General features: G+C 40.8%; 1 protein-coding gene across 9 annotated transcripts; it reads left to right on the forward strand.

The window, feature by feature from the left end:
- The first annotated feature begins 11,362 nt into the window (after positions 1-11,362).
- On the forward strand, positions 11,363-102,677 carry SLC22A15 (solute carrier family 22 member 15). Of its 9 annotated transcripts, XR_013520361.1 has the most exons (14): positions 11,363-11,531; positions 27,883-28,095; positions 55,480-55,612; positions 56,265-56,429; positions 62,590-62,719; positions 67,356-67,571; positions 71,161-71,301; positions 77,544-77,629; positions 95,308-95,428; positions 97,277-97,349; positions 98,237-98,313; positions 99,389-99,577; positions 99,889-100,034; positions 100,482-100,878. XR_013520361.1 is itself a non-coding variant. In XM_035252565.3 (12 exons), exons 1-12 carry the CDS (start codon positions 11,445-11,447, stop codon positions 99,976-99,978), a joined length of 1,644 nt encoding a protein of 547 aa, XP_035108456.1. In that variant the 5' UTR covers positions 11,363-11,444; the 3' UTR covers positions 99,979-102,677. The 9 variants fall into 9 exon arrangements, 3 of the variants coding, with proteins under 3 accessions (XP_035108456.1, XP_035108457.1, XP_035108458.1); XR_013520360.1 differs by having other exon boundaries at positions 99,889-102,677; XR_004727279.3 differs by lacking the exon at positions 98,237-98,313 and having other exon boundaries at positions 100,482-102,545.
- The last annotated feature ends 27,046 nt before the right edge of the window (positions 102,678-129,723 follow it).

Below are 129,723 nucleotides of genomic sequence, written 5' to 3' on the forward strand. Positions count from 1 at the left end.
CTCAAGATGGATTAAGGCTGTAAATCTAATACCTGAAACCATAAAAATTTTAGGAAGACATTGGAAAAACCCTTCTAGACATTGGCTTAGGCAAGGATTTCATGACTAAGAATCCAAAAGTAAATGCAATAAATAAAGATAAATAGTTGGGACTTAATTAAACTAAAGAGCTTTTGCATGGGGAAAGGAGCAGTCAGCAGAGTAAAAAGACAACCCACAGAATGGGAGAAGATCTTCACAATGTAAACATCTGACAAAGGACTAATATCCAGAATCTTCAATGAACTCAAACAAATCAGTAAGAAAAAACAAACAATCCCATCAAAAAGTGGGCTAAGGACATGAATCGACAATTCTCAAAAGAAGACACACAAATGGACAAAAAACATATGAAAAAATGCTCGACATCACTAACGATCAAGGAAATGCAAATCAAAACCACAATGTGATGACCCCTTACTCCTGCAAGAACGGCCATTACAAAAAAAATTGAAACAGGAGATGTTGGCATGGATGCAGTGATCGGGGAACACTTCTACACTGCTGGTGGGAGCGTAAACTAGTATAGTTTATGGAAAACCGTGTGAAGATTCCTGAAAGAACTAAAAGTAGAGCTACCATTTGATCCAGCAATCCTACTGGGCATCTGCCCAGTGAAAAAGAAGTCATACAAAAAAATACTTGCACATGCAGGTTTATAGCAGCACAACTGAACTGCAAAATCGTGGAACCAATCCAATGCGCATCAACCAGTGAGTAGAGGAAGAAACTGCGGTGTATACATATGATGGAATACTACTCAGTCATAAAAAGGAATGAATTAAGGGCATTTGAAGCAACCTGGATGAGATTGAAGACTATTATTCTAAGTGAAGTAACTCAGGAATGGAAAACCAAACATTGTATGTTCTGATTAATATGCGGGAGCTAAGCTATGAGGACGAAAAGGCATAAGAATGACACAGTGGACTTTGGGGACTTGGAGAGAGAGTGGGAGGGGGACAGGGATAGAAGACTACAAATAGGGTGCAGTGTATACTGTTTGGGTGATGGGTGCCCCAGAATCTCACATATCACCACCAAAGAACTTACTCATGTAACCAAACACCACCTGTATACCAGTAATTATGGAAAAATAAAAATAAAAATGGAAAAAAAGTAAAAGTAAAATGTAAATTGCTGGTTTTAATTTAGAAAGCCCGGTTGGCATTGAGACTTTTGATACAGGTCATTGTCATCCTTGTGCAATACTCAACCAACAGAAGTGCTTCTGGAAGTTCCAATAAGCATCCATATTTTAATCCTGGGAAACTGAGGCATTTGTGCCTGCATAGGCCAAGTTTTTCCTCCATTCTACTGAATCACTCTACTTACTGACCCCCATGAATATAGCAAATTCATCATGTCACTCGGTATTCCCTAGTTATATAATTCTCACATGTAAGAAATAGCATGGGCAACGGAAACAGTAACAACACTGACATTTTCATTAAATATGGGCACTTGGGTATGAGTTTTTTGAATTAAATGAATGCCCTATTATCTAAGCTTAGTGCCTCTTGGACAACATGTAAAATTGGACTCTTAGCAAGCAATATACTCTACTATCTAAATTTAAATATAATTATTTTTTCTCATATTTCACATCTCTCTACCTTAACCTCCTGAATTTTATAGCTAACTCCATTTATACTCTTACTTTATTGCTAAGGTTTGAGACATGGGAATGGCCAGTATCGCCATGTTAAATTGAGATCTATTTTAGTGTGTTTTTCACCCACGTAGCAGTGTTTTTGAAGGACAGCCGTTGGTTTGGCAGACCAGATGACATTCGCCTCACTGCTAACTCCATTTTCTTTTTGCTTCTCTTCTTTTTGTCATTTGCTCCTTCTTCCCAAGCATCTACCCACAAAATCTCCTGACTTCCTTGTGATCTGCTTCTTCCCATCATATTTTCTATGTTTATATCAACTGAATGTTGACAGAGGTATGTGTACTCCAGCTATCTTTATTAAGGTATGGTGCTGTGACAATCTAACTATAAAGTGTTAACTCAGCATGAATGAAGGATTAAGAAGAGGGAGAAATGTTCTTCCTATTTTTTTAAAAAAAGGCAGTGCATTTAGGCTGGGATAGAACACTGATTTCCAAGGATTTATAACAATATGTGACATCTAGAAAGTCTATTATCTTACAAACCAAATTTCAGTAGCCACCGGGGACACCAAATTGCCCATGAAGCAAAAGACACAACACAGTAGTAAGGTGCATGGGTTTTGTAATAATAATTAAAAAAGAATATGATCATGACTGATTATATTTGCTTCCAAGATTTATGTAACTGACCAAATAATCTTTTTTTCTCTCATGGATCAAAGAGTATCTTTGATAGATGCTATATTCAAAACATTATTTTAATTTTTTATCATTTAAAAAAACAACCCAGATGTTAATTATTCTTCAGTTAGAAAAATACAGATACTATAAAGTTATGGAAGAAAAAGATTTAAAAGGAAAAATGAGAAAAAATGGTTAGCTGGAGAAAATACGCTCTCAAAAATGGAACTCTTTGCTAAGACCCACAGATGCAATACCTTGAACCTCAGGAGAGCTTTAATTAGTCCAGCTCTTCCTTGAGCGCATGCTCAGAAGCTTTGGTGCGGACTGTAAATTAGGGCAAGGAAATCCTGCAGGGGCCTGGGTGGGTTAAGGGGGAAGGGCAGAATTTTAAAGGGGCAATGCCCATTTAAGGAGCAATGCCTGTCGGCCCCACGGTTCTTGTCACAGGCTCCTCGACCTGCCACAAACCTAATCCACCTTCTGTGTTCCCTGTCTCTGTTAATAGCGCCTCCACCCCCCAGTCTGGCTACAGTGACTAAACATGGGAGTTGTTCATGATTTCTCCCTTGTTTGCACCTGCAAAATGTCACTTTTGTTGATTTTTACCTTAAATTTGACTGCACTTTTCCATTCCTGTTATCATTGTTCTGGTTTAAGCCCTCATTGGGTCCTATCTGGGCCATTACAATAGTCTCTCAACTGGTGTTACAAGCATTTTCCACGGCTGCCAGATCATCTTTCAAAACTCACAACACTTAAACTTAAAACACTTCAGTAGTTCCCATCACCTGCTGAAAAAAGTTCCAGCCCCTTCCTGGTCTCTGTCAATTCATCAGATGTCCTTTCAGACACTCCCCAGACTGCACTTTCTGTTCTCAAAATCATCAGTAACTTCTGGCATATAATCCTAATACAAGGTAAATAAACAGTGAATATATAAAATAGTTTTTGACCCACTTAAAAGATACAGTTTTAGGGAGTAAGATGAAATAATCTAATATCTAATTAACACTTAATTTATTAATTGAATGTCATATATTAATTTATATATTTGTACACTCGAACACACCATGATGTCAAAGAAAAATTCTCAAAAGTTAAAAATATGGTATCTTACCAATATAGAATGAATCTATGTCAAAGCTTTTATTCCATTCAATGATTGATGACAGAACCAGCAGGATGATAAGCTGGTTCTAAGAGCATTGAAAAAATTATTATTTACACACAAAAAATAATGCTGGAGTAGGATTGCTGGATTAGATACAAAACCCATTACCCATTAATGTCCTACAGGGTAATGAAATCATATATTATCTTTTTTTTTTTTTTTTTTTTGAGACGGAGTCTCGCTCTGTCACCCAGGCTGGAATGCAGTGGTACAATCTTGGCTCACTGTGCAATCTCTGCCTCCTGGGTTCAAGTGATTCTCCTACCTCAGCCTCCCAAGTAGCTGAAACTACAGGTGCGTGACACCACACCCAGCTAATTTTTGTATTTTTACCAGAGATAGCATTTCGCCATCTTGGCCAGGCTGGTCTGAAACTCCTGACCTCAGGTAATTCACTGGCCTTGGCCTCCCACAGTGCTGGGGTTAAAGGTGTGAGCCACCATGCCCAGCCCCATAGACTGCTTTACTGAACATAATCACATCTCTACCACATACTAAAAAAATCTATAAGTTGACAATGCACTGCACAGTATCTGAGCTCTTATTAAGAGAAAACAGTAAAGTCAAATACAGGAACATTCTCCTACAGAATTAAATAATCCTGGGGCAGACCTGTTAAACAGTGCTCCATTACTACATTAAAAAACACACCACAGCCGGGTGCAGTGGCGCACACCTGCAATCCCAGCACTTTGGGAGGCCGAGGCAGGCAGATCACCTGCGGTCAGGAGTTTGAGACCAGCCTGGCCAATATGGTGAGAGCCCCATCTCTACTAAAAATACAAAAATTAGCCAGGCGTGGTGGCACGTGCCTGTAATCCCAGCTACTTGGGAGATGGAGGCATGAGAATCACTTGAACCTGGGAGGCAGAGGCTGTAGTGAGCCGAGATCGCACTACTGCATTCCAGCCTGGGTGACAGAGTGAGACTCCATCTCAAGAAAACAAAGAAACAAAAAAACCCACACCCACCGCTGCTTGCTTTCTTATTATTTCCAGTTTAGGATAATTTTTCTTAACAATGAAAGTAAAACTTCACATGAATCTTCTACATCAGCGTTTTTGGCATTATGATCATCTCTTCTTGAGTGAACTAACAGTTTTCCAGAACACAACATCTTTAGGTCCTTCTGTGTTTTCTCAGATACAGTACTCTTGAAATCTTGTGTAGATTTTTATCCAGTTTGAAAAGGGGAGAGATATATTAAATAATTATAAATACTGTGGAAAAGTACAGAATTCTGTGGATGTTAAAAATGTAGGAGTGGCTGGGCGCGGTGGCTCAAGCCTGTAATCCCAGCACTTTGGGAGGCCGAGGTGGGTGGATCACGAGTTCAACAGATCGAGACTATCCTGGTCAACATGGTGAAACCCCGTCTATACTAAAAATACAAAAAAATTAGCTGGGCATGGTGGCGCGTGCCTGTAATCCCAGCTACTTGGGAGGCTGAGGCAGGAGAATTGCCTGAACCCAGGAGGCAGAGGTTGCGGTGAGCCGAGATCATGCCATTGCACTCCAGCCTGGGTAACGAGCGAAACTCCGTCTCAAAAAAAAAAAAAAAAAATGTAAGAGCAACTATCAAAATAATAATTATGTGATCGGTAGCTCTTCAAAATAGCAAAAGAGAGAGGGGCAGTATAAAAATAGCTTTAAGAATCTAATAGATGTCCAGATAGGAAAAAGAAGATGATAAACAGAAAACAAAATAAGTTGGTAGAAATAATTTCTGATATAATACTCCCAATAAATATAAATGGATTTAACTCATCTATTAAAAGACATAGACTATCAAACTGGATAGAAAAAAGAAGTCCTCCTTCCATAAACATGCTGCTATGGTCTGAATGTTAGTGCCCTAGTCAGTTTGTGCTACTCTAACCAAATACCACTGACCTGGTAATTTATAAAGAAAATAAATTTATTTACCACAGTTCTAGAGGCTCGGAAGCCTAAGACTAAGGTACTAGCAGGTATGTTGTCTGATGAGGGCTGCGCTGTCCAAAAACGAGGAACATTATATCCTCATATGGCAGAAGGTGGAAGGGCAAATGGGACAAATTTCTTTGTCATGCCATTTTTGTTTGTTAGTTTTTCTTTGAGACAGAGTCTTGCTCTTGTTGGCCAGGCTGGAGTGCAATGGCACCATCTTGGCTCACTGCAACCTCCTCCTTCTAGGTTCAAATGATTTTTCTGCCTTAGCCTCCTCAGTAGCTTGGATTACAGGCACCCACCACCAATCCTGGCTAATTTTTGTATTTTTAGTAGAGACAGCATTTTGCCATGTTGGTGAGCCCGGTCTTGAACTCCTGACCTCATGATCCTCCCACCTCACTTCCCAACATGCTAGGATTACAGGTGTGAGCCACCATACCTGGCCTTGTCATGCCATTTTATAAGGGTACCTAATCCCATTTATGAGGGCTCTGTCCTCATAGGTGCCCTTATAACAAGTTATGTGCTGCTAAAACACAACAGTGCACGGGCATAGGATAGACATTGCTATTCCAAGGAGAGAAATATGAGAGAAGAAAGGTAAACAGGTCCTAAGTAAGTCCAAAACCCAACAGGGCAACCCTTCCCAGTTGCTTTGCTGGGAGCAGTCTACCCTTCACTTCTCACTGGCTGGGGTCACTACATACCTCCCAATACTACTGCTTTGAGAACACCTGAATTTTGGAGGGGAAACATTCAAACGACAGCAGTGTCCCCCTAAATTAGTGTTGGAACCTAATACCAAATGTGATAGTATTAAGAGATAGGGCCCTTGAGAAGTGATTCAATCATGAGGGCTCCATCCTCATGAATGGGATTAGTGCCCTCACAAAAGACTCCAGAGAGCTCTTGTCCTCCTGCTGTGAGGATGTGACAAGAAGGTGACATCTTTGAAGCAGAGAGCAGTCAGTCCCTCACAGACACCAAATCTACTGGTACCTTGATATTAGACTCCCCAGCCTCCAGACCTGTGAGCAATAAATTTCTATTGTTTATGAATTAGCTAATCTATGGTATTTTGTTATAGAAGCCCAAGTAGACTAAGACACATGCCTTAAGCAGAAAGAAACTTAAAGGATAAATGTAAAAAGATGATAGAAGATTAAAAAGATTACAGGCTGGACATGGTGGCTCACTCCTATAATTCCAGCACTTTGGGAGGCCAAGGTGGGAGGATCACCTGAGGTCAGGAGTTCGAGACCAGCCTGACCAACATGGAGAAACCCATCTCTTATTAAAAATACAAAATTAGCCAGGCGTGGTGGCACATGCCTGTAATCCCAGCTACTCTGAAGGCTGGGGCAGGAGAACTGCTTGAACCCAGGAAGCGGAGGTTGTGGTAAGCCGGGATTATGCCACTGCACTCCAGCCTAGGCAACAAAAGCAAAACTCTGTCTCAAAAAAAAAGAATAAAAAAAAGAATAAAAAGATAACAAGGAAAATACAAACAACGGAAAAGGTGATGCAACAATATTTATATGAGACAAAATAAAAAGACAAAAAGCATTAAAAAGAGCGATTTGATCACAATAAAAAATGAATTAGTACCTTTGTGAGCACACAGAGGCAAAAAAAGAACTTGATAAACTCAAAAATGATATTAATTTTAGAAAATTTTGATATATTTATTAAAAATTGATATATTCAGCAGAGAAAAATTAAGTAATAATATAGACTACTTGAATAAAATTAGATCAACAAGTTTGATTAATAGAGAAGCTTGCATCCGACAAGTGGAGAATATATGTTATTTTCAATACACGTGGAACATTAAAAAATGAAAGGCCGGATTCGGTGGCTCATACCTGTAATCTCGGTACTTTGGGAGGCCGAGGCAGGCGGATCACAAGGTCAAGAGATTGAGACCATCCTGGCCAACGTGGTGAAACCCTGTCTCTACTAAAAGTACAAAAATTAGGTGGGCGTGGTGGTGTATGCCTGTAGTCCCAGCTAAGGCGGCTGAGGCAGAATGGCTTGAACGCAGGAGGCGGGGGTGCAGTGAGCCAAGATCACGCCTCTGCACTCCAGCCTGGTGACAGAGCAAGACTCCATCTAAAAACAAAAAAAAAAAAAAAAAAAAAGGGGGAAATGAGCTGGGCATGGTGGCTCACACCTATAATCCCAGCACTCCGAAAGGCTGAGGCAGGTGGATCACTTGAGGTCAGAAGTTTGAGATCAGCTAGGGCAACACAGTGAAACCCAACCTCTACAAAAAATAAAAAACAAAAGTTAGGCTGGGTGTTGTGGCTCACACCTGTAATCCCAGCACTTTGGGAGGCTGAAGCGGGCAGATCACGAGGTCAAGAGATGGAGACCAACCATCCTGGCCAACATGGTGAAACCCTGTCTTTACTAAAAATACAAAAATTAGCTGGGCACAGTGGTGGGCGCCTGTAATCCCAGTTGCTTGGGAGGCTGAGGCAGGAGAACTGCTTGAATCTGGGAGGCAGAGGTTGCAGTGAGCTGAGATAGCGTCACTGCACTCCAGCCTGGTGACAGAGTGAGACTCCATCTGAAAAAAACAATTAGCCATGGTGGTGTGTGCCTATAGTCCTACCTACCTGGAAGGCTGAGGTGGAAGGACTGCCTGAGCTGGGGAGGTTAAGGCTGAAGTGAGATGTGATTAAGCCACTGCACTCCAGCCTGGGTGACAGAGCCAGACACTATCTCCAAACTAGGTCATGTGAAAATTAAAACAATCTCTAAGATTTAATATAATCTCTGTCCACAAAGCATATAAATTTATAAACAACACTAAAAAGATGGTTAAAAAATAGCAATCTTTAATTGAAAACAAAAAAATGCACTAAAAATAGCTCATTGGTTAAAGAGGAAATTATAATGTCATGAAATATTTAAAACTAAAGACAACAAAAGCCACATGACAAAACGTGTCGGATAGAGCAAAGTCCTATAGAAAAGTAAGTACAGCCTTACATATAATCACTTTATGTATTTATTTTCGAGCTGGAGTCTTGCTCTGTCGCCCAGGCTGGAGCATGATGGCATGATCCTGGCTCACTGCAACCTCTGCCTCCTGTGTTCAAGTGATTCTCCTGCCTCAGCCTCCTGAGTAGCTGGGACTACAGGCATGTGCCACCATGCCCGCCTAATTTTTGTATTTTTAGTAGAGGCGGGGTTTCACCATGTTGGCCAAGCTGGACTTGAACTCCTAACCTCAGGTGATCCGCCTGCCTGGCCTCCCAAAGTGTGGGATTACAGGTGTGCAATTTGGCATGCCTGGCTGAATATAATTATTCCTAAAAAAGAGATATTAGAAGCAAAGAAGCTAAACTCTCAAGTCATGTGTCTAGTAAGAGAATTACAGAGTAACAAAAGTAAAAAAAAGGAAAAATTCATATAATCCATGAAATTAAAAAAAAAATTTACAAAACAAAACTGATTCTTTAAAAAATAATAAAGTAGACAAACCTCTGGCAAGACGAGATTGGAAAAATAAAGATGAACTCTATTCGGAATGAAAAATGGGACATAAACAGCTAGACCCTTATTTTTAAAAACTCCAGGAGAACAATGTGAACAAGTTTATTCCAAAAACAATTTCTAAACTAGATAAAATAGAAACATTTCTAGAAAAAAAAGTGGTTCAGGAAGAAATGCAAAGCCATGTAAACATATACAGTTATACACATCTATCTATCTTTACCCATACCTACAGGTCTGTAACATAGAGGCTCCCCTGCAAAACAAGCTACGTCTAGATGGTTGCAGGAGAGTTTCAGCAAACACTCACACTGACGTTATGAAAGCCCTATAAAATCTTACTGTCAACTCCAGACATGAACATCGGGAAGAAAAGAAAATTATAGGCCTAGCTTGCTAATCAGAGATGTAAAGTCCTCAGACAAAACACTAGCAAATTAAATTTGGCAATAAATAGCAATATTATGAGCAAGTATTAATAGATTTATTCCAGTAAAGTTCAATATCAAAAAATACTATTACCATAATATACCGGATTATCAGATTCATGTCAATAAATGTAAAAATCACTTGTTAAAGTTCAGCGTTTATTAACAATGAGGATTCTTAGGAAACAGCCAAAGAAGGAAACTTTCTTAACTATTAATAGTACCTATACAGAAAACGTTTCCTTAAAAGAGAGAGAGAAAAAATCTTAAGAGTTTAGAGTTTACAGTTTCCAACACACTAATATATTCTATTACTGTGAGCGTTCATTTAATTGCTGAAACAAGAAAGCAGCTGAGCAGTAAAACCTAGCTACCAACACACTGCAGCAGACATCACCATTAACAGAGAAATTTGGAAGCATAAGCAGGATGCTGGAAGGTCAGGGATACTGGCGGCTAGACAATGGAATACTATGCAGCGGTTAAAAAAGAACACATAAGCAAAAAAGAAAGCAAGTATAAGAGGTGGAGGCATGAGGGGACTAACGCAGGTGTCCAGAGTCCCTTGGCCCTTCCACGCTTTCTTTTTACTTTCCACCTGACAAACTGCTGTTTATCCTTTAGGTACCTTGGCAGTCATCACCTCCTACCCCACAGATTGATTAATCCTTGGTCTTCTGCACCTGCTTTGAACCTCGTGCATACTTCTATAAGCAAATGCGTACCACGGGTTTGCAAGCATTTGCTTACCTCCTAGTGTCCTGAACCCATGGCTAGCATGCAGTAGGACTGGAAGCAAAGGCTGCACAGCACTGTTCTCTGAAGGGTCTCGGGCTCCCCGAGCCCCCGCATTAAACGGGTTTGGGCAAGAGGACAGACAGTGCTGAGAGCCGCCAGGCGGCCCCGCAGCTGCGGCGTCCCCTGCAGGCAGAACCCAGGGTCACACGCGGACGCCGTCCCGGCGTTTCTTCTCACGCCCGGCGCCGCACGGCCCGGCCCACTTCCTCTTTCCTCACTTTAAGGCGCAGGCAGCGAACCCTCAAACAAAACAAAACACCCTTTTTCTAAACAGGGAGCCCAGAAGCCCGGGCCCGGGGTATCCAGCCCCGGATCGCGAACGCCCCGCTCGCCCTCGCCCTCGCCCTCGCGCAGCGTCGCCCCGCTCCGGTCCCCGCTCCCCGCCCAGCATCCGCGTCTTTGGCCCCGCAGCCCGCGCTCCCGCCCCCGCCCCGGCCCCGCCGCCCGCGCTCCCGCCCCCGCCCCGGCCCCGCCGCCCGCGCTCCCGCCCCCGCCCCGCCGCCCCCGCCCCCGCGCTCCCGCCCCCGCCCCGCCGCCCCCGCCCCCGCTCCCGCCCCCGCCCCGGCCCCGCCGCCCGCGCTCCCGCCCCCGCCCCCGCCCCGGCCCCGCCGCCCGCGCTCCCGCCCCCGCCCCGGCCCCGCCGCCCGCGCCCCCGCCCCCGCCCCGGCCCCGCCGCCCGCGCCCCCGCCCCGGCCCCGCCGCCCGCGCTCCCGCCCCCGCCCCCGCCCCGGCCCCGCCGCCCGCGCTCCCGTCCCCGCCCCCGCCCCGGCCCCGCCGCCCGCGCCCCCGCCCCGGCCCCGCCGCCCGCGCTCCCGCCCCCGCCCCGGCCCCGCCGCCCGCGCTCCCGCCCCCGCCCCGGCCCCGCCGCCCGCGCCCCCGCCCCCGCCCCGGCCCCGCCGCCCGCGCCCCCGCCCCGGCCCCGCCGCCCGCGCTCCCGCCCCCGCCCCCGCCCCGGCCCCGCCGCCCGCGCTCCCGCCCCCGCCCCCGCCCCGGCCCCGCCGCCCGCGCCCCCGCCCCCGCCCCGGCCCCGCCGCCCGCGCTCCCGCCCCCGCCCCCGCCCCGGCCCCGCCGCCCGCGCTCCCGCCCCCGCCCCGGCCCCGCCCCGGCCCCGCCGCCCGCGGTCCCGCCCCCGCCCCCGCCCCCGCCCCGGCCCCGCCGCCCGCGGTCCCGCCCCCGCCCCCACCCCGGCGGGTCCGAGCGGGTGCCAGGCGCCCAGGGCTCGCGCGTTGCGCGGGGCGGCGGGGCGGCGGGGCTCCCGCGCGCGGCCCGCCATGGAGGTGGAGGAGGCGTTCCAGGCGGTGGGGGAGATGGGCATCTATCAGATGTACTTGTGCTTCCTGCTGGCCGTGCTGCTGCAGGTAAGTCCCCGCGGCCCCCGCAGCGCCGCTTCCCTTCTTAGGGCCTCCCGGCCCAGGGCCAGGCGTGCGCTCCCAGACGGCCGGGGCCCCGAGGCCGAGGCTCTGCAAACACCGAGGTGTGCCGAGCGTCGGGGTGGGGCAGGGCGAGGCGCCGCGCGGTGGTCTGGGCCCGGCCGGCAGCACCAAGGTCGCCGGCCCGCCTCAGAGCCTCTCGGGTTCTGCCGGCCCCCCCCCACCCCACCACCTTGAGTGGCGGAAGGAGCGTGTATATGGGGGCGGGGGGGGTTCAAGCCGCTGTGCTGGTGACCAAGGGATGCACAATTGCGTTACCTGCCCTACGCTGTTGCTTGTACCACGCTGCCAATGCGAAAGGAGTGCTGCCCTACCTGTGGCACTGTCACCTTGGAATCTGGGACACAGTCTGGGTACCCTGCAGACAGAAGGTTGTGTCTAGGATCGCCTCCGTCTGCGCTGGGTATCCTCTGCCCCTTTTCCTGGGTCTCAGGGGCCTTCCTATTCCAGGGGCTTCCAAAGCGTGGGATTTATTTCCCTCCGGTTTGAGTTCTGCTGGCTCATTCGGCCCTGCGCCAGCCTTGGGCTGGGACATCCGTAAGCCGAATAGTGCCATCTACCATGTGTGGTTATCAGATGGAATCACTTCTTCATTATAAAGAATTCTCAGAACCTACGTGTATCCCAGCCTCCAACTGTGGGTTCCATTTGTGAAAGGTCGCTACAGATTAACTGCGCCAGGCGAGGGTTAGCCCTTCACCGACTTAAATGGCTCGTTTGACATCGGTTGCTTCTCTTAGTATGCTAGAGGCATTTCATTCACAAATCCTTTCTTAGTATTTGCTGTGAGCCAGCCATTTTAGTCTTTCCTTCAGTCAACACCTTTAATGAGGGTTAGGATGTGCTGAACATAGAGATGCCATGGTGGGCAAATGAGTCACTGCCCTCAAGAGCTTGCATTCTAGTGGCTGCGGGTGGGGCGGGCAGACAGTTAAGTAATTAGTTAACGTGTGATAGTTACTCTGCAGGAAGTAGACTGTTCATGGATATAGCCACCAGTCCACAAGTTGCTTAAACTTTGCATAAGGCAGTGGCTCAACAGGAAGATGCGGGAAGGTAGGGACTGACTGATTGATTAAAATGTTTGAAAGTTCCGTTGATTTCATCACCAGCCAGAAACAGCTCAAATGATGGAGTCAGTTCCTTGTCTAGCAGAACAGTTCTCAGCTCATGGATATGTGGTATTCTGAAGTTCTTTTCAGCTCCCTGTTTCAGCTTTAATTGAGCTTCCCTCAGGGAGAAAAAAACGTTCATGCTAAATGATAAAGAGTGTTTAATACAGAGAAAATAGAATTATACAGAGAAAATAGGATTACAACCACGATGCCTGATCTTTATTTATAACAGTTTCTCTGAGAAAACCCTTTTTCTGTTCCAACCATGAATTCCAGGAGCATGCTTCCTCTCCTGAACAATCCCAGCTCCCCATCTCTCTATCCCTACCCTTTACTTCCTGTTACCATTTTCTTATTTGCCTAGCCAAGTATCCACTAACTTGGAGTCAGTTTGTCTTCGGTGGAGTGACATTCTACAAAGGCCGGTGTTCTGGGTTCAGGACCTGTTAAGTTTTTCTAACCTACTTTTATTTACGGTTGACGCAGTTAGAGTTTGCTACCAAAACGTTCCAGTCCCATGCCCACGACCGTTCACTAAACCTTGACTGACTCATGGTCAGTATTTGCTGTACAAGGACTAGGCCTTAAAGTGTTGGGGATGAGTGACTGTTTCGCTTGTAGCTGTGGGCCAGGAGATGCCCTGTAGCTGTGTCTATACCAGTGGAGGAGATGCCCCAGCCCAGCCCAGGCAAAAGTGAATCCTTCACATGTGTCTTTGAGGACTCAGTCACCCCACTACGTGATCCAGTTGGCTGTAGAGCCACCCAGAGCTGTCCTGAGTATGAGAGTGGATATCCCCAAAGACCTCTCTACCGAGTCTGTTTTTGCTATTTTGGGTTAGGGCAGCTGGTCTGTGAAGTGGGAGTACTGTGAAGTCTCATTGCTCAGTTGTATCAAAGGTGATTTCATCATTCTTGGGGGTAAGGTTTTGCTTCCCCCAGCGTAGTAAGAAGCTCTTTTTATACAGTTGCCTTAAATGGAAGGAGGTTTGTCTGTTTTTAAAAATCCAAAGAGTTTTTGTACCATTGCCCAAGGAAGGGGCAGACCAACAGCACAGCAACAAGGCCAGAGAGAGGGAGCCTCTGCTTCAGTGGGAGCCTTCTTCCCATCTGAGATTTGATAATGATTAACCCCAGCTGAGAGGCACAAAACCAGGACAGAGGTGGAAACTTTACAGGCCTTTTAACATTTTTCTTCTTCTGGGACCATCATTATTATTTTAAAAAATGGTTTTCCCTTTACTCCAAACACATCCAAGTTCAAACTGAGAGGACAAAAGCACATACCAAAGCCAATTCTAAAGGGTTTTTGGTTAGCTCTTTTCTTGAAGTATTGGTACCATCATGTAAATCATTGAAAGTTACGTCACTATTCAGAGTCCTTTGGCTAGGAGACTTGCCTTCATACTCCTTGCAAATGCAATTTTTGGAATCTCCGTAGCATTCAACTTTGAGATAACTAAAGAATAGATGCAGATTTTACAGATTTTTCCTCGGCATAAGATGCAAATGCCCTGATAATTGTGATATGTGGTATTAATGTACATAAACAAAAAGCGAAGGGAAAAAGATTGCCTATGTAAAAATGGTTGTCTTGGCCAGGCGCGGTGGCTCAAGCCTGTAGTCCCAGCACTTTGGGAGGCCGAGGCGGGTGGATCACGAGGTCAAGAGATCGAGACCATCCTGGTCAACATGGTGAAACCCCGTCTCTACTAAAAATACAAAAAATTAGCTGGGCATGGTGGCGCGTGCCTGTAATCCCAGCTGCTCAGGAGGCGGAGGCAGGAGAATTGCCTGAACCCAGGAGGCGGAGGTTGCGGTGAGCCGAGATCGCGCCATTGCACACTCCAGCCTGGGTAACAAGAGCGAAACTCCGTCTCAAAAAAAAAAAAAAGGTTGACTTATGCATAAGCAATAAGGTTTACAGTTAGAAACATTCTGACCATCAAAATATACTTGCTCTCCCTAGATCAGAGCTATCTGTGGTATTTAAGTAGGAATACTCTGTTTAGCGTAATACTCTTTCTCTTCTGATGGTGACTCTGAGTTGCTGCCATCATCACTATTGTGTGTGTGTTTGCTTGTTGTCTAGGCGCTCTGGAGGAGGAAGGTTGGAAGACAATTCATTGTTTCTTGATTCTTTTAGACAGAAAATGAAAATAGACCTTATTTCTTTGTTCTAAGCCAGAGGCTCCTGCTTCATCATTTTCCTCAGAATCGTGAATCATACATTGTAGTATAATTTGCACAGAATTTAAAACATCCATTAACTATCAGGAACATATAATCTAAAACAAGCATTCACCAACAGAATTGTGAAGCTGTGCTACGAATCTCATCTTAGATTCTGGTGTTCAGGAAGGTATTATTTTTATATAAACTCTTAATAACCTTATTTTTTAGATCTTGGAATGCCCAGTGCAGTATATTATCCATGCAATAAATAGCTTTTCACGGCATTTTAGAAAGTGGAGTGATGTGATTGCAGAAGAGGAAACTATCATAGTCAACACATGAAAAGGTGGTTTAACTTCAGTGGTCATCTGGGACAGGCATATAAAAATGACCGTGAAATATTTCATGCTTACTCTATTAGCAGACATGAAACAGTCTAACAGTACAAGTGTGATGAAATGAGGAGAAATAAAAACTACCCCATTTTGAGAACAATTTGGCACCGTCTAGTAGAATTAAAACCTGGCATTAAACTCCTAGGTACACATCCTACACTGTCGCTGGAATGGTGCACGGGGAGCTTTGTATAAGTTGTTTACTGCAACACTGTCTATTATAACAAAAGTTAGAACCACCTGACTTTCAAAACAGGACTGGATAAGATGTGGTACAAAGCTAACACAATACAACATGTGAAATAAATGAACTAGATCTGTATACGACTATATGGAGGAATTTCTAAAACACAATGTTAAGTGAAAAAAAAGCAGAACCGTATATACTATGTGACACATATTCTTAATATAAAATTTTAGAACATACAAACCAATACTATATTTGCTCTATAAAAATATATAAACAGTGTAGAAATATAAGAACATGGAGTAGAGAGAGCCACACCCTATTCATGAGGTTGGTTGCCTCTTGGGAAGGAAGGGAAGGGGTGAGCTTGGGGGGAGGGCACAAAAGAGATTGCATCTGTTATCATTTGTTAATTGTGATCGCTGTTGCATGAATTTTATGTTTTGCTTTTCCGTATTAAATATTTTATGTAAAAATAATGGTAAAGAGAAGAAACTATGTGTATCTAGGAGAGAATACTACGATTTGCTCTATGAGAATAATAGTTTATTATTTTTTAAAATCAATATTTCTTGGGTCAATTATGGCTGTGAATTGTGGTCCTTTAAACACAGGAGGACGGGGTAGAGTGAGTTTTATTCAGGCTGTTTTGTTAACCTTCATGTAGAATGCTATCACAACTTACCTCCCCTATCTGCTTGTATGTGGCACCACGTCCCTCCCTCCACAAGAAATTCTTAGGAAGACTCGTGTAATGAGCCACGGCTGAGGTCATAGCTGGTTCTTCTAACCTCCCTGGCATAAGCAGGTGATAAAGTTCACACCGGAAGCATTAGTGAAGCCTTTGCTGTATTGAAGTTATAAAGCCTAGCTGTCATCCCCAGGGTATTCTCACCACCACGGAGGCTTCCGCCGTGATGAGAACCTACCGTCTTAGTAAGACTCCCTCATGACTCCAAAACATCTACCAGGGCTCTCTGCCAGTTTGAGCAAGTTTTATGCCGCTCCTACTGTCTAATTTTAGTTGTCTGAGCCCTCAGACAGTTGGGCCTGGAGGTTGGGTCTTCTGAGGGTTTATGGTGATCTGGGAACTTTTGCCTTTCACCAGTTTAGGTGGGTGGGACAAAGAGACAAACAGTGGTTGGGTCAAAGAAACCAAAGCCACACTGACCCCCACACCCTCAGGAAAGCTGTGGTTGTCCATAGACAGACATTGCCCCCTAGTGTAAAGCAGGTAAAGATGCAGATTTATCAGACAGATTTTCATCCACAAAGGCTGTAGAGATAGAGGAGCCCTCCAGAAGGGTTAAGGAGCTCCTTTAGGCCTGGACATCTCAAGAATTAGGACATTCCGTGGAAAGCAACTAACCCAGTGCCTCTGCAGCACCCAAAGCCCCAGCCAAATGCCTGCCAAGACCACTCGTGGCTGTTTTGCCTGTGCCTTGACAGTGAAGGTATTATCTTCCAGGACAGGACCAAAAAGGTCATCAAAGTCATGAAGACAGGCACTGTGAACATGGCAGAAAGAACTAGGCTGGACTGCTGTGGTAGTCTGCTGTGAGAGGGCATTATTAGGTCATTGTTATCAGGCAGGTCACCCCTCAGTCTCTACTGTGTGCTTGGAAATGGCTGGATCATGAAAATTTAGTTTGTTTTGCAAGTTTAGGATTTCTCAGAGTTTCCCAATGCCCAGCGATGAATTGGCTTTGTGTCAGTGTTGGCCTTGGGTTTCAGAATACCACCTTGATTCATCGCCACAGTCAGAGGTTGCCTTAGAAGAAAAAGACTATCAAATCCAAAGACAGGCGCAGCTCGGGACTCTGCTTTCTGACTTCTTTGACCAAACACCCATGCGAACTGACGTGTGCTTTCAAGGGACGTCATGTATACTCAACAAATGGCCTATGGTGATCGTAGAAAAAAGGAAAAATACAGAAATTAAAAAAAATCACGAGTGCTTCTCCTATCCAAAAGTAAAGCATGCTCACATTCTGGTGTATAGCTTTCCAGACTCTTTATTATATAAATGTTGTATACCATCTTTTTTTACAGAAACGTGTGTCATAACTGGATTTCGCCTCTCAGCAACGTTGTCAATGCCTTGTTACGCACATGAAGGAACAGCTCCCTATTTTTCAATGGCTGTAGCATGGCATCTCAACATATGGCCATGCCGTCATTTGCTCTTCACCTCTCTTGTGTTGCATATGTTGTGCTTCCTCTTTTTCCAGTTCACAAACCCACACAGACCATGGTGTTGGTTCATTCTTCCGTTCTGACCTTTACTTCTTGCCAGTTGATTGTTTATCACTCTTCTCATGCCCAGACTTCCCCTGACTCTATTCATCTCGTTCTGCCTAGATGCTTTTTGTCCCAACTTCATGGATAAAATAGAGGTTACTTGGTGTAAATTTTCTAAACATCCTTTCCTTTTACTTCAAAATTTGTTTTCATCCTCATCTATCTTAAATACCTTCTCTGTTCAGGGCACATGCCCAGAAGGAAGGCATGTTTCTGCCCTCTTTCTAGGACTATCTTTTCACATTTGTTTTTGATTCTGTCACTCCATCAGTTATTTCTAATCCTATCTCTTTCTGCATTCTCTGCAGAATAGCCTGCATGGTAGATGTAGGTGGTATATGGATATTGTATTAAATAGCATTAACTCTTAATTAAGTGAGAGAGTTATTCCCTTCTTGAGCCTTGTTTAGTCCTATTTATCTAAGGAGAAACTCTCATTTGGTGTTAGCGCTTCTAAAAACGTTTTCAAATATTCCTGTTTTAACAAAGAGTATGAGCTAGAATGAAAGAATTAGCGGAGCTTCAGACTTTGGTACAAAACATTATGTAGTTAAAACTTGACATAATTCTGTTTTATTGTATTATTCATTTTTTAAAAAAACTTTTTTTTTTAAATTATGAGAGTTCAGATGGAAAAATACAGAGAGTAATATCACAAACACACATGTACTTACTTCTAGATTTAATAAATGAAGATACTTTCCGTATTTGTTTAATGTTGTATCAGTCATGGTTCAGGTGGAGAAGCAGGACCCCTGGGATGGAGGTGTGTGTGTGTGTGTGTGTGTATTATATATGTATAATAGATGAATCATTCATTATGGACATTTGACTGTACACCGTTTTGGGATCTGGTTCAGCAGTCCCCGTAAGGCTGTTGTCTTTGAGTGTGAATCTGAAGCTTGACATCTGCAGGGCAGGCAGCTGAGAAGGGAAGATGTGATCTGGAGCCCATCAAAAGTGACTGGAATCTGTGTCATTCTCCCTGCCTCCAAACTTGATGAAGTGGCTGCCTTTCATCGTAGAATTAAACATGTACCCGGGCAAGGAGTCAGAGCCACAGGAAGGTGGAGTGGTTGCAGCCTCGAGGCTGTGCCATGCCAACAAGGCAGACCAGCATGTAAGTGGCAAGCTATGTGAGGCACAAAGGCAACTGCCCCAACCTGGGCATAAAAAGAAAAAACAGCTGCTCCTTCACTTTCACCCCTCTCCCAAATATAGCCTGAAGATAGGTCTTGTGGCCCACCTTAAACAAAAACATACTAGCAAACACTTGGCATTCTAAAATTGTGCTTATTTTTATAGTTCTACCTGGCAAGTGATAGCTGTATTGATATAAAATTCTATTTTTATGTTTTCTGAAATTAAAAAATTTGAATTGATTTTAAAGAAGACTATTGAGTAAATAATAGCAAAGAGAAAATGGGCATGTGAAAACTTGCAAGGGGTACTCAGATGACTGAAGTTTGGGAATAGCTGAGCCAGCCATATAATTCTTCCCAGATATGTAAAGATATATTCTTTACTTTCCTGACTCTGATTGGGCTATTGCTTTTACCAAATAATTTGTTTTCCTGAGTTTTGTTTTCATTAACTCCTTAGCAGCCTTTACTACCTGCTCAAGTATCACATTAACCTTTTCCTGTCTCCTAGGTGGAATTCACATCCCCTTTCTTTGTGCTCTCATGAACTTCATTCCCACTATGGCTAATATAATATTCATCACAATCTGCCTTGTATTTATAGCTTGGGATATACAGTCATACTCCACACACCGATGTTTCTGTCAGTGACTGACTGCATATGCAACACTGGGCCCATAAGATCATAATGGAGTTGAAAAGTTCCTATTGCCTAGTACTTCCTATGCTATATTTTTAATTGTTATTTTAGAGTATACTCCTTCTACTTACAAAAAAAATGTTAACTGTAAACCAGCCTCAGGGAGGTTCTTTGGGAGATAGTCCGGAAGAAGGCATGGTGTGGTAGAAGACGAGGGCTCCATGTCTTCAGGATGTTGTTTTCCTGAAGACCTCCCACTGGCAGGAGATATGGAGGTAGAGATAGTGGTATTGATCCTGACCCTAGGTAGGTCGAGGCTAATGTGTGTGTTTGTGTCTTAGGTTTTAACAAATAAGTTCAAAAAATTTTAAAAAAAAAAGAAAAAAGCTTGTACAGTAAGTACATAAAGAAACTATTTTTGTACAGCTATAAAATGTGTGTTTTGAGCTGTGTTACTACAACAGAGTCAAAAGGTTAAAAATTTTTAAGATTAAACTGTAAAAAAGTTACAGTAAGTTTAATTTATTATTGAAGAAATAATTTAAAAATAAATTCAGTGTAGCCTAATTGTACTTAATTTATAAAGTCTACAGTAGCATCCTAGGCCTTCACATCCATTCGCTGCTCATTCACTGATCCATACAGGGCAACTTCCAGTCCCTCAGGCTCCATTCATGGTAAGTATCCTATACAGGTGGACCATTTAAAAAATCTTTTACTGTATTTTCCTATGGTAGGTGTGTTTAGAAATACAAATACTTACCATCATGTTCTAGTTGCCAACACTATTCAGTGTAGTAACATGCCTTACAGATGTAGAGCCTGGGAACAATAGGCTATGCCATACACCCTAGGTGTGTGGTGGGTTATAGGTCTAGGTTTGTGTAAGCGTACTCTCTGACATTCACGAAGATGGAATCGCCTAATGACACATTTCTGAGAACATAGCCCAGTGATTAAGTGATCTACGACGTAAGACTACTTGTTGTCCTAACTTGAATGTATGTGTATTGAAGGAAAGGACTACTTTTTATTCATTTTTATCATCTGAGGTGTGTAATCCTATGTGTTGAAGAGTTTTGGTGCTTTTTACAATTTTTAAAAAAAATTAAACCATTGAAGAAGAAGGGATGATCAGTTAGTGGTATTATCATTTTACTTGAAAAAGAGAGAGAAACAGATGCAAATTAAATAATTTGTCGAGAATTTTTTAAAAATGTATTTTTAAGTAGAGACAGAGTCTCACTATGTTGCCCAGGCTGGTCTTGAACTACAGGGAGTTCAAGATGTTGTTATTCCCTCCCTGCCTTGACCCCTTAAAGTGCTGGGATTATAGGCATGAGCCACCGCACCTGGCTTTGTCTTAGTGACTGGAACAAAAATTAGGTAACAGAGTTACTGGTCTTTTTTCATCTTTTTTTTTTTTTGGTTGTTATTCAAGAAGTTAGTTTAAAAGATATATTTGATAGACTCTATATATATTTCATATAGATGTATGATAGACTCTATATATATTTCATATAGATGTATGATAGACTCTATATATATTTCATATAGATGTATGATAGACTCTATATATATTTCATATAGAGGTATGATAGACTCTATATATATTTCATATAGAGGTATGATAGACTCTATATATATTTCATATAGAGGTATGATAGACTCTGTATATATTTCATATAGAGGTATGATAGACTCTGTATATATTTCATATAGAGGTATGATAGACTCTGTATATATTTCATATAGAGGTATGATAGACTCTGTATATATTTCATATAGAGGTATGATAGACTCTGTATATATTTCATATAGAGGTATGATAGACTCTGTATATATTTCATATAGAGGTATGATAGACTCTGTATATATTTCATATAGAGGTATGATAGACTCTGTATATATTTCATATAGAGGTATGATAGACTCTGTATATATTTCATATAGAGGTATGATAGACTCTGTATATATTTCATATAGAGGTATGATAGACTCTGTATATATTTCATATAGAGGTATGATAGACTCTGTATATATTTCATATAGAGGTATGATAGACTCTATATATATTTCATATAGAGGTATGATAGACTCTATATATATTTCATATAGAGGTATGATAGACTATATATATTTCATATAGAGGTATGATAGACTATATATATATTTCATATAGAGGTATGATAGACTATATATATATTTCATATAGATGTATGATAGACTCTTACATATACAGCAGTGTGTTGGGTTCTTTAGAGGGAAATAGAAATATAAGTTAGGGTTTCTTTCCTTCAGGAGATGACAAATCATTGAAAATTAGAGTTGAACTATATCTACACATTATATAATGATGCAAAACAATATTTCCCCAGTAAATAATACAGCCATGTAATGCTTTGGAAGTTAAGAAAGGAGATGGCATGGTCTACAGTGATTTGTTGAAGCCTTCAGAGAGACATCTGAGCTTGAGCTGAACTCTGAAGCTTGGGTTTAGGGAGAAATGGGAAGGTCATTTCAGGTAGAAAAACACAAAATTGGAACAAGTGTGGAAGAGGTGATAACTTATGCCCTTGCTACACAGTGTGTGGTTGTTGGTTGTTGCAGCTTGTTAGAAATGCAGACTCAGCCCCACCCCAGACTTAGGGAGTCACATTAAATTTGGGAAGCACTAATAGGTACTATTTGTACAGTGCCGTGCAGTTCACTGTTGACCATGGAAGAATCCCACTTGACACTGAAGGTAGGTTATTTAGATATGAATGACTTAGGTAAAGATGTACCACTGGCGTCCACTCTTAACTGGAAGAAAATGAAACTCAGGTTTGGATTTGCTCAAGGTTTGATTAGAGCTGAGGTTCAGACTCGGGTAACAGATTCCACTGCTTTCACACCACACAATGAGGAAGTCATGTTTGGGGAAGTGAATAGGCTGGTAGAGGAAGCTTGAATGCAGAGTAGTTAGCACCTGGACCATGTAGTGGAGGATCTGGAATGCTAGGAAACTTATCATTTATCCATTAGTATGTTCTGACCGGAAGAGTTTCATGAGGAGTTTCAGGGAGATTCATCATTTGTCGTAATGTGGATAGATTAGAATGGGGAAGAAACAGTGTTTAGAGGCACTAGTTACTCTGGGTGTGTTCCTGTGTCTCAAATTTTACACACAAAAAATAGCTAGTCTGAGTCAGCCAACAAATGTTCACTGGATGTTTACTTTGTGCTGGGCACTGGGCATATAATCCTGTCTTCATGATTATGGTCTTGCTTATGTAATGCTTTTGATTGACTCAGTTAGGTAACTGAGTACTAAATGCATAAAAAACTAAAGATGGCCGGGCGCGGTGGCTCACGCCTGTAGTCCCAGCACTTTGGGAGGCCGAGGCGGGTGGATCATGAGGTCAGGAGATCGAGACCATCCTGGTCAACATGGTGAAACCCCATCTCTACTAAACATACAAAAAATTAGCTGGGCATGGTGGCGCGTGCCTGTAATCCCAGCTACTCAGGAGGCTGAGGCAGGAGAATTGCCTGAACCCAGGAGGCGGAGATTGCGGTGAGCCGAGATCGCGCCATTGCACTCCAGCCTGGGTAACAAGAGCCAAACTCCATCTCAAAAAAAACAAAAAACAAAAAACTAAAGATAATGACAACAGTAAAATCGTCTTTTATACCCCCCTCCGTTTATTTTCTCTGAAAAAAGCTCTGGCCGCAAAGTTAAGTGGTTCTTGTTCTCATCCTGGTTTTGCAATTAGTGTCATACGTAACATTGAACAATGTACTCAGTCGTTCTGCACCTCATTTTTCCTACTTAGAAAATAAACATCATGCTTAACCGTGACTTCACAGCACAAGGCGTTGTGATGAGATAATTTATAGGAGACTTTTCGGGTTTCCTGAGAAGAATTAGAAGAGCTCATAATGGTGTTAATATAAAACTACTTTGAAAACCTTCACTTCTTGAAACTTTAAACATTTCAATCGCCTAGTGCATTTCAGTCATTTTTCTAATTATAATTACATTGAAAGGGGGAAAATCCAGCCATCTGTGGCACTTGTTCTCCTTCCCTAGAGGTAGAGCTAGAGAAGATAATGATTTATTTGAGATGTTGTTATTCCCACTCTGGTAGACAATGGATGGTGGTTAGTTTATTGTGGCTTAAAGGCCCATCTGCTGATGGGTGCAGTTTTATTAGGCAAAAATATGTGGGTGAAAGTGTGCGTGGTATTTGTAAGTAATAGTGGAGAGTAGAATGAGAGAATATTTTTGTTTTCTGGGGGAAAAGAATAGGATGTGAGCTGTATGAATTTGTCACAGCCAAAGATGGCAAACCAAGGAGAACCATCCCATATTCTGTGTTTAGGTTACATCCCCATGGCTGGTTAATACTAAGCACTCCCGCCTGGGAGACAAGAGCAAAACTGTCTCAAAAAAAAAACCGTGTGTGTGTGTGTGTGTGTGTGTATATGTGTGTGTGTATGTATATATGTGTGTGTATATGCATATATGTGTGTATTGTATATATGTGTGTGTATGTATATATTTGTGTGTATATGTATATATGTGTGTGTATAGGTATGTGTGTGTATATATATGTGTGTGTGTATATGTATATATGTGTGTGTATAGGTATATATGTGTGTGTATATATGTGTGTATGTATATGTATATATGTGTGTATATGTATGTGTGTATATGTATACATGTGTGTATATGTATACATGTGTGTATATGTATATGTGTGTATATGTATATATGTGTGTATATGTGTGTGTATATATGTATGTGTATGTATTTATGTGTGTGTATGTGTATGTGTGTATGTATATATGTGTGCATGTATATGTATATATGTGTGTATGTGTTTGTATATGTGTGTGTATATGCATATGTGTGTGTGTATATGTATATATGTGTGTGTATAGGTATATATGTGTGTGTATATATGTGTGTATATGTATGTGTGTATATGTATATATGTGTGTGTATGTGTATATATGTGTGTGTATGTATATATGTATGTGTATGTATTTATGTGTGTATGTGTATGTGTGTATGTATATATGTGTGCGTGTATATGTATATATGTGTGTGTGTATATGTATATGTGTGTGTATATGTATGTGTATGTGTGTGTGTGTTTGTATTTGTGTGTATATATGATATGTTAACACATATTCAGAAGAAACTTTGAATAGTACCTGGTACCTAGTTAGCGTTATAGAGGCATGTGCTATTACTGGTATTCCATCCTGGTCATTTATTCATTTACTTGTGGAGTGTGTAGGCCCTGGGTTATTTGCTTTGGAAGCCCAAAGGTGAATCAGACATAGATCCTGCCTTTAAGGAGAATATATTTCAATAGAGCAAAATAAGATCAGCAGATATATAAATATAATACAGTGAAGAAAATGGTGCATGCAGGCTGGATGTGGTGGCTCACGCCTGTAATCCCAGCACTTTGGGAAGCTGAGGCAGGTGGATCACAAGGTCAAGAGATCGAGACTATCCTGGCCAACATGGTGAAACCCAATCTCTACTAAAAATACAAACATTAGATGGGTGTGATGGTGAACACCTGTAATCTCAGCTACTCAGGAGGCTGTGGCAGGAGAATCGCTTGAACCCAGGAAGTGGAGGTTGCAGTGAGCCAAGATAGTGCCACTGCTCTCCAACCTGGCAATAGAGCAAGATGCTGTCTCCAAAAAAAAAAAAAAGAAAAGAAAAGAAAAAAGAAAATGGTGCATGCTCTCGAAGGTCTAGATGGAACTGTAGGAGTGAGCAGCAAGTAACAGGAGAGGACTTCTGGAGGGGTTGGAGACACAAGCAAGACAGTAAGGAAGGCTTCGTGGAGGAAGTGATATCCGAGTTCCATCTTGGAGGATGGGAAAAGTTCAAACATTTGCAGCAGGAGAAAGTGCCTTCCAGGTGAAGCGAATGGTGTGAACAAAGGTAGGAAAGAGTACATTCAGGAAACATGACTAGTTGCTTTGCCTAACTGATGGCCGTACATTCATTAGAACATGTGTTTTGAGTCCTCTCCTCCTGAGTTCCCTTGCCCCATGTTTTTTATTACTTTATACCTATCAGTTACATTTCTGCAGGTTATAATCAGCAGGGGCAGTTACTAAATGGGTGTAAGTGACTTTGTAATTATAGCTGCTACTAAATATGTCATCTATCTGTTCCTATAATTAAGGCTTTTATTTTTATAAACCGATTGCCTCCTATTCAAACACTTTTCTAATAGTATGCAAATAGGAGACAGGAAACGTGTAAGTCTAGGAACTTGCTTGCCCTTGCAAAGTACAAGAAAACACCCAGCATCCTGACCCATGGCAGCTTTGTACCTCTCCTGAGAGGCCCACTGTCAATGGACTCAAAGTAGATTGAGAATGCCTTAGATCCTCTAAGCCTTACCCAGAATGGAAACATTGCATCTGGGTTTTTTTGTTTATTTTGTTTTTGTTTGTTGATACAGAGCCTCACTCTGTCTCCCAGGCTGGAGTACAGTGGTGCACTCTCGCCTCACTGCAACCTCTGCCTCCTTCCTGGGTTCAAGCGATTCTCCTGCCTCAGCCTCCCGAGTAGTTGGGATTTCAGATTCCTGCCACCCTGCCCAGCTAATTTTTGTATTTTCAGGAGAGAGAGGGTTTCACCATGTTGACCAAGCTGGTCTCGATCTACTAGTCTCAGGTGATCTGCACCCCTCGGCCTCCCTGAGTGCTGGGATTACAGGTGTGAGCCACTGCCTCTGGCATATCTGGGTTTTACATTAGCTGCTGTTATGACACACACCATGTCATGACTCCTTTTCTCTGTCCTTGACAGCGATTCCATCATCTGCTCCTCATAAATTACTCTGTCTCTGGCTCTTCCGCTTATCCATTTAACAGCCGAATATGCCCCTGCAGAATGACTTGGAAGTAGACCCAAGCTGGGAGTTCTCTGCCAAATGCAGACAAACTGTTGGCAAGCCTCTTCACCTTTTTATGCCTCAGTCAACTCATACATCAAGTGGGCTTATTGCTCTATGCTGTAGAGAAATCATACACTTTATAGTTTTTAAACTACCTATTCTGTTTAGAGGTTTTTTAAATTTTTTATTTATTTTATTTTTTGAGACGGAGTCTCACTGTCGCCCACCCAGTCTGGAATACAGTGGTGCAATCTCGGCTCACTGCAACTTCTATCTCCTGGTTTCAAACAATTTTCCTGCCTCAGCCTCCCAAGTAGCTGGGATTACAGGCCCACCACCACACTCGGGAAGTTTTTGTATTTTTAGTAGAGATGGCATTTCACCATGTTGGCCAGGCTGGTCTTGAACTCCAGACCTCAAATGATCTGCCTGCCTCTGCCTCCCAAAGTGCTGGGATTGCAGGAGTGTTGATTAAAGGTATTTTAAGACATCAAGTTCTAAGTTAATAGGGATACTTTCTTTAGATTGTCCTTCTCTGGGGTAGACTATATGTTTTCTTAATAAATTTTAAGCTTGAAATACTTGTCCGACAGTGGAAGTTAATACTGGAAATCTATAGCATAAAAAGATGCAGAAGGGCTTCACTTATAAACCCAACTGCAAGTGGCTGCAAAGCCCAGAACAATCACTGACAAGTGGCGTATATGTTTAATAAAGGTTTCTTGAATGAATGCATGAAATATATTTTCTTTGCGGGGGAACAACTATGGTTAGATCAAACCACGGCTAAGTATAACTCAACATTACAAAATGAATATCTATAGCTGGGACTTCGAATTTCTTAAAATTTTACTATGAGCTGTGTATCATATTTTAAAATAGTGCTTACTCAAGGATATATTGTGCTTACCTGCTTTAATAAAACAATATAATCTATATTCTTTTGTGAGACAATTATACCACAGAAATCTCTTGTTTAGATCATAAATCCAAGCCCAAGATACTCCTAGCCCCCTAGTGAACACTTACCTGATCTGAAGATACAGTGTTGAAGAGATAATAGCTGGGATGGTAGTCTTTTAAATCACAGCAAGCCCTTCTGCTTTTGAACCATATAACCGTATGAGCAGTGTCTTTAGTATCAGAAATATCTCAAAGAAAGAAAACCCTCTGTAAAAGTATAAAGTGTTTTACAAATGGGATTGCTGATGATTCTGTTCATGGTAGATCACAAAGGTTCTTTTTCATGTTTTTCTCCTTTGTTTCTGATGTGGCTTATATCTCTAGCTCGTAAAAATACAAAAGCAAGAACTGATTCTTAGAGGTGTGCAAGCCTGCGAAGTGTCTTCAACGTTGATGGCAAATGTCTGCAGTGTTCAGTTCTGTGTGTTTGCTCTTTCAGCTTTACGTAGCCACGGAGGCCATCCTCATGGCACTGGTTGGGGCCACGCCATCATACCACTGGGACCTGGCAGAGCGCCTGCCAAATCAGAGCCACGGCAACCAGTCAGCTGGTGAAGACCAGGCCTTTGGGGACTGGCTCCTGACAGCCAACGGCAGTGAGATCCATAAGCACGTGCACTTCAGCAGCAGCTTCACCTCCATCGCCTCGGAGGTAACAACAGGCTGCTCCAATCACCAGTGTCTCTCTTTGTCCAGATGGAGCTACTCTTTTGTTCTTCCTGATTTAAATATCAGCCATGCTTTCAAATAATTTTCTAGTAAATTTAAAAGTTAAAAGTTTTATTATTTCAAAGAATATTCTATGAAAACACATTCTTTTTCCGTCTTACTACACATGGGAGAAGCACGAATCTTTCCAAACTAGTTAGATGAAATGAGATACAAACTCCAAAAGAACCATATGTTGATTATGATGTCCTTTTAAATCAAACACCACATGTTCTCGCTCACAAGTGGGTGTTGAAAAATAAGAACACAAGGACACAGGGAGGGGAACATCACACACCAAGGCCTGTTGTGGGGTTGGGGAGACTAGGGGAGGAATAGCAGTGGGTGGAGGGATTGGGAAGGGATAACATTAGGAGAAATACCTAATGTAGGTGACGGGGGGATAAATGCAGCAAACCACCATGGTGTGTGTATACCTATGTAGCAATCTTGCATGATCTGCACATGGACCCTAGAACTTAAAGTATAATTTTGTAAAAAAAGGGGAAAAAAAGTGAATTAAAACTTTAATCTCTCTTCATTACTATGCAAAAATTAACAAAAAGAAATGTAATGATTCTTATATAATATCCATAGTTCATTTTTTTCTTTTTTTGAGATGGGGTCTTGCTTTGTTGCCCAGGCTGGAGTGCAGTGGTGCAATCTCAGCTCATTACAACCTCCGCCTCCCAGGTTCAAGTGATTCTTCTGCCTCAGCCTCCCAAGTAGCTTGGATTACAGGCCTGGCTACTTTTTTTTGTAGTTTTAGTAGAGAAGAGGCTTCAACATGTTGACCAGGCTGCTCTTCAACTCCTGACCTCAGGTGGTCCGTCCACCTTGGCCTCCCAAAGTGCTGGGGTTACAGGTGTGAGTTCCTGGCTCATAGCATTTTTAAGTCCAGTCCTGTGTGTAAACCACATGGGGTACCTGGACTGTACAATGTAAAACACAGAAAGTGTCACCTAGTATGGTCAGGAAGCCTTACTTTTAAAGGGGACTTTGCTGGCCAGAGAGAAGTTTCTGGTTTTTCTGAGCCAGCCAGAGTTAAAGAATCTGAGGGTGGATGGTCTGGTGAAGAGACACCCTGGATAGGGGACAGGTCTCATGCTCAGCTGGAAGGTACTGGTGCTGGTTGTTAAAACGTAGAAATACTCCTGTCTCCTTTACCTGCCTGCTCCCCTTAAGCTGCCCATTTGTCTATTGACTCCTGGCCCCGTCCTTGGACCCTATGACCCAGTTAATGGGGTAAATGCCCACTACGACAGGGGGCCTCTGGGACCCTTGCCGGCTCTCAGTTCTTGTTGCCATGCTAGTTAGCTCTCCCAAAATCCCTTGACCATTCCCCCCCTGGAAGCCACTCTTAAGTGCCTGTCAGTGTGTAAGAGAGTATGTGTGTATGTGTGTGTGTGTGTGTGTATGTGTATGTGTGTGTATGTGTATGTGCGTGTATGTGTGTATGTGTATGTGTGTGTATGTGTATGTGTGTATGTGTATGTGTGTGTATGTGTATGTGTGTGTGTGTGTGTGTATGTGTATGTGTGTGTATGTGTGTGTGTATGTGTATGTGTGTGTATGTGTATGTGTGTGTATGTGTATGTGTGTATGTGTGTGTATGTGTGTGTATGTGTATGTGTGTGTATGTGTATGTGTGTGTATGTGTGTATGTGTGTGTGTGTATGTGTATGTGTGTGTGTATGTGTATGTGTGTGTATGTGTATGTGTGTGTATGTGTGTGTATGTGTATGTGTGTGTATGTGTGTATGTGTGTATGTGTGTGTGTATGTGTATGTGTGTGTGTGTGTATGTGTATGTGTGTGTATATGTGTGTATGTGTGTATGTGTGTGTATGTGTATGTGTGTGTGTGTGTATGTATGTGTATGTATGTGACTGCCTGTGTCTGCCCCATGGCTCACCCAGCCTTACCTGTTGTTAATTATTTGGATAATCCTGCTTTGGATGAGGCATACTAAAAAGAGAGGAGACATGCCAAGGGTGATGTTTTCGTGGCCTTTTTTATAGGAGTCTCCCAAGGAATGCCCCCCTCCTAAAAGGTTAGACTAACTTTTTGAGTGACCACCAAAGCAGCATTTCTGACTGCAGTTCCTGGGGTTCCTCCTCACTTAGAAACCTCCGGTGATTCTGCCACTGCACACACAACACAGTAGAGACCCCATGAGTTACGTTCAGGACCCCTCACACTTCATGGCTTGGTCCAGGTGGACTTTTCCAGCCCCACTCTGCACTTTCTCCCGCCCTCACCTCCTGGAAATAGTGACTGTTTCCCACACGTGCCCCGAGCTCTCAGCATCACCCATTGCTGTCAGGAATGGCCTCACCACTTGTCCTGGCTTCCACCTGCTGAAATCCTCACCTACCCTCTAAGGCTCACTTTCAGAGTCACCTTCCCTGTGTGCCTTCCCAGCCAACTCCCCAGGCGTAAATATGCCTTTGTTTCTGTTCCGGTACAATTTATTTGCACTTTTGTTACAGACTGTTGTTTGTAGTTCAGCTCCGAGAGTTCTTTGAGGTCAGAAACCATGTTTTGGTTATTTTTGTATCTGCATGGCCTGTAGCAGTCACCACCGCCATCACCAGCACCCCCACTACCACCATTGCCATCACTTCTAACCTATTAAAATAGCAAGCAGCTTTGTTCCATGATTATGCTATGCCAGAGACTGTGATATATGCAAAATTTAGTTATCAAAGTAATTCTATGAGGTAGGAATCATTTCCCCCATTTTACAGATTAAAAAAAATGGAGACTCCTTGAGGTCAATGTTAGCTAATAATGGCAGAACTGAGATATGAAGCCAAACTTGTCTTAACTCAGAAGCCTGTACTCTTAATTATTGTGCTTTTTAGGAATGTATCCAATCCAAATTGGCATGTACATCTCTTAGGTTCTTTTTCGTGAGTAATCAGAGTCAAATAATTTTTAACACATTTTTTAATTGGAAATAATTTCAAATGAAAGAAATTACGAGAATAGTATAAAGAATCCCCTTCTCTACTTTAGTTTCATCTGTTGTTATTAGTTTGCCCCATTAGCATTATTATTGCCTTTCTGTTTTTTTTTTCTAAGCCATTTGAAAGTTGCCTATACCAGTGTCCTTTTATCCCCAGGTACTTCAGCTTGTGTTTCCTAAAAATAAGGATATTCTCTTCATAACCACACTACAGTTATCAATGTTAAGAAATTCAACATTGATACTATAGTTTTAATTAACTATACCTAGTTGTTTGCCATCCTTACCTAATTTTGTCACTTGACTCAATAACGTCCTTGATAGCATTATATTTTCCTCTCATGTATCGAATTCAATTCAGGATGACATACGATGTTTAGTTGTCATAGTTCAGTATCTTTTGATCTTCAGCCTTTTTTTTTTTCTTTTATAACATTGATGTTTTTAAAGCATCTATACCTCTCTCTTTTTCAAAATAAGAATGTTCTTCATTTTGCATCTGTCTGATGATTCCTCATTCGGGTTGGTTTTGCATCCCAAGTCAGAATGGTGCATAAATAATATATCCCTCTCAGGGCATCACATCAAAAGACACTATATCCATCTGCCCTTACTGATGATGTTAATTTTGATTATCCATTCCAGGTATTGTCTGATATTCTCCCTGTCCCTTTACAGTTATTGTTTTGTTTTGTTTTCATTTCAAGAAATAGGAGAACTATGGGAATCACTTTTAGGTTACATAAATTTACTGTTTCTTATCACTGCAACCTCCACCTCTTATGTTCAAGCAATCCTCCTGCCTCAGTGTCCCAAGTAGCTGGGAATACGGGTGCCACCACCATCCTGGCTAATTTTTGTATTTAGTAGAGATGGGGTTTCACCATGTTGACCAGGTTGGTCTTGAACTCCTGACCTCAGGTGATCTGCCCGCCTTAGCCTCCCAGAGTGCTGGGATTACAGGTACCAGCTACTGTGCCTGGCCCCAGATGGTTATTTCTTAACTTCCATCACATTTACTAGCCTGCATGCTTTCTACTGTAAGCAAGAGCCCTTTCTTCTCCCTTATCTGTCTGTCTGTCTCTGTCTGCTTATTTGCCTATATATTTATCAAATATGCATATGTACTCATGCATTCCTATTCTTTTCAGTGATTTGTAGTTTATTACAGCTCTGAATTATTTTGGAGCTCAAAATTTTCCTAATTGACCCATGGGAACCTCTTCAGGCTGCCTCTTATGTTCTTTTATTTTTAATTAGAATTTTTATTTTGAAATAATTGTGGACTTATATGCAGTTGCAAGAAATAATACAGAGAAATTTTGTGTACCCTTTATCTGTGAGTACCCTGTAGGGTATCATGGGGAAAACCATAGTATAATATGATAACTGAGATATTGACACTGACACTGCAAGGACACAAAACATTTTCATCACAAGGATCCTTCATGTTGGCCTTTTAGAGCCACACCCACTTCCCTCCCATCCCTTACCCTCTTCTTAATCCCTAGTAACCACTAATTTGCTCTCTGATACTATGAGTTTTCCATTTTAAGGGTGTTGTAAAAATGGAATCATATTGTAGAAGCCGCTTTGAGATTTTTTTTTTTTTATTCAGCATAATTATCTGCAGATTCATCTAGGCTTAGTTTTATTACTGTATTGACATAAGCAGATTTGGAACCGGATGGATTGCCACTTTATTCTTTTTCAAAAGCATTTTAGCTATTTTAGTTCCTTTGCCTTTCCATGTAAATTTTAGAATAATTTTGTCTATATCTACCAAAAATTATTTTTGAGATTTTGATAGAAGTTGTGTGAAACCTGCGTATCAGTTTGGGGAGAATCAACATCTTTACTATGTTGAGTCTTCCATTACATCGACACCATGTGTTATTTTGAATGTCTTTGATTTCTTTCATCAGTGTTTCATATCTTTAGTATGTAAATCCTGAGCATGTTTTATTAGACTTACATCTAAATATTTTTCTTTTTTTTGAGAGATTGTAAATGGTATTGTATTTTAAATTTCTATTTCTACGTGTTTATTACTAGTATAGATAAATATTATACAATTGATTTTTATATGTTAATCTTGTATCCCTTGATTTTAATCTTGTAGTGTTTCTTTTTGGGAAATTTTTAAATTATGAACTTAATTTCTTTAATAGTTATAGGGTAATTCAAATGATATATTTTGGATTGCGTGAGTTGTATGGCTTGTGCTTTTCAAGGAGTTAGTCCATTTCATCTAAGTTGTTACTTATTAATTCTAGGTGCTTTTTGAAGATTCTTTGGGATTGTCTTGATAGTCATATCAGAAATAAGAACTTTTTTTTTCCATTTTCATATTCTTTTTCCATTTCCAATCTCTATGCTTTTTGTTTCCTTATTGCTCTGGTTAGAATGTCTACCATTGTGTCAAATAAAAGAGTAGACATCTTTGCCTTGATTCTGATCTTAGGAGGGATGCACTCAATCTTTCACCATTAAGTATAGTGTTAGCTATAGGTTTTTATAGATTTTTTTAAATCAAATCGAGGAAGCCTCCCCCAATTTCAATATTTTTTATGCCAATACCATACTGTTTTGGTTACTGTAGTTCTGTAGCATAATTTGAAGTCAGGTAATATGATTGCTCCAGTTTTTGTTTGTTTTTTTTTTGTTGCTCAGGATGACTTTGGCTCTCCTGGGTCTTTGGTGGTTCCATATAAATTTTAGAATGATTTTTTTTCTGTTTCTCTGAAGATGTCATTGGTAGGTTGATAGAGATTGCACTGAATCTGTAGATTGCTTTGGGTAGTATAGACATTTTAACAATATTGATTCTTCCAATCCATTAACAAGAAATATCTTTCCATTTTTTAGTGTCCTCTTCAATTTCTTGCATCAATATTTTATAGTTTTCACTGTAGAGATCTTTCACTTCTTTGGTGAGGTTTATTTTTAAGTATTTCATTTGTAGCTTTTGTAAATGGGATTACTTATTTGATTTATTTTTCAGATTGTTCACTGTTAGCATATAGAAATGCTACTGATTTTAGATGTTACGTTTGTATGCTTCAAGTTTACTGAATTTGTTTCCATTCTAATAATTCTTTGGTGAGGTCTTTAGGTTTTTTTCAGATCATGTCATCTGCAAACAAGGGTAATTTGACTTTTTCCTTTCCAATTTGGATGTCCTTTATTTCTTTCTCTTATCCAATTACTCAAGCTAGAACTAACAGTATTAAGTTGAATAATAGGGGTGAAAATGGACATCCTTGTCTTGTTCTAGAACTTAGAGCAAAGGCTTTCAGTTTTTCTCTGTCAGGTATGATGCTAACTTTGGGTCTGTCATATGGCTTTTTTACCCAGTTTTTTACAGGATGCTGAATTTTATCAGATGCTTTTTCAGCATCAATTGAAATGATTGTATGGTTTTTGTTCTTCATTCTGCGATATGATGTGTCACATTGATTGGCATATGTTGAACCATCCTCCTGTTTCTGCGATGAATCCCACTTGATCACGATGAATGACCTTTTTAATGTGTTGTTGAGTTTGGTTTGCTAGTATTTTGTTGGGAATTTTTGCATCAATGTTCATCAGAGATAATGGCCTGTAGTTTTCTTTTTTTGATGTGTCTTTGTCTGGTTTTGGTATCAGGGTAATACTGGCCTCATAGAATCATTTTGGAAGTAGAATCAACTCTTTTCCTCTATTTTTTGGAGTAGTTTGAGTAGGATTGGTATTAGTTCTTCTTTAAATGTTTGGTAGAGTTCAGCAGTAAAGCCATTGGGTCTCTGGTCTTTCTTTGCTGGGAAACTTTTTATTATGGTTTTGGTCTTGTTACTTGTTATTGATCTATTTAGGTTTTGGATTTCTTCATGGCTCAATCTTGGAAGGTTGGGTGTGTCTAGGAATTTATTCATTTCTTCTAAATTTTCCAATTTATTGGCATATAGTTGCTCATAGTAGCCTCTCATGATCCTTTGAATTTCTGTGGTATCAGTTGTAATGTCTCCTTTTTTATCTCTGATTTTATTTATTTGGGTCTTCTCTCTTTTTTTCTTAGTCTAGCTAAAGGTTTATTGATTGTATCTTTTCAAAAAAAACGACTTTTCATTTTGTTGATCTGTGCTTTTTAAAAATTTCAATTCTATTTATTTCTTCTCTGATCTTTGTTATTATTTATTTTCTTCTACTAATTTTGAGTTCGGTTTGCTCTTACTTTCTAATTCTTTAATATGCTCATTAGGTTATTTATTTGAAGTTTTTCCGCTGTTTTGATATAGATGCTGATTGCTATAAACTTTCCTGTTAGTACTGCTGTATTACATGGGTTTTGGTACATTATATTTCCATTTTCATTTGTTTCAGGGGATTTTTACATTTTCTTCTTAATTTCTTCTTTGATCCATGGGTCATTCAGAAGCATATTGTTTAATTTCCTTGTGTTTGTGTAGTTTTCAAAGTTCTGCTTGTTGATTTCTGGTTTGTTCCATTGTGGTGGGAGAAGATACTTGAAATGATTCTAATATTGTTGAAATGTTTAAGACTTGTTTTGTGGCTGACATATAGGTCTATCTTTGATTCATTTGCTGAGGCAAGGAATGGAAGAATGTGTATTCTGCAGCTATTAGATGAAATGTTTTGTAAACATTTTTTGGTCTATAATGCAGGTCCATTTGGTCTGTAGTGCAGATCAAATCTGATATTTGTTGATTTTTCTCTTTGGATGAGCCGCAGTGCTGAAAATGATGTGCCAAAGTCTCCAGCAGCTATTGCATTGGAGTATATCTCTCTTTTTAGCTCTAATAATATTTGCTTTATATATCTGGGTGCTCCAGTTTGGGTGCATATGTGTTCTTAATTCTTTTCTTTTCTGTCTAAAGACAGAGTCTTCCTCTGTCACCCAGGCTGGAGGGCAGTGGTGTGATCTTGGCTCACTCACCTTCGCCTCCTTGGTTCAATTTATTCTTGTGCCTCAGCCTTCCAAGTAGCTGGGACGACAAGTGTGTACTACCATGTCCAGGTCATTTTTCTGTATTTTAGTAGAGACGGTGTTTCATGGGGTTGTCTAGGCTGGTCTTGAGCTCCTGAGCTCAGGCAGTCTGCCTGCCTCTGCCTCCCAAAGTGCTCGTGTTACCAGCATGTGCCACCAGATCTGGCCTATATTCTTTACTTTTATATACACTTGCTCCATTGACCCCTTTATTATTATATAATGGTCTTCGTCTCTTTTTATAGTTTTTGTCTTGAAATCTGTGTTTGTCTGATATACATGTAGCTACTCCTGCCCTTTCTTGGTTTCTTTGGCATAGAGTATCTTTTTTCATCCCTTTATGTTCAGTCTATGTTTATCTTTATAGGTGAAGTGTGTTTCTTATAGGCAACAGATCATTGGGTCTTGTTTTTTTAATCCATTCAACCATTCTATGTGTTTTGATTGGAGAGTTTAGTTCATTTACATTCAACGTTATTGTTGATAATTAAGGACTCGCTACTGCCATTTTGTTATTTTTCTGATTGTTTTGTGGTTTTCTCTTCCTTTTGGTGAAAGTGATTTTCTCTGGTGGTATATTTTAATTTCCTGCTGATACATTTTTTGTGTATCTGTTGTAGGTTTTTTTATTTTAGGTTACCATGAAGCTTACAAATGGCATAACCTGTTATTGCAAACTGATGACAGCTTAACTGCAAAAACAAGCAAAGAGAAAACTAATAAAAAGTTCACACTTTCGCTTCATCCCCTTGCTTAACTCTGTTGTTTCTGTTTATAACTTCTTATACTATCTGTCTTTTACAAAGTTGTTGTAGTTATTATTTTTGACTGGTTCATCTCTCAGTCTTCCTACTCAAGATATGCATAGTTTGTACACCTAAATTACAGTGTGATAATATTGTGCATTTGTCTGTGTACTTAACTATTACCAGTGAGTTTTGTACCTTCATGTAATTTCTTATTGCTCATTAATGTCCTTTGAGTTTTGGTGAGGTCCTGTCTTCCTGGATGGTCTTGATGCCTATGGATGTTTCTGGATGCCTGAGCATTGAAGATTTAGGTACTTATTCTAATCTTCACGGTCTTGGCTTGTTTGTACTAGTCTTTCTTGAGAAGGCTTTCAAAGTATTCAAAAGTAATTGAGCTTGGTGCTCTAAGTCTGGTCACTGCAGCCATAAGTGCCTTAGGCAGTGCCTCAAGCCTAGTAGCACTGTGACCCTTACAGACTCGTAGAAGTACCACCTTGGTGGTCTTGGTTAAGATCCGGGAGAATTTCCTGGATTGCCAGGCAGAGTCTCTTATTCTCTTCTCTTACTGTTTCCAAACAAAGAGCATCTCTGTCTCCATGCTGAGCTCCCTGGAGTTAGATGAGGGGTGACATAAGCATTGTTTTGGCCACTACTGCTGGGACTGTACTGGGTCACACATGAAGTCACCATAGTACTAGGTCCCACCTGAGGCCTGTGGCAACTATTTACTGGCTACACTGATGTTTATTCAAGGCTCAAGGGCTCTTTAGTCAGTGGGTGATGACTCCTACCAGGACTTAATCTTTCCCTCAAGAGCAGCAGGTTCCCTTCTGGTCCAGGGTGGGTCTAGAAGTGTCATCCAGGCGGTAGGGCCGGAGATCAGGGGCTTTAGGAATCTGCTTCATGCTTTATTTTACTGAGGCTGAGCTCATACCCAGGTTGCCAGACAAAGTCCCCTTTACTTTTCCCTCTCCTTTCTCAAGCAGAAAGAATCTTTGCCCGTGGCCAACACTGCCCCAGGCCTGTGGCAACTATTGCCTGGCTACCACTGATGTTTTATATTCAAGTCCCAGGGGCTCTTAGTTAGCAAGTGGTGAGCTGGCAGACTTTTAGGGGAGTGGGTTCCCTCCTGGCCCAGGCTGGGTTTATAAATGCATGTAGGAGCCAAGGCCTATAATCAGGGACTTTAAGAGTTGGCTTGGTTCTTTATTTTACTGTGTCTGAGCTGGTACCCAAGTCATAAGACTAAGTCCTTTTTACTCTTCCCTCTCCATTTTTCTGGCAGAAGGAGTCTCTGTCCATGGCAGGTCTCCATCACAGCTGGGAATGTGCTGAGTCATACCTGAAGCCAGCGTAATCTTGGGTCTTGTCCAAGGCTCGTGGTGACTGCTGCCTGGCTACCACTGATATTTATTCAAGGTCTAAGGGCTGTTTAATCAGTAGGTGGTAAATTCTGCCAGGACTGGATCCTTCCTTTCAGGGCAGCAGGTTCCCTTCTGGCCCAGGGTTGGTCTAGAAATGTCATCTGGGAGTTATGGCCTAGAATGGAGGCATCAGGAATCAGGACTCTACTTGGTGCTTTATTTTACTGTGGCTAAGCTGTTACGCAAATTGCGAGACACAACCCTCATTACTCACTCTTCCCTCTCTTCCTGGAGCTGTGAGCTGTGCTGCCTGGGGTTGGAGAAGGGGCGGTACAGGCACTCCTCTGGCCACCCAAGCTGGTGTCTCACTGGATCATGTGCATCCCAAGTCCACTGACTCTGAGCCCAGCCCAGCACTAGGACTTGCCCAGGAATTGCAGTAAATTATTTATTGAAAACTCCACTAGTTTATTGAAGACCCTCCCCTCTTCCAGAGCTCTTTAGCCTGTAATGGTGGGGCTAGCCAGAACTCAGGTTCTGACCACTGGGATGAGCCCTCTCTAGCTAGGTCTCATCTAAATGTTCCTTCTGTGGGTATCAGGTGAATTCTGCCCTGTGTTCCTTTGTGGTGTGAAGAGTTCCAATGCAAATTTCCATTATCACTGTGCTCTCTGCTTCCCAAGCACACAGATTCTCTCTTCCTGTGCCATGTGGTATTTCTGTGGGGGGGGGAAGGGTAGTGTCAGCAATTCAAGACTGTCTTTCCTACCCTCTTCAGTGCCTCTTTTTTCAATGTGATGTTAAAACCATGTACTGTGATCAGTCCTGATTTTTGGTTCTTATGAAGGTCCTTTTGAAACTGGCCCAGTTGTCCCATAGAACTGATGTTAATGGTTTCTTTTAAATAAACATAGAAATTGACCCTCCTGCTCTTAAAACTTGAGAAAGTTCTAACTGTCTTATTGGAGTTTCTTGCTCAGGAAACTGAACCTTAGACCTCCCAGATATTATCAAAGAACTGAAACTCAGCAGATCACCACATCCAGACAGTGAAAGGCCAGACCCCTCATTTATCGTGACTGCTTCCTTACTCCTCCCTAATTCCAGTTTTCCTGCTTGTAGCTACATTCCTTCCTTGTTACATAAGTTCCCAGTTTTAGTTGGTCAGGGAGACAGATTTAGGACTATCTCCCATCTCCTCAGCTGCAGCACCCAATTAAAGCCTTCTTCCCTGCCACCACCTGTTGTCTCAGTGACTGGCTTTCTGTGTGGCAAGCAGCAGGACCTAGCAAGCCCCTGGTGTTTCGGTAACACTTTCTTGTGGGGAGACTTGCTCAATTTGGTGTTCCTGTGGGGAGGATGATTGCTAGAGGGTCCCAGTTGGCCATCTTGCTCTTCCTCCTCCCCAATCCAATATTTTTGAGAATTTTTATTATGAACGTATGTCGAATTTTGTCAAATATTTTTTCTACATCAATTGCAATGACTGTGTAATTTTTTTTCTTAATCTTGTAATATGGTGGATTACAGAGATTGTTTTCCAAATATTGAACCAGCCTTGCATCTCTGGGTGATACATAATTCTTCTTATATATTGCTGATTTCTATTTGCAAACATTTTGTTAAGGATTATTGCTTCTCTGTTTGTGAGGAGCATTGGTCTGTGGTTTTCTTTTTTGATACTATCTCTGGTTTTGGTGTCAGAGTAATACTGACTTTATAAAATGAATTGGAAAGTGTTCTCTTCTTTTATAATGTATGGATGAGACTGTAGCATTAGTATTAATTCCTTAAGCCTTTGGTAGAATTCTCCAGTGAAATCATCTGGGCCTGGATATTTCCTTTTGGGGAGTTTTAAAATTATGATTTAATTTTCTTAATAGTTACAGGGCTATTTTGTCAAATGATCTATTTTGTGTTGGATGAGTTGTGGTAGTTTGTGCTTTTCCAGAAATTGGTCCATTTTATCTAATTTGTCAAATTTATGTGTGTAGAATTGTTCATAGTATTACCTTATCACTGTTTTGATCTTTTCAGGGTCTGAAATGATATCCCTTCTTTTATTACCTGGTATTGGACATTTGTGTCTTTTTTTTTTTAGTTACTTCTCAGTCATTATAGAGATCCGTCAATATTACTGATCTTTTTAAAGAACCAGCATTTTGTTTCATTGATTTTTCTCTGTTGCTTTTCTGTTTTAAGTTGTATTGGTTTCTGTTCTTGTCTTTAGGGGAGGAATAAGGAGAAGTGTGCCTGCTTAGTCCTCCTGGAAGTGGGAGTCCTCTTGTGCCCATCATTTCTTAAAGCACCTCAGAAATTCTTGGCATACCAGGATATTCCAAGTTCATCTTGTACCTCCCAGCACTGAAACATGAAACAAGTTATTTCTCAAAAAGGCCTGGTTTTACTTAGGATCTCCATAGGATTTTGAAATGGGTGAGAACTATAGGTCGGCTCTCCAAAAAATCTATTACTACATCATAATGAAAACAAATCTTAGACCAAATTCTGCCACATATATAATATATACATTTATTAACTAAATTCTTGTAATCAAAGTAGCACATAAAAAACTGCCTTGCAGGCTTGAGAAGTCCTACCTCTTTAGTCTCCTGGATGTTTTGAACACTGCTTCCATGATAGGTCACTATAGGTAAACCCCAGTTTTCCATAGGCAGGGTGCTGATACCACCACTCCTCCTCCCAACCTCCGCTCCTCAGCCAGCGTCAGGGAGAAAGAAGCTTCCAGTGTTCACATTGGCTCAGGGTAGAGTACCTACACACTGGATTATCTCACAAATTTCTGCAAGGGTGAGGAGTAACCCTAATATATTGACCTAATCCATGTGTCTTGAATGGCCTTAATTTCACCAGTGATAGCCCACTTTTGATATTCATTATTGCTAGTCAGTAGGCAGCTATTTTAATCAAGAATAAGCAAAGCACCCATTGTTGACAACCCCTTGTAGTAGCTCCTTCTGGAGAATGGGCTTTCTGAAGAGGACAGCACTGGACAATGCAACCTTGATTCAAATCCTCATGGTACCAGGGTGGGAGCTTGACCTATGCAACATTTATGCAGAATATTCCACGGTATGTGCTTGATACTTTAATGTAAATTAGATAACATGGCAACAGTGTGCTTCAGTGCAACAGGCACTCAACATATCTTGCTGAATTGAATGAAATTAATGTTAGTGAAATCTATAATTAGGAGCGTTTTTAGATATTACCAGAGGGATACTGTTATTCACAGGTGTTCACTGAGCAACTACTACCTGCCTTAGGTTAGAGATGGCTTGTTATAAGGAGAGAGACCTCTTAGACCCTGCACTCCAGGACAATAGGATGGGGCACCCTGGTCCCCACTGTATCTCCTGTGCTGAATTCTGGGACTTCACAATAAGCAGTGCCCGACTGAAGGCTGAAGGCAGAAGGAAGGGTGAATTCATCCAAGGGAACCCAGGGAGCTACTACCTTCAGGATAAAGAGTGTTAGAAACAGGGTAAATGGAATTAAACAGCTTCCTCAGCAAGTGCTGAAGATCTTTAAAGCAGCTCTGAGAGGAAAAGAATAACGGGCTGAGAGCCTTTTCCTTACCCCTTGTGATAGTAGCTACCTCTTTTTCTTCCTGTTACCTGTATCTTAGCACACTGCAGTACATCTAGGGATCACTGTCTTTCTTACCGTCTGCCTTTGTCAGTCTGTATCTCTGTGTCTCCTCCCTCCCTCCCTCCCTTCCTTCTCCTCTCCCCACCTTCTGTCCTTATTTCTCTTATCTCTGTCATTTTGTCTATATGCCTGTTTCTGCCTGTTACCATGTTTCTTCGTCTCGGTCTGTCTGTATTTACCTGTTTCTGTTTCTCTTTCTGTATCCATTGCATTGACTCTGTCTTTCCTTTCCCTGTTTCTCTTTTTATCATTTCTGCCTCTATGTGCCTTTCTGTTTCTCACTCTCACTTCCTCGCCCTGTCTCCCTCCCTCTTCCTCTGTTACTCATCTGTCCTCTTTCTCATTCCCATCATGTGTAGCCCTGAGATGCTTAGACTTGGATGTGTATATTATTTTCTACCTCGATTATAGTTACTTATAATTATAGTTTTCTAAATACTTGCTACTTTCTTCCCATGATATAGAGGCACACACTGCTTTCCTCATGTCACTAGGATGTCAAACAGTTATCCACCCTCAGAGGTTTATTTTCAGGTACAAATTACCTGTGCAAATAGTGACCCTCAATCTCCAGCAGGTGCTCCAAGATGTATCCAGAACAACAGGGGAGCGGGGCATGGGCTGTCCGTGCTGCACAGTTAGATGAGATCCCACACTGCCACCCCATGGTGGCACCCTCCTCAGGGCTCCCTCAGGGCTCTTTGAAAACTCCCTCAGGGCTCTTTGAAAACTCTGGGACCACCCGTCCTCAGGGCTCTTTGAAAACTCTGGGGCCATGATCTGGGATGAATTATCTTTGGGGCATTCCAGATGCTGAACTAGCTGCTTCAGCCTGAGTGGGTTCATGATGCTTTGCAAGGGTGGCTGTGGCCTGCCTACTCTTTGATGGAAGAGTACAGGTGGCATCTGTGACCCACACAGCAGGACAGAACTCCACAACCTCCAAGATCGTTCCATACTTTGCACTGAGTTTGTGGGTGAGAAGATAAGTTTATACAGGGTCTGGTAGGTTTAGGAGAGAGGGAAGAGGCAGTCAACCCCTTTTTATGCACCCTGGGATGGGAGGCTCTCTGCCAGAGGTCTTCCATAGATGCTGTGTATTTAGTTCTACTGACAACCCCACTCTATATCTGAAATAGCAGATGAAAGTAATTTAAAGAATTTTCCCTAAATCATACACCTAATAAACTGCTAGTCTGGGATTCAGTGAGCTCATATTCTTTCTACTTCACCAGTGATTTTCAAGCTTTTTTTTAAAAAAAAAACAAAAAAGAATAGAAGCCTTGAGTTTTAAATGGTATCTTAGCTGGCACTTCAGTATTTAGAAGAGCTAGATACTTTGCTGTTGTCATTGCAGAGGGGTAGGGTCCAGGGCCTCAGCACCTCTGCCGCCGTCAGCCATTTATGGCAGCCCCAGAAACATGTGTGTGAGGACAAGGTGAAGATTGATTCTTCCTGGTCCACATGGTTCGCTGGCAGTGAAGGGACAGGAAGAGCCAATGGGAGTATGTCTTGGAGGATTTAAGAATGCAGGTTAGCACAGTGACCACGGGGAGATAGTGTATGGGGCACTAAATATCAACCTAAAGGAAGAAACTGAGGCACAAAATATCATTTTAAGAGTTTCCTTGAGCCAGGGTGAGGACAGCTGCTCAGGAAACACTTCCCAGTTTCTGTAGGAAGTGCTCTTTTCAACCTGTGTTGCAAGTAATCTTTTAAAGGCAAAAGGAGGAGCAAGGCATGGGTGGATACAGAGCTGTTTGTCAGGTGTTCTCATTAGTTTACATGAGTAATGTTGATGAGTGATTGGCTGAATAGTGTTGAACTACAGAGTAGGGGTTTTGGTATCCAGCGTGCAGCGTTGTCAGGTTAATGTATAGCTACCAATGGCATCAACCTAGAGCCCACATAGCAAGCAGCTTCAAGAGGTGATTACTTGGCTCAAGGGGAGATGGGGACATGACTGCTGCTTCATTCCAGTGCCTCTCTGGACTCAATAATTTAGGGAGGGCTTACATTCCTCATATAAAAAGTTTCATTTCTTTTCCAACACATTGGGCTAAAAGTTAAATAAGATGCCGGCAGTCACCTGCTTGAGAGTGCTTTGGACAGAGTGAATTCAAGGTGAGAAGGGAAAGCAATAATACTGGCCTGCAGATTAAAAAGGGAAGAACACCTGTGCTCTGAGTCGCTGGGTGACCTCCTGAGTTCCCCACAGTTAGTAAACAACCCTGGCCACTGTGGCACAGGCCAGCAGCAGGAAACGAGGCAGGCAGCCCATCTGTGAATAGCGTCAGCGTCTGCCTTCTCCAGGGCGATGTCACCTGAGGCTTGTGTGTCAGTCTCGTGAGGAGCCTGGCCTGTGGTCCACCCCGACAAAACCCACTCGCGTACAGTGGAAGTAGTGATGATTACATTAAGCTTTGGTGCTAGCCAAGCTCAAATAAGTGTACATGTTTCCCAGTAGAAGAAAAAAAACAAAGGAGAATGAAATAGAATGAACAAAAGTCTCATGCTCTCAGCAGTTCACTGTATTCTCAGAGCCTAGCGGCCGCCTGCCCCAGTGACAACATTCACCATGTCTCCCTTCTCTGAATAGATTCAGGGAGACCTAGCAAAGGCCTCCTCTGTTTCACATGTTTAACACAGAATCACTTGTTTTTCCTGAAGGCCTTTCTACTGAGGTACCAATGAAGTGTCTGCACTGCGTGCCCTCATCCCACTGTTGAGAGAGTGTGAATTATATGTGAGTTCACGTACTGTACCTCTGCTTCATGCTTTAGAGCCCTGTCTGGGTGCTGTTCCAAGTGCTGGTGTGGTATGGGCGGCTTGAAAATTCTATGCCGCTGCTAACAAAATGGTAAGCATCAATGGAGAGACAGCAGCAGAATGGGGAATAATGTGAATGGTGATCAAGGGGCAGCCAAGGCCAGCAGCACCAGACAGCATGGTGGCATGTCACTCTAGCTAGTGTCCTTGAGGAGCCACTGGTCTCGGGACTGTGTTGAGTTCATCGTTACTACGGTGAAGTGCAAAACCAAACCCTCCACTTAATTTCTTAGCATTAAATCAATTTTGGTGACCTCTCTAGACTCTCACTTGCTCCTGCAAATCTCTAAAACAGGAGGATTTAAACTGGCACCTAAGCATATCACTAAGTTGGTGAATATCCTTAATACATGATCTGTGTTGTGTAGGCAGTATTTGGTTCTTATTGAAATAATTTTGTTTGAAATCAAAGTTCAAAAACAAATATGAAGTCCTGTTAACCTGTCACATAAAATTCTGGAAGATAAATATCAAGAGAGGTTCTACAAAACTCTATAGTTTAAAACTCTATAATGAACGATACTGTGTTCAAAACACACACTTTAAACATCCACCCTGCACCTTATTACACTTGGGTCAGGCTTTGCAGAAGTTTCTTTAGAAGGGTTTTTAGGAAGGGCAAATAAAAGGTTAGATAGATATGATTAACTTGGTATTTAATGCAAAAATCTCCTCTAATCTAGGAGTCTTGATTGCTCTAAAATGAGCTAATAGCTATTGGAGCAAATTTATGTAGCAAATTGCTGTCTGCTGTATTCAGATTATTCCCTGAGCTCTGACTCATTCAGAAAGCACCAAATATCACGGAGACACACAATTATCATGCTTAATTAATGTTTGCAACCAAAAAGTGTAAGATTGGAATTCTTAATATCCATGTGGATATTGAAGAGCTGAAATTGGCTATTATCTTGAGATTAATATATTTTCCCCAAGCCATACCCTGGGGTCAAAAGACAGAGTATTAAAACTATTTGAAAAATTCACTGCAATTAATTGCTTTAGGGGCTAATTTTTTTTTTTAATGTCTCACTTCCTTACGCCTGTACTACTGATTGTTATAGCCTGCACACTTCACCCATTAAGTGGTAATTCAGAGTGACAACTACATTGAAATGAAGCAAGTTAGTTAATCACCATGAAACTGTTCCTGAAATACCCTGTCCAAGTACTCCCTGGTGACAGAAGGCCTCTGATTACCTGATTTTCTCCTGAAGTTAGATTTTCATATACAAAGCTGTAATTATTTTTATTTTAAATACAGGCCAGGAGAGGGCTGAAGTTTGGTTGGAATAATTATCAGAGCCATTCAGAATTTTTCACAGGAGACTGTAAGTGGCTCTCTGATTGTGTAGAGCCCTCCAGGGTGTGCTGCAGGGGTCCTGGGATGCTGCTGTTGGCTCCATCCCTGCAGCCTTGAAATACCGACACTCTGGGAGTCTGAGTAGGGCCGTGGCAGTTACAATATGACTTCATTTTCATCAAAGCACAACTTCCAGCAACAAGAGGCTCGATCAGTAGGCCCATGCCCAGTCTTGTTAGCCCATTTTGGTTGACTTGCCTGGACAATGAGGGTGACCTGCCCTTTGTCTTCCTTTTCTTCCTTTTCTTTTTTCTTTTTTTTTTGAGATGGAGTTTTGCTCCATCCAGGCTGGAGTGCAATGGCGCAATCTTGGCTCACCGCAACCTCCACCTCCTGGGTTCAGGCAATTCTCCTGCCTCAGCCTCCCGAGTAGCTGGGATTACAGGCACATGCCACCATGCCCAGCTAATTTTTTGTATTTTTAATAGAGGCGGGGTTTCACCATGTTGACCAGGATGGTCTCGATCTCTTGACCTCGTGATCCACCCACCTCAGCCTCCCAAAGTGCTGGGATTATGATTACGTGAGCTATGCCCTGAACAGTCATTTGGTGTGTTTCCCTTTCAGAGAAGGCTGTGTTGGGACTAGTGAACTATGTGGGACCCTGAACAAGTCTGCCTCTCAGAAGGGATATGGCAGCCAGCTGAGGGGCTAGGTACTACTCCCTACCTGCCACGTCCCCTGCCCGGCTCGCAGGTTCCTTGATATACCGTGAATCATTCATGGCACGTTTATTATCCCTGCATGATCGTATATGCTTCTCTCAGTGGGAATGTTAGTGGACCAAGTAAGGTGCTTTCAGGGACTAAAGATAAAACTGAAGTATTCTAGATGTCAGGTTGGCTATAGAAAGAAGGAAAACTCCTCAAATTCTAAATCTGTCTACACTCCTTTTCAAGAGAATGGCATTTGGTGGCTCCAAGGAAATCATGATCCATTAGGTAGTTCCCTGTACACTCGTAAACTCACAACCTGATGTTTGAAGTCATGACATGGAGGTATTGTGTGTGAAGACGCCTATAAGATGGTGGCATTTGCTCTTCTTACATAAGGAATTCAGCAAATATTTAATTAGTGCTGACAGACACTATAAGGTTGGCACGGGGAATACCAATACACCCTTAAGAACCTCACAGCATCGTAGGGGAGAGACAAATGGACACACTTTTCCATGCATCATCGTAGAGCAAAAATAAGGTGATGTGGCAGAAGGAGAGAGTGGTAAGCTCCAATAGGGTGAGTCAGACAAGACTTACGGCGTATTGTGGAGAATGAATAGTTCACCGGAGGTGGAGGTAGGGGTCCAAGTGGAGAGAAGAGGGCACAATGTGTACTTAGAGTGGTCTTTTTGGCAGGCGTCATGCTTCATGGCAAAAGTGGAATGAAAAATCTGTTTGCTTTTCTTTGGGTCACCATACCCTTACCTAGACTTCTGCAAGACAGTGGTCCTACAGTATTCATCTGTGGGTGATGCAGTCAGTCACCCACCCTGAGCCAAAACAAGGAGGACAAGAAAGGGCGAAGCCCACTCGGGGGAGGGAAATGATCCACTGCTTGTAAAAGCTTGGTGTAAACCATTTTTTATTTATCATTCACTTCCCACTTCATTAGAGTTGTTTGTGGTTATAGTATGTTTATCAACTATTATTCCATGAAATGTCACTATAAATTGGAAGAAGAAAAAGAAAAAATACTACAATGTTCTGTTTAGGTCACAGGGGAAAACTGAAGCAGACAAATTTATGACATTCACGGAGCCAAGGAGGTGGTGCAGAGAGTAGAGACTGGGTGTGTGTCTCAGTTCTCGGACTCAGTATGACAGAGGTCCTTCCGGCTCTTTGGTCTTACTGATATTCCTGACCAACTTAAGAAACATCTCCTAGTTTGTGGTTTAGCCCAGGCAACAAAACAAGACCCTGCCTCTTAAAAAGAAAAGAAGGAAATATCTCCTGATCTCTGAGCTCTAATATAGTAGGGAGGTATAGTAATAATAGCACTGGGCTATTCGGTGGAGGAAGGAAAAGAAAGAAGCCTGGAGATGGCTTGTTTGTGTCATATGGGACAGAAGGATGTCAGATAGATGGTAAGTAAACGATACAAGTAAATTGAAAAATAGAAATTTATTAGGTATTTATGTTTAAATACCTAATTTAAACTTACTACACTGTGGAGTGAGGTATGCCCTGAAACAAAAGATCAGCCAAATGTGAAAATAATCACTTTGGAAGTTGATTTTAAAACATGGTGGTCCTCAATTTAGGATGGCTTGACCTATGATTTGTTAACTTTATGATAGTGCAAAAGCGATGAGTATTCGGTGGAAACCATGCTTTCAGTTTTGAATTTTGATCATTCTTGGCTAGCAATAAGTGTGGGAGGATCCTCTTTCGGGAGGCGGGGCAGCTTTCCATCAGCAGCATCTCCCAGTCAGCCACGTGACCTTGAGGGCAAACAAGTGATACTTTTCTCTACAGTGCTCTCCTGTATCCAGTAAGTTACCTGAGATAGTCAGCACTTCATTATAATGTCAGCTTTGTGTTAGACAACTTGGTCTAACTGTAGGCTAACATAAGTGTTTGGAGCGCATTTAACACACGCTGTGCTGAGTTGTAGTGTTCAGTAGGTTAGATACATTCAATGCATTTTCAGCTTCCAGGATTTTCAACTTACCGTGGATGGGAGGCAACCTGGTCATAAGTTGAAGGGCATCTGTATTCTCTTCTCCCTCACCCCCAGCTCTCTCTCTGTTGTTCCCCAAGTGCTACCCTCACTTCATACTCGAAGTGCAACCTTCCTTTTCTTCCTTCCCCCTCCTTTCTAGTGACACCTAATTCTGTTACCCTAAGTCAAAAGGACCCCTTATTTCTAGTATTCCTTCTGGTACTCAGAATGGAGGTGGCAATGATCCCATGCTTGCCGCCTCCATTCTGGTCCCCGCATTGCAGCACAGCAACGTTTCCTGATGTACACAGTGCTTTATCCCTTACTGGGACATGCCATGTATTCTCAGCATCTAAGCCGTAAGAATATAAATATCAAAGAAACCTCCAAATGCTTCGTTAGTACCCAGCCGACAAACTCAGTTGAGTTTGTCCGTAGCTTCCTGAATGGAACACACGCGGAGGGTGAAAAACCAGAACGTCTTTAATCAGTGTATTGTAATTTATATGCCAAAGGCTGGCTGTTGGGGATGAGAGGAGAGAATTACGTGGAAGTTGGTTGGCTATTAATTATCTGGTTATAAGATGTGGAAGCTTTCCTCTTTGACATATCTTTGATATGCATTGTTTCATTACTCAGATGTTAATTTTGTTTTGGGGATTACATAAGCATGTGGTCCATTTTAAAGCAATAATTTGGTTTTTTTTTTCGGATTATTTTTGTGTTTTAGGAAAATGATTTATTTGATTTGTGACATTTCCATTAAGCTTAAGGTGTTATAATTTCAAGAGGGATGCTAAAGATATATTTGGTTGCTTCCTTTAAAATTTACCTTCAAGGTTTACTCAGTGTGTGGTTGGCCTCAACCATCCTAGTGGCTTCAGACAATACCTGGTCATGGATAACTCACCCCAGATCTCACATCTGAACTCCAGGGATCTATATCCAGCATGAATCCTTTCTCTTCTGGAAGTCTCCAGCGCCGGCCTGCGTGGTTGTAACGGCTTTCGATGGTTCTTCCCCTCCCGTGCTTGCTACCTCCGTTGCGGTTCACTGTATTGCAGCTACAGCAACTTTTCTTGATGTACGCCAGTACTTTATGCCTTATTGGGACATGCCATTTATTCTCAGCATCTAAGCAGTAAGAATATAAATATCAAGCAGAGAAACCTCCAAATGTTTCATTAGTACCCAGCCAAGAATGTCTATCTCAACCCCCTCCACTTCTGTTCACCTAGCTTTCTTCCTCTTCAGGAGCTGGAAGGCGCAGCATAGCCCTGGCTCTGTGCTCGCACCTTTATTTGTCATATTATGTTCCTTTCATCTTTTATGTTAGGGGCACCTGCTTGCTATTGGTTCTGCCCCCAGTTGTGCCTGATTTTCTCTCAGGTCCACTTTCTTTAGATGAACGACTGATTATACAAGTACTTTTAGTGCTGTGCCCCTCAAATCCTTTTTGAAAATAGAGTATTTTGAATGCTCAACTCAATTTAGTAGATAAGAACAAAAATACATATGCTGGTTATAAAACAAATAGATGTAAGTCAACCTGAGAGACTGAAAATATTTTGTCTTTATAGTCTTCCTTTTCTGTTAATGTATGGGAAAAGAAAAGCAGATTTCCTGCTTTTTCAATTTGCAAGTGATTTTTCAATTTGAAGTACATTAACATAAAAAGAACATTCTGTAGCTTTAGAATTTGACCTGTTTTTAACAAAAAATAATAGGAAATTAATCACCTTAATAATTTCTAGTCAACAGAGTTTGAAAGACTTATAAATTAGTGATTTTTAAAACCTATAAAGACTCATAAAAAACACATTTCTTGAGATCCACACTTATCATATTTAGGTTTATTATAGTTTAACTTTGCCCTGGTGATATTCTGGCTTGGGTTTTACCCCAGCACTAAGTATTGACCAAAGGGGGAAGAAAATGAGCTAGCAATTAAATCTAGGCTGGTGAGGGAGCTCCTTCTAAAACTTTTAAGTATGATTATACCAATACATTTTCTCAAATACTGTAGGGATCATTATCCTAGTGATCTTGTCTGGGCTTTGACAAAATAAAACTACTTAGATCACATAGTAGGTATGTCATAAATATATCAATAATATTTGAAAAGTTTTTAAAATTGGAGCAAAACAAAACATTTAAACCAGAATCTCATGTGTTGGAAGATGAGGGATGTGGAGGGCTGGTCATCAACCCATTGTTCTGGATCTGTGAGTCGGCCTCCCTGTGTCAACCATCCCCAGTTCACCAGGATCTGTCAGGCAGATTTGGGTTCCAGCTTCACATTCTCTAATTTGCTTTTGAAAAAGCAGCCTTTCCATTTTTCTGCCAGTTCCTGCATGTATTCCAAGAGCAGTGGGGAGATACATGAGCCCAGCCAGCATTGACGTGAAGAAAAATTACTGGCAGTTACTTTGACACTTGGAAATGGCAGCCTAAGAATCAGAATTTGGAATTCGCTGCTCAAACAGCCCTTGGGCTACTCCTTCCTAAAATCACCACGGAAGCTGACAGCCATCCACTTATAAGGATAGGACTGTAGCCTTTTCCATGCGTTGAGAATGTCTCAGCCCACAACCTCCTTAAGCTGATAAGCAACTTCAGCAAAGTCACCGGATACAAAATCAATGTGCAGAAATCACAAGCATTCCATACACCAGTGACAGACAAACAACTGAATCAAAAGTGAACTCCCATTCACAGTTGCTACAAAGAGAATAAAATACCTTGGAATACAACTAACAAAGGATGTAAAGGACCTCTTCAAGGAGAACTACAAACCACTGATCAGTGAAATAAGAGAGGACACAAACAGATGGAAAAACATACCATGCTCATGGTTGGGAAGAATCAACATCTTGAAAATGGCCATACTGCCCAAAGTAATTTATAGATTCAATGCTATCCCCATCAAGCTACAGTGACCTTCTTCACAGAACTGGAAAAGAACACTTCAGACCTCATATGGAACCAAAAGAGAGCCTGCATAGCCAAAACAATCCTAAGCAAAAAATACAAAGCTGGAGGCATCATGCTGCCTGACTTCAAACTGTACTATAAGGCCACAGTAATCAAAACAGCATGGTACTGGTACCAAAACAGACATAGACCAATGGAACAGAACAGAGGCCTCAGAAACAACACTACATATCTACAATCAACTGATCTTTGACAAACCTGAGAAAAACAAGCAATGGGGAAAGGATTTCCTGTTTAATAAGTGGTGTTGGGAAAACTGGCTAGCAATGCGCAGGAAGCAGAAACTGGACCCCTTCCTGATACCTTAAATTAAAATTAACTCCAGATGGATTAAAGATCTAAACATAAGACCTAACACCATAAAAACCCTAGAAGAAAACCTAGGCAAAACATTCAGGACATAAGCCTAATCAAGGACTTCATACCTAAAACACCAAAAGCAATGACAACAAAAGCCAAAATAGACAAATGGGATCTAATTAAACCCCAGAGCTTTTGTACAGCAAAAGAAACAATCATTAGAGTGAACCAGCAACCAATAGAATGGGAGAAAATTTTTGCAATCTACTCATCTGACAAAGGGCTAATATCCAGAATCTACAAAGAACTAAAACATATTTATAAGAAAAAAACAAACCCATTAAAAAGTGGGCAAAGGATATGAACAGACACTTTACAAAAAAAGACATTTATGAGGCCAGTAAGCATATGAAAAAATGCTCATCGTCTCTGGTCATCAGAGAGATGCAAATGAAAACCACACTGAGATACTATCTCACACCAGTTAGAATGGCGATCATTAAAATATCTGGAGACAACAGATGCTGGAGAGGATGTGGAGAAATAGAAACACTTTTACACTGTTGGTAGGAGTGTAAATTAGTTCAACCATTGTGGAAGACAGTGTGGTTTATTCCTCAAGAACCGAGGAATAGAAATACCATTTGTCCCAGCAATCCCATTACTAGGTATACACCCAAAGAATTATAAATTGTTGTATTATAAAGACCGTACACACATATGTTCATTGTGGCACTGTTTACAGTAGCAAAGACCTGGAACCAACTCAAATGTCCATCAATGATAGACTGGATAAAGAAAATGTGGCATATATACACCATGGAATACTATGCAGCCGTAAAAAATGCTGAGTTCATGTCCATCATAGGGACATGGATGAATCTGGAAACCATCATTCTCAGCAAACTGACACAAGAACAGAAAACCAAACACTGCATGTTATCACTCACAGGCGGGTGTTGAATAATTAGAACACGTGGACACAGGGAGGGGAGCATCACACACTGCAGTCAGTTTGAGGGGGGCTAGGGGAGGGACAGCAGTGGGTGGGGAGGGTGAGGAGGGATAATGAGGGGAGAAATGCCAGATATAGGTGATGGGGGGATGAAGGCAGCAAACCACCTTGTTATGTATGTACCTACACAACAATCCTGCATGATCTGCACATGTACCCCAGAACCTAAAGTACAATTAAAAAAAAAAAGAAAGAAAACCATAAACCCAGAAATTCAATATCCTTTCTTTGCACTAGAATAAAATCTCTCAGCTTCTTACTGTGGCCTGACCCTGTGTGATGTGATGCCCACCTGCTTCTTTGATCTTATTTAATCCTTCCTCTACTAGATACACTGGTGTTTTCACCTAGGGGCCACTGAATTCTCATGTTCCTCAAAGAGTTTTTTCGTGGTTGGTTACTTGTTATCATTCAGGTCACAAATGTCACCTCCCCCAAGAATCCTCCCTGAACCACCTGTTTAAAGTGGTTCCCTCCAGTTCCAGCTACTTGGGAGGCTGAGGTAAGAAGATTGCTTGAGCCTGGGAAGTCAAGGCTGCAGTGAGCTGTGCTGGCACCACTACATTCCAACCTGAGCAACAGAGTGAAATCCTGTCTCAAAAAAAAAAAAGTAGTAAATCCAAGAAGGGCTTAGAAAACCAGTTAATTCACCTTGTTAAGAATTGCATGCAAAGAGCAGAATTCAGAAGTAAAACACACCATTAGTGAGGGGACATTGTCCTCATCTGTTTTTCCCAATTCCTGAGTCTTTTTGGTTTTATCAGTCCAGTCTTACAAGACTAGAAGGGAAGGAGAGAAGTTAGATGTGCTTTGATCCGTGATGACTGGTTGTGAAAGCATCCAGGGAGTGATCTGAAAGACGGAGAGAGCAACTGAGGATTCTTTCTTGTGAGTTCTCGAGGAGGAGGGTCTCTTTACGCACCTGTCATCACTGGCTGTAGTGAAGGGGACCAGGAAGAGTGGTCTCTTGGTTCTCTGAGGCTATTCTGTGACATGGGTTCACTTTTACACTTATAACCAAATACCATCTTTAGCACATCACTAGGAAGGACTTGAGATAGTGGTGCCTTAAGCAGAGGATGATTGCTTTCTCTTTAAGTTCCTAACTAAAGGAATTTCTTTCGTCGTAAATATATGTGATATAAAATTTGCCATTTTATTCACATGTCAGTGTATAATTCAGATGCATTACATACATTTACATTATTGTGTAGCCATTACCACTATTTATCTCCAGGACTTTTTCAACATTCCAAACTGAAACTGTTCCATTACACAGTAAATCCTTGTTCCCCCTGCCTTCTGGGCCCTGGTAACCACCATTCTGTTTTCTGTCTCTATGAAGCTGACTATTACAGGTACCTCATGTAAATAGAATCATGCTATATTTGTGTTTTTGTGTCTGGCTTATTTCATACAGCATAATGTCTTCAGAGTTTATCTAGGTTGTATCATGAATCAAAATTTCATTTCTTTTTATTTTTTTTGTTTTATTGACATATTTATGGGCTACGTGGTGATGTTTTGATACATACAATATAGAGTGATTAAATCAGGGTAATTAGCATTTCTATCATCTCAAATATTTAACATTTCTTTCTACTGGGAATGTTTGATATCCTCCTTCTAGCTTGTTTAAGCTATATAATATATTATTTTTAGCTGTAGTCAGCCAACAGTGGTACGGACACTAGAACTTATGGTTCCTATCTAGCTGTAATTTTGTATTTTTAAACAAATCTCTGACTGTTCTCTCATCCCTTCTTAAAGCTGAATAAATTCCACTGTATGTGTGTATCACATTTTGTTTATTCATTCATTCATCCATCAATAGACACAGGTTGTCTCCACCTTTAGCTTTTGCAAATATAGCTGCTATGAGCATGGGTGTACAAATTTCTCTTCTTGTCCCTGTTTTCCGTTCTTTTGGGTATATGCCTGGAAATGGAATTGCCAGATCATATGCTAATTCTGTGTTTAATCTTTTTGAGGAAAGTACTCAAGGGATTTTAAACCTACAAGCCTATTGGACAAAAGGTTCATGTATTTATTGCTTCCTATATGTCATATAGTATATTAGATACCAGATAAATGGAAATAAATGGGACAAGGCTCCTCTCAAGAGGCACAGAAGATGAGGGACATAGTAAATAGATGGATGAGTAATTAGATATTATAACACTGTTCAATTCTGTGGTAAGACGTGTATAGAGTACTATGGGAGTGCATCATCATAATAGTGATTTCTAGTGTTTCTGAAGATAAAATCTCGTTGGATGTTACCTGAGATAGATAAGTTCTACCGAATTCTGGTTAATGGTGCTTCATGCAGTAAAGAAGTTCTGGTGTACATTTGTTTTTGTTGCACATTTGGTTTTTTAATAGCTAACGCAGTCGTGCATGTCTCTTTTTATCTTCCTCTAGTGGTTTTTAATTGCCAACAGATCCTACAAAGTGAGCGCAGCAAGCTCTTTCTTCTTCAGTGGTGTTTTTGTTGGAGTCATCTCTTTCGGTCAGCTTTCTGATCGCTTCGGAAGGAAAAAAGTCTATCTCACAGGTAATCTATTCGAGTGTTCATAAACTGGATGAGAAGGCTTATTTCTCTAAGATTCTTAGGGAAATGATACAGGGACTATTTCTTTAAGGTTCTCCAGAAATTGGCATATGGACACAGAACTGGTCTTTATTACACTGGCAAGAGGCCAAACTGCAGCTCGAGTTCCTTCTGGCCAGGCACTTTCAAGTTACTAGCCCACCTAGTTAAAGCCGGATATTTGTGTTCTAAGCTTTTCATAGGGGATGGGGCTTTCTGCAACCCCTAAATTTTAGTTTATGCCATGTTGCTAGGTAAAAGATTATGACAGTCTACTAGGTCCATTTCCTTATATCTCTCTGTGTTGATTTATTTCAAATGTGCTCGACAGGACTTGGAATAGTGCTCTTGATAAGCTGAGTATGAGCAAGGATTTTTCATTTTCCAGCATTACTGTGAATAATTGAGAATGTCTGTGATTGACAGAAATCAGGTAGTAAGGTAAACCTTATGCTTTTTTTAAAAAAAAGAAAGAGAAACTGTTAAGAGAAAACACACACACAGCTCAGAAAACTTGTTTACAAACGTTTATTTTATAAGGTAATGAATATAATTTATTACTTTCATCGAATGCTATTTTGCCTCTGGATTATTGAATATTGTTCTCTCTTTCTAGGTTTTGCCCTTGACATCTTATTTGCAATTGCAAATGGATTTTCCCCTTCCTATGAGTTCTTTGCAATAACTCGCTTCCTGGTGGGCGTGATGAACGGAGGAATGTCGCTGGTGGCCTTTGTCTTGCTTAATGAATGCGTGGGCACCGCCTACTGGGCACTTGCAGGTACTACTCAAATCATGAAGCTCTGGACTGGGTGAGCAGCTCCAGAAAATCTTACGGGGAACCAGTTTAATCCTAGAATCTGGAAGTGCATTTGGACTTGAGGTACTTTATCCAACTATTAGATTTGCTTTTCTGAGTTTGTTACTATTCCTCTGTAGACAGTCTCCCCAGGGGCCTGCCTCACATACATGTGAGCTTTCCACCCCTCTCATGGACTGCCTACAGACTGCTGTGCAGCGTATTGATTTCCTCAGAGGGATACTAACCACTTTTTACAACTTAAACTGAAAAATAGTACAGACACAGGAAATAATAGAAAATCCTTTCTTAGAGCCTGCTTATTATATTTTGTTAAATCTTTGGTTCACGGCCGTTTTGTTTAACTGCTCTCTTCAAGTCAATATAGTACTATTGTAGCATTTCTTTATTGATGCTTAATTTCCAAAATTGAGACTGTATTCTGTATTATTTTTGACCATCCCATTATTTTCTCAAGAACTACATAGATAGTAAGATGAATGATTTTGAAAGGTTATTTGACTTCAAATACTGTTGTAAGAGAAGTAACTGTGTCTAAGACTTTAGAGACTTAGGTTTGCAATGACAGCTTTTTTTCTTTTGCTTCTATTCACTTGACAATGATTGAATATTTCCCATGGATATTCTTTTATTTTTTATTTTATTTTTGAGATGGAGTTTTGCTCTGTTGCCCAGGCTGGAGTGCAATGGCATGATCTCAGCTCATTGTAACCTCCGCCTCCCGGGTTCAAGCAATTCTCCTAACTCAGCCTCCCAAGTAGCTGGGATTACAGGCATGCGTCACCACGCCTGGCTAATTTTTGTTTTGTGTTTTTAGCAGAGATGGGGTTTCTCCATGTTGGTCAGGCTGGTCTCGAACTCCCGACCTCAAGTGATCTGCCTGCCTCAGCCTCCCAAAGTGCTGGGATTACAGGCGTGAGCCACCATACTCTGCCCCCACAGATGTTCTTATATGGATATGGGAAACAGGTTGACTGTGACTGATAGAAATGGGTCTGTGGGAGGATATATATGAGAAATGCCATTCCTTAGAACCTGATGCACAGTGCCAGCCATCTCTTATGTACCAGCTGCCATGCTAGGCATTTGACATTCATCTGTAATATTCCTGGAGCTTTCAAGTTAAGGATTCCTACCTTCGTTTTATGGATGAGGAAACTGAGCCTTTGAGAGGTGAAGTGACGTGCCCATTTTCAGCAGCTGATAACTGACAGGGCCAGGACTGCAACTGAGTTCATCCTTCCACTGTTCCCCAAAGAGTCTTCTTTTGGAATTTCAGCATGTCGCCTCATGTGAGTGCTGGCCTGGTCAACCTGTTCTTTCTAACTGGTATTGTTTTTGAAGTTTTATGTGCTCTGGTATGGAACTAGAAGACACAAGTCTAAATAAAGAAGACTTCCACTCTGTTTGGATCCCCACTAAACTGCGATGGAGTGGAAAGATGTATAGGCGTGGACCAGTTAGCACTAGGCTGGGGAGGAAGAGACACCAGCTCCCTCCTCTGTAGACAGGCTTCCTGCAGGTCTCATACAGTGTTGTTTTAGGATTCATCCTGTCTGTAGCAGCTTCTAAAGCCTTTTTGGAACTGGTCCTAAGCTAGGATGAGTGAAAAAGCTTCTTCTGAGTCTTCAGTTTCATTGAGACTTTAGGCTCATTTTTCTAAATAGTATGTCCAATTTCCTGGGACTTTATAAGAAGTTTATAATGATGGTTATCATGCCTGCTCCCTGTATCCAGGGAAGGGATAAAGGCACTCTCTCTGGTTTCAGTTTTCCTGAGGTCCAAAATCGTGCTCATGTAGAGCACCATGAATACATATTTTTCTTATACCTCTCATATTTCTCCATCAAAGTATTTATATTTGACTTTAGTTGTTGCATGAAGATGCTCTTTACAAAAGACATATACCACCCCCACCCTTCCAGATTATCTGTTTTTCCTTTCCTGTTGCATGTGTTAGGCAAAAGGACCAAGCTTGGTCTCTTGGTCTCTTGCTAGTTACCTAAAGCCAGTGAAAAGAGTCACCTTGAGGTGTTCTTATCCCTGAAGCTGGGTTAAGATGAGACTATCAAAATTTCTATAGCAAAGTGAAAAGGGAGAGAGGAAGAAAAACTGTAGCAGTGAAACCAGATGGTTACCAAATTCAGTGTGAAATTCAGAACAAGTGTGAGAGTTTCCTGAATACCAATACACAGCCCTGCACCCAGGACAAAAGTAAGGCTCTGATAGCATCTGGAACTCTTTTTGAGTAGCGTCCTTCCCTCTCTATGAACCGAGGTCTTCCCCAGATATTGTCCTTGGTCTTTCTTTTCAAGCTGGTTTCTCTCCAGCATGATTTTATCTACACCTGTGGCTTCAGACATGCTTATGGATTGCAAGAAGTCAGAGAAAACCCTAAATGTTCAGCAATAGGGGATTTGCTAGAAATAGTCTGATTATTTGACAGTAAAAATCAGTTTGAAAAATTATGCTTATTACAAAATATTTGCAATATGTAAAAAACAATATGTAAATATGTACAAAAAAGCACAAGTACAAACTGCAAGCATCCATTTTGACCAGTTTGCAGTATAGTACTTAACAGAAAGGATTTTCAGCTAATTGACTGAAAATTATTGAGAATTGAAAAACAAAAATACTGAAGCTATGAAAAATTCCGTATTAATATATTTATTATTTGTTTTCTTAAATTAATGTAAAATAATTAAGAAATATATGCACACTTCAACAAACTAAAGTATACATATAGTCCTATTCCCCTAGAGGTGCCCATGGTTAACATATTGCTGTGTATACTTCTAGAGCTTTTCCTTTGCATGTCTATTCCACAGTATTCATTTATTAAATGGATTCTGCCATGTACCAGATACTGCTTTTTTTAGATACAAAGGTGGAAAAGACAGGGACGGGTTGGGGGAAGTTCTTGCTCTCATGGAGCTTATGCTTTACTTAGGAAAGGTGGAACACATTGATAATTTCTGAGAATTAGAAATACAGTGAAGAAAATGAGCAAGGTAATGGGCTAGGTAGTAATTGCTGGGAGTAGCTACATTAAATAGGATAGTTAGAAAAAAACCTCAGTGTGGGTGTTTGGTCTAAGACATGAGTGATGAGGAAGACCTAGGCATGTGAAATTCTGGGAGAATAATATTCTAGCTAAATGGAGCTTCTTTGAAAAGGTTCTCATGGCTACAGGGTAGAGAGTTAGGGAGAGTAAAATAAGAGGTTGGGAGGGACCAGATGACATAGGGCCTGTGATGGGCCAATGAGGAATTTGTTTTTGTACTTGAAGTACAGTGGGAAGCCAGTGGGGCATATTAAATACAGGAGTGATAGGATCTCATATACAGAAAGATAACTCTGGCAGGTACAGAAATTGAGAGATCATTTAGTAGTTTGCTGTAGTTGGCCACATGAAACCAGGGTGGCTTAGGCAAGATGGAAGGAGTGGAGAAGAAAGAGGATGTGTTTGAGCTGGATTTTGGTGGGAATGTGACTTGCTAAAAGGATCGGCAGAGATGGGAAGAGCAAGATAACTCAAGGAGACTTCATGGTCTGTATTTGAAAACTGGATGGATTACTGGTACCATTTACAAAAATGAAGTCATAACTATATACTATTTTCTAACCTGCCAAAATTTAGCTTTTACTAGTGCAAACTGAGCAGGAATAGCACAGTTGAAATTAATTAAAAATAAGCAGAGAATAAATTTTAAAATAGGAATAGTACTTAAAGGCATATAGGTGGTTATAAAGCCACCTAGGATACTCCAGAATTACAGTATGCAGAAGAGATGACTTGAAATGTTTATTTTTTTATTAATTTTTTAAAGCCAAATAACATAGAGCCTTATTATATTCATCTCTGTGCCTCCTCTCTGTTGTCATTTACAGGCATATATATGTGCAGCTTCTTGCTGGACATTAGATATGAATATTTATTGACTCCTTAAATAAGAATTACAACTTTATTTCCACCTAAAAGCTATATGGTCTTCTGGGACCTCTGCCTGTCATCACAGTATTTAAGGTCACCAAACTAGATAACTCTCAATCATTTCTTCTTGTCCATCATGTCCAGTTGATGCCAGATCTTACTTATTGTGGCAGAGACTCTAATGAGCTCATATATAAGGGAAATCATTTGGTTAGAAATGATTTCCCTTATATATGAGCTCATTAGACCATATATAATAACTAGACCATGAAGAGCCAGGCATTGGAGATACCCAGAACCAGAGAAGTCAGATGCGTCTCGTTTCAGCTTCCCATCCTCTCTGAGAAGCTTCCTCTGCGTAGTCAGAGACAAGGCCCAGCAACTCCAAGTCTAGTATTTAAAATCTTGGGTTAGGCCCCTGATTGGCTCAGCTGATTGGGATCACCCTGCAGTTAGAGAAACTATAATTGGCAGGCCCCGTTTGAACTACAGAGATGAAGTCAGGGAAGTCAGTTCTCCAACAGTGGGTGGGGCCTTTTTGGAATTCAGAAGGAGTACCAGTTAGAAAATATTCCATGATAGATTCAACAGGAGGCTTTCAGATGGCCTTTTTTTTTGAGGTTAATAAATAGAAGGGCTAAATCCAGATTATAGTAGGACACTACAACCAACATTTGTATAACATGCATTATTTCATCTGAAACCAATAAAAACTACCCTTTGAGGTGGGCATTATTATTTCTATTTCACCAGTCATTAAAATGAGGCTCAGGGACATTTAGTGATTTGCCCAAGGTCAGAGTGGTATGTAGCAGAACTAGGATCTGAACTCGGTCCCTCTGAAACCATCTCATCCTCTGGGCTTTCTTGTTTTTGCCTCCATTGTTGTCAAGACTGTTCTGAGGAATGACAGATAAGAAGTCTTATTCTTGGAAGCCAGGAGCTGTTTGATCTACAGCAATGAACCTATAGTAGCTATTGACTGTCTTACATTTCCAGGAAACTCACACCATCCTCATCTCACTACTCATGGGACCGCATATTCTGAACATGCTGTCACATCAGCTTCCCTGTCTAGCTCCCCCTTTCCTCACTAGGTCAAACAGTATACAAGCTTATTTGTTATAAAGTAATAAGCTATGGATAGGAATCAAAGGAAACACTTGTCTTACAAGCTTATTACTTTTGTAACACGATCAACAAAGTTTTGTTACTGAGGAATGCCCATAGAAATTGCCTTTCTGTAGAGGGGAGATAGAAGAGAAGAATGGTGCAGGATGCAGGCTTCTCTGTCAGACAGGCCTGGGCACAAGTCCTGGCCTTGCTACCTACAGCTCTGTGTCCTTAGGCAGCTTTCCTTAACCACTGTGAGCTATTTTCCACTTCAGTATATGGTTGATGACGGTACCTGCTTCATAGGACAATGTGCGTGAAAGCATTATGCTCAATAAATATTACTACCACTAGTAGCGATGCTGCAGTCACAGAAAGTGTGTCAGAGGTATAGTTTGCAAGAATGTTGGGCAAGCCTGTGGGTTTAATACCCGTCTCAATATTTATTTCGAAAAGCATAAGATTCTTTACAGTTCTATGGTCGCTATTTTTCCAGCAGTACACTGACAAAAATCTGTGCTTAAGGGAGCTTATTTTCTGCTTGGGAAAGACAGACAAGAAACAAATACAAAATGTCATGTATCCTCTGGTAATAAATTAAGTAGAGAAGGCAGTAGGGAGAATTAGGAGAATGGGTTGTGATTCAAGAAACTTCAAGGAGAGCCTCTGTGATAAAGATTAAGTTCTCATATGACGATAACCTCATGACCTAAACACCATATTGCTCATATGGCAAAAAGTATTTCCAAGCCTCAGCCACTGGTTCAGGCAAATGTCAGTACAACAGGCAACGCAGAAAGCATTTGGACAAACTCTTAAAATTTATATGCCCCCATATGGTCTGTATTTTTCATCTGTCTTCCCTCATTTCCACTAATTTTCTGGCCTCTATGATACTTTCATTCTCTAATGTTGAACTTAGTGTAGGTTTTTTTTTTCTTTTCTGGTGTTCCTCTTATGCCAGATAGGGCTGACATCTTACCGGGAAGAAATGGGCTCTGTGACTTGGGGTTGGAAATGGTGCTGCAGATGGTGCTTTCTCCAGTGACAGTTCTCTTTTCCCTGGATTAGGATCGATTGGCGGCCTCTTCTTTGCAGTTGGCATTGCCCAGTATGCCCTTTTAGGGTACTTCATCCGCTCCTGGAGGACGCTAGCTGTTCTGGTTAACCTGCAGGGAACAGTGGTCTTTCTCTTATCTTTGTAAGTAGTCTTTCCTCTTAGAGTTTTAATTTAATAAGCCAAAGCAATGTCTTAATAGGATATGGGTCAATGAGCAGCGTTATTCCCTTTCAGGAGCTTGCCTGCACTGACTTTGGTGAAGAACTAAATTCTGCAAGTGCTCCAATTCTTGGCAGCTCCTGGGAAGAGAGACGCTTAATTAATTCAGAATGCAGGTATCCCTTGTTTAAAGTAACCTCTCAATAGACTGCATTGTAACCTTCACATTGTTGGCATAGGCAACCAGTGGCTTTTTTAACCTAACACCCCAACCTTAAAGGTCTTCTGGCTGGATCACATCATGTGCTAGGTGTGTGACAGGTATGATTTTGTAGAGCAGTGTATTCTTATTGGATGTGTAGTGACAACGGGTCATCCTACAGATGAGTGTCATTTCAGGGCCTCAAAGTGTCGACTCTGGAAGAGTCTCAGATATGGGAGAAATCCTTAAGAGTGCAGGGCTTCATAGCAGTGCCAGGATGATTCCCTGGTCAGGGAAGGACCCTATAAATAACTGCCCATGGCAAGGTGTCATACCGTGGCCCTCTAAGAGACCCAGATGTTACAAGGCAAGCCATCAACCTAGCCCATTTCACCAGAAGTTTTAATGTGATATATGAAAGGCTTTTCTTCCCTGAGATATCAGATCTCTAATGAGAATCATCAAAATCTTTGACATAAACAAAATTTTCAGCCAATAATTCCTGCTTTCATCTATGCCATAAAGCGAAAGCGACCTGTAGTAGTGTTTTAATTCAGATAGCTCTTTAATTTAGTAGCTCTTTATCCACGTTCTACACTGAGATTTGGTGGGGACTAAACTGAAATTTTTCATACTATTTTTGAGCAAGAGAATATTAAGTGAAAAAATGAATACAGTTGAAATAGCCTATATTTTAAAAACAAAATTTATTAAATATATTTTTACTTATATGAATTTGAATGAGATAATTTTATTAGAAAGGGAAGCTAATATGATTTTATTAATTTGTATATTATAAATTTTTGAAAGTAATAAATGGGTGCCTGCTTTATTACTTAGACTTAATAAACATTCATGTAGATATTGATGAATAAATAAATTTTCTCTTAAAATATTTAGTAAGTTTCCTCCTTCTCCGTCCTGTCTGGCTCTCATCTCCCCTTCAGTAGCAGCACCAGTTCACTGGATGATCTGAGCTGTTCTGCTTTTCGTTTTTTAAATATAGTCTGAGTTAGTTACTGCTTAGCACTAAGTGGAGACATCACCTCACCAGGAAGTGAGTTCAGGTCGTGAAAAATAAAAAGGAGAGAGAAAAGAACTCATGAGATTTAAATATATGCTTACTCCGCTAGGCCTGGAACGTAAGGCTTCACACAGTCAGCCTCCAATTTATCTTTCCTAATTTATTCCCATCCCATGTTCAGGCACACTGCTCTACTTGTTCCTTAGGCTTTTCCACTCCGTGCCGCTACTCAGTGCTGTGCCTGCTTTTTCGACAATCTTCTGTCCAGATCCTCTTATTAACAAGTACTCCACCATCCTGATTTGCTCAAATGCTGTCCACTCCGTCTTTTCCTGATCATAGCCTCAGCTACAAGTCATTCTTTCTTTTGTGAATTCCACAGTGTTCACCCATACCTTTTGGGTGGTCCTTGTGTTTCTGCCTCATACTGGAGCTACGTTCTCTCTTTCTAAACTGAGAGCTCTCCAACAGCAGCAGGCTCTTTGCTCCATGATTACGTTTCCCCCAGTACCAAAGCCCGGGGTTTCCACACAGTAGATCCTCGAACATTGCACAGATGTTGGCGCAGAAACATTTGGAGTCGCATTCAGAATTTTTCATCAGCAACATAGGAAGTCACATTATATACCTTACTTGTTTACCAGAAACATTTTTATCTGACTTAAAAATTTCTTATTTTCACAATACTTCAATTTGAGATTTACTTTTTTCCTGAAAACCAGGGTTCCCTTAATTTCACGATATTTAGGGAGCATTTTTGAATGGGGCAACATTGTGAAATGAGCATTTTAGCTTTCAAAGGAGCCCATGACACAGATGACCCTGCTGCTATGTAGAAGACAGCATGATCAGAGGCCTGCTCACTTTTTTAAAACATGTCTTACTGTTTGTATGTATAGTCTGCATGTGTTGGAACTCTGATTTCCAAATCTGTCCACTGGCAACTAGGTGACTCTATTCATAAGCAAGCTTATTGGCCTCTCAAAGTGCAGAGAAATATAAGGCCTTAAGTTTTCATGATCAAGAGAAACCCTTCGCCAGGTGGAAATAGTTTTACTAACTCAGAGCCAAATTTCTAGCCTTAGTTTCTCTCAAATATCATCTTTAAAATGATTTATAAAGCTTTAAAAGTAATTTTTATTTCTTATAAACAATTTTGAAAACACAGAGAGGCTAAGGGTAGGGGTAAATGATTTATGTAACCCGAAGATAATGACTGTGAGTATTTTAACATATTTTCTGTTGTTTCTTTTTCTTTTCTTTTCTTTTTTTGAGACAGAGTTTTGCTCTTGTTGCCCAGTCTGGAGTGCAATGGCATGATCTTGGCTTACTGCAGCCTCCACCTCCCAGGTTCAAGTGATTCTCCTGCCTCAGCCTCCTGAGTAGCTGGGATCACAGGCACCTGCCACCACACCTGGCTGTTTTTGTATTTTTAGTAGAGATGGGGTTTTTCCATGTTGGTCAGGCTGGTCTCAGACTCCCAACCTCAAGTGATCCTTCTGCCTTGGCCTCCCAAAGTGCTAGGATTACAGGTGTGAGGCACTGTACCCAGCTGTGTTTCTTTTTTACTCCTCCCAATCCTCCCCAAAATAATTAATTTTTATTATCATATGTTTTTTCTATATATTTATAAATAGTCCTCTTTCATTTAGACATAATCAAGTGGTTTCACATGACAGCTCCTAAATGGCCCTGTGGATAGGGCCAATTAATCCCACTCATAATCTGCAGATCTAACTTCAACAGAACAATGTTTCACTTGATTATTAATTTGTTTGTCAGTAATAATAATCAAATGGCAATGAAGAAGTAAATGAAAGGGTTTTTCAGGATGTTGTAGATGGCCTTTGTTCCTGCTTTTGCTGACAATCAAGTATCATGCATGAATATTCCTTCACCCAGTAGCAAAGCTCCTGGGAAGATTCCTGCCTTTTAGTTTCCAGTGTCTTTCCTTTCAGCACCTATGACATTGCTCTGTACAAAACTGAAATGTTCAGTAAATGGTTTTTGACAGACTGGCTGTCCATTAAGTTTCCAAATCCTGTAGTGTTTGCTGCTAATTCACTATCCTTATTAGAAGGCAGAGTGAATTCTCTGAAGCACCTTAAATAGCCAGTCTTATTCATCTAAGTTTCATTTTAGGCAAATAATGTCAAATGAGATTTAAAAAAGAAAACCAAAACCTTGATTTGGGTCTTGAAAACAAGGCTTCCATATCCCTGGATTGGTTTTCTCTTTGGGAAGTCCTCTCAAAGTGTAGGCAAAATGGGGAAGAGGCAAAAAGATACATAATAGATAAGTTTTAAAACTGTTTGGCTATATCAGTGGCAATATAACTGTCCAACACTTTATAGTTATATTAGAAAGTAACTGTGGTTTTGTAACTAGAAGTTGGCCAGGAAATAACGTTATTCTTTAAGTCTTAGGGGACCAGGAAATATCCTCAGGACATATGAAAGCCAGCGTGTCAGGTGATCTGAGTATTTTGAAGCAACAAACACTCAAAAGTAGCTTTGGTAAACTTGGTTTCATCTTTACGTGTGGTCTTAAAATAATCTCTACCTCCCACATAACGTCACACTGTTAAAAACATTTCAGTTTAAACTTTTTTTCCGGTGAGATAATAAAGATTTCTATCTTCTTTGTGAGGCTTTTCCAGAACTTAAAAAAAAAAAAAAAAAACAGGCCGGGCGCGGTGGCTCACACCTGTAATCCCAGCACTTTGGGAGGCCGAGGCGGGTGGATCATGAGGTCAAGAGATCGAGACCATCCTGGTCAACATGGTGAGACCCCGTCTCTACTAAAGATACAAAAAATTAGCTGGGCATGGTGGCGCGTACCTGTAATCCCAGCTACTCGGGAGGCTGAGGCAGGAGAATTGCCTGAACCCAGGAGGCGGAGATTGTGCTGAGCCGACATTGCGCCATTGCACTCCAGCCTGGGTCACAAGAGCGAAACTCTGTCTCAAAAAAAAAAAAAAAAACAACCCAGTGTCTCCACAGTTATTATTCAGACGACACTCGGCTAGGATTTAGAGCCAGGCCTCTGACCCATGCTTTATGAAGAATTTTCATTATCCAGTCCTATAGCTTTAACATATTAAAATTCACATACTAAGTTTATTTAAAAATAAATGCATACTGTTTGCTTTTTTAACTGCAATTGTAAAAGCATGTTCTTGGTTTTCAGCAATAAAGTAGACTACCATTTAATGTTAGCATGCTGTTGAAAATAGCCCTTTCTATTGCATAGGTCACTGGGAGAGCCAATCTTTAAGTCTAACGTGGAATCCATTTGTGGTGCAGGAATCTGCGTACTGAGTAGGTGATTTGTCTCCTTCCTGTGCACGTGTACCTATATGAATATACAGCCTTTAATGACATCTCTTTCAGATTCATTCCTGAATCACCTCGTTGGTTATACTCCCAGGGTCGACTGAGTGAGGCTGAAGAGGCGCTGTACCTCATTGCCAAGAGGAATCGCAAAGTCAAGTGCACCTTCTCACTAACACACCCAGCCAACAGGAGCTGCAGAGAGACTGGAAGTTTCCTGGGTCTGTTTCGTTACCGGGTCCTCTTAGGACACACTCTGATCCTGATGTTCATCTGGTAATTATACTAAAGCCTGTTCTGTTGCTCTTTATGGTTGCTAAAGCTTCTCTTGATATCCTGCTCCTTCTTCAGGCCTACAGAGAATTTTACCTCTTTGTTAGCTTGAGGTGGTTTTCTCAAAAGCAAGGCCCTGATCCTTAGCACCTGGTGTTCTGCTTGTCTTTCTCAAGCAGCAGGTGATGGTGCCTGATGGGCAGGTCCACTGAGCTTGAGTAAGGAGACATTGGAAGCATGTCTTTGCTCTTGAGATATTTATCATAAATATTTAAGCCTCCCTGCCCCTTCCCCTTCCCCTGCAAAAAAGGAAAGAAAGCAAACAAGCATGCCAGAAATAGAAGAGTTTCTAAATAGGACTTTAAAAGTCCTTACCTTTCGTGTTGGCATCAAGCAGTTTGCTAGCACATTCTGATTGTGGTGCTCCATGCTACATTTTCTGTGGTAGTCCCACTCACTCACTCACTGAGGTGGGTTAAATATGATCCCTTGTACAGATGGAACCCCAGGAGTTTGAAGTGATAAACCCTAAGCCACATATGTAAATCAGTGATTGAACTGATGAGCACTCTCTGAACCTGATTTTTCTGGTTGTTTAGCTTATTTCCAGCTGCCTCTCAAAATGCTCTCAGCATAAGTTGCATTCAGTGGTTCTAGATGGTTTCGTTTAAAGAATGAAGTTGTAGAAAGAGGAGAAATGGATGGGTGCATACAATTTGTGGATTACGCATGTGTTTTGATATTGTACATAACTACTAACGTGCCATAAATGTTATCTGGGCAAAGTCATACCTGCTAGCCTACAGGACTGCTTTGCTGTGGCTTATATGTATTTGCCATGAAACCTGCATGGAACACTACATTTCCTGCAGGGATAGAGAAAAGTGATTTTATCTGAAAGTGATCTTCTGTATAAAGCTCCAAAGAACAGGAGCTTTAGAATAAGAAGCTGCAAAGATGTTTTTCTATATCATATTTTTTCTACCCAAGCAGTGGCTACCACCTGTATGGCTGTGGGCCATGTTAACCAGCCACTGCTTTCCCTCCCAGAACCATCACAGTCCTAGGAATATCACAGATGCGTAATAAATGTTGAGGCTTGGAGGCATGGAGATTAAGAGAACCGTTCAAAGCCAAAGCTGACAACACATACAGGGGCTGCTAATTTGAGGTTCTACCTATTCAAAAGCAAATACTTACAAAGTATGTTCAGGTACTTACGGCTCCATAGAACTTTGCATTTGCAAAGCACATAGACAGCCTGTGCCTTGGGGGAACCACCTACTTGTTGCAGATTATTCGCTATTTTTCTTTTTCCCCCACGTATATTAACTTCTGGGTTCTAGCCTTCGATGGATAACAAACAAACCCTAGACTTAGGGCCGGGAGACTGTCCCTGTTCATTTTATTTCTTACACAGCCAAATAAACTTCTTCCCCGAAGCTGAGAATGTTAAAACATGTGATAATAAAGACAGTCATTCCATATATTGCTGTTCTTTTTGAAGATGCTATAAAATTCTAAAATCTTTTCTGTGGATCTGCCATTCAAGAAAGCCTTAACTGGGGATTCAAATTATACCTCTGTGTTAAACGTGTTTCTTTGGTTATTTTCCACAGTAGTGCCTTTTTAAATAGTTCTTTGATACTCTAAATATACTGTTAAATATTACGCAAGCATTTTAAATTTTGTATGGGGGTCATAAAGAGGATTGAAATGATTTTAATAGCTGTAATTATGGATCCCAATGACCAACTCTGATGAAGGCAACTTGCAGAGCAGAGGCCCAGCCCTGGGGACAATGGGACCTTCCATTTTTCATGCTCTCCCAGTCCTCTCTCTCCCCAGCTGGGAACTAAATTCCAGTATTGTCCTGAGCTGGCTTGTCTATTCTTGCCCTGATTTGATACTGTCACAGCTTGATTCAAATAGGGGTGTGTGTGTGTGTGTGTGTGTGTGTGTGTGTGTGTGTGTGTTCATGGCTGGAATTTCTATTGTAAATGCAGAACAGACACACAGAAAACTGACTGGGAAATAGCATTATGTAAGCAGAAAGTCTCTCCTGGAGGTGGAAAGGATTTAAAAACATTTTAGAAAACTGCATGCATTTAAATTCATTTAGCCTTCTGCTTCCATGCAAGGTACCTGGGAGACGGTGAGAATAGACCATGTAGTGTCACCTTGCATCCTTACATGTGATGTCCTGGCTGCAGTCCTGCCCATTCTCCTTGGTATATGAATAACACTTCATCTCAGTAAGAAGTCATGCGTAATACTTCTGGCTCATTTGCTAGGGAGGGATGAACTGCTTCTGGCTTATTTGCTAGGGAGGGCTGGACTGCTAACCACTCCAGCTTGAGGGTCTCTCTTCCTTACATCTCTCTCTACTTACAGTACCATAGCCTGGGGTATTTGGCCCACTTCTGAGATTAAGCAGAGATGGAAATAAAACTTTGCCTTTCCTGATTGATCTCATTATAGCCATAGCTCATTAGAATTTCTCTAAGGAAAACTAAAGAGAAGCAAATGAGAATGTTCCCTTAATAAACTCTGATCAAACTGCGCTGCAAAAGCATAAAAACTGATTAACTTAACAAAGGTTGGGTGTTTTACTGCTTGTATAAAAATTGATGGTTTACCAAATATATTCATATTTTTGTAAAGCCCAGTTTCAGGGTTTTATTTTTGTTAATTTTTTGTTTGTTTTATTGTAATAATGCAGTTTCCTAGGCATAGAAGTTCCTACCACCACCTTTACTGTGTTTGAGGAAGCCCTGAATTGGATCTTCAGGTTGACACTTGGCTTCCTCAGCACTTTAGTTCCAGGATTGTAGGAGAGAGGCTTGGTGCCTGGCACAATGCCTGCCACCCAAGAGGTGTTCCCTAAGTATTTGTTTCAGGAACGGTATACACAAATAAATTTTGACTTTTCAAGTGACCCTTCCTCAGTTGATCCTTCTAGAAGATCCTGCCTTTGCTGTGACCTTTAATTTTTCTTACCTGTTCTGGGAGTCCATAGCATGTGCACCTGCTGAATGCAGGATGGGGTTAAAATGGGAAGTATCTGGATCATTGGGGATTGAAGTGCCAGTCATTTCTGGCCAGTGGGTGACCCACTGAAGAACCAGCCACTTCTCAGCTCACATTCTTAAGACCATTCTCTGTTGACTTTCTCCATGGGGGTTCTTTTTTAGAATCATTTTGATAATATTACGATTGTCTCTAGCAAGTGTTCCATAAATTGGTGCATTAATAAAGAATAGGGTCATTGTGTTCTATTAATTGCAGAAATGCTTGCTGAAAGCACATACAATGTCTTTCTTCTTTAAGGGGCTGGCCATCCATTTGATTTAAATAACGTATAGACATAGCTCAAATTATTTCCAAGGCCCCATTATTTTTTGTTTTTTTTTCACTAGTGTTGAAATTTGTATTGCGATAGAAAAATTAGTAGGAGGGACAAGCTTATTGCCTGCAGCAGATTAAGCAGTTACATTGAACCAGTATTTGAATCTTCTCTGGCAAATTTTTATGTGCTTTTCTGTTGTCCTTCTTTTCTTTTACCTCCTGGTCCTTTGACTCCCAATTGCAGGTTTGTGTGCAGCTTGGTGTATTATGGCCTAACTCTGAGTGCGGGTGATCTAGGTGGAAGTATTTATGCCAACCTGGCCCTGTCTGGCCTCATAGAGATTCCATCTTACCCTCTCTGCATCTACTTGATTAACCAAAAATGGTGAGTAGGTGTGGATGAACATGAAGTGCACCGCGGAGAATGCACACATACACACATAGACCCTCTGATGTACGTGCATACCTTGATGGTGTTGTCGTATGCAGTATCTGCTGATTGCTCTGTGGTAATTAGAGTTTCTTTCCATCTAAAACCAGAACTCGTTTCATGGTGCAGTATTTCTTGAGTTTCATGTTTACAAGTTTTAATATAGGTGTCAATTCAATGTTGAATACTGAAATCTGAGACAGTACTGAGTATTACCAGCAGAGGGTTTGTGAGTATTACCAGCAGAGGGTTTGTGGGTATTACCAGCAGAGGGTTTGTGAGTGTTACCAGCAGAGGGTTTGTGAGTATTACCAGCAGAGGGTTTGTGGGTATTACCAGCACAGGGTTTGTGGGTGTTACCAGCAGAGGGTTTGTGGGTGTTACCAGCAGAGGGTTTGTGAGTATTACCAGCAGAGGGTTTGTGGGTATTACCAGCAGAGGGTTTGTGAGTATTACCAGCAGAGGGTGTGTGAGTATTACCAGCAGAGGGTGTGTGAGTATTACCAGCGGCGGATCTGTGGGTATTACCAGCGGCGGATCTGTGGGTATTACCAGCAGAGGGCGGATCTGTGGGTATTACCAGCAGAGGGCGGATCTGTGGGTATTACCAGCAGAGGGCGGATCTGTGGGTATTACCAGCAGAGGGCGGATCTGTGGGTATTACCAGCAGAGGGCGGGTCTGTGGGTATTACCAGCAGAGGGCGGATCTGTGGGTATTACCAGCAGAGGGCGGATCTGTGGGTATTACCAGCAGAGGGCGGGTCTGTGGGTATTACCAGCGGCGGGTCTGTGGGTATTACCAGCACAGGGTTTGTGAGTATTACCAGCACAGGGTTTGTGGGTGTTACCAGCACAGGGTTTGTGGGTGTTACCAGCACAGGGTTTGTGGGTGTTACCAGCTCAGGGTTTGTGAGTGTTACCAGCAGAGGGTGTGTGGGTATTACCAGCACAGGGTTTGTGAGTATTACCAGCAGAGGGTGTGTGGGTATTACCAGCAGCGGGTTTGTGAGTGTTACCAGCAGCGGGTTTGTGAGTATTACCAGCAGCGGGTTTGTGAGTATTACCAGCAGAGGGTTTGTGAGTATTACCAGCAGCGGGTTTGTGAGTATTACCAGCACAGGGTTTGTGAGTGTTACCAGCAGAGGGTTTGTGAGTGTTACCAGCAGCGGGTTTGTGAGTATTACCAGCAGAGGGTTTGTGAGTATTACCAGCAGAGGGTGTGTGGGTATTACCAGCACAGGGTTTGTGAGTATTACCAGCAGCGGGTTTGTGAGTATTACCAGCAGAGGGTTTGTGAGTATTACCAGCAGAGGGTTTGTGAGTATTACCAGCAGAGGGTTTGTGGGTGTTACCAGCAGAGGGTTTGTGAGTGTTACCAGCACAGGGTTTGTGGGTGTTACCAGCAGAGGGTTTGTGAGTGTTACCAGCAGAGGGTTTGTGAGTATTACCAGCAGCGGGTTTGTGAGTATTACCAGCAGCGGGTTTGTGAGTATTACCAGCAGAGGGTTTGTGAGTGTTACCAGCAGAGGGTTTGTGGGTGTTACCAGCAGAGGGTTTGTGAGTATTACCAGCAGAGGGTTTGTGAGTGTTACCAGCACAGGGTTTGTGGGTGTTACCAGCAGAGGGTTTGTGAGTGTTACCAGCAGAGGGTTTGTGGGTGTTACCAGCAGAGGGTTTGTGAGTATTACCAGCAGCGGGTTTGTGAGTATTACCAGCAGAGGGTTTGTGAGTGTTACCAGCAGAGGGTTTGTGAGTGTTACCAGCAGAGGGTTTGTGAGTGTTACCAGCAGAGGGTTTGTGAGTATTACCAGCAGAGGGTTTGTGAGTGTTACCAGCAGAGGGTTTGTGAGTGTTACCAGCAGAGGGTTTGTGAGTATTACCAGCACCGGGTTTGTGAGTGTTACCAGCAGAGGGTTTGTGAGTGTTACCAGCAGCGGGTTTGTGAGTATTACCAGCAGCGGGTTTGTGAGTATTACCAGCAGAGGGTTTGTGAGTATTACCAGCAGAGGGTTTGTGAGTATTACCAGCAGAGGGTGTGTGGGTGTTACCAGCACAGGGTTTGTGGGTGTTATACCAGCAGAGGGTTTGTGGGTGTTATACCAGCACAGGGTTTGTGAGTGTTACCAGCACAGGGTTTGTGAGTGTTACCAGCAGAGGGTTTGTGAGTGTTACCAGCAGAGGGTTTGTGAGTGTTACCAGCAGAGGGTTTGTGAGTATTACCAGCAGAGGGTTTGTGAGTATTACCAGCAGAGGGTTTGTCAGTATTACCAGCACAGGGTTTGTGAGTATTACCAGCAGAGGGTTTGTGGGTGTTACCAGCAGAGGGTTTGTGAGTGTTACCAGCACAGGGTTTGTGGGTGTTACCAGCAGAGGGTTTGTGAGTGTTACCAGCAGAGGGTTTGTGAGTGTTACCAGCAGAGGGTTTGTGAGTGTTACCAGCAGAGGGTTTGTGAGTATTACCAGCAGAGGGTTTGTGAGTATTACCAGCAGAGGGTTTGTCAGTATTACCAGCACAGGGTTTGTGAGTATTACCAGCAGAGGGTTTGTGGGTGTTACCAGCAGAGGGTTTGTGAGTGTTACCAGCACAGGGTTTGTGGGTGTTACCAGCAGAGGGTTTGTGAGTGTTACCAGCAGAGGGTTTGTGAGTATTACCAGCAGCGGGTTTGTGAGTATTACCAGCAGCGGGTTTGTGAGTATTACCAGCAGAGGGTTTGTGAGTGTTACCAGCAGAGGGTTTGTGGGTGTTACCAGCAGAGGGTTTGTGAGTATTACCAGCAGAGGGTTTGTGAGTATTACCAGCAGAGGGTTTGTGAGTGTTACCAGCAGAGGGTTTGTGAGTGTTACCAGCAGAGGGTTTGTGAGTATTACCAGCACCGGGTTTGTGAGTGTTACCAGCAGAGGGTTTGTGAGTGTTACCAGCAGCGGGTTTGTGAGTATTACCAGCAGCGGGTTTGTGAGTATTACCAGCAGAGGGTTTGTGAGTATTACCAGCAGAGGGTTTGTGAGTATTACCAGCAGAGGGTGTGTGGGTATTACCAGCACAGGGTTTGTGGGTGTTATACCAGCAGAGGGTTTGTGGGTGTTATACCAGCACAGGGTTTGTGAGTGTTACCAGCACAGGGTTTGTGAGTGTTACCAGCACAGGGTTTGTGAGTGTTACCAGCAGAGGGTGTGTGAGTATTACCAGCAGAGGGTGTGTGGGTATTACCAGCACAGGGTTTGTGGGTGTTATACCAGCAGAGGGTTTGTGGGTGTTATACCAGCACAGGGTTTGTGAGTGTTACCAGCACAGGGTTTGTGAGTGTTACCAGCACAGGGTTTGTGAGTGTTACCAGCAGAGGGTTTGTGGGTGTTACCAGCAGAGGGTTTGTGGGTGTTACCAGCACAGGGTTTGTGGGTGTTATACCAGCAGAGGGTTTGTGGGTGTTATACCAGCACAGGGTTTGTGAGTGTTACCAGCACAGGGTTTGTGAGTGTTACCAGCAGAGGGTTTGTGAGTGTTACCAGCAGAGGGTTTGTGAGTATTACCAGCAGAGGGTTTGTGAGTATTACCAGCACAGGGTTTGTGAGTATTACCAGCAGAGGGTTTGTGAGTGTTACCAGCACAGGGTTTGTGGGTGTTACCAGCAGAGGGTTTGTGAGTGTTACCAGCACAGGGTTTGTGGGTGTTACCAGCAGAGGGTTTGTGAGTGTTACCAGCACAGGGTTTGTGGGTGTTACCAGCAGAGGGTTTGTGGGTGTTACCAGCAGAGGGTTTGTGAGTATTACCAGCAGAGGGTGTGTGGGTATTACCAGCAGAGGGTTTGTGAGTGTTACCAGCACAGGGTTTGTGAGTGTTACCAGCACAGGGTTTGTGAGTGTTACCAGCAGAGGGTTTGTGAGTATTACCAGCAGAGGGTTTGTGAGTGTTACCAGCACAGGGTTTGTGAGTATTACCAGCAGAGGGTTTGTGAGTGTTACCAGCACAGGGTTTGTGAGTATTACCAGCAGAGGGTTTGTGAGTATTACCAGCAGAGGGTTTGTGAGTATTACCAGCAGAGGGTTTGTCAGTATTACCAGCACAGGGTTTGTGAGTATTACCAGCACAGGGTTTGTGAGTATTACCAGCAGAGGGTTTGTGGGTGTTACCAGCAGAGGGTTTGTGAGTGTTACCAGCAGAGGGTTTGTGGGTGTTATACCAGCAGAGGGTTTGTGAGTGTTACCAGCACAGGGTTTGTGAGTATTACCAGCAGAGGGTTTGTGAGTGTTACCAGCAGCGGGTTTGTGAGTGTTACCAGCACAGGGTTTGTGAGTATTACCAGCAGAGGGTTTGTTGGTGTTACCAGCAGAGGGTTTGTGGGTGTTACAAGCAGCGGGTTTATGAGTGTTACCAGCAGCGGGTTTGTGAGTATTACCAGCACAGGGTTTGTGGGTGTTACCAGCACAGGGTTTGTGGGTGTTACCAGCACAGGGTTTGTGAGTATTACCAGCAGTGGGTTTGTGGGTGTTACCAGCAGCGGGTTTGTGAGTAGTCTGTGTGTAGTTTGTTAGTCACAGGAGCTGAGATTATTAGCTCTATGTAGATGAAACTCCATAAACCCAATTAGCAATAAATATGTAGAAGTTCTTACAAGAAGACAAAGAATTAAAGGAACTAGAATAACTTTTCTTATCTTCTAAGGCCCACCGTACTTTGTTGAGGAGGCAGAAGATATCCTGCTTTCGCTGCTCATTGTCAGTGGGCACAGTTTTGAGATAGAATTTAAACATTATTTCATAGAGCACCCTTTCTTCAATTTTTGAGATTGCTTCTGTTACTTAGCCCCTGACCAGGCCACCAAAAATCTCATTCTGTGCGAGGTAGGAATCGGTGGAATTATGCCATTTCTTTTTCTCTAGAAATCATCATTCCAGCCAGACTCAGAATCCCTTTGGCATTGTGTTTTATTTCCTTGTCATCATGTTTTAGCCTAGAGTGTTTTGAAGGGCAGGTTTGGATTCTGTTAAATTGAAGGCTCATCTCCCAGGGACGGTTCCCAGTTGCGTCTGCTGATCCCTGTGGTAGAGGCTACAGCTTACTCTCATCATGGTCCAAGAGCTAGATCAGGTATTGCATTCAGAAATCTTTCCCAGCACCCCCAGTTGTGCCAGGCACCTCTCCTTCGTGCTGCTCTAGCACCCTGTGCGTACCTCTGGGGCCACTTAGAGTGTTATAAGGAAGCCGCCCATGGGGGTATCCTATGTGTCTTTACATCTCTGGTGCCTGCCTAGCATGGTGTGTGTTACTTGAAAGGCCTTCCATATTGACCGTTAAATTAAATGAAATAACCTGTAAAAGAAGACTCGAGGCCTTCTTAGCACCACCCAGAGTTAGATTACAATCTGAAGCAGAGGGAAGGAATGCTACCTTTGTGATCAGGCAGACCTGAATCCAGATCTAGTCTTTGCCATGTGTTAGTTGTATGACTTTGACAAGTTCCTTCACTAAGTATCCCCTCGTACTTATCTATCCTCAAACTAGGGATTGTAAAATTTGCTGGCAAAATTATCAAAATTATTGAGGGATCCTAGTAAAAGTACCTAGCATGTTGTAAGCCTCTAGAAAAGGGAGACTTATTAATGTTAATATCTTTCTTCCAAGTCTAGGGCTCTTATTTGAAAATCGCTTCTCTCAATAAAGTGTGAAATAACATTTTACTTATTTCTAACCCACTGACACATTTTTTTTCTGTTTGTATTTTTAAAAGAGATACTCTTAGAAAAATGCCAAAACTTTAAACTGCATGAAATTCAGGTAACCAGATAATAAAGGGAGCTGTCAGACTGTTCTCCCTGTTTCAGTTTCATTCTCTAAAAGACGGAGAATATAATAGTACATGCCTACAGGCTTTGTATTGGGATTAAATAAGATAATAGATGGTAAACATTTACAGCAGTGCCTGAAATATAGTTAATACTCATGGAAATAGATTGAATGACATTATGTTCTTTTCCCACACAAATCACTTAATCCTGCCATCCGACAACTTTCTCTTTGTTTAATGGTTATTTATTTTGAGTCCTAATCAGTTTCCTATCACTCACCTTTGCCACTCACACCTTAAGAGGAGATGAACATATATCATGAAACTGAAGATTTTTAAGCAAGAAGGTTGGGAAGAAATATATGAATTTGTAAGGTTCTTAAGAGAACTGTGTAATTTCTTTCTATTGTCCAGGTTTGGTCGGAAACGAACATTGTCAGCATTTCTGTGCCTAGGAGGACTGGCTTGTCTTATTGTAATGTTTCTTCCAGAAAAGAAAGGTATGCCTTTCAAATTTCTACAAGGGTTTTGAACAGTGCTTCTATTCCAATGAATTAGAATATAGTGGAGAGATGACCATATGGCATGCATCATTTCTGTGATTGCATATTGTTTAGCAATTGTATGGGGTATAATGGCCAGATTCTTTCCATTGCTTCAGCTATTCTCTGGGTGAATAATGTGCTTAGAGGTGCACTATTAATTCTTTCAGGCTATTAAGCGACCATCTGGGGTGACTGAGATGTAGTATTGGTGATGTTAGAGTTGTTTATTTGATGATGAGGAGGACTGATTAGTTCTCCACAGAAAGAAACTTCATCCAAGGTTGCAAATTGCACTCCTCATTCCAGCCAACCATAAGATTGGAGATTAGAGCCACTGGTTCTCAAAGGTGGCTTTGGTACCCCTCAACATCTCCACCAAGACTCTCAAAGCACTCCAACAAGAACAAGAACAATGGGAATAGTATTCACTGTTAGTGACAATGGATATTCTCTTAGTCTTATATAAAGTGTGACAACACCTAGTTAGGAATCTGGTATTTTTATATATGTGTAGCTTTGCTAAGCAAAGACAGCTTCAAGAAGGATACCTTTGGCATTCTGATGTAACCTGATTGCTGCCCCTGTGTAGACATTCGCTAGCTATTGCTGGTTTTCAATCTCTTTTTTCACTAGCACATCTAAGGTATGCCAGCGATTGCCTTGGGAACTGTGATTCTCAAGAAGGAGGAGTGAGTCACAACAACTCTCTGATGCTGGAGCATTTGAACAAAAGCCCTGTCTTTCTTAAGGGCTTTTAAATTTTGCTAGGGCTCTGTTATGGAGCTTGCACTGCAGGTGGCAATCATTATGAGACGGTCTGATGTAAAGTTTTCATAACTACTGGAGATGCATCAAGAATCATTTTTTGTCAGAGTATATCATGTATTAAATACTCCTTTGGTAACTTGCTTCTCCTGTGGTTCATTTGTGCATGTCTCATTCAAGACCCCGAGGCCGTGTGTTCTCTCTGTGTTGTAACCCTCCAGTATACCCTCTCTGCTGTTGATTGCCGCCCGAGGTTCTATGCTTTGAGTCTAGAGTGTAATCTGCTCAGTACTTAGTTTACCCAGTACTTAGAACAGCTTTCAAGTGATTTTCATAGAATCGTGGAAACTAGAGAACTGAGTAAATGTGCCCATTTTTATTCTCTAAGCAAATGGGGGAGGAGGAGCTCCCCGGCTACTGCCCTGCCGTAGGTTTGTAGAAGTAGACGCTCAGTTTTGCTTGTCTTCCGGTAAGACAGCGATGGACTTCAAATAGGTGTAGTTTTATATTCAGCGGATTCTGTTTTGCATAGGCACCTTGATAATTCAGTTTTTGTTTGTTTTGTTTTACCTGCAACAGTCCAGCATTCTGTTTATTGCCTCATGAAGAAAAACTTTTTGCTGTTCCTGTAAACACACCTGTAACCTATCACACCTCCATAAGCCAGGCCAATTAATGTCTTTCCTCCCTCCCACTTATTTGCACACTCCAGGTAACCCATCCCCTAGGACTCTGCATGTAGCTCTTTCTTGAAATGATCTCTTCTTATAAATAACAAGACAAAAATCCACAGTGAAGGCAGATGTATGGCCTTCCCTCCAGACCTCTGTTTGACTACAACCTGTTCTAAGAGAGCAGCTTGAACCCTTTGTGGATTGTTCCCGTTGGTGGACGCTGAATGAGGAACAACATAGCAGAGTATCTTTGGCACTCCATGAATGTGCCTCAGGAGTATGGTATACTCAGAAAACGTGGATGTATGGTCTGTTTTTAAAGATTTCTTAGCTGGGCATGGTGGCTTACACCTGTAATCCTAGCACTTTGGGATGCCGAGGCAAGTGGATCACCTGAGGCCAGGAGTTCGAGGCCACCTAAGGTCAGGAGTTTGAGAAAAGCCTGGCCAACATGGTGACACCCCATCTCTACTAAAAATACAAAAATTAGCTGGGCATGGTAGCAGATGCCTGTAATCCCAGCTACTAGGGAAGCTGAGGCAGGAGAATCACTTGAAACCAGGAGGCGGAGGTTGCAGTGAGCCTAGATGGTGCCATTGCATTCCAGCCTCGGTGACAAGAGCAAAATTCTGTCTCAATTGAAAAGAAAAAAAGGATTTCCAAGGAAATTATTTGTATTTTTAATATTTCCATTACTTAATTTTAATAAATTATTTCTCTATTTAATAACCATTCTATTAAAATTATCCTCCTCCACTACCATTGAGCCCATTTCCTTTCATTTAATTCATTACTAGAGAGTGAACATATGGTCACCTTTTTTGTGTAATCCTTTCTATGCTTGCAAAGTCTTCCAGCTATGCCTGAATTTTCTCTTTCTTGAGTTAAATAATATTTGTTCTTCTCAAACTTTCTTTAAACCTTTTGTATTTATTCTTTAAAATATTTTGATGACTTTTTTTAAATCTCAAGTTTTTCTAAGGTTTAGGCTACATTTGTAACAATTCTGGTAAGTACATATAAAGAAAATAACCTAGAAGTTTGAGAAATTCTGTAGCATCTCGTGTTAGTTTGGAGATTCCTCATTTTCTGTTTGCATTTTGCATTCCTTTGCCCTCACTTTTCCTTACCAAACATGCCTTTATTCTCTCCTTTCTGCCAACTCAGGTGACCCTCTACCCACCAATATTTTTGAGCACCTGTATTTGATTGTGGTTTTCTGTGTCAGAAGCATTGTTCAGACCATGAAAGTGTATCTCTAGAAGAGATACCCAGTAAGCCAGAAAATAGATTTTTTGGCATTCCTCAGCCTATGGTTTATAATTATTAGACGGAAGCATCCTGCCCAGTACATATTTGCATGCTGGTTGGCCTTCAAGTAAATGTTCTCCTCTGGGAGTAATATTAGCAGGTAGCCACTAATGTTTTTCCCAGTTTAGTAATCAGACATTTTTACCTGAACTCAGTGCTTGCTTGGAGGATTCTAATTAAGCTTACAACACTAGCTACTACACTATTTTTAAGTGTTAATCAAGTGCTGCATTCTCTTTATATACAGAATGTATTATATATTATCCCCATTTTAGAAGGAAACAAAAGCTCAGATTGGTCAAGCAACTTGTCCAGGGTTGCAAAGCAAGTAAATAGCACATCCAGGATTCAGATTCTTTCCAACTCTAAAGTCAGTGCTATTTTGGGAATGCTGTTTTCTCCTCTTAGAAAAGAGAGAGTTTTTTGTGTTTTGTTTTGAGACAGGGTCTCGCTCTGTTGGTCACTGCAATGGTGTGATCATAGCTCACTGCAGCCTTGACCTCTCGGGCTCAGGCAGTCCTACCACCTCAGTCTCCTGAGTAGTTGGGACTGCGGGCATGAGCCACCCATGCCAGGGTAATTTTTAAATTTTTTCATAGAGATGGTGTCACCCTATGTGGCCCAGGCTGGTCTGGAACTCCTGGTCTCAAGTGATTCTCCTGCCTTGGCCTCCCAAAGTGCTGGGATTATAATCATGACCACCATGCCTGGCCAGATAAGAGTTTAGAACCAAAGTATTTATTGCATAGTGAAGCTGAAGTGAGAGGATTAATGCTGCCTGATTAAAGCCAGTTCTTAACTTTTTAGTATGCAGCCTGATGGGAATTGGCCAGTGTTGAAGAACCTGGGTTGTTAGAGTGATATTGATGAGGTTTATGGCAGTTGTGATCCTGCCAGAAAACCTGAACACTAGGAGGTCGTGTCATGTGACTAGATAAACACATTTCTTAGTGAGGGAGTGTCCTGGACTCAGACCTAGTGGAACCTTTACATTTCATTTCTTTTCCTAACCTTGGTCTGCCCATTTCTTTGTTTGACTTTTCAAGTAGTGTCTGTGATACAAAAGATACTATTCATAAACAAAATCTAGTTCCTGGTCTCCAAGAGTTTACAATCTAATGAGAGAAATGAGGGATTCAAAAATAATAATAAAAGATAGTACTGTATGAGAATTGACAACAAAATGCTATGGGAACTTTAAGCTCAGGCTGTGATAGTGATGGAGACCAGCTGACCTCCTGCTTTAAACAACCATAGAACCAGATAAAATGTATATAAGAAATGTGAATTTTCAGACACTGAACAATAGACTGTAGGACAGACAGTGATCCCTGAGAGAAGAAAATAAACAAATTTGGCTCTGGAAATGTCCTAGCTCAGAGTTGCCAAACCACAGTGCAGGGAAGGGAAGCCCAACAAATCACAGCATTCTTACCAAACTGAAGAAACAGAAATTGAAGCTCAGGGAAACCAAGATGTCTGGAATTTGCTGAGCAAAATACTGGAGGGTAGTAGGATACACAGAGGAAGAACTCCAGAGGTCTGCAGAAGAAACCTCTGAGTCTTTGGCTGCCTACTGATCTGAGTGTGCATTTGAAGAAACTACTGAGGCCAGGGGGAGACCACCAGAAAGTAGCAGGCAGAACACTCCCTGGCTTGTTAAATCCATGAATGGTTTGTATTCTCTTCAACCAGTCACAGAACATTGGATAGAGACTTCTGGGTCAAAGTAGTTTTAGGAAAAGGCTGTTCTCTTATTTATTTATTTATTTATTGCCATAAAAGTACTTAAAAACAAAACTCAGAAAGATCAACAGATTCCAAGTAACTTAACTGCATCACAGAACAAAGACCAAGAAGACTTAAAGGAACAGTAAGTCCAGCACCCCCCCCAAAAAATAAATAAATAACATTAGTATGTAGCCTACAGTCAAAATCACCAGGCATGCAAATAAGCAGGAAAATACCTCCCACAAGTAAAAGAAAATAAAACAAAGCCAAAAATGCACAGATGATAGAATTAAGAGACAAGAATATTAAAACAGCTATTATAAATGTACTCCATGTGCTTAACAATGCAAGCAGAGTACAAGCAGAGAAGTCAAAGCCGTGAAAAAGACACACTTTCATCTAGAGATGAAGCATAATATATTATTAATTTATGAAAAATACAGTAGATGAGATTAACAACAGGTTCTACACTAACCAGAAGAAAAGATCAGTTAAAGACATTTAAAAAACTATACAAATTGAAACCAAAAAATTGAATAAAAAACTACAAAACATCAGCGAGTTGTGAGACAATATTAAGTGGCCTACATATGTGTAATATTAGTCTTAGAAGGAGGGGAATAAAGAAAAAGTATTTGCAGCAATGCTCAAATGCTTTGCAAATTTGATAAAAACTATAAACACATAATAAAGTCAGTTCATCAAGAAGATAGAATAGTTTTAACTGTGTATACTTGTAATAAATTTAAGGTACTTGAAGCAAAAACATATAGAATTGAAAGGTGAAATAGACAAATCCAAAAAATAGATTCTTCAGTATCACTTTCTCAATGACTGATAGAAAATATAGAAAAAACTTGATAGAAAAGATTGATAGAAAAATATAGACTTGAACAACCAGTATGACCTGATTTATAAGTCACTCTAGCCTAAACCAGTAGAATATGTTTTCCGTTTCGAGTGCACACAGAACATTTGCCAAGGGAGACCATATTCTAGGCCATAAAACAAGTTTTACTAAGTTTAGAAGAATTGAAAACTTACAAAAACAAGTTAGTTGACCAGAGTAGAATTAAAGTAAAAATCAACAACAGAAAGATACCTGGAAGATCCTCAAATATATGGATATGAAACAACACCCTCCTAAAAACGTGGATTAAAGAAAAAAATCATCAGGAAAACTGGAAAATATTTTAAATTGAACAATAAAATACACTGTCTCAGCTGGGTGCAGTGGCTCATATGTATAATCCCAGCACTTTGGGAGGCCAAGACAGGTGGATCACTTGAGATCTGGAGTTCGAGACCAACCTGGCCAACAAGGTGAAACACTATCTCTACTAAAAATACACAAAAAATTAGCTGGTCATGGTGGTGCATACCTGTGATCCTAGTTGGGAGGTGAAGGAATCAGAATTGCTTGAACCTGGGAGGCGGAGGTTACGGTGAGCCTAGAATGTGCCACTGCACTCCAGCCTGGGTGACAAAGTGAGACTGTGTCTCAAAAAAATATAAGTATACTGTATCAAACTTTATGGGAAGCAGATAAAGTAATGCTTAGAAAGAAATTTGTATAATTCTTTTAAGTATCAGAAAAAAGGAACTTTTAAAATTAATGATCTAAGCTTCCAACTTAAGAAAGTAGATAACAAATTTTTAAAAAGAAGAGCAAAATTAAGCACTATTCAAGAAAAAAATAATAGCTATAAAAGAAAGAAAATCAATGGAATGAAAACAAAAACAATGGAGAAAAATCAATGAAACCAAAAGCTGGTTGTTTAAGACCAATCAAATTATTAAACCTCTAACCAAGACAATAAAGAGAAAAGAGAGAAGACACACATTACCAGTATCTGGATTGAAAGAGGAGACATCACTACAGAACCTATAGGCATTAAAAAGGGAATATTATGAAAATTTTTATGTCAATAAATTCAACTTAGGTTAAATGGATAAATTTCTTGAAAGATACAAACTACCAAAGGTTACCTAAAAACATATAGATAACCTGAATAGCACTATATCAACTAAAAAATATAGAATTTGTCATTTAAAAGATTCCCATAAAGAGAATTCCAGGCCCAGATGGCTTTGCTGGTAAATTCTATGAAACACAAAAGAAATGGCATCAGTTTTACACACTTTTCCAGAAATAAAGAGGAGAAAAAAACTCTCCCAACCTAGCCTCTAAGTGCCAGCAATTACCTTGGTACCTAAACCAAACAAAATAAAGACATTATAAGAAAAGAAAACCACAGATCAATCTCTCTCATTAATATAGATGTAAAAATCTTTAACAAAATATTATCAAATTGAATTCAGCACTGCATAAAAAAGGCAATACATCATGACTAAGCAACTTTTATCCCACAAATTCAAAAGCCAATTAGTGGACAGGTGCTGTGGCTCACACCTGTAATCCTAGCACTTTCGGAGGCCGAAGCAGGCAGATCACAAGGTTGGGAATTTTCTTAACTTGATAATAAAGAGCATTAAGGGAAAACCTACTGTAAACATCACATTTACTGGTGAAAGACTGAATACTTATATTCTCAGATCAGGAAAAAGGCCAGGGTATTCTCACCACTTCTATGGAACATTGTACTGAAAATACTAGTGAATACAATAAAGCAGTAAAAAGAAATTAAAGGGATTTAAATTGGAACAGAAGTAAAACTGTCTTTATTCACCAGGCTACATCATGGTCATGTCATAGAAAATCCTAAGGAGTATACCAAAAGAAATCTGTAAGAATTAATAGATGAACTTAACAGAGTCATATGATAAACAGTTTTCTTTCTACATACTAGCAACAAACAGTTAAAACTGAAACAAACCAATGACATTTATAATAAAACATATGAAAAATGTAGGGATAAATTTTATGAGCTATATATATGACAACAGAAAACCTTTAAAACACTGATGAGAAAAATTAAAGAAGATGAACTGAGTGAATTGGTAACAGTAATAAGTAGATTACCATGCTCATGGATCAGAAGATATGAAGATAACAGTCCTCCCCAAATTGATTTGTCTTCATTCAGTATGGTAGCAATACAATTTCCAGCAGTCTTCTTTTGGTAATAGAAATTGACAAGTTAATAATAACATTTTTATGTAAATTAAAAGGATCTGGACTATCCAAAATAATTTTTATCAAGGAAAAACAAAGTTGGAGACCTTAACCTACCTGATTATAAGACTTAAAATAGGCTGGGCACGGCGGCTCATGCCTGTAATCCCAGCACTTTGGGAGGCCAAGACAGGTCAGGAGTTTGAGACCAGCTTGGCCAACATGGTGAAACCCTGTCTCTACTAATAATACAAAAATTAGCTGGGCATGGTGGTGCACATCTGTAATCCCAGTACTCAGGAGGCTGAGGCAGGAGAATCACTTGAAGCCAGGAGGCAGAGGTTGCAGTGAGCCGAGATCATGCCACTGCACTCCAGCCTGAGCAACAGGGCTAGACTCTGTCTCAAAAAAAAAAAAAAAGACTCACAAGTTACATTAATCAAGACAGTATAATATTGGCATAGAAATATCTATACAGATAACAGAATTGAATATGAAATAGAACCACCTATATGGTCAGTTGATTTTTTTGACAGAGCTGAGATTTCATTTACCTTTTAAAAATGTTTTACTCAGTCATAAGGTACATACAGAAAAGTGTTCATGGTCAATTGATTTTTGATAAAAATGGCATGTTAATTTAATGAGGAAAAGATAACCTTAAAAAAAAAAAATGGTCCTGAAATAACTGGATCTCCATATAAAAAAAAATATAACTTCCACCTGTAAATCTCATTATATGCAGTAATAAACTTGAAGTGGTTGTTAAACTGAAATGTAAATGCTAAAACAATACAACTACTAGAAGAGAACATGGGAGAAAAATCTTAGTGACTTTGAGTTAGGCAAAGATTTCTTAATTAGGACACCAAAAGCACAAAAAGAAAAATATTTGTGATGTAGACTTCATCAAAATTAAAAACTTTTGTTTTTTATTTTTATCTTTTCGATAAGGTGTCTCACTCTGTCACCCAGGCTGGAGTGCGGTGGCGTGATCTCGGCTCACTACAATCTCCATCTCCTGGGTTCAAGCAATTCTTGTGCCTCAGCCTCCTGAGTAGCTGGGATTACTGGTGCCTGCCACCATGCCCAGCTAATTTCTGTATTTTTAGTAAAGTTGGGATTTTGCCATGTTGGCCAGGCTGGTCTTGAACTCTGGACCTCAGGTGATCCACCCACCTCAGCCTCCTAAAGTGCTGGGATTACAGGTGTGAGCTACCACGCCCAGCCTAAACTTTTGTTTTTTAAAAGATGCTACTACAGAAATGAAAAATCAAGATGCAGACTGGGAGAGAATATATGTAAAACATATATCTGATAAAAGACTTGTATCCAGAGTATAGAAAGGACTCATAAATAATAATAAGGAAAAAATGAGCAAAAGATTTGAACAGATGCTTCTCCAAACAGATATAAAAATGGCAAATAAACATGGGGAAAGATGTATAACATCATCAGACATTAGGGAAATGTGAATCGAAAGCACAATATGAGGATCATCATGATGGACGGAAGGCAGGACTAGGCTGCAGCTCTGACCGGGACAGACAGAGCAGCATGTGGAGGCTTGTGTTATGAACCCTAGCTCCAGATCGACAACAAGAACAAACTAACAATCTGAGAGGACCCACAGTCCCTCTGAAGGAAGTGGACTGCTCCTGCTGGACCTGGAGACTCCCCAAATACTGTGAGTGCCCCAACTGTGGAAGTGGGAAAGGGAAATCCTCCTCTCCCGAACACACACCCCCACTGGAAAAACTGAAGGTCTGCTTGCAGGAGAAGTTTTGACCTTACCTGGAGCTGAGTCAATTAAGACAGCCAGCAAAATACAGGGGTAGAGGAAGAGGCAGGAAATGCCCTGGGAGCTCACTGTGTCCCGAGGCAGGCCATTCCTGCCTGGCACCACAGGGATCCATCAGGAGGGTGGCCTAGCCCTGCCCCACCTGACAGGCCTTTTCTATCCACCCTGGTAGCTGATGACAAAAGGCATATAATCCAGGGAGTTCTAGGGCCCAGCCTGCCACTGGTTCCTCCCAATACTACCATAGCTGATGCTCTCTGGAAAGTGCCACCTCCTGGCAGGAGGCCAATCAGCACAAAAATTGCACTCCCCTGCCTCATGGAACCCATTACAGCCCCCTGCCACCTTCACTGGAACTGGCTGGTTTCCACGGCTGAGAGACCCATAGATGGTTCGCATCACAGGACTCTGCTTATAACCCCAGAGTACCATCCCAGAGCCAGGCAGACTTACTGGGTGGCTAGACCCAGAAGAGAGACAACAATCACTGCAGTTCGGCTCAAAGGAAGCCACATCCATAGGAAAAGGGGGAGAGTACTACATCAAGGGAATAACCCATGAGGCAAAAGAATCTGAACAGCAGTATTTAGCCCTAGACCTTCCCTCTGACAGAGCCTCCCCAGATGAGAAGAAAACAGAAAATCAACTCTGAGAAGAAAACAGTAAAACAAAGCTCTTTAACACCTCCCCAAAATCACACTCATTTACCAGCAATGGAGCCAAACCAAGATGAAAGCCCTGATTTACCTGAAAAATAATTCAGGAGGTTAGTTATTAAATTAATTAGGGAGGCACCAGAGAAAGGCAAAGCCCAGTGCAAGGGACTCCAAAAAATGTTACAAGAAGTGAAGAGAGAAATATTGAAGGAAATAGATAGCTTAAAGAAAAGGCAATCAAAACTTCAGGAAACATTGGACACACTTAGAGAAATGCGAAATGCCCTGGAAAGTCTCGGCAATGGAATTGAGTAAGTAGAAGAAAGAAATTCAGAGCTCCAAGACAAGGTTTTCGAATTAACCCGATCCAACGAAGGCAAAGAAAAAAGAATAAGAAAATATGAACAAAGCCTCCAAGAAGTCTGGGATTATGTGAAATAACCAAACCTAAGAATAATTGGTGTTCCTGAGGAAGAAGAGAAATCTAAAAGTTTGGAAAACCTATTTGCGGGATTAATGAGAGAAAACATCCCCAGCCTTGCCAGAGACCTAGACATCCAAATATAAGAAGCACAAAGAACACCTGGGAAATTCATTGCAAAAAGATCACTTAGGCATATTGTCATTAGGTTATCTAAAGTTAAGACAAAGGAAACAATCTTAAGAACTGTGAGACAGAAGCAATAGGTAACCCATAACAGCAGATTTCTCAGCAGAAACACTGCAAGCTAGAAAGGATTGGGGCCCTTTCTTCAGCCTCCTCAAACAAAACAATTATCAGCCAAGAATTTTGTATCCAGTGAAATTAAGCATCATATATGAAGGAAAGATTATCTTTTTCAGACAAACAAATGGTGAGAGAATTAGCCACTACCAAGCCACCACTGCAAGAACTGCTAAAAGGAGCTCTGAATCTTGAAACAAATCCTGGAAACACATCGAAACAGAAACTCTTTAAAGCATAAATCACACTAAAAGCAAAAACAAAAAACGCAGAGTACACAGGCAACAAATAGCACAGTGAATGCAAGGGTACCTCGTGTGTCCATACTAACATAACATTGAATGTAAACGGTCTAAATGCTCCACTTAAAAGATACAGTACTGTGAACAGATAAGAACTCACCAAGCAACTATCTGCTGCCTTCGGGAGGCTCACCTAACGCATTAAAGACTCACTTAAACTTAAGGTGAAGGGGTGGAGAAAGGCATTTCTTCCAAAGGGGTAGCTATTCTTATATCTGACAAAACTTTAAGACAAACTTTAAAGTTTGTTTTTTAACAGCAGTTTAAAAAGACAAGGACATTATATAGTGGTAAAAGGCCTTGTCAAACAGGAAAATATCACAATCCTGAACATATGTGCACCTAACACCGAAGCTCCCAAATTGATAAAACAATTACTAATAGACCTGGGAAATGAGATAGACAGAAACACAATAATAGTGGGGGACTTCAGTACTCCCCTGAAGCAGTAGAGTGGTCATCAAGAAAGAAAGTCAACAGAGAAACAATAGATTTAAAATATACCTTGGAACAAATGGACTTAACAGATACATTCAGAACATTTCATCCAACAGCTGCAGAATATGTATTCTATTCAACAGCACATGGAACTTTCTCCAAGATAGACCGTATGATAGGCCATAAAACGAGCCTCAATGAATTTAAGAAAATTGAAATTATATCAAGCACTCTCTCAGACCACAGTGGAATAAAACTGGAAACCAACTCCAAGAGGAACCTTCAAAGCCATGTAAATACATGGAAATTAAATAGCCTGCTTCTGAATGAGCATTGGCTCAAAAACAAAATCATGATGGAAATTAAAAAATTCTTTGAACTGAATGACAGTAATGACACAACCTATCAAGACCTCTGAGACACAGCAAAGGCAGTGCTAAGAGGAAAGTTCATAGTCCTAAATGCCTACATCAAAGAGACCGAAAGAGCACAAACTGACATTCTAAGGTCACACCTCAAGGAACTAGAGAAATAAGAACAAACCAAACCCAAACCCAGCAGAAGAAAGGAAATAACCAAGATCAGAGCAAAACTAAACGAAATTGAAACAAACAAACAAAAATACAAAAGATAAATGAAACAAAAAGCTGGTTCTTTCAAAAGGTAAATATAGTTGGTAGACCATTAGCAAGATTAAAAAAAGAAGAGAGAAAAATCCAGATAACCTCATTAAGAAATGAAGCAGGAGATGTTACAACTGATGACACTGAAGTACAAAAGATCATTCAAGGCCACTGTGAACACCTTTACACGCATAAGCTAGAAAACCTAGAAGAGATGGATGGACAAATTCCTGGAAAAATACAACCCTTCTAGCTTTAATCAGGAAGAATTAGGTACCCTGAACAGACCAATAAGAAGCAGTGAGATTGAAATGGTCATTTAAAAATTACCAACAAATGTCCAAGACCAGACAGATTCACAGCAGAATTCTACTAGACATTCAAGGACTTGGTACCAATTCTTTTCACACTATTCCACAAGATAGAGAAAGAAAAAACCTTCCCTAATTTATTCAATGAAACCAGCATCATCCTAATATCACCACCAGGAAAGGATATAACCAAAAAAAACTACAGACTGATATCTTTGATGAACATAGATGCTAAATTCCTAAACAAAATACTAGCTGAATCCAACAACATATCAAAAAGAAAACCCACCACAATCAAGTGGGTTTCATACCAGGGATTCAGGGATGGTTTAACATACACAAGTCAGTGTGATACACCACATAAACAGAATTAAGAACAAAAAAATCACATGATCATCTCAATAGATGCAGAAAAAGCATTTGACAAAGCCCAGCATTACTTTATGATTATAACTCGGCATACAAAGGCATACCTCAATGTAGTAAAAGCCATCTATGACAAACCGATAGCCAACACAATACTGAATGGGGAAAAGTTGAAAGCATTCCCTCTGAGAACTGGAACAAGACAAGGATGCCCACTCTCACCACTCCTCTTCATCATAGTACTGGAAGTCCTAGGCAGAGCAATCAAGACAAGAGAAAGAAATAAAGGGCTTCCAAATCGGTAAAGAGGAAGTCAAACTGTTACTGTTTGCTGATGATATGATTGTTTACCTCAAAAACCCTAAAGACTACTCCAGAAAACTACTAGAACTGATAAAAGAATTCAGCAAAGTGTCTGGATACAAGATTAATGTACACAAATCAGTAGCTCTTCTATACATGAATGGCAGCCAAGCAGAGAATCAAATAAAAACTTAACTCCTTTACAACAGCTGCCAGAAAAATAAAATACTTAGAACTATACCTAACCAAGGAGTCAAAAGACCTCTGCAAGGAAAACTACAAAACACTGCTGAAAGACATCATAGATGACACAAACAAACAGAAACATATCCCCTGCTCATGATGGGTAGAAACAATATTGTGAAAACGACCCTACTGCCAAAAGCAATCTACAACTTTAATGCAATCCCCATCAAAATACCACTATTATTCTTTACAAAATTAGAAAAACACTATTCTAAAATTCATACAGAACCAATAAAGAGCCCACATAGCCAAAGTAAGACTAAGCAAAAAGAATAAATATGGAGGCATCACACTACCTGATTTCAAACTATACTGTAGGGCCATAGTCACCAAAACAGCATGGTAGTGGTATAAAAATAGGCACATAGACTAGTGGAATAGAAGAGAGAACCCAGAAATAAACCCAAATACTTACAGCCAACTGATTTTCAACAAAACAAACAAAAACATAAAGTGGGGAAAGGACAGCCTTACACCCTTTTCAACAAATGTTGCTGGAATAATTGGCTAGCCACATGTAAGAGAATGAAATTGGATCTTCATCTCTCACCTTATAGAAAAATCAACTTAAGATGGATTAAGGACTTAAATCTAAGACCAGAAACTATAAAAATACTAGAAGATAACACAGGAAAACCCTTCTAGACATTGGCTTAGGCAGGGATTTCATGACCCATAACCCAAAAGCAAATGCAATACAAACAAAGATAAATAGCTGGGGCTTAATTAAACTAAAGGGCTTTTGCATGGGGAAAGGAGCAGTCAGCAGAGTAGACAGACAACCCACAGAGTGGGAGAAGATCTTCACAATCTAAACATCTGACAAAAGACTAATATCCAGAATCTACAGCAAAGTCAAATATCAGTACGAAAAAAATCCAACAATCCCATCAAAAAGTGGGCTAAGGACACAACAATTCTCAAAATAAGACATAAAAATGGCCAACAAACGTGAAAAAAATGCTCAACATCACCAATGATCAGGGAAATGCAAGTCAAAACCACAATGTGATACCCCCTTACTCCTGCAATAATCAACAAATATAAAAAACAGGAGATGTTGGCACGGATGCAGTGATCAGGGAGCACTTCTACACTGCTGGTGGGAACGTGAACTAGTACAACCACCATGGAAAACAGTGTGAAGATTCCTTAAAGAACCAAAAGTAGAGCTACCATTTGATCCAGCAATCCCACTACTGGGTGTCTACTCGGAGGAAAAAAAGTCATTATTCAAAAAAGATACTTGCACATGTATGTTTATAGCAGCATGATTCACAGTGCAAACTCGGGGAACCAACCCAAATGCCCATCAGTCACCAAGTGGACAAACAAACTGTGGTATATAGATACGATGGAATACTACTCAGCCATAAAAAGGAATGAATTAATGGCATTTGCAGCGACCTGGATGAGATTGGAGACTATTATTCTAAGTGAAGTAACTCGGGAATGGAAAACCCAACATCATATGTTCTCACCAATATGTGGGAGCTAAACTATGAGGATGTAAAGGCATAAGAATGACACGATGGACTCTGGGGACTTGAGGGAAAGTATGGGAGGCGGTGAGGAATAAAAAGCTACAAATAGGGTGCAGTGTACACTGCTCAGGTGATGGGTGCATCAAAGTCTCACAAATCACCGCTAAAGAACTTACTCAAGTAACTAAATACCACCCATACCCCAATAACTTATAGAAAACTTAAAAAAAATGAAAATGGTGAAACCCCGTCTCTACTAAAAATACAAAAAATTAGCTGGGCATGGTGGCTCGTGCCTGTAATCCCAGCTACTCAGGAAGCTGAGGCAGGAGAATTGCCTGAACCCAGGAGGCAGAGGTTGCGGTGAGCCGAGATCGCGCCATTGCAGCCTGGGTAACAAGAGCGAAACTCCGTCTCAAAAAAAAAATGAAAATGAAACCACAACAAGACACTACAGCACACTGATTAAAATGACAGAAATTACAGAGATTGCAAATGTTGGTGATTAAGAGGAATTGTAACTCATAGACACTGCTAGTAAAAATACAAAATGGTATAGACACTCTGGAAAATGTTTAGCGGCTTGTTTTAAAGTGAAAGAATCACTTACTATATGACCCAACTTTACTCAAGAGAAGTGGAAACCTAGATCCACACAAAGACTTTGATGCAAATGTTCATAGTGGCTTTTTTTAATAATAGCCCCAAACTGGAAGGAACCCAAATGCCCATCAGCTGATGAATGGATAAACAAATTGTGGTATATCAACACAATGGAAAATTAGTCAACAACAAAAAAGGAATGAACTATGTCCTATCATGCTAAATGAGAGGAGCGACACACAAAAGTCTACAAACAGTATCACATGATTGTGAAATTCTAGAAAAGGTGAAACTATGGTGACAGAGATTCGTGTGTGTATACTTTTTTTTTAAGCCAAAGGGAAGCGAAATGTACTGTGATTCTTATCCCATTTTCTTATTATAGTAGAGGACCTGTAGCAGTCTTAAAGATTTATAACATGTGAACAATCAAAACGAACAATTTGCTTAGAATCACAATACATTTGTATTTTTGTGGATGACAAATTTGTATTTTTGCTATTTTGGATCAGTTAAATGTGACTATATCATACTAAGACATTTTTTTTCTGATGACCCCAAATGGTCTCTGGAAAATCTTCCAGAAAAATCGTTCTGAGAATGATGTCCTTAGCAGTTGCACTATTGGAGTACATTTATAGCCTCCTTGAGTTCAGTATTTGAAGGATATAAGTGTTTTGAGATTTCCTTTTTTAAAAAGATGGTTTAGTTTTATTTATGTCTTTTCAATCACTCTTTTTTCTAGACCATCACTTTGAACATTCATTGGTAACAGCCAATAATACCTGATTTTCAGATAAAGAATCCAGGGAACCAGTCTAATGGCTGCAAAGCCTTCCTGAGCATTTGCCAGGACCAACAGCCCAGCAGCCCCACAGGCAGGAGTCCCAAAAAGAGTAAGAAGTCATTTTCTCATAATCAAACCTGTCTGAAATGGACATGGGCTATCTTGAGGAAAAAGTGAATTTCCCTGGTTTAGGTGGCAACTGCAGACCCTGTTGGCAGGCACGTATGAGAGAAGTTTTAAGCATCAGATGGGATGTTGGACTAACACATGCACTCTGTGGGCATGTAGCAGGACCCAGGCTTCCTAAACGGGCTACAGCTGGAGCGATTCTCAGCCTATGATGGAAAACTTCATCTAGCTTTAGATCTTATGGATATTAAGAAGATAGACTTTCTGTGACACAGCCTTGGAATCCGGATTTCAACGAGGGCAGCTCTTTAGCCTGTTGAAAATATAAGTGCCTCTGTACAGTTCTGAAAGATACCATTACAATGGTATGTTAAAAATGAAACATAATTACTATCAATTAGTAATTCAAGTGAGAAATTGAGGAGTAAAAGAAGTTTTATATTTAGATTCTTGTTCTTTAAAGAACATTGGCCAGGTGTAGTGGCTCACACCTATATTCTTAGCACTTTGGAAGGCTGAGGCGAGTGGATTACCTGAGGTCAGGAGGTCGAGACCAGCCTGGCCAACATGGTGAAACCCTGTCTCTTCTAAACATACAAAAATTAGTCAGGCGTAATAGCGGGTGCCCATAATCCCAGCAACTCAGGAGGCTGAGGCAGGAGAATCGCTTGAGCCCAGGAGGCGGAGGTTGCAGGGAGCCAAGATCGCACCACAGCACTCCAGCCTGGGCAGCAAGAGCAAGACACTGTCAAAAGGAAAGAAGGAAGGGAGGGAGGGAGAGAGGGAAAGCGTCTTTGATCTTCTGGTAGTAATTGAATGGCGTTTGTTTCTTGCCTTCTAAATGAAAGACCAGGAAAGGCAAATTGCAGATAAGAGCTTTTCTGGAGCTTACCTCTATCTCAAGTAATTATCAGGGCTTGTTGTGCAGACCACTGTTTTTACATCATTGATTATGTGAGTAAGATGGGAAGAAAGGAGAGTCAAGTCACACCCTTGGAAGATGAAACTTATAATTTGTATGATAGTACAGAAGTTTTCAGGGTACCCTCATTCAGGAGTAAGTGAAAGTTTATCACACTTAATGACACCAGTCTATAAGTTTTCAAGGGTAGAGCCAAAACACTGAAAAATAGTTGTGTGTGTTTGTGTGATTACGAAACCTTCTGAATGTGTGTTTGGTTACACTACCTCTTTGCTCTTTGAGATCACCGTGAATGCTGCCTGCTGCATCAGAATGAAATGTGCCATTTAGAGGAATTGTTTTAACTGTGGGTCTCACAGGCACCGTCCTTGCCCTCCTCAGACACAGGTGTGTTTGCAGTGGTGAACAGCCATTCCTTGTCGTTGCTGGGGAAGCTGACCATCAGTGCTGCATTTAACATCGTTTACATCTACACCTCTGAGCTCTACCCTACGGTCATCAGGTATGTGTCTCAGAGCCGTGCGTTCTTCACACATTCTACACTTTGTCATCCATTCTTGCACCAACAGGGGTGGTACTCGTTTCATCTGCTTCTGGAGTTAGTGTGGGGCAGCGGTAATTCAGCAGCAGTTTAGGCTGAGAACCTGCCTTTGCAGACTGCTGCTCTCTGCCTGCCTAGCTAGGAACATGTCACTTCATGGTGGACCGAATTCCCTAGTGTAAGTTGTAAGAGAAGTACTCTACGCTGGGCATATTCTGTCACCCAAACAGTGCATAGATGCTGTTATTATTTTGGTGGGTTTATTTATTTACTTACTTATTTATTTAATTTTTGAGATGGAGTCTTGCCCTGTTGCCCACCCTGGAGTGCAATGGCTTGATCTCGGCTCACTGCAACCTCCGATTCCCAGGTTCAAACGATTCTCCTGCCTCAGCTTCCTGAGTAGCTATGATTACAGGAGCTTGCCACCACACCCAGCTAATTTTTATATTTTTAGTAGAGACAGGGTTTCACCATGTTGGCCAGGCTGTTCTGGAACTCCTGACCTCGTGATCCCCCTGCCTCAGCCTCCCAAAGTGTTGAAATTACAGGCATGAGCCACTGTGCCCAGCCAGTGGTGGCCTTTATTCCGTCACCCATCCTGCATCAGACATAATAGACAAGGGGGCAAGCTCCCTATTTTCTCAGAGCCTACATTTTAACACAAAATACACCCATTTTTGAAAGATAATTTCATGTAGTAATAAGAGAATATCAGAGTTAAACAGTAGTTTTTAAAGCTGGGTTCTTAATAAGATTTGCTTATATTGAAAAGAACAAATATCCAGCCTAAATTTCCCTTCATAAAATAAGTCTAAAAGCAAAAAACACACCGAAATTTCAAGGATGGGGGTGCAGCTGAGGCTTTGCAGAACTGCTTCTGTGGCCTGGGCAGGTATTCTCTCAGCCAGCCCTTTCCCAATCTCTTAGAGGACCATTCCAAACTATCCTTCCACTTCCCTCATCCATGCAAGAAGCCTCGTGGTTCTTTCTGCCTATTAATTTAAAATTATTATTTCCTAGTAAGAGATCAGAGTGTCTGCATTTTCCCAGTTGGTCCTATAACCTACTTTACCTGGCTACTGGCTATAAAACTAGGATGATGATTTTGTCCAAACTGTGACAATTTGGAGAGCAAATGTGGGTGTTATGAACATTTCAGCTGGGATTACAGAGTGTTGTATCCCTCTACCCAAAACCGTGAATTACCATTCTCTCTCCCTCCCTCCCTCCCTCTCTGCTTCCCACCTTTTTTATGCCTGCACTCCCCATAAAGGTGTTCTTGATTTCCCGACAGTCCACACTTGGTCAATTTCTATGTATATGCTTAACACTTTGTTAATTAGTTGAGTTTAAATAAATGAGCAGCCTTTTCAGATCACAAAACCCTGCCTCTCTGTAAGAGATCGAAGGCATAAAAATTCATGAGAACTTTTAATCTAAAAATATTGAAATGCTCATTTCTGTATCATCCTCTGTGCACGCACTGTTCAGTATGGTAGTTACTAGCCTCGTGTAGCTATTTAAATGTAAATTAAATTCATTAAATAACATTCAGTTCTTCATCCTTACTGGCCACATTTCAAGCACTCAGTAGGGTATGTGTCTAGTGGCTTCCACATTGGACTGGGTGATTATAGAACATTCTTAGCATCTCAGGAAGGTCTAGTAGGCAGCTCTAGAACTCACTGCTCTCTAGGATCCTGTGCTTCCACTTCAGGACATGCTATTCAAGGTCCACCGCTGCCCCACAAGTGTCTTAATTCCCCCACTAGAACTTACTGACGTGTTTTTACTTATGCTTTTCAGGAATGTTGGGCTTGGAACTTGTTCCATGTTCTCCCGAGTTGGTGGGATTATTGCTCCCTTCATCCCCTCACTGGTTGGTTTGTACCTTCTAGCTTTGTTTTTCTTGATTCTCTGCTTTGCAAATGCTTATGCTTTTAAGTAGAAAGAGGTGATGAACAGATGTCATTTAAGATCAGCTGACACAAATGTCCCTTTTAGATAGCACTCCATCAGGGCAGATGAACTCTTATCGAGGATTCATTTGCCTCCAATGGGTCTGAGTTTTTGTTCATCTGGATTCATTGGAGGGTCTGCTAATGCCACTGTGCCCCATTCCTGTCCCCACAAAAAAGTCAGTCAACTGATAAATATGTATGACACTTCGGCTGTGTACTGGGTTCCATGCTGAGCACTTGATAGATTCATCACATGCAGTTCTCATTGTGACCATAAAAGGTAGGCATTGTTGTTACCCTTGTATTAAATATGAGAAGTGCTACAGAAAGAGGTTAAATACCCTTCCCCAAGAACACACCTCTTGGAAAACATTAGAGCAGAAACATGCCTCGCACTCTATCTGTTAATATTTTTTTGAAATTTTCCAAGTTTGATAGTCAAAGAAAAGGAAACAGATTAAATGACAGCCCTAAAATCCGTCATCTTAAAATGCTCAGAATCTGAGAAAGAACCCAGGGGACCCCTATGCAAGTCTCTCCTTAGTTTGATTTGTGACTTTCCCCAGCCAAGACCTTTTGAAAGGCAACTAGATTTGGAGTGGGGCTTGTGGACCTGTTCTGTGGACAACTGTTCATTACTTAGGCAGGTCTCTGAAATGCCGTTGTAACCTTTTCATTTTCTGAGGTGCAGTACATTTCCCTTCTCTGAGTATCTCTTTCCATTGTCTCACGATTAATTTTAGGCCACAAGACCCTTCTCATGAAGGGGTCCTGTTAGGTCTGTGTTTTATTCTGCAAAATATAGGTGCTGTTAAAGATGTCTGACCTCGGATGCTATCACGGAACATTGTAATACCCAGCACTGTGTCTCCGTTGCTTCCTGTAAGTTTAGAAGGGAAAGTGTGTGTTCCCCTCATTTCAGCAACAGGCCCACAGTGCTGGACATATGTTTGCATGTAGATGGCTAGAGATAAGAGATTCTCCTCCTCCCTCTTCCTCCTCATCCCCCTCTTCCACTCTGTTCTGTCTCTCCCTTCTCCTCCCCCTTCTCCCTTTTCCACCTCCTTCTCCATTATCTCTTCACTTTGAAAAATCAGGAAAAATTTGTCTGAGGGGAAATTATAATTAGTAGTGGACCTATCCATGCAATTTGTAAGCCTAAATCAGAAGATCATAAAGCTTAGCAGGAATTCTAGAATGTTGATCATCTCAGAAAAGCCCCAGAGAAGCACCCTGGAAGCCACTGTTTTTCATGTTTTCTTTGAACCTGTTTTTAATTAAATGTTTCCGTTTTCCTGAATATATGTTTTGGGTCTTTGAAACAATTGTTTGTATCACCAGCCCTTTACCATGTTCAATTTAAGAAGTTTATAAGCCATATGCCTATGGTAGGGTTGATTTTTTTAAAAGAATGTTTACGCCTTTAATCCCTAGATGTCTCGGTTATGGTGTTAAGGTATATGGGATGGTTTGGCCAATTCCAGGATTGAGAACTTTAAAGTTCATCATCAGCAAGTATTTTTGGGGCGCCTCTGTGCGAAGTGTGTGTGTGTGGAGAACACTGTTATAAGTTGCTTGTTCACGTGGAATGGAAGCCAAACTATGAGATGATGTCCTGTCAACTCTGGCCATATACGCCTGCCTGCTCAGAGGCAGCCTGACCTCTTCTCCCATAGTACCCACCCCAGGCATGAAATTGCTGCTTCTGATCCACAAACCAGTGCTGTCCTTTTATTTACTACCAGCTCTGCATGCCCAAGGAATGATTCTCTGATTTCCCAGGGTAATTCTTTACGTGGAAAGAAGTGGAGGCTTCACTTATAGTGAAGTCTAGTGGGAGGCCATGAAATGGGTGCTACACGTGACAGTTTCTCAGTCGTGAGACTGCCTGCCTTTCATCCTGAGGAAACTAACACTCTGGGTTTGCTTGTTTTCGTTCCACTCCCTGCCTCCGCAGAAGTACGTGCAGTGGTCTTTACCATTCATTGTCTTCGGAGCCACCGGCCTCACCTCCGGCCTCCTGAGTTTGTTATTGCCGGAAACCCTTAACAGTCCCCTGCTAGAGACGTTCTCTGACCTTCAGGTGTATTCATATCGCAGGCTGGGAGAAGAAGCGTTATCTTTACAGGCCTTGGACCCTCCACAGGTGTGATATTTTTCTTAATCATTATACCACTTGGATGTTGGCAGTTATTGAAAAAAAGGAAGTTTGGGTTAAATTAAATAGAACTCAGTAAAACTGCTGGAAAACAAAGGTAGGATCTAACAGTGGCTGATTTTCAGAGAAATAGAGATGATCGATGATTCATTAGCTTTCCTAGAACACTTTAGGAGCTGATTTCTTGGGGGAATAGATGTCATAAAAATACATTTGTCAGTTCAATAGCTGCATGGTAGTTTCCATTTCAGAAATGTCATGACATCATTTCACTGCCCTTTTCTTCTTTCCTGTCTCAGTGTGTGGACAAGGAGAGCTCTTTAGGGAGCGAAAGTGAGGAAGAGGAAGAATTTTACGATGCCGACGAAGAGACTCAGATGATCAAGTGAAGAGCCCTAGACTCCCGCTAAGAAGCAAAGGATCGTCTTTTATGCCTCTGGCTAAGGCAGGTTCTCATGACTCTTAAGACAGTTGTAGAAAGAGAGGCTTGGCTTGAACGTACATAGATGGTACCCGGCGTGGACTGATGTTTTTAGGCCCAGAAGTTGGAGAAGAGATCTCATGAGAAACAACATCACTGCATTGAGAATAGTTGTTAATTTGTTTAAAGTTTAAGTTCTGCTCAGAATCATAACACCTGGCAGAACAGCCCAAACCCACATTCCAGAGTGGTAGGCTCATTTGTTTCTAGTGGTTTCATCATGTCGCTTTTCCTTCATCGTGATCTAAATAAAGGCGGGTATGTAAAATTTCTCACTATTTTGGAGGAGTAAGATAAGCTATCCTTAAGATTTAATCTTTATACTCTTGATGTTGGACATTTGCCCCTATCAGTGGCTCCTCAGGAATATTCTGGTACAGGTTAACATCAGCATTTTAATTTTGTGTCCAGGGAAAAGCACCCAGAAGTCATCTGTGTGTCCCGAGACCCTCCAGCTTTTTCTCAGCTGATGAAATGTGAGTCCTCAGCTTGGTACCCAGCCTGCTGGTTGACCGGGGTTCCTCCTGCCTTGAGTCCCACAGATGATTCATTAGGAAAATCCAGATGTACCAAAGCAGTTTACTGAGAGTCGGTGGTGTGGCTGTGGCTGCCTATCAGCTCCCTTGGATACTATATCGTGTGATTACATCCAGCAAAATTTCCATCTGAGATTCTAGTACTTCGAAATCCTGCCTAATAAATGAGAAAGCTTTAAGGAGAGGGCAGTTAAACAGTGACATGTTGAGTACCTGGAGGGAAAAAAAAGGTAGTTTTTAATAAGGGAGAAAATAAAATTATCTTTGATAAATTTTTGTTTGTTTTGCTTTCAGTATTGTGCCGGGAGGGATTTGAACAATATTTAAGAATCTCTTGTCCTAAATCTAATTAGACAGCCCCCACCTGTTTCATTAGAATGGAAGGTTCAGCAATTTCATAGGAAATGTTGGTTTTTCATTAAGTGCTACCAGCTTTCACGTGAATCAGAATTATAATTGATTTCCTAAAATCATGTCCTGAAAATACGTTTTCCCATGAAACTCAAATACTATGTTAAATAGGAATATAAACCTGGAGTCAACAAGCTTAGGCAGCATTGATTTAGGTCACTTTCCCAACGAGGAAAATTTCTGTGTTTTCAGAATTTCCATTTCTTTTTTTTTCTTTTTGAGAGGGAGTTTCGCTGTTGTTACCCAGGCTGGAGTGCAATGGCGCGATCTCGGCTCACCGCAACCTCCGCCTCCTGGGTTCAGGCAATTCTCCTGCCTCAGCCTCCTGAGTAGCTGGGATTACAGGCACGCACCACCACGCCCAGCTAATTTTTGTATTTTTGGTAGAGACGGGGTTTCACCATGTTGACCAGGATGGTCTCGATCTGTTGACCTCGTGATCCACCCGCCTCGGCCTCCCAAAGTGCTGGGATTACAGGCTTGAGCCACCGCGCCCAGCCCAGAATTTCCATTTCTACTAACCTCTTGGAGAAAAGGAAATTGTATTAGAGGTAAATGGAAGATGTCACTGTGACTGCCTCTGGAAGTGCTGGAAGCATCGCCCCGATTGGCTCCAAATACGTTTCACTGCACATTGACTTCTGGTTTGCACTGTATCATTATGTACCTTTGTCATTGTTATTTTTATGTCTTTTGTGCCCTTGATTATTAATTAGGCTCTTTATAAACATAGGCCATCTCTACTGCTGTTTATTTTTCCCTGCTGTGCCCAGAACTTTGACCTAGGCACAGTAAGGACCTAGTAAATATCACTGTTTCTAGCCATCAGGGAGATTGTGGAACTCCTCCCAGTATGCTTTTTGCAAACTCCAGGCAAGTATGACCCGAACTCCCAAATTGTTGTATCCTGCTTGAGTTTCTCTAGAAAATAGATACCTTCTCACCGTCAGAATAGGAAGAGAGGAAGAACCTACAAAGACACTTAAAAGTTCTTCCTAAACGGTGGTTGGGAATTTAAATCATAATTTTTGATTCATTGGAGCTTTCTTTGTATTATAAGAGTAGTATATCCCATTACAGAAAATTTGGAAACTAGACATTTAGAAATGTATCACTCATATGTCCAACATCGAGAGAAAACCAGTGTTATGGCTATATTCCATTTGAAGACCTATTGGGAGTCCATCTCTTTAGTGGCACTGGGTTCCACTGCCTCTGGCTAAACAGAGTTCAATGAGTTCTATCCGAGTTTCTTAGCTGTGGAGTAGAAAATAGGAGGGAGACATCTACAATTTGAATAGGTGTTATTTAATAAGGTGAGGCTGGCCATCAGTTGCTTATGTCAGATGTGTCACTAAATTTTCTTTCTGGATAGTCCTTGAGCAAAATTTAATAAGTAACTGTTTTTTATTTCTGCTGCCTTTATAAAATCAAAATTTTCTCTTTTTGATAACTGTTGAAGACTATTGATGTAGAGAATGTGTATGTGTGTTTATTTGTATTGATTAAATTATTGGAAAACTTTTCATTGATAGTGATGTATTTTGGTTGTGCAGATGGTTTGTAAAAAGTATTCTGTTTTTTTTTAAAATTCTATTCAGAATTAATTTTTTTTCTCCTAAAGTGAAGCCAGAAAAATAAATGTAAGATATATAAGAAACCCCAGAGTTTTGAGGGTGAAAGTTCTCCTTAGCAGCTTGTCCAAAATATTTACACCACACAAATATTTAGAAAGAAACCATGTTGAAATTTTCTGATTTTGTGAGTTACAACCACAGCCCATTAAAGTCAATACTTGTTATTTGGCTGCTTTCAAGCTATGCAGATATTCTTTAGTATTTAAAAATGAGCAAATAAACAAAATGAGGCAAATAAATGAAGAAAATGAGTTTCCGAGACACTGCTTAAGTGGCCATAAATTGGACAGAATTTTTATGGTGGGCAAACTGATGAAGATAAAGATACTTTTAGCAGGTGATTTATATTTGTAAATGTAAATATAAATTTATAGTACATATTGAAATAATGGTCACTACTATATCAGAATTAAAAAGCAGTCTCGCGTTAGGACTTCTCCATACAGATTCTTTATTATTGGTTCTTAAATTGGAAAAGTATCTATAAATTATTATATTTTTTAACTTAATAAAATGCAGAAATTTCAGCTTCTTGTGGATTTAATAAAGAATCATACAACATAGGCCTTTTCTCTTTTCTCCCAAAATGTCTCAAAATCTGCTGTGGTAGCTTTGACAAGTTGGGCAAATGCACAATCTGCTCGTAATGATAAGTAACATGTGGGACAGGAGTTGTAGCAAAGTTGTGGACTCATGGACACAAAAGGTAACTATCAAAATACTTTTAGAATGAGGAAAATGCAAAGACAATGCATTGTGAAAGATCCATCAATATAGTACATAAACGGAGAAAGAGCTTATGATTACCTCAATAGAAAAATAAGCATTATTTGACAAAATTCAGCCCCCATTCAAAACAAAGCTGTTAGTAGAGTAGGAGTAAAATGACGCTTCCTCAGTAAAAGAAGACACACTACAGTACAGGTGGTAAACTGGCGCACAGGATCTCTTCGCCTTCCTGGTACCTTAGTCTTCAAACTGTTTTTCAAATCATAACCCAGATTAAGAAATGTGTTTTATATATTCATCCTCTCATGCTTCCCCGCTTACAAATATATATGTACATTTAAAATATCTATGAATCATAAAATGTATATATTTTATGCAATAATACTTAACCTTGCTAGGCATACTGATAAATTCTGATCTATTTTACTTTTTAAAATGCCATTTATGACCCAATACATGGATAGCATAACCCGCTAATAGGTCACAACCCATAGTTTGAAATCCACTGGTCTACACTTACCTTCTTATACTGCAGAGGCTTTAAAGCTAAAATGTGGCTGGGCGTGGTGGTTCGCGCCTGTAATCCCAGCACTTTGGGAGGCTGAGGCGGGTGGGTCACTTGAGGTCAGGAGTTTGAAACCAGCCTGTCCAACATGGCAAAACCCTGTCTCTACTAAAAATACAAAATTAGCCGGGCATGGTGGTGCATTCCTGTAATTCCAGCTACTTGGGAGGCTGAGGCAGGAGACGTGCTTGAACCTGGGAGGTGGAGGTTGTAGTGAGCTAAGATTGTGCCACTGCACTCCAGCCTGGGCAACAAGAGCAAAACCCCATCTCAAAAAAAAAAGCTAAAATGTATGTTTTCTGAATTGCTTGCGGGTAGGTTTTCCCCTTGCAGCCCGGGGCAGTTTGGTTTCCTTCAATCAGGTACAAATGGAACTTTCAAGGTAGAAGCAAGGTGGAGGCCATACTTTGGAAGAGTCTGCTTTTTTCTGCTCAGATTCACAGTGGTGGGGCGATTTGGTTTCTCTGAGGCAGTATCAGCCAGAGATGTTGTCAGTCAGTCAATATCGATTAAAATCTTAAGATTTTTTAATAAACCTGGAATAATACTTCCAGTATTCACATGGAAAAGCAAAGATCCAAAAATACTCAAGACAATTCTGATAAAGAAGAGCAAACAGAAGGGACTTGACTTTCTAGATATAAAAACTTAGGAAGCTGTATTATTGGTCCACAGAAGAAAATAATAGAACATAATAGAGATTTGTTAAAGGTAGCATGACACATCAGAGGAAAGAGTGAACAATTCAATTATTGATATGTCTTCTCACCATAATAAAAATAAATTACGAATTGATTGAAGGCTTCAATGAAAAACAGCAAAACTTTATTTGAATATTATCGAATATTCTTAAGACCTTGGAGGATGGATAGATTTATCAGATAAGAACTGAAAATGATAAATTATTTTTTAATCAATATATCTGACAATCTAAATTTAAAACTTGTTTCTGTATGACTGAACATGCTACAAACTTAAAAGGAAAGCAGGCTGGGTGCAATGGCTCATGCCTGTAATCCAACACTTTGGGAGGCCCAAACCGGCAAATCATCTGAGGTCAGGAGTTCAAGACCAGCCTGGCCAATATGGTGAAACCCCGTCTCTACTAGAAATACAAAAAAAAGTTAGCCAGACACGGTGTCACATACTGTAATTCTAGCTCCTCAGGAGGCTGAGGCCAGAGAATGGCTTCAACCCAGGAGACAGAGGTTGCAGTGAGCCAAGATCATGCCACTGCACTATAGCCTGGGCAACAAAGCAAGACTCCATCTCAAAAAAAAAGGAAAGCAATAGATGAAGGAAAAATATTTGCAACATTTATAAGCAATAAGGATTAATGTCCAGACTATATAAAGAATTACTGCAAATCAGAGATAAAAGTAAAAAAGTTTACAAAACGTCTGATTAGACAATTCACAATTCACAGATGAAAAGGTGCTCAGCCTCACTGCAGGATCAGGGAAATGCAGGCTTAAACCACATGAAGATACCTTTTAAAATCCATTAGATTGAGAAAGTAAGTCAATATCAAATGTTAAAGCTATAAAGATGTAGAAATTCTGCTCCTTTGTACATATCATGGAAGAATGTTTCCAGAAATTTTTACTATAACCCACTGTAAAAAAAAAGTTTTACATTGTGACACACAGTACACACACCTACATACATACCCATGTATATGTTTGTGTATATGTATATATGCACACATAGATATGTAACTGAAATGGTGTTAGAAAACAATACCTACCCTTAATATCTGCACTGCATTGTATTTTATTATATTTCATTTCATTAAAAAAAGAATACTAGTGAAGACACTAAAATGATTTCACAGTTTTGAATGGATCAAAACATGCAGTTAGAAAAAGTGAAACATACTATCCTTAGCATTTGCCTTCGTACTTGTCTGATGCACATGTGTACAAGAGATTTGTACAGAATGCTCATTGCATCATTACTTGTAATAAAACAATGGAGGTAAATACCTTCAGTAGGGACATGTATCTATACATAATTTCCTATGCATAGGATGGAATAAAAGCAGTTCTATGGTTGAGATGGTTGGATCTCAATAATGTTGAACAAAATGTCGGCAAATTTTCACTGGATCAAAGACCTTTTATGTATAAATTTCCAGTGAGTGATTGGAGTACTTGCTAATTAAAGTGATTCAAATGCTTCTCACATCACACTTTAAAGTCAAGACTGTTGATATTCTGCTGCTAAAGTACACAACTCACTTTTATTCCCACCCAGATAAAGAATTATCCCTCTTCCCTATGGAGAAAGTCTATAAATGTGTCCACCTGCAAATCTCCATTTCTCTTGAAAAAAAGCTGTGCATCTGTGGAAACATTTAGACAGGTTTTCAGCCAAGACTCTAGAGCTGTCTTATAAAGCTTAGAAAAGATTATGTATTTACTGAAAAATGTGAAGGCCGGATGTAGCTAAATTAGTATTGAAGGAACTTCAGTCTACACCCGCAGAACAACTGATTTTGAATAGAATCGACTGATGGAGTTGCTTTGCTTCAAATATATAACTTTAAGAAATCGAGTGAAATGATTGTGTATGAATGTAAAAGCACACAGTCAGCTTAGAGGAGTGTAATTAATGAGCGATTTACCTGTACGTATGCAGAGCTTCTAGAAACCATGGAAGATAAAGCATTATGCAAAAGGAAGCCATTAATAGAGTGTAAAGGTCAGCCTTGTGGAGCGTGGCACCACAGGAGGAGCGGATCCAGAGAGGCAGAGGCAAACAAGATATTCACTCACCACTGGGGGACCCTTAAAAATCTGTGAATATCTGTCACAGATGATTACGGCTATAGATATAGATGTGTTCAAGCTGAGCAGTTCTTGGTGGTGATAATACAACGGATTAATTTGCTTCCCAGAATCACTTTTATTCTTTTTTTTTTTTTTTTTTTTGAGACGGAGTTTCGCTCTTGTCACCCAGGCTGGAGTGCAATGGCGTGATCTCAGCTCACCACAACCTCTGCCTCCTGGGTTCAGGCAATTCTCCTGCCTCAGCCTCCTGAGTAGCTGGGATTACAGGCACGCGCCACCATGCCCAGCTAATTTTTTGTATTTTTAGTAGAGACGGGGTTTCACCATGTTGACCAGGATGGTCTCGATCTGTTGACCTCGTGATCCACCTGCCTCGGCCTCCCAAAGTGCTGGGATTACAGGCGCACTTTTATTCTTATAGATGCTTTTCACCCATATCCATGTAAAGGAAGAAGGACTACAGCATGCCTTACACTGCCGGTGACCAGGGTGTGATTGGCCAAACAACTCCCTTTGCCCTCAGATGCTTTCGGTGAGTACTGAGTGACGTCAGGACTACATCAGACACGACATCTCATCACGCTGGTGATTCTTTTTGAGGAAAACAAAGATCAGCGATGATCAGCAAATGTCTTAAGGCCTCACACCCTCACCCTTTCCCATTTCCTTGATAATATAAAATGGCAAAACGGCGACCTGGAATGAATTGTAATATCTATAATAGGCTTGTCTCTGATGCAGCGTTGTTAGATTGGAAAACTTAATTCCATCAGGGATCAGGGAAGAAAATTGGCAAAGAGCAGCAGTTTACTTTCAAATACTATTCTTTCCAAATTATTTGCTGTGATTAATTTTTCCATGATAGTTTCCCAAGAAGATGAGTATTTTGCTTTTACAGGAAGAACGGCAGCAAAAAAAGACGAGTGGTTAGGAAATGCCAATCAAACCAACTTTTCTATAAAGAATACTCCCAAAGGCCTGCTTCGTTTTCGTAAGTAATGGGATCCTGTATTGGTTTTCTATTGCGGCTGTAACACATTACCACAAACTCAGTGGCTCTCGACAAGATGAATTTATCTCAGGACAGCTCTGAAAGTCCGACTACAAAGTGAGTCCTACGGGGCTTGAATGAAGATGTCAGCAGGGCCGGTTTCGGGATTCCTTTTTTTTTTTTTTTTTTTTGCAATAAAAGGTAACATTCACAGGTTCTGGGGATTGAAATATGGATAGCTTTGGGGGACCATTATTCAGCCTGTCACAGGTGTCTTAAAGGATCCCAGGTGGACAAGACCTGACGGAGCCATCGGTATATATTATTAATTTAATGAATAATTCAGTCATCACCTGGAGAACCCAGAGATCATGGGTAACAATCCCAAATCTGCATTTATTGTTGATCTTTTTAAACTATTTAATCCTGAGGTCTCCCACAGAGACATTTTGTCACTTGTTTGAAAGAATACGCTGCTTACAAAATAAACCTTATAAGTCTTTGTTTTTGAGTTTCATTTGTTGCTGTATCTTTTTTTTTTTTTTTGTGACGGAGTTTCGCTCTTGTTACCCAGGCTGGAGTGCAATGGTGCGCCCTCGGCTCACCGCAACCCCCGCCTCCTGGGTTCAGGCAATTCTCCTGCCTCCGCCTCCTGAGTAGCTGGGATTACAGGCAAGCGCCACCATGCCCAGCTAATTTTTTGTATTTTTAGTAGAGACGGGGTTTCACCATGTTGACCAGGATGGTCTCGATCTCTTGACCTCATGATCCTCCTGCCTCAGCCTCCCAAAGTGCTGGGATTAAAGGCGTGAGCCAGTGCGCCTGGCTTATTGCTGTATCTTAACAGCTTTCTTTAGCAGTTATCAAAATCAGTTATCAGTTCTGTTATACTTCTGTTATGTTCTCTGTAATCAACCTATACTTTTCTATTAAAGTCTTTGTTTTGTTTTGAGACAGGGTCTCGCTCCATTGCCCAGGCTGGAGTGGCGCCATCTTAGCTCACTGCAGCCTCTGCTTCCCAGGCTCAAGTGATCCTACTGCCTCAACCTCCCAAGCAGCTGGGACTACAGGCATGCACCACCACCCCCGGCTAATTGTTTTGTAGAGATGAGGTTTTGCCAGATGAGGTTTGTTGCCCAGGCTGGTCTCAAACTCCTGAGCCTAAGCAATCTGCCAGCCTTAGCCGTCCAAAGTGCTGAGATTACAGGTGTGAGCCATCGCCCCCGGCTTTCCATAAAAGTTTTATTGTGTCATTTAATAAATGATAATGTCTTCCGCTAGGCCATAATAAGCTCTATAAAAACAGGGTACCTGTCTTACTTTTTTCCAACCCATAGCACTGGGCCCAGTGTATCATAGGCATTCAGATATTTACCACTCTTTTACATGAGCTCTATTGTCAAATTGAACTCAATGGGAAGCAAGGACCATATCTTATTCATCTTAGCAACTCCAAAAACTAGCTTGGTATCTGGGACACAGTAGTCACTCATTACATTTCTAAATGAATGGATGTCCAGACACAAGGCAGTCAACACTAGTCTAACTAGTCTATTCAATAATGTACTCAAAAGGGATAGTCTTCCCCAAAATCAATTTGAGAAAAGGACTTTTGATTATTTATCTCTGAGAAAGCTGCTTATAGATACCAGAAAAACCTTTATTTCACCTTAACCTTTTATTATCTAATCTCACCATTTTGTGTAAAGCAATAGTTAGGATGAGAATGCATTCAAGTGAGAAGTGACCCCTCTCTTTTTTTTTTGAGACAGAATTTCGCTCTTGTTACCCAGGCTGGAGTGCAATGGTGCGATCTCGGCTCACTGCAATGTCCGCCTCCTTGTTTCAGGTAATTCTCCTGCCTCAGCCTCCTGAGTAGCTGGGACTACAGGCACGTGCCACCATGCCCAGCTAACTTTTTGTATTTTTAGTAGAGACGGGGTTTCACAATGTTGACCAGGATGGTCTCGATCTCTTGACCTCGTGATCCACCCGCCTCGGCCTCCCAAAGTGCTGGGATTACAGGCTTGAGCAACCGTGCCCGGCCATGATCCCTTTTTTACAAAGTTTAAGATGTCTACCTTGAGAAAGGACATAGGCAAAGAAAGATTAATTATTAAATAATAATCTTGTCCATGTACCTATAGACTGATTACCTTAGTGCCATTTAGCTTACAGATTTGTAGAATTAATGAATTTGGTGATTTTTAAAAATTGAGATATCTCCCTGTTTCAGTAGAGAGGCAGTCTATCCTACGATGGTATTCTTTGGATGAATTTTTGACATAGTCATAATGTTGTAAGAGTCAGGTCTGTTAAAATAATTCATCTAATGAAAACACCATATAAAAGATTAAGAAATAATGTCTGTTTGGTTCCAGGCATTTGAGGATTATCAAACATATTAAGAAAAAGAAAATTATTAGGCCGGGTGTGGTGGTTCACACCTGTAATCCCAGCACTTTGGGAGGGCGAGGTGGGTGGATCATCTGAGGTCGGAGGTTCGAGACCAACTTGACGGACATGGAGAAACCCCATTTCTGCTAAAAAAAAAAAAAAAAAAAAAAAAAAAAAAACACGACAAAATTAGCCAGGCATGGTGGTGGGTGCCTGTAGTCCCAGCTACTTGGGAGGTTGAGACAGGAGAATCGCTTGAACCCGAGAGGTGGAGGTTTCAGTGAGCCAAGATCGTGCCATTGCACTCCAGCCTGGGTGACAGAGTGAAACTCTGTCTAAAAAAAAAAAAAAAATTATTAGGTGTTTGATCAATGTTTAGGTTTTTCTGTTTGCTAGATAACTCAGAAAGTGGCTCTCATGTGTTGACTAAGTATAGGTTACCTTTGATTTGTCAGAGGAATGCTTGGCTAGAGGAATGAATAGCTGAAAACTATGGAGAGTAAGGGGAAAGTCTGGCAGGTTGGTTGTGTTGATGTATCCTGCCACATCCTAGAAAAAGATATTAGTTGTTAAGTAGGTTCCAGAACATCTTCAAGACTATAAAATGCTTGCAGATGCCACTGGGCTGTTGAATTCCTCAGTTATGACTCACTAATGTCGTGATAGAGAAATAGTATAGCAGACACACTGTCACCATGAAAGAATTTATGATATCTTCCCAATCCAGTTCACCAGGAGAGGGAAGGGCTTGATAAGGATTTAGCTGATAAGGAGGAGAACAATTGCAAGACTGAAGACCGAGAGCAGCAGCAAAGAATTTTGGAAAAGAAATGTCACCAAAGAGTAAAGTTAGTGTTATTTTGGTTATGTGGAATATTAGAGTGAATTAAGTGGAGGAATAAAATCACTAATAAATTTGATTAGCAAAGGCATCATAAAATCACACCAATGAGAAACAGAGTACCAACCTAGACTTTGTATATCTTCCATTTTCTTTCAAGCACTTCTTTTTTAATTTTTTTAGGACAGGGTTTCACCATGTTGGTCAGGCTGGTCTTGAACTCCCGACTTCAGGTGATTCACCTGCCTTGGCCTCCAAAGTGCTTGGATTACAGGCGTGAGCCACCACACCAGGCCTCTTTCAAGCACTTCAAACCTCCCTAAATAGCATCAAATTTATCCTTAGGTAGATGTGCACAAAAGATTTCTTCAACTACTTTCTAGTATTCAAGAGATTATTTCACAGAAAAATCACGTTTATCATCAGATATTTTGTTAAGTATTCTAGATGCTGGAGGAAAGAGATAAATGACGCACACCTGTAATCCTAGCACTTTGGGAGGCCAAGGTGGGCAGATCACTTGAGGTCAGATGTTCGAGACCAGCCTGGTCAGTATGGTGAAACCCTGTCTCTACTAAAAAATACAAAAATTAGCTGGAAATCACTTGAATCTGGGAGGCAGAGGTTTCAGTGAGCCAATATTGTGCCACTGCAGGCCAGCCTGGGCGACAGCGTGAGACTTGGTCTCAAAAAAAATAATAAAAATAAAAAAAATAAAACAGATAACATGTCTTACTTCTCCTCAGGATCTGTTTGACGGTGGTGATGATGGCATGATGGTCATCATTACCATGATCGAGTGCCTGCCTCATGTCACCATGTTAAATGCATTCCAGGGTTATTACCTCATGTCATTCTCACAACTCTATTAGGTAGTTTTATAATCTCTACTTTAGTGATGGAAACAATGAAGCTAAGAGACATTAAATAAATTTCTCAAGGTCACAGTAAGTGGTGGTGCTAGGTCTAGATCCTGCTTTTCATATGTCCAAGCCTAGCACTTAACTGCCTCTCTGCCCTGCTTCCTGGGAAAGAGTTAATTCAAGAGAAAAAGTGTCACTTCTTTTTCAAAGAAAAATAATTAATTAGAAATGCTTCCAACCTCCTTGTTTTTCTGGACAAGAGTGCAAGTTGAGAACAGACACTGATGGAATCTCTATGAAGCCAAGGCTCAGACTTTTTTTTTTTCCCCCACTCAATTAGTCATGTATTCAAATGTTATTAAGTTGGTGGATGCAAGGAAGGTAATTTTTTTTTCAAGTTATGACATGTACACTAGGTATTAGACCCTAAAAATATAACCTGGTACCATCCTCAAGGAGGACATAGTTCAGTGAAGGAAAAAGTCACAGATAATTACAAATCATTTGAATGAAATTTTTAGTAGCATTAAAGAAAACAAAAACAATGTTTTATCATGATTACTATGTTCATCATACTGAAAAGTTTTAGAACTGAGTCTGCTTGAAAAGGAAATAAAAACATACTACTCATAAATATAGCTGACATTTATTTAGTGCTTTCTACGTGTCAGACACAATTGTATGAGGTTTTTTTTTTATGTTTTGTCTCTTTATTTGAAAGAATTTTTTTATATCTGTCATAATTTTATATTTACTTAAAAGTTATCCAGGAGCAAGTTAATTTCTATGTAACTGTGTTGGTTTTGGAAGATCTTCTTGGTATTGATTTCTGTTTTTATTCCACTGTGGTCTGAGAGTATGGTTGGTATGATTCACTTTTGATTTTGTTTTGACACAGTCTCACACTGTACCCGAGCTGGAGTGCAGTGGCATGATCTCGGCTCACTGCAACCTCTGCCTCCTGGTTCAAGTGATTCTCTTGCCTCAGTCTCCTGAGTAACTGGGATTACAGGCATGTGCTGCTATGGCTGGCTAATTTTTTTGTATTTTTAGTAGAGACGAGGTTTCACCATGTTGGCCGATCTAGTCTTGAACTCCTGACCTTCAAGTGATCCACCCACCTTGGCCTCCCAAATGAATCCGTTTTTTAAATTTATCGAGATGTGTCTTTTGGCCAAGCAGGTGGTCAATCTTGGAGTATGTTCTGTGTGCTGTTGAGAAGAATATATATTCTGTGGTTGATGAGTGGAGTGTTCTGTAGATGTCTATTAGGTCTGATTGGTCAAATGTTGAATTTATATCTAGAATTTGTTTTTTAATTTTCTGCCTTAATCTGTCTAGTGCTGTCAATGGGATGTTGAAATCCCCCACTATTATTACTATCTTCTTATAGACCTCTAAGAGCTTATTATTATTATTACTGTACTTTAGGTTCTGGGGTACATGTGCAGATCATGCAGGATTGTTGCATAGCTACATACATGGCAAGGTGGTTTGCTGCCTTCATCCTCCTGTCACCTATATCTGGCATTTCTCCCCATGTTCTCTTTCCCCAACCCTCCCACCCTCCTGCTGCCCTAAGCCGCCCCCCGACCCCACCGCCCACCGACCCCACCACCACCCCTTCTCCTCCCCTGTCACCCCGCAACAGACGTTTTGATTAGGCTCTTTCTGGAAGAAGAGCTTTTAAAGAAGGATTCTTTTTTTTTTTTTTGAGACGGGTTTTGCTCTTGTTGTCCAGACTGGAGTGCAATGGCACAATCTCGGCTCACCGCAACTTCTGTCTCCTGGGTTCAAGCGATTCTCCTGCTTCAGCCTCCCGAGTAGCTGGAACTACAGGCATGCTCCACTACGCCTGGCTAATTTTGTATTTTTAGTAGAGATGGGGTTTCTCCATGTTGGTCAAGCTGGTCTAGAACTCCCAATCTTAGGTGATCTGCCCACCTTGGCCTCCCGAAATGCTGGCATTACAGGCATGAGTCACTGAGCCCGGCCTAAAGAAGGATTCTAAATTAGTTAAGGATTCTCCCTGTAATAAACATTTGAGATTTTTTTCTCCAGAATTAAATGAGTGGAGGAATATATTTGCTAGTCAATAGTATGAATTGACTGAGAAGTTTGTCAAGATTCAGATTCATGAATGGGCTAAATCCCGTTAAGATCTCATAGAGAAGATGGCACAATTCTTCTCCATATCTCTAGGGTGCCCTTTGAGATCACTTTATTTGCTTTGGGGAAACGAGTACCCTGACATTCTGCCAAGTAACATTCAAGAAATATTCACTGAGGGGCTGCTATGTCTCAGGCACCGTAGTGGGCTTGGCATCATCATCAGCGAGCTGGATTCCAAAAGCCTGAGCCTTTCCAGAGTCTGACCTGAATGGGATATGGGGACAGGAAGTAGGAGGGATTTGGGGAGGGGCTTGAAAGTATTTCAAAAGGTGAAAGGTCTTAGTGAAATTAGGAAGAACCTCAGATATCCAAGTTTGGGAAACTAGCTAGTAATAGAAAATAATTTCTTTTAAGGAGAAAATTATTGAGAAATGATATCTCAGGCTGGGGCTTCTGCCAGAGTTCCATGGAAATCCAAGTCACAACTTCTCAACTCTTCTTCACCCCATGCTTTAATTATGCCACTGGCTAAAACCTGTTATCCGAGGAGAGTAGGCTTGCTGCTGTTGGTAAAAGGATGCATAAACGTGTTCTCTTTTCTGGCCTGCAGTAGTAGGCCCATATCAGATCAGCCACACTTCAAAGCTCAGAGTGAACAACCAGGGCTTCCCAATCACCACCAATTTTTCTTCTGCATTCCTCATTAAATGTATTTGATGCCCGGTAACTTTCAGCTTTGAAATAGTTCAAAATATTCCCCAAATATATTGTAAGTACTCTCTGACGTTTTCATAATCAACATCTTGTAAATTATAATTTTAGAATCAGGGAAACATTCTCATTTTCCTCCTATGTAACATGAAATGTTAACAATACCATCTTGATTGTAACTCTGTTGTGATAATTACTAAGTGAAATGTATGTAAAATGCCAACTGCTATGTGGTAGGGCTTCAGTACATTATACCTCTTAGGAACTGTCAAAGATTTTCAAATAAGAATTTCATGCACATTTATGCATTTGGAAACAGCGTAGCAACATGAGAGGTCTCTTTTATTTAAAAACAAAACATATTTAAGTGTTTTTTTTTAAAGGAACCTCTCATATTGCTATACTTTTTCCAAAAACTGAAATATTTCAAGAAAACATTTTCACTTGATCCACTTCATTTACCAACTAATAATGTAACTGAAGAAATCTGACTTTTGTAAGATTATTTCCTTCTTTATTGTCCTTGAAGATCTTTCTTTTCTTTTTTTTTTTTGTTTTTTGTTTTTTGTTTTTTGTTTGGTTGTTTGGTTGGTTGGTTTTTTTGAGACCAAGTTTTACTCTTGTCCAGGCTGGAGTGCAATGGCACGATCTCGGCTCACTGAAACCTCCACCTCACAGATTCAAGCAATTCTCCTGCCTCAGCCTCCCAAGTAGCTGGGGTTACAGGCACGCACCACCACACCCGGCTAATTTTGTACTTTTAGCAGAGACAGGTTTTTTCCATGTTGATCAGGCTGGTCCCGAACTCCAACCTCAGATGATCTGCCTGCCTCAGCCTCCCAAAGGGCTGGGATTACAGGTGTGAGCCACCACACCCGGCCTGTCCTTGAAGGGCTTTTGATTTTTTATTGCCTCATAGAGGAATGTCTGTAATCTGCCTTCTCCTCCCACTTTTCTGAAGCATCCCTGGAGGAAGACTGGGGAGGAGTTGGAGGGACTACATGAAAAAAATGACTTTCTGACCCGAGACAAAAGACCTTCTCTCTTCCATTTTTGGAATCGTGTTGGAGGGGTAAGTGTGGGAGAAAGGTAACCGGGGACTCGTGTGTGTGTGTGTGTGTCTGCATGTATATTCCATCTAGAGCTCTACAAGGGAACCTAGGAGACAAACCAGGAGGGAGGAGCGCTGGCTGCACCATTCTCTAGGGAGAGAAGGATCATGAGGATTCCGGCTATGGGTGTGCTCAGGGAAAGAGTGTGATCTGCCCAGAGTGACGTCCGTGTTTAAATTATGGAAATCCAAGGCAGCCGTAGGTGAATGAGCAGAAAGCAGATTGATTTGCACATTAGATACGCCACTCTTAAGGTGGATGGAAAAGTCTCATTGTTTTAAGGACAAATAAATATTACCAGACTCATTCTACCTTGTTGTTCACATAAAAGTTCTATCCATTGCCCTCTTTCCTTTCCACTCTATGTATTCTCCCTGAGCACCTGTGATGTCACCTGCTCTGAAGATTGAGCTTCATAGTTTGTATATTATTTATCTTTTATTATAAAAAGATGACCGCATCAATCGTAAAAAATAAAAACAAAGGACAATGCAAGGAAGACTAACATGGAAAAGAAAACTGAAGGGCAATTCTGCCACCCCGAGATAACCACGCCTAACCTTTCACCATCTGCGGATAATGTTATGTGACCTGCTTTTTCCCATTTGTTGATATGTCACAAACATTTTCCTGGTGTTATTTTTCCATATTATTTTAAAGGCTGCAAAGCCTTGTATTATATGGCTATAGTAGAATGTATTTAGCCAATGTTTACTTATTAGATGTTTACTTTATGCCCAATTATCCCTCTCGTAAATGAGGCATACAGGGAGGTTGTGTACTTCCAACGTTTCCTTCGGTTAAATCTTAAGATACAGATTCATGAGGTCAGTGGGCATAATTTTGAAAATTGTAATGAAAATATTGATATCAGTTTAGACTGTCATGTTAATACAGAGGCCCAGATTCCCCACAGTGTCCTCTTCTTTATCGTTGTCGAATCATCAAAATATGGGGGGTCAGAAGGTTGAACACGGGGGCTTTCTCATTGTTAGGACTTAATTTGCGTGTTTTTGGTAACTAGAGATGTGATAGTTTTATGCTTGTTAACCATTTGTATTTCTTCTTTGTGAGTTGCCTTTTCAGATTCTCTGCTCATTCTGTTATAAAATTCTGTTTTCTGATCTTGAAGTTTGAAGTTTTTACTTGGCTAACATTTTCAGTACCTTCGGCATACATTCCTCATGCACACAAATGGAGATAAATGTTCACCTCCTTTTCCTTCTGATTTCTTTCATGATTTGTTTTTATGTGTAACTTCTTAATTTGCTTGGAATTTATCTTGGTGTATGGCATGACATGGGGGCCTGGCTGTACCTTTTTCTGACCAGCGGAGCATTCTCCTTTCCGCCATTTGCTTCATCATCTATCTCGTCCCCCCACCTTCAATTAAAAATGCCATTTTTATCTCAGAACCTTAAGGATCCAGGGATAGTCATGATTGTTTAGGCAGGAGAAGGGGGTGGTTGGAAGAAAATGAGGCAGTAAGGAGACTTCAGCTTTATGAGTAGCATTTTGTGTGTTTTACTTTAAAAAAAGATCAACAGGAAAAATGACAAATGTTTTATGTTTTCATTTGTGAAGTCTGACCATATAAGACCAGGAATATTTTCTTTTCTTTCTTTCTTTCTTTCTTTCTTTCTTTCTTTCTTTCTTTCTTTCTTTCTTTCTTTCTTTCTTTTCTTTCTCTCTCTCTCTCTCTCTCTTTCTTTCTTTTTCTTTCTTTCTTTTTTTTTTTTGACAGGGTTTCACTTGGTTGCCCAGGCTGGAGTGCGGTGGTACAATAATAGCTCACTGCAGCCTCAAACTCCCTGAGTTCAAGTGATCCTTCTACCTCAGCCTCCCAAGCAGCTAGGTATACAAGTATACAGCTAGGGTGCACATCACCACACCCGAGCTGCTTGGGTGGCTGTGTTTCTCTGGTGCTCTATACAGATATATATACATATTGGGAACTGTGTATTCCCTGGGAGCTTAAAAGAATCACCAGTAAACTGAGTCCAAAATTTTTTAAAGAGGCAATTCTTTAAAGATTTTATAATTTCTTCTATAGTGGTTTCCCATAAATTATTTTCATTGACTTTGAGTCAATTTTCCTAATTCGTTTTCTTCTGGGATATCACTCACTTTATTCTGATTTTAAATAGATTGACATCAGGTTTAGCAGAGTAACATCTCTCTGTGACTATACTTTTGATTCCTATTTTGTATATTGTTATTTGCTTCTTTTTACCTGATTAGATCAGCCAAAATGCCTTTGAGTATCTTTGTTGTTGTTTTTCAATTAACTTTAAAATTTTTCAAGGAGTTGGAATTATTTTGTATATAATCAACATTTTTAAAAACTGTTTTGCCCTATGGCCAAAGGATGTGGCAAGTACAGTTTTTTTTAAAAACAGTATTAAAGATTTTCTTTGCTGTGACTTTTCCACATTACTTATGAGCACTTGATACGATTGTCCATGTCTCTATTTTAAAAGTTTTTGCCTCATTGATCTGTCAAGGACTGAAAGGGATGTATTAAAACCTCCTCTGACCATCGTATTTTTGTCAACTTCTTTTAGTACTTCTAGTAATTTATGTTTAATATGATTATTCTTTTTTTTTTTTTTTGAGATAGAGTTTCGCTCTTGTTACCCAGGCTGGAGTGCAATGGTGCGATCTCGGCTCACCGCAACCTCCGCCTTCTGGGTTCAGGCAATTCTCCTGCCTCAGCCTCCTGAGTAGCTGGGATTACAGGCACGCGCCACCGTGCCCAGCTAATTTTTTGTATTTTTAGTAGAGATGGGGTTTCACCATGTTGACCAGGATGGTCTCCATCTCTTGATTTCGTGATCCACCCGCCTCGGCCTCCCAAAGTGCTGGGATTACAGGCGTGAGCCACCGTGCCTGGCCTGATTATTCTTAATGTTAGTAATGGTACATAAAAATTCTTGCTTGACTAATATACCTCACACTCTTTATTATATATAGCAAAAAATTATAATAATCTTGTTCCATCATAAAGCCTATAGGGGAGTTTTACCCATTGGCCATTACTGATTGATACTTTGGGCTTCTGTCTTGCCCAGATGTTTTCTGTCTTGAATGTTTCCTTGCCATATTATATTCTTTCTTTTTCTTTTTGAAAGAAAGAAAGAGAAAGAGAAAGGGGGAGAGAGAACAGGAGTCTTGCTCTATTGCCCAGGCTGGAATGCAATCTAAAAATAGGTATTAAAAACTTCTTTTACACCGATAATTGTGCTTAACAGCGGAGACAGGAAGGAATAAGGGAAGAAAATAACAAACGAACAGCCAACCAATATTTCATTTAAGTCTGTGAAATGCTATGCAAATGCTGAAGAATGATTTACTTCCAATTATGTGGTCACTTTCACAATAGGTGTAATGTGTTACAGAGAAAAAATGTATGTTCTGTGGACCTGGGTGAAGAATTCTGTAAATATTCACTGAGTTTACTTGTTCCACGTCTGAGTTCAAATCATAAATGTCTTTGTTCATTTTCTATCTCGTTGATCCGTCGAATATTAACAATGTGGTGTCAAAGTCTCCCACTATTAGTGTGGGAGTCCAAGTCTCTTTATAAGTCATTAAGAACTTGTCTTATATATCTGGGTGTTCCTATATTGGGTGCATATATATTTATGATCATTGACTCCTGTTGTTGCATTGATCCTTTTATCATTATGTAATGTCCTTCTTTGTTTCTTTTAGTCTTTTTTATTATTAAAGTCTATTTTGTCAGAGACGAAGGTTACAACTCCTGTTTTTTTGTTTTTCCTCTCCATTTGATTGGCAAGTCTTCCACTAACCCTTTGTTTTGAGTCTTTGTGTGTCCTTGCTTATGAGATGGATCTGGATACAGCGTACCAATGGGGTTTGACTTTTTATTCAATTTGCCTGATTGTGTCTTTGATTGGGGCATTTAATCCATTTAAATTGAGTATTAATATTGATATTTGTGAGTTTAATATTGTCATTTAATGCTAGCTGGCTATTTTGCCCATTAGTTGATACAGATTCTTCATTATGGAGATACTCTTTACCTTTTGGTAAGTTTTGGGGATGACAGATACTGGTTGTTCCTTTCTGTGTATAGTGCTTCTTTCAGAAGCTCTTATAAACAGGCCTGGTGGTGAGTGCTTGCTCGTTCATGAAAAATTTTATTTTTCCTTCATTTATGAAGCTTAATTTGGCTGGATATGAGATTCTGGGTTGAAAATTCTTTTCTTTGAGGATATTGAATATTGACCCCCACTCTCTTCTAGTTTGTAGGGTTTCAGCTGAGAGATCTGCTGTGAGTCTGATAGGCTTCCCTTTATAGATAACCTGACCTTTTTCTCTAGCTGCCTTTAAAATTTTCTCCTTTATTTCAACCCTGGTGAATCTAATGATTATATGTCTTGGGGTTACTCTACTTGAGGAATATCTTTGTGGTGTTCTCTGTATCACCTGGAGCTGAGTATTGTCCTGCCTTACTAGGTTAGGGAAGTTTTCCTGAATAATATCCTGAAGAATACTTTCCAGCTTGGATTCATTCTCTTCATGACATTCAGGTACACCTGTCAAACGTAAATTAGGTCTTTTCACATAGTCCCATATTTCTTGGAGACTTTGCTCATTCCTTTTTACTCTTTCTTCTCTAATATTGTCTTCTTGTTTCATTTCATTAAGCTGGTCTTCAACCTCTGATATCTTTTCTTCTGCTTGATCAATTCGACTGTTAAAACCTGTGCATACTTCACAGAGTTCTCGTATTGTATTCTTCAGTTCCATTAATTCACTTATATTCCTCTCTAGATTGTCTATTCTCGTTAGGATTTCGTCAAACCTTTTTTCAAGGTTCTTAGTTTCTTTACATTGGGCTAAAACATGTTCTTTTAACTCTCAGAAGTTTCTTATTATCCACCTTCTGAAGCCTGATTCTGTTACTGGAATGCACTCATTCTACATCAGGCCTTGTTCCCTTGTTGATGAGGAATGATCCCCTGTAGAGGGAGAGACATTCTGATTTTGGATATTCTCAGCCTTTTTACACTGATTTCTTCCCATCATTGTAAATGTATCCACCTGTCGTCTTTGTAATTACCGACTTTCAAATTAGGTCCCTGAGTGGACGTCCAACTTGTTGATTCCCAGCACCGGAATGTGAGCAACCCACTGCTCTGGCTAAAACAGCGGCATTAAGATTCATGGTGCTTTTCTGCTCAGGAATCTCTGGTCTGGCTTCCTTCTTGAGTCCCTTTTTCAATCAGCTGAATAGGCGACTCTGCCTTCCCGGAGTTCCAAACATCGACCAAAAGGGGACCCGGTCCCATTTACTCTGCACCAAGAACTGCTGCGCCAGGGTGCTGGCAAAACCATCACACCAGCAAAACTAGAGTCGTGCTGGTGACCCATGGGGCTCCTCCTCTGGGAATCTCCTGGTCTGTGAGCAACAAAAATTCTTCTGAAAGTGTGGCATCCTCTCGTTCTCTGTGCTTTCACTGGGAACTACAATCCTGAGCTGCTAGTAATCAGCCATCTTGGATCTCTCCTATTCTCTCTTTTTCTGTATGGATTGTGGAATTTTTTTATTGTGATAAAATATTTTCTTAAGTTTTCTGGCTTCCATGTTTCTTTGCCATATTATATTATTTCTTTTTCAGTATGGATTGTGGGATTTTTTTATTTTTTTGAGACAGAGTCTCGCTCTGTTGCCAGGCACCAGGCTGGAGTGCAGTGGTGTGATTTTGGCTCACTGCAACCTCAGCCTCCCAGGTTCAAGCAATTCTCCTGCCTCAGCCTCCCGAGTAGCTGGGACTACAGGTGCAGGCCACCATGCTCCACTAATTTTTTATTTTTTTTAGTAGAGACAGGGTTTCACCATGTTGGCCAGGATGGTCTCGATCTCTTGACCTAGTGATCTGCCCGCCTCGGCCTCCCAAAGTGCTGGGATTACAGGCATGAGCCACCATGCCCAGTCAATTGTGGGATTTTCTTTTTATTGTGATAAAATAGTTTCTTACGTTTTCTGGCTTGCATGTTTCCTTGTCATATTTATTCTTTCTTTTTCTGTATGGATTGTGGGATTTTTTTATTGTGATAAAAATATACATGACAATATTGATCATTTTAACCATTTTCAAGTGTACAATTCTGTGGCATTAAATGCATTCACACTACTGTGCAACCACCACCACCATCCATCTTCGGAACTGTTTGCTTCCTCCCACACTGAAATTCTATGCCTGTTTAACACTAAATCCCCACTCTTCTCCCCACAGCTCTTGGGAACCACTTTCCTATGTTCTGAGTCTGAATTTGACTACTCTAACTACCTAATATAAGTGAAATCATACAATATATTTCCTTTTGTGACTGGCTGATTTTACTTCTATCATATCTTTCAATTTCACTCTTATTATGGCACATGTTAGAATTGCCTTCCTTTTTAAGGCTACATAATGTTTCATTGTATGTACATGTCACAATTTGTTTATTCACTCATCTTCAGCAGACATAGTTGCTCCCACCTTTTGGATATTATGAATAATGCTGCTATAAATGTGGGTGTACAGATATCTAAGTGGAATTGCTGCATCATATGATAATTACATTTAAATATTTTTGAGGAATTGCCATATCAGTTTCTACATTGACTTGACCATTTTACCTTCCTCCTAGAAGTCCACAAGTGTTCAGATTTCCCCACATCTTCCCCAACACCTGTTGGTTTCCAATTATTTAATTGTAACCATCCTAACAGGTGTGAAGTGGTATCTCCTTGTGATTTTGATTTCCATTTCCCTAATGATTTAGTGATGTTGAGCATCTTTTCATGTGCTTATTGGCTATTTATAGATCTTGTTTGGAGAGATATCTATTCAAGTCCTTTGCCCATTATTTAATTGGTGAGTTGTAGAGTTCTTTATATGTTCTGGATTTTAATGCCCTATGAGTTATACGATTTGCAAATGTTTCCTCCCATTCTGTAGATCGTCTTTTTACTTTCTTGATAACATCATTTAATGCACAAATTTTTAATTTTGATGTAGTACAGCTTATCTATTTTGACTTTTGTTGCCTGTGCTTTTGAGGTTACATCCAAGAAATCATTGCCAAACCCAGTGTCGTGACGCTTTGCCCCTATGTTTTCTGCTAAGAGTTCTGTGGTATTAGTACATATGTTTAAGTTATCCTTTCATTTTGAGTTAATTTTTGCAGATGGTGTAAGGTGTCCAAGTTCATTCTTCTACATGTGGAAACCCAATCATACCATCATAAATTTGAGTAAAATTTGGAGGATGGGTATGTAGTTGTATGCTTTCTGAATTCTTACACCAGAGAATATTTTTGCTGACTTCACAAATACAAAAGACCATTTTTATCCTAAAATTTTGTCAACTTGCTTAATTGTAGGGTTTCACTTATTGCCATAGACAAGACTGAGGCCAGCCCAATTTTTGTTCCTTTTTAGGTTATTTATCTCTGTCCTGCATATTTGCAAAATTTTTTGCTTATCATCTGAATGTTAAAGAATTGCTTGGACATGTCTAACTGACATTGTCTTCATTTATATTGTATAGAACATGTAAGTCATCATTCAGTGGATTCAGGTATTTTTTCACTAGAGAAAGCCTTCTTCTATTACTTATTTAAATAATTATTGATTCTGCTCTGTTTCTTGCAACAATCTTCTCTGCTAGGTCTCCATTCAATGTTCTTCATATTCATCATCTCACAATTGTAATATTTTTGTTCTTTTGCATTAGAGGAGGTTTTTCAAGTTGGTCTTCCACATGATTAGTAACACAGATTCTTCTCTGTTTTTAATTCTGCTTTACATTCATTTTTGATTATTTTTACTTTCCTTTACTCCTTTAATTCAGTTCAGCCCAATTTCTCTTTGTTGCCTTAGAACATTATCATTCATCTTTTATTTAGCCAGGTCCATGTTTCCTTCTCTTTCATATACACCATGAAGTGGAAGCTGCCTAAATCTTTCTTAGAGTAAATCTTTCATAAGTATCCTCATGCTCTTCCTTTGAATGGGGTTTTTTCCTCCATGTTTTTAGGGTATATAATATTTTCACAATTTCATGTAAATTGTTAACTGATTTATGAACCAAAATGACAAAGCCAACCCTAATGCTTGCAAGAAACTTTGTTGAATTCTTGTTGAACTCCCTCGCCTGGAATATTAGAATCTTACTCCCTGGATTTTAACTTTGGTAGATTGTTGACAAAAGTTGACCTGACTAATTCAATGTCCCAGGACTTGAAGGGAGTGGGTGCAGAGCTGCAGGCTGTGTCAGCAGTGGCACTTTGTCTCCTCCAGGCTTGGAGAAGCCTCTGAACCAGGGTCTGGTTTGCAGAACATAGTTTTCTATTTGGCCTGGCTGCCATACGAATAATTGATGTGGCTATATATAGGTTCTTACTAATTTATTCTCCTCAGTTCTAGAAGTATCACTGTCTGTCTGGGCTTTCATCTAGGAATTTCCAGTTCAACACCTTCTAAGGCTGGTGCTCAACAACTATGAACTGTGAATTGAGAGAGGTGAAATGCCTCTCCTCTGGCTGGATTCTACCCTCTCTTTCCAAATTAAGAAATATTAATGAGTTTTGGTGGAACCCATATCTACCTACTGTAAAACATATCCCATCTTCACTGTGTCATTACAGATAACTGGCTCTCAGTCTTCCAATTTGTATTGACTTGCCGTTTGTGACATGTGGATAGTATCACACCTTTGGTCCAATGTGAATAGAAAATGAAAACATCTGCTGAGAGGATCATGTGGGTTTTTGTGCTCCGTTATCTAGCCTGGGATGCAGCGATACAATCATAGCTCACGGCAGCCTCGAACTCCCAGGCTCAAATGATCTCTCTGCTTCAGCCTCCTGAGTAACTGAGACTACAAGCAAGCACCACCATACCTCGCTATTTTTTAAAAACATGTCTGTAGACCTGGGGTCTTGGTTGCGCAGTCCTGTCTTGAACTCCTGGCCTCAGGCAATCCTATCACCTCAGCCTCCCAAAGTGCTGGGATTACCGGCATGAACCATTGCACCTGGCTGGTTTTGTTCTTTTCTTAATTTTTCTTTTTACTCCAATAGCTTTTGGGGTACAAGTGGTTTTTGGTTACATGGATGAATTATATAGTGGTGAATTCTGAAATTTTAGTACACCTGTCACCAGAGTAGTGTACATTGTACCCCAGTATATAGTTTTTAAATTCCATACCCGTCTCCTGCTGTCCCCCTGCTGGGTCCCCAAAGTCTGTTATTTCACACACTGTATGTCTTTGTGTACTCACAGCTCAGCTCCCACTTGTAAGTGAGAACATACGGTGTTTGGTTTTCCATCATGAGTTACCTCACTTAGAATAATGGCCTCCAGCTCCATCCAAATTGCTGCAAAAGACATTATTTGCTCCTTTTTATGGCAGAGTAGTATTCTGCAGTGAATATACTACATTTTCTTTCCAATTTTTTTTTTTTTTTTTTTGAGACGGACTCTCGCTCTATCGCCCAGGCTGTAGTGCAGTGGTGTGATCTCAGCTCACTGCAACCTCTGCCTCCTGTGTTCAAGTGATTCTTCTGCCTCAGCCTTCTTAGTAGCTGGGACTACAGGCATGTGCCATTGCAATAGGCTAATTTTTTGTATTTTTAGTAGAGACGGGGGTTTCACCATGATAGCCAGGATGGTCTCGATCTCCTGACCTCGTGATGCACCCGCTTTGGCCCTCCTAAATTCTGGGATTACAGGTGTGAGTCACCACACCTAGCCTATACATTTTCTTTATCCCATCATTGGTCTTTGGGCACTTAAGTTGGTTCCCTATCTTTGCAATTGTGAATTGTGCTACACTAAACATACAGGTGCGTGTGTCCTTTTCATATAGTGACTTCTTTTCCTCTGAGTGGATCTGGTGCAATTTCTGGATTGAATGGTAGATCTATTTTAGTTCTTTATGGACTCCACGCTGTCTTTCATAGAGTTTATACTAATTTACATTCCTACCTGCAGCATATAGCATTCTCCTGTAGTCACATCCACACCAACATCTATTGCTTTTTGACTTTTTAATAATGGCTATTCTTGCAGGAGTAAGGTGGTATCTTATTGAGGTTTTAATTTGCATTTCTCTGGTGATTAGTGATGTTGAGCATTTTTCACATTTTTGTTCCCCATTTGTGTATCTTCTTTTGGGAAAGGTCTATTTACATCATTTGCACACTTTTTGATGGGATTGTTTTATTCTTGCTGATTTGAAGTTTTTAAATAGATTCTACCTAATTGTCCTTTGTTGGATGTATAGTTTGTAAATATTTTCTCCCATTTTGTGGGTTCTCTGTTTAATGATTATTTCTTTGGCTATGCAGAAGCTTTTTAGCTTAATCAGATACCATTTATTTATTTTTGGTCTTGTTCCATTTTCTTTTATGGTTGGGGGGCTGTGGTCACCCCAACCAGAGCCGGGAGACTGCAGCCTTGTTCCATTTTCTTTTGGGGTGTTACTCATGAATCTTTGCCTATACCAATGGCCAGAAGGCTTTTTCCAAGGTTATCTTCTAGACTTTTTATGGTTTCAGGTCTCAAAGTTTTTGATCCCTCTGAGGTTGATTTTTGTATAGGGTGAGAAACAGAAATCAGTGATCTGTCTAGTGCTTGCCAGTGGAGCACTGAAGTCCCCGCTGTTATTTTGTTGCTATTTAACTCATTTCTTAGGTCTGCTAGTAATTGGTTTATATATCTGGGAGCTCAGGAGTTGGGTGCATATATATTTAGGATCGTACTGTCTTCTTGTTGGATCGATCCTTTTATCATCACATAATAACCGTCTTTTCTGTTTTACTGTTGTTGCTTTAAAGTGTGTTTTATTTGATGTAAGCATAGCTACTCTTCCTCACTTTAGTTCCCATTTTCATGGGGTATCATTTTCCACGCCTTTCCTTTGAGTTTACAGGAACCCTTATGTGTTAAATGAGTCTCTTGAAGACAGCAGATATTTGGTTTATGATTCTTCATCCATGATGTCAATCTGTATCTTTTAAGTGAAGCATTTAGGCCATTGATGTTCAATATTAATACTGAGAAGTAAGGAATTATTCAACTCATTGTGTTAATCGGCATCTGTTTTTTTTTGTTTTGTTTTGTTTTTTTTTTTGCATTATGTTATTGTTTTATAGGCCCTGTGAATTTTGTGCTTTCAAGAGGTTCTATTTTTGTGCCTATCAAACTTTTGCTCCAAGATTTAGAACTCCTTTTATCATTTTTTTTTATAGGGCTGGTCTGGTAGTAACACATTCCCTTAGCATTTGTTTATCTGAAAATGACTTTATTTTTCCTTCATTTATGAAACTTAGTTTTGCTGGATACAAAATTCTTGGCTGTTATTTGGTTTAAGGAGGCCGAAGATAGGACCTCAATCTCTTCTGTCTTAAAAGGTTTAGAAGTCTGCTATTAGTCTGATAAGCTTCCCTTTGTAAGTTACCTAATGCTCTTGTCTCACAGTATTAATACCTAATACTGATCTTAGTATTCTTTCCATCATGTTTAGTTTAGATAGCCTGATGACTATGTGTCTTGATGATGACCTTTTACAGTGAGTCTCCCAGAAGTTCTTTGAGCTCCTTTTATTTTGATATCTAAATCTCTAGCAAAGCCAGGAAAGTTTTCCTTGGTCACTTCCTCAAATAAGTTTTCCAAACTTTTTGATTTCTTTTCTCCCTCAGGAACACCAATTATTCTTAGTTTTAACTGTTTTACATAATCCCATATTTTTTGGAGACTGTTCATTTATTTTGATTCTTTTTTATTTGTCTAATTGGGTTAATTTGAAGGCCTTATCTTCAAGCTCTGAAATTTTCTTCTGCTTGTCCTAATCTGTAGTTGAAATGTTCCACTGCATTTTGTAATTTCCTAAGTGTGTCTTTCATTTCCAGAAGGTTTGACTTTTTTTAAGAAATCTATCTCTTTAGAAATTTGTCATTCATATCCCGAATTGGTTTTTTTAAATTTCTTTACATTGGTTTTCACATTTTTCTGGTATCTCCTTGAGTAGCTTAATAAACGATCTTTTGAATTTTTTATCTGGTATTTCAAAGATTTAATCTTGGTTTGGATCCATTGCTGGAGGGCTAGTGTGATCTTTTGGGGGTACTATAGAACTGTGTTATGTCATATTACTAGAATTATTTTTCTGGTTGCTTCTCATTTAGGTAGTCTATTTCTAATAATTATTCCTGAGTTCATTTTTGATTTGGTTTTTTTATTTCTTTTTTCCCCTTAAGGATGTGACTTTAATGTTTATAGTTTGTGGTAGTCTAATTCAGCTCTTGGTGCTTTCAGGGGTGAAGACTCTGTATGAATACCTTGGTTATAGAGAGTCTCTGTTCCTTGGTTATAGAGAGTTTTCCTCAGATGCTGATTGTAGTAGCAATGTGATTAGTGTGTGTGAGCAAGTTCACTATCTCCTATAGCACTGTAATGGCAGAGGTCACTTGAAGCTTATCTCATTCCACTTGAAGCTTATCTGCTTATCTCATTCCCCTGTGGTATGCACTTATTTATTTATTTATCCTCCAGTGTTTTATTTACTGGGTTGAACAGTTCAGGCTTTATGCCAATAGGGGAGAGTGTCCATGGATAAAAACTAGCTGTAGCTAAAGCAGGTGGGTAAATTCAATGGCGGGCAGAGGTCCCAGCCTTGACAGAGATGTCTGGGGGAGCTCTCAGTCAAACAAACTGAAGTCCTATCGTAAGGAAGGACTCTAGTCCTAGATCTACCTCAGCTCCCCTACTAGGCCAGCAGGAAAGCCATTCCACACCCAGACACACCCCTGAGCCAGTGTTTTAACTATTCAGATCAGACAGACACCTCTTTTCATCTGCAGGAAAGTTGATGTTTCAAGTAGAGAAGAATTGTGACTCTACCTCTCATGTAAGCCTGCACTTGGAGGATGCTCCTTCTGTGGGGTTGCAGTCACTCTGAAGTAGTCCAGAAAGGCTATCTCTAGGTGCACACACAGAGCTCCTCTAGGAAAAGCCCTGGCTGTGTCTGCAGTGGTGGGTAAGGGGGGAAAGAAGTTTCCTTCTCCAAGACCCTTAGTAAGCACAAGGGCTACCTGAGGGTTGGGGTAGACTTTCAGACTTTCCTTGTTAAACCCAGCACTGCAACTGTGCTTCTGCTGAAAGAAACTTCCCAGAAGAGGAAGATCTGGGACTCAAGGCCTGCTATCCATGTTATTTTGTCCCATGGGATATTTCCTCAATGTGGTGCTCTTTCCCTTCCCCTAGGTGTAGGAGCCCCTGAGAGCCAGACTATTGGGAACGTTGTTGCTCCCTTAGGCCTAACCACCCAGTGGGGTTGCTGCATTCCAGACTGGTTCTGGAGAATGTCTGCAAGGGATCCAGAGATGTGATTTATCATCAAGTCTCCCAGAAACAGATACCAGAACCAGCTTTGTTAAGGGTGGCAGGGGAGTGACATAGACTCTATGGCATTCCTTGGTTATAGAGAGCCTTGATGTGTTGGCTTTCTCAAATGCCAGTTGTAGATGTGATGAACAGACTCGGGACCCCTGGTTAGCCAGGGTGGTGCAGGCAATGGTGATAGCTGAGGTCACACCAAGTTTTCTCCCTCCTGGGTGCTGTGTTGTTATACCTGAAGATGCTATAATGGATTGTGTTGGTTGGCTTCCAGCCAGAAGGTGGCGCTAGCAAAACAGCATGAGCTGTGGTAGTAGTGGTGGGATTTGTGCTTTCCTTATGTTACCCAGGGAAGGCACTCTGGTTTCTCAGGAAATGGGTGGGATCATAAAGCTCCCAGAAGTTTCTTTTCTTTGTGTTAAGCTACCAGAGTGGGTGGGGCGGGGGTGGGGGGCCGCAAAATCAGGTGGGGACTGGTTTGGGCAGGTTCATGCTCAGAGACATGCAGTGGTTCCTGTTGGATCTGGGGTCAGTTC

This window comes from Callithrix jacchus, chromosome 7 (genome assembly GCF_049354715.1).
Source record: "Callithrix jacchus isolate 240 chromosome 7, calJac240_pri, whole genome shotgun sequence".
NCBI lineage: Eukaryota > Metazoa > Chordata > Mammalia > Primates > Cebidae > Callithrix > Callithrix jacchus.

What these genes read in the sequence shown, in the direction of transcription:
- SLC22A15 (XM_035252565.3), top strand. Translation starts at nt 11,445, where the DNA reads ATGGAGGTGGAGGAGGCGTTCCAGGCGGTGGGGGAGATGGGCATCTAT. An exon ending in TCACCTCCATCGCCTCGGAG is followed by an intron (nt 28,096 to 55,479) that starts GTAACAACAGGC and finishes ATCTTCCTCTAG; the next exon opens with TGGTTTTTAATTGCCAACAG. An exon ending in CTCTACCCTACGGTCATCAG is followed by an intron (nt 95,429 to 97,276) that starts GTATGTGTCTCA and finishes TATGCTTTTCAG; the next exon opens with GAATGTTGGGCTTGGAACTT.